The following is a 141,437-nucleotide window of genomic DNA, read 5'->3' as shown; positions in this document are numbered from 1 at the left end:
GACTTGATCCCAGGACCCTGGGATCATGACCTGAGCCAAAGGCAGATGCTTAACTGACTGAGCCACCCAGGCACCCACATGAGCTGCATATGTAATTTAAAAATTTTAGTAGGAACTTTCGTTTAAAAAAGTAAAAAGATGCAGGTGAAATTAATTTTCATAGTACATTTTGTTTGAGTCTTGGAAACGGGGTGTTTGTTTTACACTTGTACCACATTTCAACTGGAGCTAGCTACATTTCAAGTGCTCAGTAGCTGTATGTGGCTAGTTGCTATGGATTGGATGGCATAGTTCTAATGCTTCATTTATTCATGTATTAATTTAAGTCCTTAATCTTATTTTTAAAATTTTATTTATAAATATCTCAAGAATTTTTTTTTCATTAAAATATCTGTTACAATTGCAAATGTTATCTTATTTTCTTTTTTTTTTTTTTAAGATTTTATTTATTTATTTGAGACAGAGAGAATGAGAGACAGAGAGCATGAGATGGAGGAGGGTCAGAGGGAGAAGCAGACTCCCTGCCGAGCAGGGAGCCCGATGCGGGACTCGATCCAGGGACTCCAGGATCATGACCTGAGCCGAAGACAGTTGCTTAACCAACTGAGCCACCCAGGCGCCCCTGTTATCTTATTTTCTGTTGGTCTTTCTGGAGTATGGAAATGTTAATGACTTTTTTTCTTTTTTCACACTGATCTTGAATCTAATGTATGAAACTCACTTATTAGTACCAGAAATTTGTAGATTCTGCTGAGTTTTTACATAACTGATCATCTTTACCTATAAATAATGACAATTTTTATTCTTCCTTTCTAATTGTTCTATTATTTGTTTTCCTTGTCTTATTGCATTGACAACACCTCAGTTGCTATGTTGAATACCAAGCATCCTTGTCTTATTCCTAGTATTAAAAGGAATGCTTCTAACAGAAATCAGTGGCATTCCTATACACCAACAACAAGACAGAAGAAAGAGAAATTAAGGAGTCGATCCCATTTACAATTGCACCCAAAACCATAAGATACCTAGGAATAAATCTAACCAAAGAGACAAAGGATCTGTACTCAGAAAACGATAAAATACTCATGAAAGAAATTGAGGAAGACACAAAGAAATGGAAAAACGTTCCATGCTCATGGATTGGAAGAACAAATATTGTGAAGATGTCAATGCTACCTAGAGCAATCTACACATTCAGTGCAATCCCCATCAAAATACCACCCACTCTTTTCAAAGAAATGGAACAAATAATCCTAAAATTTGTACTGAACCAGAAAAGACCCCGCATAGCCAGAGGAATGTTGAAAAAGAAAAGCAAAGCTGGCGGCATCACAATTCCGGACTTCCAGCTCTATTACAAAGCTGTCATCATCAACACAGTATGGTACTGGCACAAAAACAGACACATAGATCAATGGAACAGAATAGAGAGCCCAGAAATGGATCCTCAACTCTATGGTCAACTCATCTTTGACAAAGCAGGAAAGAATGTCCAATGGAAAAAAGACAGTCTCTTCAACAAATGGTGTTGGGAAAATTGGATAGCCACATGCAGAAGAATGAAACTGGACCATTTTCTTATACCACACACAAAAATAGACTCCAAATGGTTGAAAGACCTCAACGTGAGACAGGAGTCCATCAAAATCCTAAAGGAGAACACAGGCAGCAACCTCTTTGACCTCAGCCGAAGCAACTTCTTCCTAGAAACATCGCCAAAGGCAAGGAAAGCAAGGGCAAAAATGAACTATTGGGACTTCATCAAGATAAAAAGCTTTTGCAAAGCAAAGGAAACAGTCAACAAAACCAAAAGACAACCGACAGAATGGGAGAAGATATTTGCAAATGACATATCAGATAAAGGGCTAGTATCCAAAATCCATAAAGAACTCATCAGACTCAACACCCAAAGAACAAAGAATCCAATCAAGAAATGGGCAGAAGATATGAACAGACATTTTTCCAAAGAAGACATCCAAATGGCCAACAGACACATGAAAAAGTACTCAATATCGCTCATCATCAAGGAAATCCAAATCAAAACCTCAATGAGATACCACCTCACACCAGTCACAATGGCTAAAATTAACAAGTCAGGAAACGACAGATGTTGGCAGGGATGCGGAGAAAGGGGAACCCTCCTACACTGTTGGTGGGAATGCAAGCTGGTGCAGCCACTCTGGAAAACAGTATGGAGGTTCCTCAAAAAGTTGAAAATAGAGCTACCATATGATCCAGCAATTGCACTACTGGGTATTTACCCCAAAGATACAAAAGTAGGGATCCGAAAGGGTACGTGCACCCCGATGTTTATAGCAGCAATGTCCACAATAGCCAAACTGTGGAAAGAGCCAAGATGTCCATCAACAGATGAATGGGTAAAGAAGATGTGGTATATATATACAATGGAATATTATGCAGCCATCAAAAGGAATGAGATCTTGCCATTTGCAACGACGTGGATGGAACTGGAGGGTATTATGTTGAGCGAAATAAGTCAAACAGAGAAAGACATGTATCATATGACCTCACTGATATGAGGAATTCTTAATCGCAGGAAACAAACTGAGGGTTGCTGGAGTGGGGGGTGGGGTGGGAGGGATGGGGTGACTGGGTGATAGACACTGGGGAGGGTATGTGCTCTGGTAAGCGCTGTGAATTGTGCAAGACTGTTGAATCTCAGATCTGTACCTCTGAAACAAATAATGCAATATATGTTAAGAAAAAAAAAAGAAGAAGAAGAAGAAGAAGGTAACAGGAGGGGAAGAATGAAGCAGGGGAAATCGGAGGGGTAAACGAACCATGAGAGACGATGGACTCTGAAAAACAAACTGAGGGTTCTAGAGAGGAGGGGGGTGGGAGGATGGGTTAGCCTGGTAATGGGTATTGAGGAGGGCACATTCTGCATGGAGCACTGGGTGTTATGCACAAACAATGAATCATGGAACACTACATCTAAAACTAATGATGTAATGTATGGGGATTAACATAAGAATAATAAATAAATAAATAAATAAAAAATAAATTTAAAAAAAAAAGGAATGCTTCTAAAGTTTCTCTTTAAGCATGAGATTTTGGCTAGATAAGTTTTATCCAGGGAGTATCTGTCTATTCTCAAATTTCTAAGAATTTAAAAAATCACAAATAGTTGTGTGCTTTATCAAAAACCATTTATATATCTACTGAATAGAACAGATAGAATTGTTTTGTTGTCTTTGGTGTGCTTTTTCTCCTTCAGTTCATTAATATGGTGAATTACACTGACTTTGTTATTCTGATGTTGCTTGCTTCCTGGGATAAACTCTATTTGATCATAATTTCTTATTTTTAAAAAACACATATTTAGATTAATTCAACTGATGTCTTACTCAAGGTTTTCATAGTTATGCTTAAAAATGAAACAGGTCTACAAATATTCTTTTCTTGTGATGTCCTTTATCGGTTTTGGAATCAAGAATATGCTAGTTACTCATATGTGGAATTTAAGAAACAAAATGGGTGAACATTCGGGAGGGGGAAAAGAGAAAGAGAGAGAAACAAATCATGAGAGACTCTTAACTAGAGAGAACAAACTGAGGGTTGATGGAGGGAGGTGGGTGGGGGATGGGATAGACGAGTGATGGGTATTTAGGAAAGCATTTGCTATGATGAGCACTGGGTGTTATATATAAATGATGAACCACTAAATTCTACTCCTGAACCAATATTGTACTGCATGTCAACTAACTAGAATTTAAATTAAAAAAAAAAAAAGAATATGCTAGTCTCATAAAATCATTTTATTTATTTCAATTCTATTTTCTGGAAAATTCTGCATAATGTATAATAATAATGTCATCTTTAGAAGACATCATATTGCTTAGACTTGTTCTATTTTGTTTATAATCCAATCTGATCAGTGAGTTTAGCTCATTTACATTTATTTTCATTATTAGTATATTATGACTTCAGCCATCTTATTTTGTGTTTACTTTTACTTATTATATAGATTTTCTCTCTTTTCCACTTTCCATTGCATGAATCAGATTTTATGCTGCTGGATTAAAAGTTGCATATTTCATTTTTATTCTTCTAGTTGTTTTCCCTAACTTTTTAAGAATCACATTTATGTTTATTTTTCATTATTAATTTCTTTTTCCTTGGCACTCACTCACTTCTTTCTGGTCTCCACATCCCCTCAACATCATCCCCACCCTGCCATACTGGTATCACCTATAATTGGTTCTTGACTGTTATAAATAATTCTTCTCTATTTAAAATTTCTTTTTTAGAGAATGACAAATCTTATTGAGTTATTTGTAAGTCCTTACTTCCCATGCCTCATTGCTTCCTCCTGTTGAGAAGTCTGATGTCAGTGTATTTTTTTAAGTATTTATTTATTCATTTTAGAGAGAGAGAGCAGGGGGAGGGGCAGAGGGAGGGCCTGAGGCAGACTCCCCACTGAGCACAGTGCCTGACAGACCAGGGCAAGATCCCAGAACCCTGAGATCATGACTGAGGGGAAATCAAGAGTCGGCCACTTAACCGACTGAGCCACCCAGGCATTCATCAATGTAATTCTTACATTTGTCCACGATCTGCTTTTTCTTTCTGTAAACTTTCAGAATTTTCTCCAGTGTTTGGTGCTCTGAGACTTCTCTGCAATGTGCCTAACTTGATTATTTGTTTTGAGCCCATCTGCCTCATTTGGTACTCTATGAACTTTCAAAATCCAAGTTCTTTCTTTCTTTAATACTCTGAAGTTCTTAGTCACTATTTTCTCTTTTCCATATACCTTTTTCTCTGTTTCTGGAATTCTTATGTAATGCACTCTACTAAATGACAAGCACTTTTCCAAGTGATGAAGTTACAGTACTGACCAAAGCAAAGCCCTCATGGAGCCTGCATTATGTCAGCTGGGGGGGTAGGGGGGATGGGGGGGAGCAGAAGGAGACCGGGGAAGATGGAATGAGTAAAGAAGGGGCAAAGCAGCACGGAGAGGTAGCTAGGAGCCAGATCAGTTAGGTCCTGGGGCTATGATAAGAACTTGGGCCTTCACCCTGAGAGAGGGAAAGCTGTCAAGATTTTGAACAGAAAAGTGACAGGACCTGAATTTGTTTTTGAAAGACTCACCCTGGCTGCCCTGTGGATAATGAGGGGAGAAAAGGAAACAGAAAAATTAGTTAGGAAAATACTGCAATAACCCAAGTGAGAAACAATGGTGGCTTGGACTGTGTTGGGAATGGGGAGGTGGTAGAAGACAGTCAGATGCAGGATGTATTTTAACAGTAGAGCTCATGGGATCTGCCAACACACTGGATGTCAAATGTGAAAAGAAGGCAGGAATGATGCATGATTCATGGGCGTAAGATGGCTGCCACATTCAGAACATTGCATCCAATTCCAAAAATAGCCAATGGAAGAAGAGGTTATCTCTTGTATTTCTCTCTTAAGGGCTAGGAAACCTTCTCAGAAACCACCCAGCAGAATTCTCCTCATGTCTCCTGGCCAGAACGATGTGACATACATGTGGCTAAACTAATCACTGCTAAGGGGACTAATAAGATCTTGGATGAGTGGTTCTCAAAGTGTGATCCTGGAACCCCTTTAAATGAAATCAGAACTATTTTCATAGTAATACCACGACTCCATTGGCCTTGTTCCTGCTCATTCTCTCATGAGTGTAGAGTTTTCCAGAAACTATATCATTAGATGAGGATGCCATTGCTCTGACAGCTCAATGAATGTATACTTGTGTATGCTTGTGTTTTCTAGAATTTTCTAAGGAAAGTAAGCATAGGGCATAAGTATATGCATTTTCTGAGATTAACTTAGTTTGTTCTCAGTACTTCCACTGTGTTCTTATTAGCTATCTTTAGTTCTACTTGCTATAATTTGTAACCTCATTATCATCCAACAAATGATCGTTCTGAAATCCCCAAGTATCCCTTGCACCTACACAGAAACACAAGAAGTACAACTTGTTGTCTTGTTTTGAAATACTATTTGTTAAATGTTCAAAAATTCTTGTGAATTTAAAATTTTTCTCTACAGCTATTAGTTTAGAACAGTTACATTTTATTCTGAAATAAAAGATATTTTACTTATAATATATGTTTTCTTGCTTTCAAGAATGGATCATTAGCTTAAAAGGGGGGGTACTGAAAAGACTCTTTTTCTCAACCCACTATAGCATCACTGAAAGCTAGAGATCCTGACAAAGAGGAAAGTGATATGTCAGAGAGTTTGCAGACTCGTGGATAGGAAAAACTAACTCCAAAGAAACTGGGAGAAACTGTAAATAAGAAGCAAAACTATGATGAAAACAATCTCCCCCTCAACTTGACAGAAATAAACTACTGTCCTTATTACATCTTATACAACAGAACATTTCTGAATAGCATTATGGTGCCCAGGGCCAGGACTAGGAGAGGCAAATAAGGCACTGAGGATGCAAATTCTCAGGAGGCGCTCACTCTTGGGGCCCTACAAGTGAACACCTCCTTAAATCCTGTGCTCTAGGCACTTGCTTGTCTCACCCTTGCCCCAGTCCCAATGGGCCATTTAAGTGGTAGTACCATTTGGGGCGCCTGGGTGGCTCAGTCGTTAAGCATCTGCCTTCGGCTCAGGTCATGATCCCAGGATCCTGGGATCGAGCCCCACTTCGGGCTCCCTGCTCAGCGGGAAGACTGCTTCTCCCTCTCCCACTGCCCCTGTTTGTATTCCCTCTCTCGCTGTGTCTCCCTCTGTCAGATAAATGAATAAAATATTTTTAAAAAATAAGTTGTAGTACCATTATAAGACCAGAGTCAAAAGAAAAAAAAGAATTTAACTATTTTAAATGTAGACATTATGAGCTCTTAAAAAGCTAAAAATTATTTGTCATAGCTCTTCAAACTAGAAATGAAAAAAAGCCACAAGAAGCATCTTACAGAGTAAGTCATCCAGTTGCATTAACTGAAAGATTAATAAAGCTTTGTCCAGTTGACGTTGCTGAATCCACCCACTGAACGAAAAGTCAGTAAAAGAAATAACACTGCCCCTCCCAATGGCACAGCAACTTGCCAAGTGCAAGATTTACTGCAACATGAAGACTGACTTGATCGCTCATTGGCAGAGCTGTATTTCGCCTTACAAATGCATGAATGTATAGAAGTGGCTGGAGGGCTATTCTGCTCGTTAAGTTGTCCAGGATCAGCACTAACTAATCATTGAAGAAGACCTTTTATGTGAATGCTTGGCCACAAACACACGTGGTGCAGAAGTATTCAAAGTGTTGAAGAACTTTTTTGAACCTTATGGTTTACCCTGGAACAACTGTGTGACATTTGCCTTGATGATACAAAACAGTGGTGGGTAAAACCACTGAGGTCTTAGCACCCAGACAGGAGCAAACTGCACTCACAGCCATCATGAGCTTTGCTGCCACACACTGCCAATTAAAAGGAAAAATTAAATCGCCAGTTTCACTTCACGATGTGCTTGATGAAGCAGTAAGAGTTATTAATTTGGTAAATCTTAATACTTATGCATGTCTTTTTTTTTAGCATGACTTCTTAATACCCTATGCAATGAAATGAATGAAAAGCACGCATAAAGCATAAAAGCCTAAAACATGTCTGATGCACCAAAGAACATGGTTATCTAGAGAAAAAGCGCTTGTACAGTTGTTTGAGTTGCAGACTAAACTAGCCACTTTTTTTTCTGAGAACATTTTTACGTGAAAGAACAATTGGGAAACGATAGTTATTCAAACCTGGGCGTTTGGCAAAAAGTTTCTCGAAAATGAACAAAGGGAGCCTGTCATTTCAAGGAAAACAATGGTCAGTGTTTGTGGTCAATAATTAAATCGAAGCTTTCAAACAAAAATTAGGAATTTGGGGAAACGTGAACTTGGCAGTTTCCCAATAAAGACTTTCTGGTGGTGATATTGATAAATGTGATTTTTTTTTTTTTGATGTTGTAGAACAAAATGTGTCAACGTTTGGAAGATAAGCATACTCAGTGAGCTACATCTTCCCAATGATCATGGGTGGGTAGAAGATCCAACCGAAGAGCAAGATATACCAATAAATTTTATTGTAACAGGGTATGAAAATTTCATCGATCTCATTTCAGATATCACATTGTACCTAAACCTTATTTTTTTTTAAAAGATTTTATTTATTTGATAGAGAGAGACACAGTGAGAGAGGGAACACAAGCAGGGGGAGTGAGAGAGGGAGAAGCAGGCTTCCCGCTGAGCAGGGAGCCCGATGCGGGGCTAGATCCCAGGACCCTGGGATCATGACCTGAGCCGAAGGCAGACGCTTAATGACTGAGCCACCCAGGTGCCCCTACATTGTACCTAAACTTTAAAAAAAATGATCTCTTGTTGAGTTTTGGTGTAGTAACAAAGAAAAATACCCCAATTATCTGAAAGAGCTATTAAAATACTCATTTAAAAAAAATTTTCCCCCTAGCTTCATTGAGATGGGATTTCCAAATAAAAATTATATAATTTAAGTTGTATAACATATTTTGATATAGGTAGGTATACACTGTGAAGTGATTACCACAATCAAGCTAATTAACATACCCATCCACTCACATAGCTAGTCTGTGTGTGGGGGTGTATGTGTGGTAAGAATGCTTGAGACCTACTCTCTTAACAGTTTTAGCTATATGGTACATACTCTCTTTTACAACTAGATATTCCCACAGAACATTTTTGTGTTAAAAAATACTCATTTCTCATAAAAATACATTATTTGTACTAACATGAGCTGTGTCTACTGTTGTTATTTTTTAATAAATAAATTAAAAATTTTTTAATTGTCAGATTTAATTTTTTATATGGTCATAGGGATCAATATGACACATAAACAAAAGCTCCTTGATGGGGGGCCTCAACTTTTAAACGTCCTGAAATGAAAAGTTTGAGAATAGATGGCTTAAATCCAATCAGGATTCACCCTTTGGGATTCAGGGGAGGGGGTGCAGCCTCCCCCCAAATCCACGGCTGTCTCCATGAGAAAGGGGCCTGAAAACCTTCAAGGTTCTGCGAAGAAGGAGGAATGCATTTGGGTAAGTAACCAAGCAGTCTGCTCCCGTGGCTGCTAAGTGAATCCTGACCTGGACCAGGGGCTCCTGGGACAACTCTGGCCAGCAGCGGTTGCATAAGCCCAGTACGCACTGTGGCAGACCGTTGGAGTGAGAGACAGGGAACCTTTCTCCTGAAGGACAAGGAGGCTTTGTGAGGCATGTGGATTCTGCTCTGCAGTGCACCACGACCTCTTCTGCGAATGGGCAACCCACTGGATGTTGAGACCCTTCTCTGTGAAGAGCAACTATTTTGGCTCTCCTCACGACACCCTGCCATCCCATTTTCCACCATATTTGCAAAGTGAAAAGCCACAGCCAACAATTTCGTCCTCCTGCCTAAACACACAACTGTATCACTCACCTATTCAAAACTCTGAAAAATCCAGCATGTGCAGCATAAAGCCCACATTTTTAACACACGCTTAAAGATGTCCACATTGTGGCCCCAGCCTGTCTTTCCAGACTTCTGGAATACATTTAACTTGGTGGTTAAGAGCATGTACTCAGGAGCCAAGCTGTCAGTGTGCAAGACCTAGTCCTACCGACCACTTACCAACCGGGTGACCTGACAGTGGTATGCTAGTCAGTGTTTAACAACTAGCCCTCAGGGTGGACTTGACACCCTGATTTGTAGCATTTGTCAATTTCCATGGTATTAATACTTCCACTATGACCAACTTCAAGCTACCCATGTGACATCACTAAATCTAGACCTGGCAAGAGATGCTCATAATTTGCTCTCAAGCGTGTCTAGCTATGGCATTGTTGTAAGGATCAAATTGTGTAGTCTAATGATTCTAAAATGTTAGCATGCCTCAGAGTCATCTGGAGGGATCGCTGAAACACACATTGCTGGGCCCCACTCCCAGAGTTTTTGATTCAGTGAGTCTGGACAAGGCTCTCGGATTTGCATTCCTAGTAACTTCCCAGTGATGACATTTGGGGAGCCACTAACATAAGGACTGTAACTCAGTGGGTCTCACAGAGATGCCTCACACATGTTAGCTCTCAGTTGTATGATACAGTCCCATGCATCCCACACCATGCATCCCTTGACCCCATGCAATACCCTCCTGTCTCTGTACCTTTGTTTCCCCCTTCTCCCTGCACCTAAATGTCCTTCTCTCCACACCATCCATCCTTCCCATTGAAATCTTAATTCATCTCAAACACCACCTCTAAACCCAAGCCCTCCTTGAATCTTCTACGGAAAAATAACTGTTCCTTTCTGCTCTTCAGTGTTTTCCTCCTATGGGAATGACTGCCTCAATGAGCCCAGCTCACTCAATTGTAAGTCCCACTCAGTTGTAAGTCCCTGGTGTGCAGAATATTGCCATATCCGTCCCTGTCACCCTAGCCCCACACCTTATATGTAGAAGGAACTCCATCAGGGACGATTACTTTCGAACTTGTTTCCCGTGCACAAGCCTCTCCCCAGCAAAGGAAGGTGCTCTGTTCAGGGATGTACGACCCATCCCCACACTGCAGGCTTCTTCATGTTTGGCAGGTTTGTACCAAGGGTGGTCCCAGGTACCTTCTGCTGTTGAATTAATGATACATATGTAGAAAATATAGCAATCAAATAGAAATATTAAGTCTAGGGAAAACAAAAGGTTCTATAAGAATATATATGACTATACCACATGGCTCAGCTATGAAGCACATTTCCATATTCAGAGTAATGCTGTATACTGACTTGTCGAAAATTTTGATGCAACTTTATTGGGAAGATGAAGGCAAGTATGCACAGACTAGAAGGTGGTGGTGAAAAAAAATGAAATCCTCATTTCCAACACAATAAGAAGTCAATAGATGATGCTTAAAATTTTAAAGCCAAGAAGTATGTGCATATTATTTAAGTATATGAAGATGAATTCCAAATGAAAAGTATAAAAGACTTGAAGTGGTTGCCTCAGGGGAGCAAAAAAAAAAAAATGGAGAGGGAGCAGGGTCTGATTTGGGCAAAAGAATAATAAGCCTCATAGAATAATTGCCTCTTTAAATTGCATTTGCTGACAAACACATGCACACATCTGCGAACAAAAACAAAAACTAAATGTATTTTTAAAAGAACAAGGAAGGGGCACCTGGGTGGCTCAGTCGGTTAAGCGACTGCCTTCGGCTCAGGTCATGATCCTGGAGTCCCGGGATCGAGTCCCGCATCGGGCTCCCTGCTCGGCAGGGAGTCTGCTTCTCCCTCTCCCACTCCCCGTTTGTGTTCCCTCTCTCGCTGTGTCTCTCTCTGTCAAATAAATAAATAAAATCTTTAAAAAAAAAAAAAAAAAGAACAAGGAGGAACTAATTGCAAAGCTACAGTAATCAGAACAGTGTGGTACTGTCATAAAGATAGACATATAGACCAATGGAATAGAATAAAGAGCCCAGACATAAACCCTTGAAGAGATGGTCAAATGATTTTCAACTAGGGTGTTAAGATCATTCAATGGAGAAAGGTTAGTCTCTTTAAAAAATGGTATTGGGAAAACTGGATATCCATGTGCAAAAGAATGAAGATGGACTCTATGCCATGTCAAAATACATCAGACACCTAAAACTATAAAACTCATAGAAGAAAACATAGGGGAAAAAGTGTCATGACACTGGGTTTGGCAAGGATTTCCTGGATATGATGCCAAAACCATGGGCAACAAAAGTGAAAATAAACAAATTAGACTACATCAAAATTTAGAATTCGTATGCGTCCAAGGACACAATAAACAGAGCAAAAGATGACCTAGGGAATAGGAGAAAATAGTTGTAAATCATATACTGATCAGAGGTTGATAATCCTCTGATCAACCCAGAATATAGGGGTGCCTGGCTGGCTCAGTTGGTTAAGCATCTGCCTTCAGTTCAGATCATGATCCCAGGGTCCTGGAATCGAGCTCCATGTCAGGCTCCCTGCTCAGTGGGGAATCTGCTTCTCCCTCTGCCTCCCTCCACTTGGGCTCATGCTTTCTCTCTCTCTCTCAAATAAATAAATAAAATCTTTAAAAAAAATAATCCAGCATATATAAAGAACCCTTAAAATTCAACTACCAAAACCAAATAACCCAAGAGTAAAAAATGCACAAAGAATTAAAGTAGACATTTCTTCAAAGAAGATATACAAATGGCAGACAAGAGTAAGAAAAGATGCTTAACATCACTGATCATTAGGAAAATGCAAATCAAAACCACAAGGAGATGTCACCTTACACCCATTAGGACAATTACCATAAACAAAACAAAACCCAGAAAACAAGTGCTGGTAAGGATGTGAAGAAATCGGGACACTGGTATACTCCTGTTGGGGTTATAAAATGGAGCAACTACTCTGGAAAATAGTACAGAGTTTCCTCGAAAAATTGAAAATAGAATCACTCTATGATCCAGCAATTCTACTTCTGGGTCTACATCTAAAAGAATTGAAAGCGAGATCTCAAAGAGATATATGCAACACCCATGTTCATAACAGCATTATTCACAATAGTCAAAAGGTAGAAACAACCCAAATGTCCTTCAGGGGATGAGTGGATCAACAAAATGGGGTACGTACATACAATGGAATATTATTCAGCCTTAAAAAGGAAGGAAATCCCGTCACGTGCTACCACATGGCTGAAGCCTGAGGACATGATGTTCAGTAAAAATAAGCCAGTCACAAAAAGACAAATACTGTAGTATTTCACTTCTGTGAGATATCTAGAGACTCAAACTCATGGAACAGAAAGCAGAATGGTGGTTACCAGGGGATATGGGAGAGGGGGATAGGGAACAGTTGTCTAATGAAGTACAGAGTTTCAATTTTGCAACATGAAAAATTTCTGGAAACTGGTTGCATGACAATGTAAATATAATTAACACTACTGAACTGTGCTCTTAGAAAATTTCAACCATTTAAGGTCAATTTTATTTTATACATTTTTTACCTCCTTTATGTATTTATTTATTAAGAATTTATTTATTTGAGAGAGAGACAGAGGGAGCACAAGCAGGGCAAAGGGAGAGGGAGAAGCAGACTCCCCACCAAGCAGGGAGCCTGGCATGTGGCCCATTCCCAGGACCCTGGGATCATGACCTGAGCAGAAGGCAAACACTTAACCGACTGAGCCACCCAAGCGCCCCGCCATGTTTTTTTTTAAAGAAGGCAATGAACAGGCTCTCCTGAGCCGCTGTCAGCACCCCTGCCTGCCCCCACCAGTCATCCCCAGCCCTAGAAATCATGGCAGCATGCTGATGGGCCAAAACACAGAGCCAAACAACTCCTGTGCCCTCCGCACCCTGTTCCCCCACCTGAGGGAGTATATTTTGCACCCAAAAGGTGATCTTAGAACCAAACACTGAAAGAGTATTGGTCTAGGCTGGGAGTAGAAATTTTTTTTTTTTTTTTTTTTTTTTTTTTTTTTTTTTTTTTTAAAGATTTTATTTATTTTTTTTTAGAGAGCAAGCGAGAGAGAAACAGCATGAGAGGGGAGAGGGTCAGAGGGAGAAGCAGGCTCCCCGCTGAGCCGGGAGCCCGATGTGGGACTCGATCCCAGGACCCTGGGATCATGACCTGAGCCGAAGGCAGACGCTTAACCATCTGAGCCACCCAGGCGCCCTGGGAGTAGAAATTTAAAGATAGGTAGAATCGGGTGCCTGGGTGGCTCAGTTGGTTAAGCCACTGCCTTCAGCTCAGGTCATGATCCTGGAGTCCCGGGATCGAGTCCCACATCGGGCTCCCTGCTCGGCGGGGAGTCTGCTTCTCCCTCTGACCCTCCCCCTCTCATGCTCTCTCTGTCTCATTCTCTCTCTCAAATAAATAAATAAAATCTTTAAAAAAAAAAAAAAAGATAGGTAGAATCTCTAAAATTTTAATCACAAATGCAACAGAGGGTGGCATGTTTCATCCAGGGAGGCAAATCTATCAAGGGTAACAGCGTGCTGCAGGGGTTTCTGAACCATTCTAGAGAAGCAAAAACAGCCTCCCCTCTCCTCACCAGAATTGCAGAGGCTCTAGCCCAGGCCAGAAAGAAAATCATGCAAAACTGAGTTTGGTCAATGCCTCTGGGGCCTGAGTAGCCTGCCTATTCAGCTGGGTTTGCACACTGCGAGCAATAAGGCTTGATGTTCCCAGAAGCACTGATCAGGTGAAGGAGGGCAGGGTAGAAAGGCCAAATGGCTTCAGGTGTGGTGTGAAACTGTGCATGAGAGACAGTCCATTCTACTAGGAGAACAACCCAGACGGCAAACAAACAGGGCAGGGTGGAGCAAGACCAAGTTAGGCGGACAGCTCAGCGGTCACTGAACTCCAACAGAGCTGCCTCTTCTCTGCACCTCCCGAAACCAAAACTTTCCACTAGGGATAGCATTTGGAGACAGCATGACGTGGCCGTCCCAAAACAAAGCCAGAAAGTCCCCGTAAGGAACGTGACCTGCGGTCTTAACCCCAAGAAGGAGCCTCATGTTTGGATGCTAACCAGCATGGAGGTGTGGCCAGGCCTCAGGGTGTCCTTGTAGGACAAAGAGAGGGCCCCCCAGGTCCCCAAACTGTAGCATTCCCAGGGGCACCCAAGACCACCAGATTCACCCACTCATCCCACAAGGTTCTGTTGCCCTCCATCTGCATCCCACACGTGGGGCTGCACTGGCCTGAGCTCATTTCTGCCTTTACCAAACCTTGTTCACTCAGAGCCTAGTAGAAGGGTCAGTTGTGATATGTCTAATGAACACATGAATGAAAAAGACAAGATGTACCCACTGTTCTTAGCCAAAGAATCAACAGCTCTTAGCTCTTAGTCAAGCTTTTTTCTGGGGCCTTACTCCATACCTGCTAAATCAGGCCCTTTAAAGGTGGAGCTCTGGCATTCATATTGCTAATTAGGAACCACTGCCCTACAAGAGAAGGGTCTCCTACTGTAGTGGGCATAAGAATCATCAGAGGTGCTCAGTAAAAATGCAAATTTGAGCCACAAACCATCCTGAAAAGGAAATCTAAAAAGTAATATCTCCCAGTAGCATTTAAAAACATGATTCAACCACAGATGAATGGATAAACAACCTACATGTTGATTTCCAACATTGATGCCAAGGTAATTCAATGGGAAAACTAATCTTTTCAACAAATGGGGCTAGAAATCTGAATATCTGTAAGAAAAAAAAATAACCTGACTCTTATCTCATACCACACACACACACACACACAAATAGCTCAAGATGTATCCCAGACCTAAAATAAAACATTAAGACTACTGGGGTGCCTGGGTGGCTCAGTCGTTAAGCATCTGCCTTCGGCTCAGGTCATGGTCCCAGGGTCCTGGGATCGAGCCCCGCATCGGGCTCCCCGCTCCGCAGGAAGCCTGCTTCTCCCTCTCCCACTCCCCCTGCTTGTGTTCCCTCTCTTGCTGTGTCTCTCTCTGTCAAATAAATAAAATTTAAAAAAAAAAAGACTACAGAACTTCTAGAAGAGAAGATGAGAAGCATTTTTGTGACCTTGATAGTCAAAGATTTGTTAGGTGGGACACAAAAGACAGTAAATATAAAGAGGGAACAATTAGAAAACTGGACTTTCTCCAAATTAAAGACTTCTGCTCTTTGAAATTCACTGTTAAAGAAATGAAAGGAAAAGCCACAGGCTGGGAGAAAAATATTTGCAATACTTACATTAAACAAAGGACTCGTATCCAGAATATATAAAGAATTCTGTAAGCTCAGAAAGAAGTTGAATACCCCCTACACACACGGTGGGCAAAAGATTTGAACAGACTTTTTTTCAAAAAGAAGATACACAGATGGCCAATAAACACACCAAAAAATGCTCAGTGTGGTAGTCATTAATGCAAATTAAAGCCACAGTGAGGTACCTCTATATATTCACTTAAATAACTCATGTTTAGAAGACTGACAATGCACACATTCTAAAATCAGAATGACAGATGGGGAGCCTGGGTGGTGCAGTCAGTTGGGCGTCCGACTCTTGGTTTCGGCTCAGGTCATGATCTCAGGGTCATGAGATTGGGTCCCATGGCGGGCTCTGTGGGGCTCTGTGCTCAGCACAGAGTCTTCTTGAGACTCTCTCTGCCCCTCCCTGCACCACCCCCGCCCCAGCCTCTCTCTCTCTCTCAAATAAATAAATAAAATCTTTAAAATAAAATAAAATAGGGGCGCCTGGGTGGCTCAGTTGGTTAAGCCACTGCCTTCGGCTCAGGTCATGATCCTGGAGTCCCGGGATCAAGTCCCGCATCGGGCTCCCTGCTCGGTGAGGAGCCTGCTTCTCCCTCTGACCCTCCCCCCTCTCATGTACTCTCTCTCATTCTCGCTCTCTCAAATGAATAAATAAATCTTTAAAAATAAAATAAAATAAAATAAAACAAAAATAAAATTGGAATGAGAGAGATCAGCAAACCCGTGTGCAAATCTGAGAAACAGTCCACATTTTTAAATGACAAGACAGGCTTGGTAGGAATTATGAAAGAACATTCGAAGGCTCAGTTTGGTTTTTAACACTTAAAAGTCAAGAAAATTAACATGGAAGATTTCAGTAAGTCTACAACTTTACATTTGACTAAATACACTGCACACTAATTATCATGTAGTTCGTATTTAGAAATTTCTAGAAATCAAACTACTCGTATCTTCTGATCTTTCACTAATATTACAGTATCATCTTTGTGCATCAATTATCATGAACTTTTTAACTTTTCCTTTGGGGAAAAAAGAACATTTTTAAAACAACATTTCTTTTTTTTTTTTTTTTAAGATTTAAAAAATTTTTTTATTTGACAGAGACACAGCGAGAGAGGGAACACAAGCAGGGGGAGCGGGAGAGGGAGAAGCAGGCTTCCCGCGGAGCAGGGAGCCCGATGCTGGGCTCGATCCCAGGACCCTGGGATCATGACCTGAGCCGAAGGCAGACGCTTAACGACTGAGCCACCCAGGCGCCCCAGGAACATTTCTTTATATGTAAATGTCTTTTCAATTAAAGTGTGTGTGTACATATATATATGTTCAACACAGACTTGAACTACGTGAGTCCACTTATACACAGACTTTTTTCAATAAATACAGTCCAGTACTGTAAATCTATTTTCTCTTCCTTATAATTTTCTTAATAATGTTTTCTTTCTCTAGCTTACTCTATTGTAATAATATAGTATGTAATACTTATCCAAAATAAGTGTTAATCCACTGTTATGTTATGGATAAGGCTTTCAGTCAACAGTGAGCTATTAGTAAAGTTTCTGGGGAGTCAAAAATTATATGCAGATTTTCAACGACACGGAGGGGGCAGTGGTCCGTGCCCCAACCCCAGCATTGTTCAAGGGTCCACTGTCTATATAAATCTATTATATATCATATATTCCAATTAAAGTGGAATTATATATTTCTATTTATATATATATATACATTATATATATTACATAATAAAGAAAAGACTGACAAAATCAAATGTTGGTGAGGATGTGAAGTAACTGGAACTTGCATACACTGCTCTTGGGAAATCAAAATAGGACAACCATTTTGAAAAAGTATTTGAGAATTTCTTATCAAATTGAACATACACGTATTGTATAATTCAACAATTCCACTCCTTGATATTATCCAAGAGAAATAAAATGTATTGCATACACATACACAGTTGTTCATAACAGCTTTACTCATGATAGCCTGAATCTAGGAAAAATTAAATTCTCATCCGTGGGTGCAATGGAGAAACAAATGTCATCTATCCGTACAATGAACTACTCCTCAGTAATATAAAAACATGAACTATGGATACAAGCAACGTGAAGGAAGATTAAAAGTAGGCTGAGCAAAAGAAATCAGGCGAAGACAATTACATACCACAGCAATCATTTCCTAGGACTGCTGTAACAAATGATCACAACCTTGGTTAAAACAACAGAAATTTATTCTCTCAGAGTTCTGGACACGAGAAGTCCAAAATCAAGGTGTCCTCAGCAGGGCTGCCCTCTGTAGGCTCTGGGGGAGAATCCATTCCTTGCCTCTTCCAGCTTCTGGTAGCTAATAGTATTCCTTGGCTTATGGCCACCTCACTCCAATCTCTGAGTCCATTTTACATCCCCTTTTCCTTCTGTATATGTGGTGTTGGGTCTCCCTCTATTTCTCTCTTATAATGACACTCGTGATGGCATTTAGGGCCCACTTAGATAATCCAGAATTATCTCCTCATCTCAAAATCCTCAATGGGATCCCATCTGCAAAGGCACTTTTCCCAAATAAGGTAACATTTACAGGTTACAGGGAGTAAGACATCATATCTTTGGGGCCACCATTCAACCCACCACATGGAATGATTCCATTTTTTTGGAATTCTAGAAGTAATAACAATAATCTATAGTAACAAAAGAAGTGGTTGTCTGGAGCCAAGGGGAGTGATGAACTGACTGCAGAGGGGCTGGAGGAATGTTCTAGTGTGAAGGAAATATTATTGAGATGGTGGTGACATGGCTGTGTAAATTTATCAAGACTCATCACACTTGACCCTTCAATGGTTACATTTCATTACACATAAATTTGCCCCAGCAAAATTAATTTTAAAAGAAAGCAGAAAAGTGTAGACTTGGGGGACCAATCTTGGCCAGTCAGATTTGGCAAGTCTGGGGTGTGTTTGAAACAAACAGCCCAGGTGCCTGGAAAGCAGGTGGCCCGGAACCCCAGTGGAGAAACAGCATTCTGGAAGTCCAGGAAAGAAACTCCTCCCTCATCCTGCTGCCTTCCCTTTGGCTACTCAGATACCTGATAGCCAGGTGCTGAGCTGGGGGAACCCTGGAGTGAAGTCCTGTCCACAGTGAGATCAAGGTGTTGGGACAGACACCCATAACTAACTCCAGCACAGGGAGGTATGACAAAAATCGATAGCTATAGAATCACAGAAGAAGATGAATTTTGATCCCAGATTAAGATAAAACACAGGGTAGCCTCTGAGCTGGGCCCTGACAATGGGGCAGGATTTTGACATGTAGAAACATTAATGCCAGTGTCTTCCTGCTCATATCCCCTGCGTGCACTCTGGGTCCTCTGTGCTACCCTCCCCGTGCATGTGAAGCTTGTTCACGATGGCATCTCCAGATATTCTGTTCTGCCTCTGTCTTTTGCCCAAGCTGGGTCATGTGCCAGTCATGCCAATCCCTTCTATGGATTCTTCATCAACAAATACCCAGCAACAAAACGTGGCCTGCAAGAAGCATGCTGGGGAGGCCCCCCTGTAGAGAACCAACCTGCTTGTCCCTTCTCTTGACTGTTCTACCCCCAGGTTCCAGGTTCAGGCCTTCAGCTTCCAAGGGCTCTACCTCTTTGACCTGACTCCTTGGCCCCTTCCTGCATCTGCTCTAACTCTGGTTTCTCACGAAGCCTTTATTTGATTTCCAGGTGGTCCCTGCCCTGCAGAACAGAGGGGCTCCATGGACAGTGAGCTCTTCTCCTATGACCTGGCTTCTGATCCCTACCTCCATCTCCCATCCCTGACTCTTCCTAGGCCTCCATCCCTCAGCTACTAGACTCTAAGGAATGGACTTGGACCAAGGCCTCAGGGTCTCTCTGGACCCAAAATGAAGCAATTCGAAGCATCTCAGACCCTAGTCCCAGCACAATCCCTAGATTTGATCCTGTGTGCTTTCCTAAAGGAAACAGCTTGGAATCTCTCAGCCTGTATCGTCCCCATCTCCCAATAAGCTGGGAAGCTTTTCCCCTATTCCTCTCTGCTTTGCTAAGTGAGGAAGGGCAGGCTTCCCTGAGCCAGTCCAAGCCACACGTGGAAAATCTGAACCCCGTGGGCTCCGGGTATGCCTCCCTGCGTCCTTTCTCTCACCACATGAGATGCTCCATTCTCTGCTTGTACCATCTTTATGGAGTGGGCAGGGGACCCGAGATGGGAAATGTGTAGCCTGTAGGGCCACGGTCAGCTCCAGTGATGCCTCCACGAGCTCTGTGGCCTTTAAGAGCAGGTCCCAGGAGACAAGGAGTGAAGTCATGGGGCCTTCTGAGGAGCTCACAAGAAGAGGCCTCACCCTGGCAAGCACCATGAACCCACCACCTTGGATCAGAGACTTGGACCCAGAACATGTCTTAAGTGGGAGCTTTGAGTCCTGAATGCCCTGGTGACGAACAGCTGTAGGGAGGAGGCTGCCTTCCTCTCTTTCCAGAAGAGTAGACCTTGGGCAAACTGAACATCAAATGGGGCTCTAACAAATGTCCAAGGCCTCCATCAAGGTTTGATGGGTTGTTCTGGCAATGGGTACCCAGTCATTGGGCCATCAGGATCCCCAGGGCATCATTACCATCCCCACCTACTCTGGGAAACATCCTGATCCCTAAGGAAGGGATCTTAGCGACTAAAATAGCCAGGTGGAACCCAAACCTTACTCTATCACTGAGAGACTGACTAGAGATAGTAATATTGACTGTTCACAATATTCCAGCTTTTCATCCTCCTGGCACATAGGATTATACTTCCCCTCCCACTTTAGTTGAATGGGGTCACAGGGCTAGTTCTAGCCAGTGACTTGTAACCAGAAGTGACATGTGTCAACTCTGGGTTGGAGCACTCAGTTGCTAATACGTGATGCTCCAGAGCTCTCTCTCCCCTCTGCCATGGCAAGCAGCTCCAGACGGTGGCTGCTCCACCTACCTGCCCTGGAGTGATGACAGTGATGACCTGGTGCAAAGCTCCCAACCTACCCCTGGTGGATATGAGCATGGGTGAGGATTGCAACTTTGTTATTTCAAGTCACTGAAATCTGGGGAGGTGTTGTTACTGCAGCGGAACCCTGCCTATGCTGACTGCCCACGATCAATATCACCTACTCCCAGTGACCCACACAGCCTTGATTCCTAAAAACCCACTTTGAACTTTGGGTCCAAGCCACCAGCTCAGTCCTAACAGAACACAAGGGTAAGGATGCCAGAGTCTTGTCCAGCCTGAAGATTCTGAGGCAATGATCTTTTTCTCCGAGACCGAGATGTTAGCGCTTCAGGATCTGGTGGATTCCAGTGCAGGGTTAGGGTGGGGTTGGACGGCTGCAAGTGGCAAAGCTCAGGGCCTCAACCAAATGCCAGGAGTTGAACTGTGGCATGTGAACTGATGTCTGGTGTCAGACTCCGGAGCTCCAACACTGGACTAAACAAGCAGACTTTTCCTATTCCCTTACTTCTTTTCAGCCAAAGAGAACTCCCTTGGCTTGGCCTGTCACCCCTTTCTCTCTCATCATTTAAACAGCTCCAACCCCACCATCCCCGGGAAGGCCTCCTGACTGAGAGAAGCTGCCTGGTCAGTACTGAGGCCTCACCCTACCCACCCCTGATTCTTATTCCTGATTATGCACCTGACTGCATCTTTACTGTCTTATAAAGATCCAATTTTGGGGCGCCTGGGTGGCTCAGTTGTTTAGGCGACTGCCTTCGGCTCAGGTCATGATCCTGGAGTCCCTGGATCGGGTCCCGCATCGGGCTCCCTGCTCAGCGGGGAGTCTGCTTCTCCCTCTGACCTTCCTCCCTCTCATGCTCTCTGTATCTCATTCTCTCTCTCAAATAAATAAATAAAATCTTTAAAAAAAAAAAAAAGATCCAATTTTACCCTTTCAATCAAGTGGGTGGGGTGGGGAATAAATGAATGTTTATGAACCTCTGCAATGAGCTGGTTGTTCTTTACTCACTCCTTCATTCAAGCAGGATGGTGAGAGGTTAAAGGCACAGGCTCTGAAACTTCACTGTCTGGCATCGAGTCTGCTCTACCACTCACTAGCTGTGTGATTTAGGGCAGGGTGCTTGACCTCTCTGGGCCTGTTTCTTCTCTTTCTCTTTCTCTTTTTCTTTTCTTTCTTTTCCTTTTCTTTTCTTTTTTCTTTTCTTTTCCTTTCCTTTCCTTTTTTCTTTTCTTTTTCTTTCTTTTGTAAAACAGGAGTAATTCTGGCTACTAAATGAGTTCACAGAAAGTGCTTAGAACAATACCCCACACAGAGTGCTCCATGCACGTGAGTGGCTATGACTCACTTATAGGGTATCTGAATGTGCCAGACACAGGAGATACAGAGGAGAACCAAATAGACCCATTCGTTCGTTCAACAAATATTGACTGAGAAGCTGCAAGCAGCACGCACCGTGGTGGGAGCCGGGGATATGTGTCTCCACCCTCACGAGGCTCACAATCCGGTAAGGGAGGCTACGGCAGGCACTGCACAAGTAAACAGATCAAAATATACACCAGCAAACTGTGGTCTGGGCTAATAAGGGAGGGCCCGAGGGAGGCAGAGAAGCTGGGGTGGTCAACCAAGGCCTCCCTGATATTGCAAGTACAATCCAGAGAGGAGAGGGGGCTAGGACGTAAGGGAGCCCATGGGAGTGAGGAGGTGAGGTGGGAGAGGCAGGGCCAGGTCATTCAAGCTTTCCTGGCCATGGCGCCCTGAGTGCGACCAGAAGCCACTGGATGGTTGTGGGCAGAGAAGTAGCAGGATCCCAACCTTCCTCTTTATCTGGGGGATATTGCAGTTCCTCTTGTACTGAGGAGGGGATTGAGGCCAGTGGGCACGTCGCTGGTAAATGACACACCTAGAACTAGAGCGGGTCCCCTAAGCCCCAGCTCAGGGAACTGGCCAATTCACCCTGCGCTCCTCACTCACCCCCATCGCATACGGCAGGGCCCAACCACACAAGTAACACCTTGTTACCTCCAAAAGCCCTTCGCTTGTTCATGGGGTCATGGTGCCAGTCTTGATTTAAACTCCCACCACACCCGGGGCTCCGCCATGTGCAATTGGGTATCTCGTGATGGTTTTCATGCCAATGGCTTCTGGAAATGAACTGCCTCCCCGCACTTCTTTCCCACCACTTTTTCCATCCCCCACAACTGCGCCAATAACCACAAGTAAACGTGTTTCTCCCTGGGACACACAGTTAAACACACAACCACAGAGATGTGTCTTGGGCCCAGAATGGAAGGGGCCAAGGTGCCAGGGATGACAAATCCCCCGAGAATCCAGCTTGAAGCTCCCCCGAGAGACACCCCTCCCCAAAATAGGCAGAGAGGGTCAGGAACACCCATGCAAACAGTTGATCCACAAAACCCCTACTGTGCCCACGACTTTCCCCACCTCGGCCCTTTCTATTTTTATCAGGAGAGTGAGGGGGGATTGCCAGGCAGGGCCATGCTGCTGTTTATGTCTGAAATTTGAAAAGATGCACAGTGTACTCGGGAGAAGGTGTTTGCAGTTAAAGGAATTTCGGAGGAGAATTTCAAACCCAGCAGGGTGAATAGGTGCCTTGTATTCTGGCTTTTGACTCTGGAAAAGCTACGTTTCCAACCAAGGCATGCAGAGGGGCCAGGGGTGGGGAGAGAGACTCACGGGTGTGAGATTTGCGCAGGCAGCGGGACCCAGCTCACCTGGGCACAGGGAACAACTGATTTTCAAGCTGGGGGGGGCTTGAGGGAAACCCTTCTGCCCCCTCCAGTGCAAGTGCTGTTTATTTGCCCCCCTAATTAATTCATAGCCTTTCCTGGCCCTCCTACCCTTCCCTGGTTGACCCACTCAGGATCTGTCCTCAATCTCCTCTTGATCACAGTGAGTTGTACTCAGTATTGATTTTCTCACATATTCATACTTGTTTGTCAAGGCTCTAAATCGCTCTAATTTGTCAATTTCCTGTTTCCTGATTAAATTGTAAGTGTCCCTTTGGTGGCTGCATGGCTGCTATTTTCTTTCTTTCTTTTTTTTTTTTTTTTTTTTTTTTTTTTAAGATTTTATTTATTTATTTGAGAGAGAGAATGAGAGAGAGAGAGCATGAGAGGGGGAAGGTCAGAGAGAGAAGCAGACTCCCTGCCTAGCAGGGAGCCCGATGCGGGACTCGATCCCAGGACTCCAGGATCATGACCTGAGCCGAAGGCAGTCGCTTAACCAACTGAGCCACCCAGGCGCCCCTATTTTCTTTCTTTCTTTCTTTCTTTCTTTCTTTCTTTCTTTCTTTCTTTCTTCCTTCCTTCCTTCCTTCCTTCCTTCCTTCCTTTCTTTCTTTCTTTCTTTCTTTCTTTCTTTCTTTCTTTCTTTCTTTCTTTCTTTCTTTCTTTTTCTTTTTTTGACGCACACACAACTTAGGACCTGATTGAATGCTTTACTCTGGAGGCACGACAGTGGGACCCAGTGGTCCTAATCCATCAACTGTGGGAAATGGGAGGCCAGCAATAACAAGCTGAATGAAGTTCACCCTCTCTTCTCTTCTTCATCCTTCAAAGATTAAACTGGATCTGATACAGCTCTGTAGAGAACTTCCAGCCCAAACTAGACAGAGCCCTTATAAAGCCAGGGATCCTCAGAGAGCCTGGGGTGACTTTTGGGGGACTGGACTTCTGACTTGATCTGAAACTAAAGGTGAGCCCAGGGCATAAGACTCGGCCAGTGTACATAAGAGGATCAGAACTATCTCTTCTTTTTTTTTTTTTTGGTGCCTAGGAATAAGTGCCAAGAAGCACTAGCCTCATTTATGACCCAGCTGCAAAAAAAAAAATGCAACAGTTTTGGCAGGCGAGAATTCTACCACTGAACCACCCATGCAAAATGCAACAGTTTTGAAAATTCATTAGCCATAAGTCCTAATAGGCACAAGATGAAACTGTCATCCAGCTAGACTCTAGCTGTGTCTACAGTTCATGAAAATTCATCGCTTGACACTTGTCTATATTTCTGTTGCTCTAGAACTCCCTTATATACATCACTTTCCCTTGAGTGTGTCCAGGCCTCTGGCATTCCCTCTGTACATGTCTGGGGCTGGGGCTGTTTCTCTCAGTATCCTCGAATTTCTATCCAACAATCTCTCGTCCTCCATCTTTTCTGTGCTTCTCTCTCCCTTAATTGGTTACGGTATGCAATTAAAGTCTATTTTAGTATTTATTGGGTAGAATTCAATGTTCCCTGCTTTTCCACGTGTGGACTCTCCCCAGGCTGAGCATTTTCCCAAGTCCCAGGCTCACATTTCTCTCAGCCTGCTGGCCACCTCCCCCGAACGTCCCTCCAACTCTGTCTGAACACACAACTGTCTACCACGACACTTGCTGTCTTTCTCCCCAAGCCAGCTACTCTCCCTGACCTCCCCCATTGCTGTCACAGGGACTCCCTGCCTCCCGGCAGACGGGTTCAAAAGTCGGAGGCTCTTCTTGCTTCTTGCTTCTCTCTCTCCCCCAAGATCCAGTGTCTTTGATATTTCCTTTCAAACGTCCCTCCCTGTGCATTCTCACTGCCCTCACCGTAGCATGTTCCCACCACTCATAGATGCGTTTGCGGATCCTTCAACGTTTTGACACACACCATATTTAAATGTTTAAGTCAGTCATCATCTAATCTTATATAAAAATCCAGAAATTTGGCTTCTCAAGGAAAACAACAACAATAAATACCACCACTGCCACCACTATCAATACTAATAACAATACTAATATTAATACTATGTGATCCAGCAAAAATGAGCTGAATTCCTGAATGGTGACATTAAGCTGGAGCAGGGTAGTGGCTGTCCCCTTGGATGGGACATACACTCTCCAGGCTGCCTCGAGCTTGAGCCAAAGAAGCCAGACAAAATGGAGTATTCACAGTATAACAACATTTCTATCAAGTTTAAGAATAGACAAAACTGGTAAGGTTTTTGTCAGTAAGGTCAGAATAGTGGTCTCCCTGGGTGGGATGTACCATCTAGAAGGGGCACCAGGGAACCTCCTAGGGAGCTGGAAATTTCTACATCTTGATTGCATTGTGATTACAATGGTGTTTGTATATGCTAAAAATTCCTCGAGATGTACACTTAAGATGCACTTTATTCTATGTAAATTAAATATCAAAAGAAAGAAAGGGAGGGAGGGGAAAAATGTAGGTACAATGCCTACCTTAGTACCTGGCACATAGTAGGTGCTCAATAAATGGCCACTATTAAAAGTTTTTTGTTTTAAGTACGAGGGCTCTGAAGCCAGGTGGCCTGGGCAGCTTACCAAGCCTCCCTGCCCTCAGTTTCTTCATCAGTGAGATGGAGTTTATGAGACTTCGCAGGGTCATTGTGAGGTTTAATGAAGCACCCAGCACAGGATCTGGCACACAGTAAGAGCTCAATACATGTTGCTCTAAAATAAAAAGAAGTGCTACCATGTGTACGAAGACATTATGCTAAGTGAATAAGCCAGTCAATACAGCACATAAATACTATATGATCCCACTTACATGAAGTACCCAGAGTAGTTACATTCATAGAGACAGAAAGTCAAATGGTGATTGCCAGAGGCTCGGGGGACAGGGGGAGTTAGTGTTTCATGGGTACAGAGTTTCAGTTTGGGGAGATGAGAAAGCTCTGGAGAGGGTGGTGATGGTTGTAAAACATTGTGAATGTGCTTAATGCCACTGAACTTTATGCTTCAAATGGTTAAAGTGATCAACTTCGTGTTATGCATGTTTTACCACAATAACAAAGAAGGAGAAAGAGAGGGAGGAAGGGAGGAAGGGAGGGAGGGAGGGAAAGGGAAAGAGAAAGGGAAGAAGGAAGGAAGAAAGGAAGGAAGGAAGGAAGGAAGGAAGGAAGGGAGGGAAAGAGAAGAAGGAAGGAAGGAAGGGAGGGAGGGAGGGAAGGAGGAAGACGAGGCTGTGCTAGCCCATGAAGGAACTGACATTTCATTTTTTTGAACTTAAGATTTTGAGACTAGACAGAGCACCCTCCAGCATTTTGATAACTCTTGTTTTTTAATGACCATTTCAAGATTGAATGTCGACAAGTAAATGTCTTAAGAATAAAAGATTACCTAGTTAAATACTTCTTTTTCCCCCCTTACATATTCTGTGTGTTCTCCCTTAAAGGAATACAGATTAAGAAACCAAACAGATCAATAGCAACAGCTAAAATGTGAAGATAACTGTTCCCCAGGGCTTTAGTATCAAATAAGAGCCAAGTGTTGTGGGGGGAAAGCCATGCCCGTGTTTTAACAGATGATCTTCGAGCTACGGAGATGCTCTCTGTACCTTTCACGTTTTATCTTTAGTGAGTGGGGGCTACCATATTTGCACATTTAGAAAGTATGTATTTTGTATCTCTGCTAGAATGTGTGAAACACCTGGGACAAAAAATTTTCAAACTGATCCAATGCTTATCGATGAAAGAAAATATGATTATCAAGCACAATGTGACAAGGGCTGGGCAGTCAGTCCCCCAAACACCCCGATGGCAGGAGTAAGGAAAGAGCAGAAAAGAGCCAGCTCAGGTGGGTTCGGGGTATAGGAAGCAGTCCCTTAGGATTCAGGGTTAGGGACAGATTCAGGGTGGGGACAGAGAAGGTGAGCAAGCTCCCAGGAGCTTCAGGGGCTGAAGCTGCCAGGAGAAGGATCCTTCTACCTCTCCTCTTACCCCAGACCTGCTTGGAAAATATTGTTTTAGATGATGATGGTGGTGGTGATGATGGTGGTGGTGATGATGGTGGTGGTGGTGATGATGGTGGTGGTGGTGATGATGATGGTGGTGGTGATGGTGGTGGTGGTGATGATGGTGGTGATAATGATGGTGGTGGTGATGGTGGTGGTGATGATGATGGTGGTGGTGATGATGGTGGTGGTGGTGGTGATGATGGTGGTGGTGGTGATGATGATGGTGGTGGTGATGGTGGTGGTGGTGATGATGGTGGTGGTGATGATGATGGTGGTGATGATGGTGGTGGTGGTGATGATGATGGTGGTGGTGGTGGTGGTGGTGGTGGTGGTGATGGTGGTGGTGGTAATGATGATGGTGGTGATGATGGTGGTGGTGATGATGGTGGTGGTGGTGGTGATGATGGTGGTGGTGGTGATGATGGTGGTGGTGATGATGGTGGTGGTGATGATGGTGGTGGTGGTGATGATGATGGTGGTGGTGATGATGATGGTGGTGGTGATGGTGGTGGTGGTGGTGATGGTGGTGGTGGTGATGGTGGTGGTGATGATGGTGGTGGTGGTGATGATGATGGTGGTGGTGATGGTGGTGGTGATGATGGTGGTGGTGATGGTGGTGGTGATGGTGGTGGTGACAATGGTGGTGGTGACGATGGTGGTGGTGATGATGATGGTGGTGGTGATGATGATGGTGGTAATGATGCTATACACCACCATGGTAACACCCCCCTCAGTGTCATTCCCTGCCTCTTCTCAATGATAAAAACACTAGTGAGTCATGAGTAAAATGCTTGCCATAATTTCCTCTGTTATAAATGGCAGGGTTTTTACTGAAAATAGAATCTGCTATAAATTCAGGGAGGAAAAATCAAACTGAATCTTCAAGAAATGAGTTTCCTTAAACATGCTCTTCAATTTCTATGTCTTAAGTGACACAGCACTTTCCAGTTACTGTACGTCATTATTCCACACAGACCTGTGGGGAATTGTAAGTGTTTCATTAACTTACACAATGTTCTTTATTATTAGAACATTTCCCTCTGAGTTTGTCACTTGCACGGTGTTAAAGCCATAAAACAGCCCTTTTCAAATGTTCCACTAATTCTCAGAAAACCACTCTCCCGCCCCGTTCAGCAATAGGAACACTTTTCCATATCATACTTCTATGGCCTTTTGCTTCCAGAAAGGATTGTAACCTCTTTACACACATTACATGTAGTATTTATCATTGCCACACTCCGAGGAGGTGAGTATTTTACCTTCTTTTACAAACCCAGGAAGCAGCACACACCTGACTCGGGACATCAAATTGTAGTAGAGAGGAAAGGGAGGAAAATTCACCATCTTGAGCCAGAACACTGGCTAGGCATTGACTGATATCCCTTATTCTAATTCTACGGTTCCATACAATTCCATTTCACAGATGAGAAAACCAAGACCCAGAGAGGTTAAGAAACTTGCCCACATTCTCTGTGCCAGAACTGGGGTTCACCTCCAATGCTCCTGAACACACAGGGGACACCCAACCTCCACTCTGTTTTGTTGCTTGAGAGAGACAGGAAGCCCTTTTGAAATGGCCAGCACGAAAATGGTCTGATGGTTTTAATTGTCCACAAATTTCAATATCAACCAAAAATGTGACATAGCCCAGCAACACAACAATCTTTGGCTGTACCAGGAGGAGCAGGATGCTGATGGATGTCCTGCAGAAATTGGGACAGATGTGTTGTCCCAGAGAGCAGGCCAGGCTGCTTGCTTGTACAGGGGTATCTGAAGGATGGCTCAGAGGAACTCTGCAAACACCTTGCACTGGGACTTAGCAAGGTACATACATGGTGCCCCCATGTGAGGGACAGAAACAAGCACTTGTGGTGCCACAGTTAGGTGGACTGGGAGATTGGCCATCCTCTAAGAGCCAGTTTAATGGCATGTGGAAGCCAACCTCCAAGATGCTTCCCAGCAATCCCCATCCCCTGGTACTCACACCTTTATATGTCCCCTCCCACACTAATCCAGGGAGGATCCCATGTGACCAAGAGAACATGGCGGACATGACAGTGCGTGACTTCCAAAGCGAGGACATCAGAGCACTGCAGCTCCCACTCAGCCCCCTGTATCACTTGCTGTGGCAGAAGCCAGGTTCCATGTCATGATGTGGATCCACTGGCAGGCAGGATGGACAGGAACTGAGGCCATTGGCCAGCAGCCAACACCGACATAATGGCCACCATAGACCTGGATCCTCACGCCCCAGTCAAGCCTTCAGGTGACACGTGACTGCAACCCCATGAGCTAACCCAAGGCAGAATGCCTGGCCATGCTTCTCCCAAATTTCTGACCCACAGAAACCATGAATGATATTAAACAACTCACTGCTTTAAGCCACTAAGGTTTGGGGTGACACATTACACAGCCATTATAATTGCAATATGGAGCCATGGTATCCTGCCCTGCTCTAGAACTCAACCCCAGGATAAGTGAAGACACAAAAGGGGGACACTAGTCAGCTTTGCCGAAAGTCCACTGCTAAGAACAATAGCAAACACATAGAATGATAGAAACAGGATCCAAGATGGTTAGGGGTCATGAGCTTCATGTATTAGGGAAATTTTTAAGAGAGGAAAAAGTAAAGTCCCACACTTGGATCAGAACAACCCATTGTACCAGGACAAGCCAGGGAAGGCACTGGGCCCTTGCAGTACTTGTGGAAAGGAGATCTGAGTTGGCTACAGGCTCAAAATGAGCCGTGATGAGGCTGCCAGAAAAGCACATAAATGAATGCTGCATCAACAGAAGCATAGTACCCCATCAAAGGAGGTGAGCTCCCCGCTGGGCTGAGCACCCTAACAGGACTGTGTTCAGGTCTGAATCACTCTCTACATGGGGCAAGGGCAGTCCAGACGTGCTGGGGGAAGATTGGTGGGAGTGGGTAGCACCCATTGATGGAGAGAGATGAGGAAGGACAGAGTAAAGTGGGGATGCCGGGTCCTAAAGGAGAAGAGGGGGAGGGTGAGAGCAGTGCAATCACTGATCTTAAATGCAAAAAGATCTTCCATGTGGAAGGAGGTCTGGGAGATAAGGCCAGGAGGTGGAAATGGGCCTCTTTTGTTCACTGCTGAATCCATAGTGATGGGAACCAGGAGGTGCTTCTGTGAGAGCTGCCTAAGTATAAGAACCACGTGAAAATGGGATGCGGACTCAGAAGGGAGTCAAATCCACGGGCATGTTCACATAGAGTCTATGTCCCAGTCAGTGAGGATATGGTCCTCAACGTTCTCTAAGGGCCCTTCCCAGCTCTGAGATTCTCTTATTCTGTGGTTTTGTGATTGGATGAGTAGAACCTGCTGAATGATGACAACACAGTGGTTCTTAAACTTCAGAAGGCATATAAAACACCTGGGGGATCTTATTAAAATGCAGCTTCTGAGTCAGAAGGTCTGGAGTAGGCCTGAGATTTTGCATTTTGAACGAGCGCCCAGCTGACGCTGCTCATCTGTAGACCACGCTTGAGCAGCAAGAAGTTAAAGGTCGCCCATGACAGCAGATAGGGTCAGGCAGCCTGGAAAAGGCATTAAGTATTTGAGCAGAGGAGGGATGACCAGCTTCAGAAATACTACACAAGGAAGGGCACTGAACAGGGGAGCGTCCATATGCCACCAAGGGCTTTCTGACACTAATGTCCTTGGAATTTCTAAACGTGGTCTTTACATTGTCCACTTTCCAATCATCCTGGGTTTTCTGTAGCCTGAAGGGGCAGCAGTGTGGAGTCATGCTAACCTGTACTCATTCACTTCCTGGGTGGCCTGTGAGTCTCAGTTTCTTAGTGTGTAAAATGGAAACAATGTCCACCTGTAGGGCTCCCGTATCAAACAGGGTCTGGCACGTAATAGGTGCCCATTATATGTTTCTTAGCCTCATTACAAAACTAGATGATCAATAAGCATTCGTTTCCTTCACTACAAAGATTAATTACCTAATTAATATTTGTCCTTGAATTGAATTGTCCTTCACTAACCCCACATGTCCTAGGATGGAAGTCAGATATGACCCCATTTTCCAGATGAGGGTGTGGTGTGTTCTCACCTAGAGCATTAGGCAAATACTGGCATGAGAACCCATGACTCCTCTTATTGGAATTTTAAGGATTTTTTTTTTTTTCTAGAAGAGTCATTTCCCCTGGTCCAGGCATTGGGGTCAGTAACTAATAAGATTTCATCCCACTTCTTTGTCTGAGAGACAAGATGCTGTTTCCCCCTGAGGGGCTCTGGTCACCACCATGTCAGTGCTGTCCAAAATGCTCCGAAACTTGGAGACCTGACCGGGAGAAACCAACAGATTCAGGTAGAACAGCGGTGAAGCTGAGAACTGCCCAGCAGTGGAACAGCTTAGCCGCAGCTCCTGGGCACCAGTGGGTGGAGTGGGGACCACACCCTCCCCAGGCTTTACTGGCCGGTGCAGAGAACGGACAAGGGAATGTACCCGGCCAGGGCCAGTCCTGCCCCCTAGGAGATGGCCAGCAAAAAACCCACACAATTCCAGAGTCATCACCCCTGGGAAACGGAACCACTTCTATACCTTTTAATCAAGAAAAAGCCTAGTCTATTATCTCTGTAATGGGCAGTCCACAAAGACCCCACTTCTTGCTCTTCTTCATTCAGTCCACGCCCAGAGAGGGAGTCAAGCGGCTTCTACCACACTGACCGAGGCCACTAAATCTTAGCGTCAAGCCCCACCAGCTTCCTTCATAAGGACCCTGAAAGCCACCAACCAGCCTGGGTCCCCCCCAAAACAGCTGTGGCTAAACCAGCAGCTTGTGTAGCAGAGAGAGCCTGACTTTGGGTTTGAATTCAGACCCCGCCTTGAGGAGGTTAACTCCACCACTCTGAGCCTCTGTTTTCACATCTTTGGGGGGTGGGGGAATCCTAATATTTACCTCATTGGGCCTTTAGGGAAATTAAGAGAGATATTAATGTATGTTAAGCAACCAGCTCACGAAGGTGTCCAAACGCTGTTGGTTCTTATTCTTTTGACTGGAAAAAAATTATTAAGGAGGGTGGTCTCTGGAGCTACAGAAGTACTGGAGAATTCCTGCTTCGTTTTGAGATGTCCTTGGTCTCCCCGGGACTTTGAAGACCCTCAGCCTTTGTCCCTGAGACTGGCTCCCAGTCCCCAGCATGCCTCCCCGCTGCCCCCTAATCTCCTTCTCTCGCCGTCCTCCCTGCCGTCCCAGGGCACCCCACCCCCCAAAACTTTCAGCCAGTTCCTCCTGGGGGTCCTTCCAAATCGTGGCCCGGGAGCAGGGGGCGCACCCTGCCCTCTCGCTTCCCGCCGCGCGTCGGCTGCACAGCCCGCGCCGGGCGCCGGGGAGCTCCGTCCCGCCACCGCAGGCGCGGGTGCGGGCGCGGGTGCCGGCGCGGGTGCGGGTGCGGGCACAGCCCTCCGGGGCCCCTCGGACTGCGGAGCCGCCGACCGCATTGCAGCCCTTTCCGCGCCGCTGCCTCCCGCGGGCCCCGGGGCTGCCGGCTCCTCTCGCGCCCTGCGCCCCGGGCGGCTTCCCCAGCGGCGCGCCGGTCCGGAGCCGGGGTCCAGCGCGCTCCAGACGCCTCCGCCCTCCCCTCCCCTCCCCTCCCCCCCCGCCGGCCGCCCCTCGGGTCCCCCGGGGGTGGGGTTTCCCTCCGCGCCCGCCCGCGTCCCCCCGCCCCCCGGCCCTCCCCTCCCCCGCCCGCCCCTATGTATATGTCACCACGCGCCATGCCCGCCCGCCCGCCCACCTACCTCCCAGCCGCTCCAGAGGGGGCTCGCAGAGCTGAGGACGCGCGCCGCGCCGCTCAAGGTCTCTCTCTCCGCGCGCTCGCCGGCCGGCATCTGACGCGGGTGCCAGGGGCTCCGGGCACCTTGCAGTGGCCCTTCCCTCGGCCAGCCGGGACTCCGCAACCCAGCCGCCGCCGCCGCGGCCACCGCCTGAGGGGACCTGCGGACAGGACGCGGGCAGGAGGAGGGGTGCGCAGCGCGCGCGCAGAGCGTCTCCCCCGCTGCGCCGCGAGACCCGGGCCTCGCGGCCCCAGAAGCCCCCGGCCGCCTCGCCAGGTGTGTGGCCCTGAAGTTCTTGCGGAAGGGAGTCCAACTCTTCAAGGTAACTGTCTCCTTCCCTCCAGGGAGAGGCTTTCCCGGGGTCCCCGGGCCAGCCAGCAGCGGTGTGGCGGCTGTCCCGCTCCGTGCCGGGGGCTGCGCTGCCTCGGTCTCCCCTGTGCGGGGAGGCGTGTGCTGGGGCTTCCTGGCCGCTGCGTCCGCCGTGGAGTTGAGCAAACTTTCAGGCTGGGCGGACGCCCCGTGAATGGGGCAAAGGGACACGTGACGAGGGGCTCTTGTCTGCTGGTCCCCTGAAATTAAGGAACAGCGAGCAGGGAGCTTTTACTCCCGACTCCCGTGGGTTTTCAAGTCCGAGGGTCTGGAACGAGCCACGGTGGACAGACTAGCAGCTTCAGAGTCGGGGAAATGTGGGTTCAGATCCCCTGTGCTACTTTTGAGCTGGAGGAGTTGCTTCATGGTTCTGAGCCTTGGCCTGGGCTGTCAGTGGGAAGGAGGAGGCTCTTTGGCAGGGTGGCTGAGCACGGGCAGTGTGTCAGGTACAGGGCAGGTGCCCAAGCAGAGGCTGAGAGAACCCATTGGTCCCACTTCCTTGGCCATTTGGCCTACTCCAGGAGCCACAGGGATGGGAAGAAGCTGGGGGTGGGAGGGACTGGCAGAACCCAGGACAGGGCCACTGAGCTGTCAGCAAGGGAGACAAACTCCGAACATGCCACTAAGCAGGGGCATCTCTCAAGGAAGAGGAAGGGAAATGAAGACACATGACCAGGGACAGTTTTGCCGTCTCTGGGTTCCCCTGCAGTTGAAGCCAATGATGATGGTGGAACCTTTCAAACCCCTGGACCTGGGGTTGGGTGGATGGTTGTCTTGTTAACTGAACCTAAACCAGAGCAAACTGGGCGGGGGCGGGGGGCTGTCTCCTGTTGGAAGACTCCAACCCAAACTTTTTCATCATTCTACTCCTTGCAGTCGTGAGCAAGGTTCTGATAGGATTCTTCTAGGGTCTCACCGCTAAGGAGCCCAGGTCCCAGCATTTTGCTTGGTGCGTAAATTCCAATTCTGTCGGGGTGGGCTGCCAGGAGGAAAGGAAGGAGGATGCAAAGCTGAATGGGTTAGTGTGGTGGTTCAGGTCTGGGACACTGCGGTGGGTGGGTATCTGACAGTTTGGGGGAACCCTGGACCTTGGAAACGCGTTCGAAAGAAAGTGAATCCAGAAAAGTGTGATGACTTTCTAAAGGTCACACGTGACTTAGGGGAAGGGCAGGACTAGAATCTGGATGTTCTGAGGCCCCAGTCGGTTGCTCGTCCTGATTTAAAGAATCCAGAAGTCTGGTCTCCAGTCCTTTTTCCTTCCTTGCCTTTGGGTTGCTAAGGGGAAGATCGGCTGTGCCCCCGGGCAGGGCTGCTTTGGAGGTGCTTTGAAGATCAGTGTAGGAGCATTGGCCTGTCCATCATTGAGCCTGGAAGAGGCTGCCCAGGAATGGAAGGGCAATCAGGGAGAAACCCCAAGGCCATGGGGGAGAAAACGCAGAGGAGGGGGTGCCCCTAAGCCAAAAGCAAAGATCCCTCCAATTTAAAAAGTTCTGGATGAAGGAATTATGAAAAGGAAGAAAATATCTCTCAGAGAAATGCTGGAATTTTTCAGGTTTCAAGTTGGGTTTAAATGTGATGCGTCTATGTGCAGTTTCTAGCACGTCCCTGGTACCTTCATTCATTCTCCAGTAACTACTGAGCGCCACCTAGTAACTCTGTGCTCCGTGCTGGCCCATCGCTGGTCCTCAACACACAGTAGCTGTGGTGACGCAAGCAAGTACTCCATAACTGATATTGTTTATTATTATTGTGACTAATTTTAATACTAAGTAGATATTTTTCTTTTGCTAGAATTTTCCATGAAAATCATACTCCAATTGGGATTCTTACTTTATTATTTGAAAGCCCTCTGGTCAATATAGGAGTAAAGAATCCAGAGGGGAAAAGGGAGTCTCTGTGAGCTTGAGTGGGGAGACTCCATGCCCCTTCTCAAACCCACGCGTACACTTTGCCCCTTCTCCCACACACCCACATCCCAAGCAGCCTGCACCCCTGCATGCCGAGTGGGGCACCCTCCATGCCCCCATGCCCAGAACAGACTGAGAGGGAGCTCCAAGAGAGCCCTGACTCTGGGGCGCCTGGGTGGCTCAGTCGGTTAAGCGACTGCCTTCGGCTCAGGTCATGATCCTGGAGTCCTGGGATCGAGTCCCGCATCGGGCTCCCTGCTCGGCAGGGAGTCTGCTTCTCCCTCTGACCCTCCTCCCTCTCATGCTCTCTGTCTCTCATTCTCTCTCTCTCAAATAAAGAAATAAAATCTTGGGCGCCTGGGTGGCTCAGTTGGTTAAGCGACTGCCTTCGGCTCAGGTCATGATCCTGGAGTCCCAGGATCGAGTCCCGCATCAGGTTCCCTGCTCGGCAGGGAGTCTGCTTCTCCCTCTGACCCTCCTCCCTCTCATGCTCTCTGTCTCTCATTCTCTCTCTCTCAAATAAATAAATAAAATCTTTAAAAAAAAAAAAAAAGGAGAGAGCCCTGACTCCTGCGATGGTGGGGGCCTGCCTGGCAGGGCAGACCCGGGTTCGAATCCCAACTTGGCCACTTACTGGCTATATGATTTTGAAGAGGTCCTTGTCTGGCTGTCAGCAGGCACCAGAAACCTTAATTCCTCTCCTCTGGCAGCTTCTAGGCCCCCTTGGGGTCACAAACTGTAAGTTCAGGAGAGTCCTAATTGAGACGATTCTGTAATAGTAAAAGACTGTGTGTCCCAACTTTTCATGTGGTTTTTTCATGATGCCTCCTAGAACCTGTCCCTCCCAAGCCCCTTCTTGTTGGGCAAGAGGAGGGCCTCAGCTGAGCCGGGGGAGGCCCACGGGCCTCTGCTTGGAGCTTCACTCTTAGTCTCTCTCTGATCCTGCAGGGACATCTAGCACAGAACATGTCCATCTGCAGGTTGTAAAACCAATTTAAGGGAGTGTAATGACATAGGAAAGAGTAATTTCATAGTGCCTCCCATGTAGGAAAGGTAAGTATTGTTTCCGGAAACTTTTATTTCTGTTATATATTTGGCAATCCTAAATAAGTGTATATGTGGTTATAATATATAGGTATATACACAATATATACAAATTTGATGTTTATAGGATGAATTTCTTACTGCCGGTTGTGGTCAAAAAAGTCTGAAAGACACTGATCCTGATAATGTTTCTGTCTCTGAGAAATTCCTGCTTCATGGCTCTAGCTGGCAGGTGCCGGGGCTTCCTTGCTGCCCGTGTGCTAACACCTGGACTGGACCCATAAGCGTCTTGGGAGTGGGGGCAGTGAGGGGTGGAAACTGGGGGTGGGAGTGAAAGGCAAGTTCAAGGAAGAGGACCCAGACTCTGAGAGGAAGCAATGCATGGAGGACAGGCCTGCTTGCGAGTGGAGCAGGAGGGGTGACAGGGCCAATGGGCTGCCCTGGGAAAGGGGGTCTCTGGGTGGGAACATCTTTTTTTTTTTTTTTTAAGATTTTATTTATTTATTTATTTTTAAAGAGAGAGTGTGCGAGTGAGCAGGGGAGGAGCAGAGGGAGAGGGACAAGCAGACTCTGTGCTGAGCACAGAGCCTGACTCGGGGCTTGATTCCACAACCCTGAGATCATGACCTGAGCTGAAATCAAGAGTCAGATGCCCACCTGACTGAGCCACCCAGGCGCCCCTATGGGGGCGCGGGTATCTTGAAATAAGAGCCATCCTCTTCTGCTATCACCAGGCCAGCTTCTTGGCCATGCTGTGGGCTTGATGGGAGCTTCACGGCTACCCTCCTTCCTTGAGAAAGCTCTGTTCTATCGGGTGGAAGGAGGCTATGGCACCTCCCCTGGCTGCTCTCCTTCCCCCAGACCCGATAGGACACCCCTATCCCTGAGAGGAGGTCTGGGCCCCTGGGAGTGGTTGAAAAATGGAGTCAACGTTGCAGGGGAGGAGCCGCTGGGGGATGCGGGGCAGGGGCAGGGTTAGAGAGGGAGAGCGGGAGTGAGGCAGAGGCAGGACCAGAGAGAGGGGGAATTTGTAGGGAAAACGGTTCCTTTTTTCAAAAGTTGAATCCAGGGCAAGAACGGAAACAGTGGAGTTTACTTTTAAAAACTCAGAGCCTCCTTGTAAGCGGCTGTGTGTGTGTGTGTGTGTGTGTGTGTCCCCTTGCATGTGCTCACACTAGGAGGGCGGGCCCTGCAGGCCAGCCTGGGCTTGTGAGAGGCGACTTTTCTCCCTCTCAATGGCCTTACAGTGTATCCTAAAGAAGCTTTTTGTTGAACTCATGAATGGGTGGATTTGGGGTGTGGGATGCTGGCCATCACGATTTGGATATTTGGTTACCTTTGAGGTTACATGTTTTCCCTTTTAAGACACACACCCAGAAAAGGAGCCACCTCTCCTGCATCGGGTCGCTTTTGGGGTGGGAGGCCTTGCTCGTCTCTGTGATTGATTTGGCTTGAGGGGCAAGGGTCCGAAGGAGAAACTGAGGACCGGGCAGATGTGTAACGTCCAGCCTGGCCGACAGCCCCTCCTCAGCCCCGGACTCTGGGACTCCGAGGTGGAACATGGCAGTTCCCAGACCATGGATGTCCAGGGAGCTTCGGGGCCTGTGGTGACCCTCATGTAAGAGATCACAAAGGGAATGGAGGCCCAGAAGGGGGAAAGTGCGTGCCCCAGGCCGGCCCAGAGCAGACCAGTGAGGATCTGGACGGGAACCTAGGCCTTTAGGCCCTCATCCTGACACATACCACATCCACGGAAAGCATTCATTCATTCTTCCTGCAGCACCCGCTACAGGCACTTCACTAGGTGTGTTTAAACAATTCACTCTCCCTGCCCTCCAGCTACTCATGGTCTATTGAGGAAGACAGGTTATACTCAACTTGACCCTGACCCCGCATTCCTATAAAGCAGCGGCTCTCAACTGGGGAGCTCTTTTGCTCCCTGGGGAACATTTGGCCTTATGTGGAGAGATTTTTTTGTTGTCACCATGGGGAAGGGGTGAAAGTACCAGCGTCCGGTGGGTAGAGACCAGGGATGCTAGTAAGCATCTGAAAATGCCCAGGACAGTACTTTCCTCCTACCAGTAGAGAATGATCCAGCCCAAGATGTCAGAGTGCCAAGATCGAGAAGTCCTGCTCCAGATCTTCATTTAGTTATGGGGCCAGAGCATGCTGTGTGCACCAGCAAGAAGACTGGGGGTGGGAGGGCAAGAAGGGAGGGTCTGGCAGGCGGTGAAGAGCAGACGAAAAAAAAGAAAACAAGAAGCCAGGCCCCAGTGGTAAAGCAGAAAGAACGGGGACTTTGGCAGCCCCGATGTAGGTTGAAATCCCAGCTGTGTGCCCTTGGGCAAGTCACTTATCCTCTCTGAGCCTCACTTTCCACATCTGTGAAATGAGGTTCATCTGATGGTTGAGGGAGTTCGAGATAAAGCGAGTAAGAGACTTGGCACAAAGTAGACCTACAGTAAAATAGTAACTGCTATTATTGTCTTGGAGGCTTTTCGAGGTACCACTCTGGAAAATCACAGCATCAGCAGGTGTGGACGTGTGATCGCGAGACCAAAGAAGGTTGCTGTTCAGGGCACGATTAGCACCGTAATGCATTCTGGTTGGGGGGTGGCATGTGGGTCAGCACTTCCCCCACACACACACAGCTCCCAGCAAGGGGGAGGGCGTTTGGTCCAGTGAGAACGCATCCTACAGTATGGGCGGTGGGAGAAGTGCTGGGCTTGCAGTCGCTTGAACTGGGCACTGCCTGGCTGCATGATGTGGGCAAATTCCTTTGTCTCCCTGAGACTCGGTTTTCTTCTCTGTAAAATGGACATCCTAACGCCTGCCTTCACAGAGCAAGATCCAGGGAGAAATTACGTCTGGGAAGGTGCCTGGGGGGTGGGGGGAAGCACCTATGAGGCCTAAGCAGGAATCTTTTGTATCTGGTGTGCCGCCTGATCGAATGCCTGGCACACACACAGGCAGGCTGGTTGAATGAATGAATGAGCAACCTTCCACTGTGAGTTCCTTTCAATGCTTGAGGAGAGCAGATCCAACAATAGTCAGATGGCCTGTCCTTTCTTGGCCACTCCTCCATCCCAAGCCAGCTGGAAGAAGCCGGGACCTCCATCTAGTTCCCGGTGGGCGCCAGGCTCAGGTTACAGCCCTGATAGCAGCGCCCTCTAGAGGGTACTGCGGTCATGGCAGTTGAGTTGTGCGAACCCGAAGGGAGCCCTCCCTATGGCCTTTGCTAGACCACACGGAGTTGAACTTACTATATATTAAGGCCTCACTGAAAGTCCGGAGCCAAAGGAGTGGATTTGGGAATTGCCAAGCTTCCCTGAGCCTCTGTTTCTCAGAGTCATGAAGCATTAGCTCCGAAAGGGACCCAGGGGACTAAATCACCCGCCTCCTTCATTACACAGATGAGGCACCTGAGTCCCAGAGAGGGGGTTCAGGCTGCTCTCAGCCGAGCCGCAGCTCCCATCAGGGCTGCTGAGGCTCCTCCCTCCACATCACATGTCATATTCAAACCAGTAAAAGGAGGCGCCTGATCACAGAAACACCATGCCATCCCATAAGAACCCAACTGTGGACAGACTTCATCCTGGGGCCACCCACTGTCTACCCTTGGGCCACCCTCTGACTCTGTGTCTCCAGGGTCCTTGCTCGTTCCCGGGGTTGCTCAGGGTAAGAAAGCCCTTATAAGAGAAAAGTCCAGGGCAAGGGGGAGCCCAGCCTCCCATCTCCCTCAAAACACCTGGGCTTTCTTATCCCAGCCTCCACCCTTGGTCATAGGGAGGGGGTTTTCCCCAACCAAACCTGGACCTTGGCCTGACCTCCCCCTTCAGGTGTCCCCCCCCCCCGCCGCCGCCCCAACCAAACCGCCCTCACTTTGACCTATCAAGCGGCTCGGGGGAACACCTGGATTTTAGGATGACTCAGGAATGTGGTGGATGTTTGTCAGCTTGGCAAGACACTGAAAAAGGGACCCGGATGCCATCATCGGAAGTAACCTCTGTCCCTAGAATCACAAAGCATTGGAGGAGCTTTGGAAAAACAAATATGCCTAAATCCTAATGTACCCCCAGAGATTATGCTTGGGGGGGAGGGTAGGAATCTGTGCTTTTCAAATGCACCCAAGGTGATTCCAATGCAGCCCAGTTTCTGAACTCTTAGTGTAAAGCCCCAAACAGTTTGGGTGCCTTTGGTTCTCAGCCGCTTTCTTGTAGCCCTGCCTCTTGGGGTCACCTGCCCTCCCCTCCCTGCAGGCAGAACTACAGCCTCTGCCTCCAGTTTGTCCTTTAAGAGAATGAGAAGGTCAGAGCCTGCTTCTCTGTCTCCTCCCTCCTGCCTGAGACAGGGGCCCTGCTTCCTTACCATAGTTGTCCTTGACCCTGGATTAAGTACATATGTCCCTGGAGGATGAAGCTAGGCCAGGGTTCCCAAAAGTGGGTTCCCCAGAACATCTGTTTCAGGGATGGTCAATGGACATTACATGTAAAAAGGGCCTCATCGCCGAGGGTCAAACAGAACAAAATGCACCCCTGTTCTGCAGGAATTCTCAAGATGCTGACGGATATTGGAAATCTCCGAGTTTCTTAGACTGAATTTTCCAGGGAGCTCTTCTCTCCTAGAGCAGAGTGAGGGTACAGATGCTGATCTAAGCAATCAACCAGCTCTGATCCTGCAGGAATGAGGCAGCTGCACCAGAGCCCAAGGGGCAGCCCAGGGACCGGCGAAGGCTTCAACGCCTCAATCACAAACACGGTCACTGACCCAGCAAGGCCTCTCCGCCCCCAAAGCAAGGCTGGACCCACCCTCTCCTTTCCCACCTGATACCTGTCACCTTCTCTTTCCAGGCTGGCCATGCAGGATGCTCACTTAAGTTACGTTGTTTCCCGGATTGAAAAACATGGGAGGGAGGTGGAGCACTCCGCGGGGTCTGCTGGGGGCTGTGGATGGGAGTCCCCCTCCCCACCGAGGACCAGAGGCCTAACCCTGTGTGCTCTACTCACCGCGCGATTCCAGGGGGCGCCAGTCTCATGGCCATTTCTACGGCTAACCCCTGGCCCTGGGGCTGAGCAAGGAAGGGCCGTGTCTGCACGTTTGCCTCTGTCCCCTGTCCTCGTCACTACAGCCATGCGTGTCATCCCCACCCCAGCCCCACGCGGTTCAGCCAGGGGAGCTTCTTCACCCTTCTCTGGGCCATTAATTCCCCTTAAAGTAGCCTCATTCTGTGATTCCCCCTTCCTAAGCCCAACCTGCGGTGGCTTCCGCTGATCTTGCTTTGTGAATGTTTTAGCAGAGTGGGTCCCCCTGGTGTGGGGGGACCTGATCGCGTAAATTGTCTCCACACCCCGTCCCGAGAGAGGAGAGTAGTGTAGGGCTGGGAAGACCTAGCACGAGCTTAGAGCCTCACCTCCCACTGTGTCCCCTGCCCACCTGGGCCCCCCCAAATCCACTCTTCTCTCTAGGAGCCCCAGCTGCCATCTCAATGCCTTAGGGGCCCCCAGGGACTCCCACAGGGGTCAAAAAGACTCACATATGCCAAATAAGCTCCCGCAACGTTCAGTGGTTGGAAAATTGTAACTAGTCCAGCCCCTTCCTTCATAACTGCAAGTATGGTGTGGGTGATGGACCCTTAGATGATTGTGGCCATCAGTCAGGTCATTTGCACATCCCTTTTCAGCCCACTGGGGACGACAGATGCTCTCAGAAGACCTTTACCCTTGGAATGCAGCCCAGTTCTCTTCCTTGGCCTCATAGGCCCTCAAGGGCCTGTTTCCCCTTCCCCCTCAACATCCTGATTCACCTTCCCCTCACCCACCACCCTCCAGCATCTCCCACTTCATTCCCACCTTAGGGTCTTTGCCCTCCTGGTCTCTCCTGCCTGAAGCTCTTTCCCACTTGGCTTTGCAAGGTTGGCTCATTCTGGTCATTCAGGTCCAAATGTCACCTCCTCCAGGAGGCCTTTCTTGACCACCCAATTTAAAGAAGATAAGCACGCCTACCCCCGTGTCCCAGCAGCCCTGTGTTGCACTTTCTTTGTCGCTTGCCACTGTCTAAAAAGTACTGGTTGGTTGGTTTCCTTGGTGATTGTCCCCACTACAGCCCCCCCAAATCAGAAGCTGCATGGGACAGGCGCCCATCATGCAGATGATCTGTCTTGATCTTCTTCTATCTCCAACACGTAGAAAATGCTCAGCACACGGTAGGTACTCAGAAAAAGTGTGCTGACCAGACAAATGACTTTTTAGCCCAGTATTTTTCAAACTGTGTTCCAGAGAGTCTGCGGGGGTTGTCTGTGACACCCCACGGGGGCCATAGAGGTGAGTAGAGAGGGGCAGTGATTTTATGGATCCCCATGTCAGATTCGATCAGAACAACTCCACTTTTATGTCTTATGAAAGCCACTGATATGGTGCTTTCTACTCTTGTCAGAGATCAGAAAACCGAAACCTAGAAAGGAATATGTCTGGTAGAATGCTAAGCGAAAGAAGTCAGTCAGAGAAAGATGAATGCCATATGATCTCACGCCTATGTGGAATTGAAGAAACAAAACAAACAAGCAAAAAAGAAAAAAGGGGGGAAAAAAGCGAGAGAGAGGCAAACCAAGAAACAGACTCTTAACTGCAGAGAACAAACTGCTGGTTAGCAGGGGAGAGGTGGGAGGAGGGATGGGGAAATAGGGGATGGGGATTAAGGAGAGCGTTTGTTGTGATGAGCACCAGGTGTTGTACAAAAGTGTTGAATCACTGTATTGTGCACCTGAAACTAATATACCACTGTCTTTAACTATCCTGGAATTAAAATAAAATTTAAAAAACAATATGTCCGGCCTAAGGGTCTGGTACTGGATGGCGTCAGACCTGGAACTAGGACCCAACTCCCACTGAACTGGGGGCTAAAAACAGCCCCCACCTGTCCTGGCCACCTCGGGCAGCCCCATCTCACCCTGGCCATGGCTCAGGGACTCTGTAGTGTCAGAATGGCCACCACCTGAGGCAACTCGGGCTCTGACACCAATGGGACCCAGCTGAGGAGAGACATGGCCGCTCTCCATATGCCAATACCCTCTTCCCAGCTTCCCCTAGTTCATGATGCCTCGAGCATCAAGGGGGAGCAGCTGCTTTTAGGAATAAATTTATATTTTTAGGTTCTACCACCTTTGAGCCTCAAGTTCTATCACTAGGCTACCCAACATGGACCGTGGGCCTTCTGTCATCTTGTTTCCTTTACTTTTTTTCAAGCTGTGGGGTCCCGGCACTCCCTACGGCATGGAGGAAGCGGGCCAGACACCGGGGTTAGGACAGAGAACAAGACGTGGTTTCCAGGGCCTGGCAGAGCTCAGGATCTTCATGACTCTGCAGACCTCAGTGGGCAACCCTTCTCCACTTTCACCATCCATACTGAACAGCATCTCCCCTCCAGTTTGCCTGTGTGCCTGTCCTCTCAGATTCCCCCACTGGAGGCCTCCCTGGAGCCTCGGGCCCCATCCTGTCTTTTGTGATGGAGGGTTCAGCCCATGCTTGCCTGTGTTTTATTCCCTGCCCCCTTCCTGATGCCATTGTAGCGCTTGGACTCATAAAAGAATCCATCAGGCCCTTGTCCTGTAGGAATGGGAGTCAGGTGGATGGGCTCCCAATTCACCAGCCCTGTGACCTTGCTAGAGTTGATTAGTCTTGCATGCCTCAGTTTCCATATCTGTAAATCAGGCATAATGTCTCTGACCTCGTGAGTTTGTGGACATCCTCACGTGTTGAGGATAAAATAACTTCGCTAAACCAAGGTACCTGGTGCAGAGCAAATGCCCTCCAAGCCGTTAACAGCTGTTAATCATGAATATCCCCAGGGCATTCCCGGTATCTGAGAACCTGACCTTTTGTAGAGATGGGTTGGGTGGTCACGTGACTACCTCTTCTTGCCCAACCTGCCGTTCCTCACTGCTTTACTGAGCACTGAGGCTCTTAAGGCAGCCGTGCAAGCTTGGAGCGCAGAGGGACGTGGATCGCAAGAAGAGCCTTATGCTTTCTGCCACCTGGAAGCTAGCTGCGGAACAGGGCAGACAGCAGGTAGCTGCAGCAAGCCCTGTTGTACCAAGGGCCCCCCGCGGGACAATTCCAGGGGGTGCCATTCTATTACCTTCCATGTGTAGACTGCCCCCCTGGGGTGGTACAGGGCACAGCTGATTGCAGCTTTACCCATCAGCCCTGATCGTACCCCATTCCTTCAGCCACCCCTTGGGACTGCACCACACCCACAAAGGATGGACCAGCAAGAAATTCCTTTTCGGGTGTTCTACCTGCTCCCAGCTTGGCCATGCTTTCAGGAGGCGGGCTGGGGAGGGGGGAGCTGGTGCAGGACCAGGAGCTGCCTCTGCTTCCCTACCCCTCAATCTCCTGCTCTGTGCCCTGTCCTTCCCTCCTGGGACTGGGGAGCCGGGAAGTCTAACTGTCCCAAAAGAAACTTCAATGGTTCTGAGCAAGTGAAGGCAGCTGAACAGCCTGAGTTGTGCCTCTGTTGAAACCTCAGCGTTTCTTGGTCCTACGGGGACCCTAGGAGAAAAGATGCTCTGAGTCCAGACAGGCCAGAAACCTCAGAGAAACGTTCACTGCTGGGTTTTTGTTAATAAAAGACAGAATCCAGACAGGATCTGGGCTATGTTTCTCCCTTCTCCTGGCTCCCTAGAAATACAGAGAGCCACCATCGTTAATCAGTGAGCACGGAAAGGGAGATGGAAGTGCCTGATGTGGCATGAGCATCAAGGGGCCAAACCAAGGGAGTCACAAAGATCAAGTTCAAAGGGCAGCAGAGAAAGATCTAGAAAAATCCATCAAGAACAATCCCAGGGCACCTGGCTGGCTCAGTCGGTAGAGCCTGCGACTTTTTTTTTTTTTTTTTTTTTGATGTAGTGTTCCATGATTCATTCTTTGTGTATAACACCCAGTGCTCCATGTAGAACGTGCCCTCTTTAACACCCATCACCAGGCTAACCCATCCTCCCACCCCCCTCCCCTCTAGAACCCTCAGTTTGTTTTTCAGAGTCCATCGTCTCTCATGGTTCGTCTCCCCCTTCGATTTCCCCCCCTTCATTCTTCCCCTCCTGCTATCTTCTTCTTTTTTTTTTTAACATATATTGTATTATTTGTTTCAGAGGTACAGGTCTGTGATTCAACAGTCTTGCACAATTCACAGCACTTACCAGAGCACATACCCTCCCCAACCTCTATCACCCAGCCACCCCAGCCCTCCCACCCCCCACCACTCCATCAACCCTCAGTTTGTTTCCTGAGATTAAGAATTCCTCATATCAGTGAGGTCATATGATACATGTCTTTCTCTGATTGACTTACTTCGCTCAGCATAACACCCTCCAGTTCTATCCACGGCATTGCAAATGGCAAGAACTCATTCCTTTTGATGGCTGCATAATATATTCCATTGTATATATATACCACATCCTCTTTATCCATTCTTCTGTTGATGGACATCTTGGCTCTTTCCACCGCTTGAGCCTGCAACTCTTAATCTCGGAGTTGTGAGTTTGAGCCCCACATTGGGTGTAGAGATTTTAAGATTAAAATCTTAAAAAAAAAAAAAAAAAAGAACAATCCCAAGGCAGGACACGTCTCCACTAAGAAAAGAAAGGCAGGAGAGATTTAGATTAGACATGAGAAATAATTTTCTAAAGAAATTTAAATCATCCTGGGCACCTGGGTGGCTCAGTCAGTTAAGCATCTGCATTTGGCTCAGGTCATGATCTCAGGGTCCTGGAATCGAATCCCACATTGGGCTCCCTGCTCAGCGGGGAGCCTGCTTCTCCCTCTCCCCCTCCTCTCTGCTTGTTCTCTCTCTCTCTCTCTAACCTCAAATAAATAAATAAAATCTTTTATTTATTTATTTATTTAAATTTTATTATGTTAGTCACCATACAATACATCATTGGTTTTTGATGTGGTGATCCACGATCCATTGTTTTCGTATAACACCCAGTGCTCCATGCAGTACGTGCCCTCCTTAATACCCATCACCAGGCTAACCAATCCCCCCTCCCCCCTCCCCTCTAAAACCCTGTTTGTTTCTCAGAGTCCGTAGTCTCTCATGGTTCATCTCTCCCTCCAATTCCCTCCCCCATTTTTCCCTTCCTTCTCCTAATGTCCTCCATGCTATTCCTTATGTTCCACAAATAAGTGAAACCATATGATAATGGACTTTCTCTGCTTAACTTATTTCACTTAGCATAATCTCCTCCAGTCCCATCCATGTTGATGTAAAAGTTGGGTATTCATCCTTTCTGATGGCTGAGTAATATTCCATTGTATATATGGACCACATCTTCTTTATGCATTCATCTGTTGAAGGGCATCTCGGCTCTTTCCACAGTTTGGCTATTGCGGACATCACTGCTATGAACATTGGGTGCATATGGCCCTTCTTTTCACTACATCTGTGTCTTTGGGGTAAATACCCAGTAGTGCAATTGCTGGGTCATAGGTCAATAAAATCTTTAAAAAAATCCATCAGTCAATCATCCTGAGGTTGACTACCAAGTAAGGTTGGGCAATCTCCTTTTTTAGAAGTGTTTTTGGTCTTAGTTGTAGTAAAATAGTTACCCATTGTATTCGTTTCCTAGGGCTGCCATAACAAAGCACTACAAACTGGGGGTTTAAAATGACAGAAATGTACTGCCCCACCATTCTGGAGGCTAGAAGTCCAAAATCAAGGTCTCTTCAGGGCCATGCTCCCTCTGAAACCTGTAGGAGAGAACCCTTCCTTGCCTCTTCCCAACTTCTGGTAACAGCCGTCAGTTTTTGGCGTTCCTGGGCCAGCAGCTGTCTGACTATGATCTCTGCCTCCGTGATCTCATGACGTTCTCCGTGCATGCCTGGGTCTTCACACCTGTTCACACTTCTTATGAAGACACCACTCATCCTGGAATAAGGGCCCATCCTAATGACCTCACCTTGACGTGATTACATCTGCAAAGACCCTGTTTCCAGATAAGGTCACATTTGCAGGTCCTGGGGGTTAGGGCTTCAATATATCCTTTTTTGGGGGGTGAGGAACTCAATTCAACCCATGACACCCTTCATTGACTTGCAACCATATTTTGGACCCATGCTTCGTCTCTGAAATGTACAGGAAGTTCTATCAAGTTAAATAAACGACGTGTTCTCTGATTGGTCAGTGGCTTTTATGCTTACCAGAGACTGGGCGTGTTGAGTAGAAAGGATACAAATGTTGTCTCATGACTCGAAGCTGCAAGAAGCTTGAAGTAGGTCTAATTAACCCCATTCTGTAGATGGTGAAACCCAGGCATGGCTGGTAAGTGATAGGGCCAGGGCTCGAACTCATGACTGTCTGATTCTGAAGTTCATGGTTTCCTGGCTATTTCACGTCCAGAGAGAAGGTGAATTTCTCAGATTGGACCCAGACATCTAGCGTAAGAAAGAGAAGCAAAGGGACTTGTCTCCCAGTCTGGGGCCCATCCATCAGGGTGTGTGCGCAAAGATCTGCTCATTCCAGCATTCCATGCCTATGAACCTCATGGGGGTTCCTTGGCTCACAGTCAGGACCACCTTTGGGAGAGAGTCATGAGCTGGGAAGACCTTGGACCCAGAGTCTGTTGAGCACTTAACTGTGACAGAAGAAAATTCTGTCTGTGAGCAGATTCCCAAGAGTTTTATAGTACATGGAGAACTTTCTCCTCTCCTCCACCCCCACTCCAGTCCCTTCCCCTCCCCCATCCCACCCCTCCCCCACTGGCTGGCACCTTGGTCACTGGGGAGATTATTGTCCTGAATGTAGATTTTTTTTTAAAGGATATAAAATTTCGTTTTATTTTTGGCAACTTTTCCTTTGAAACACCGTAAAGGACATCACAGGAAGCTGAGGAACTAGGAACTCTGAACACTAGACATGGAAAAATAAAAATCTACTGTAAACCTAACACCCAAAGATAACCAGAGTTAAATTTATGTACATCCTTCGAGTCTTTTCCCCCATGAATAGATACACCCAAAAATGGAATGGTGTTGCATTGCACATAACATTTTGCAGTTTGCTTTTCGTGTGAACATGTTTCCAAGTCAGTAAGCAGTTTTCCATAATTAGAATATTCCACGTGCCAGGCTCTCTACGGGACACAGCAGGGAATGCACAAGGAGGAGAGGAAGTCTGCCCTGCCCTCAAGGAGAGCCCGCAGTCCAGGTGGGAGAAAGCCATGTCTGCAATGAAAACCAAGTAGGAAGCAGAGAGTCCCAGGTCCTCATCCTGCTACCCTGCTGTCCGTGCAGCTGTGGGTGAATTTTTCCATCCGGGAAGATGGGCACAGCTGCTCCCACCAGGCTCAGATGGGTGTGAGGCTCAGCTACGGTGCAGGGGTAGTTACCGAGAGAGAGCACACTTCAGGGAGAAAGTCTGCAGACGCTCTTCTGCCTGATGCATCTGTGTCCCCCAGCAAGCCAGAGACGACAGACCCGAGTTTGCTGCTCCCAGATTAGGCCTCGGGTCCCTTGTTCCTCTCATGGTGTGAGCCTCTTGAAGAGCCAAGCATGTTTCTAGGTTTAATGGTAAGTATGGCTCATAAAACATGGCCCTGCTAACAAGCCCACTAATTCATCTGCTGCTCAGATAAAGAAATAACCCAGAAATGGGAAAAGGACCATTGTGTTTGGTTCATTTAGGGGGAGTGTGAGGGGCCCCAACATGGTGCCTTCCTAAGAAATTTTCCAGGGAAATGTTGGTCATACCCGGTTTCCCCCTTGTATGGTTTTAGAGCCCAAACCCGGGAAGATGCAGGCGGCCCAGGATGCCGAAGACAGTGTGGTACCCGGCAGGGCCCTGAGGGTACGAAGGTCTCCTTGAATATAGAAAACACTCCAAAAAAAAAAAAAAAAAAAAAAAAAAAAACAAGGAACCTGTCCAATTGGAATAGTGCATAAAAATCTCTAGATACTGGGTCAGATAGGGATATTGATTTTCCTCCTCAAAAGGAAAGGCAGTAGTCAAATTCATAGAGACAGAAAGTGGAATGGTAGGTTGCCAGGAGCTGGGGGAGGGGGAAATGGGAGTTATCATCTAATGGGTACAAAGTTTCAGCTTGGCAGATGGTGGCGATGGCGGCACTGTGATGTGACATGTGAACATACCTCATGTCACTGAACTGTAAAAAATATGAACTTAAAAATAGTTAAGAGGATGGTAAACTTTGTGGAGCGCCTGGGTGGCTCAATCGGTTAAAATCTGACTCTTGATCTCAGCTCAGATCTCGCTCTCAGGGTCATGAGTTCAAGCCCCCCATTGGGCTCCATGGTGGGAGCCAACTTAAAAAAAAAAGATGGTAAATTTTGTGTTATGTGTATTTTACCACAATTCTTTTAAAAAAGAATTTAAAACAACAACAGAAAAGGAAAGGCAGCCTTCTTGTGAGGACCATGTCCTTGAAGAAACACCAGCAGGGAGGAGCCGGGAGGCAGTGGACGGCAGGAGTCCCTAGAAGGCGTTTTCTGGAAGGCAGATACGCTATTGGGAGGCTATTAGGCGCTGTAATCCTGACAACCGTGCAGGGCAGAGTTGCACAGCCAGAGAAGGCTGGCCGAGGACTGGGGACACGCTGGAGACAGCTGGAAGGGGAGGACAAAGGGCGGGGTGCAGCATAATATCATGTCCATGCTCACAGCCCTTGGCCAACTATTCTGGAGCAAGCTGAGAGTCAGAGGGGGTCTGTGAGGAGCTCAGAGAGCGAGCTTTTTGGGATTTTCAGCCTTATTCTACAGCCCCGAGGTGGCTGGGTGCTCTGAGTCAAACTTTGAAGCTTAACCCCATCCATGGGAAGACTCCTTCCGTAGCAGGCATGCAGGGAATGTCTGTGAACAGAATCCATGCTTTAAGGCTGGGTCTGTAGATGGTCAAAAGCCTTTGAATGACGAGAACAAACTCCTGACAGGCTCCAACCTCTGCACCTGCCCCCATTGCTAGCATATATGTGGGGAGCAGAGAACAGGTTAGGAGTCAGATAGACCTGGGTTTGAATCCTGGCCCTGACCACTCCCTGGCTGTGGGATTCGAGGTAAGTTACTGACCTGCTCCGAGCCACTGTCTCCATTCTAAAATGGGACTAGCAACACTGCCCCCTCCCGGGACAATTGTGAGCATTGAATGAGACGATGCATTTGTTGAGACTGCTGTCGGGTACCGATCTGGCTTGGGGTCAGCTTTCAATACATGATCATTTTCAGAGGAAGTAGTTGTGGTAGGTGCTCAGGCATGCGGGAGACCCAAGGAACGACGAGCCTAGTGCACACCCCCGTGGGCGCCATCTCCTTGTAGAGGCAGACCGATGCCACAGAGAGTGTGTGATCCTGCTCTGATGGAGGAGGGTGAACTTGGTCACGATGGGGTACGGGGGAGACTTCCCAGAGGTGGGGCCAGTGACAGAAAGAGTAGAAGCTTCAGTTTCCTTCTGAAACACACCTCAGATCAGGTCATTCCTGAACCCCCCCAAGAGCCTCCCCATCACCTACAGAATGAAGCCAAACTCACTAGCCTATTTACAGAGGTTCTTTGGAATCTGACCCAGCATTGTTTCTAACTTTATTTAATCCTACACCTGTTGGATTTACTCCTTTCTTCATGCCTTTGCTCATGTGATCCCTCCCTCCTAGAATGCCCTTTTTCTCTCCCATAGCGTCCCTGTCTGTCAAGGCTCAGCTCAAATGTCACCTCTTCTTCAAAGCTCTCCCAGGCCCCCCAGACAGGAGCAATTTCTGCATCTTCTCAGCTCCCAGAATTCTCTCATTGAGAGAGGCTCTTCCTCTTGTATTGTAGGATTTATTCATACATCTTATCTCCCATCCCACACAGTGAGCCCTGCGGGTGGATTCACATGGGTCCATCCCTAGATTCTCCTTAGCACCTACTACAGAGTTTACCATGTGGTGGGAATTTGACAGAGGAAAGGAGGGAGGGAGGAAAGGCAAGAAATGGTTGGAACTTCTCCAGGGGAGAGGCAATTATTCCTTCCACATGAGAGCTGCAAAAAAATCCTCTGCTTTTCAGAGCACACACTCCAAGAAGGGAAAGCAGTGTGGGTGAAGGATGGCCATGGCGTGAAGGTGTCTTGTCCGCTGTCCCGTCAGCCAACGCCAAACTGTGCTGGGCAGGACAGGCTAACCCGAAGGAGCTGGTATAGTGCCGTTTCAGGAGGTCCCCAAGACCACCTTCTCGTTCAGTAAATTCTTTGAAGGAGGCGCAGACCTCAGCAAAGCTGTGATACTCACAGTTACAGTGATACAGATGAAAATCAGCACAGCAAAGAGGCTTGTAGGAAAGTGTCCCAAGGTGACCAGGTACACAGGTCCCAGCTGCGCTTGCCCAGTGGGGTCGGGTAGACAGACACAGTGTGTTATAACACAGAGTGTGGGCAACCAGAGAAGCTCACCCAAGCCTCTCGGTGTCGGGGGTTTTTCTTGGGGGGTTGTCACGTGGCTGACTGCCCACATGGTTGACCTTAGTCTCCAGCACCCCCAGAGGGCCAGTGGATACCACATGACCCCCAAGAGGCCCACCATAGATCACACTGTTAGCACAGGCCCCCACGTAAACTGAACGGGGGCTTAAAGGTCACCTCCTAGAAGCTGGGTCGGCAGCTCCCCTGGCTCTCAAAGAGGAACATGACCCAAAAGGACTTAAAGGGATGTTCACCATGAAGTCTTGCCCAGACCTGGAACCGAGACGGGCAAACTAGGGTCAAGAGAATGAGGTTTGGGGTGCCTGGCTGGCTCGGTCGGTAGAGCATGCGACTCTTGATCTCCAGGTTGTGAGTTCGAGCCCCATGTTGGGTGCAGAGATTACTTAAAAATAAAAAATCTTTAAGAAAAAAATGAATGAGGTTTTTTTCTCCAGTAATCCATTTTCTTACTTACCTTGACTAGACCCTGGGACTAAACTCACAGAACCTGAGCGTCTGCCCCAGGGAGACAGTGGCCCCCTGTTTCCCGTCAGCCACAAGCCAGGCACCCGGCCATCTGCCTGCCCAGGGACTCGGCTATCACCCCAAACACCTGATGGCCCTTTCTGACAAGCAGGCATTTTCACCAGGACTCTCAGCTTCCTCTACCGAAGATCATTTTTCTAAACCTGGGCTCCATTCTCAGCCAGGGAGGCCACCGAGGCATCACACTGGGTCCCCTAGCCCCTTCCCAAACCCCTGCAGGAAGGAGCTCTCTGTTCTGCCAGGTTGGCAGTCAGCACCGAGTGGAGGGAACTCAGCTCTTGGCCCAGGATCCCTGCCCCAAAAACAGTGCTTGTGCCTGACGGAAAGTTTGGGCTGAAGGACACTCCCTTCTAAAATCCCAGGTTCGATATTTACACAACGTCTGAAATTAATGCAGAGAAAACCTCTAAGTGCCCAACTGGAAGGGAAGGCTAAGAACAGGAAGGGGCGGGTCCCAAGTCCTACGGTTTTTTTCCACAGAACAGAGCAAAGCTAAATGTCCCTCAGTGAGTGAATAGGAACCATTAATCATGCCATGTGCCCCTCCACATTAAACTGGTTTTACTGGGAATTTGCAACGGAGAGTGGGGAGAGGTGGGCATAATGGGGAAAGGTTGGTGGTGTTGAGCTAATTCTTCCCTCAAGGGCCACCCCCCCACTTTGGGGCCAGGATGACTGAGGCACCCAAACCTTAGGAAGCACCACCCGTGGCCAGCCTTTCTTCTCAGCTCCTGGACTCAGCCTCCCTCCCAGCCCCTTGGAAATGCAGCCTTCATCAGGTGTCAGCATGACTCCCAAGTTCTGTTTTGTCCTTGGACCTTTGGAGTCCCTCCCCACTCCCTGCACGGCCCTCCTGCCCTACTCCCGGGCCTCTCCTAGCTGGAGAGGAACATGAATAAGTGTTTCCATGGGCCATGTATGGATGTTTCCATGGGCTACCAGAATGCTCCCGGCTTCCCAGCAGCCCCTGCTCCCAGTTACCCTTTCTCTGAGGGCTTCTAATGATCTCCAAGGCTGAGGAGGCAGGAATGCTTTGAAATCAGGTGACATCCAACAGTTACAATCAGTGTTAAGCTGACCACTCCTTGCATTCCCAAATTTAATCCAAAAGGGACATTGCCCATTCATTAAGAGCCTTCCATTCATGTATTCAATGAATACTTCTTGGTTACCTGCTATGTGCCAGGCATTGTTCTAGGCACTGGGAATAGAGCTGTGAGCAAAACAGACATAAGTCCCTGCTCTCATGGAGTGTATATTCTAGTAGGGGGAACAGACACTCAACACACAGGAAAGGACAATAATTTCCCATAATAATAATAGAAATAAACAGTATCAGGGAGGCACCGGGTTGGGGTGAAGGAACAGGGTGGTCAGGAAAGGGACATTTGGACTGAGCCTGGAATGTTGAAAAGTGGCCAGCTAGGAAAAGATCCACAAGTGTGTACCAGAAAGAAGACTAGATACAAAATACTCTTAGGAGGAAACAAGTTTTTGTGCTCAAGGACTAGCTAGAATATGGCCAGAAATAGAATTATGAGATGTGGTGTGAGCCGGAACAGGGGCAGATGTGTAGGGCCTTGCAGACCATAAGAGAGCAGGGCTGGCTTTCACTCCAAGAACATTCATCTTGTTCTGCCATCAAGTACCCAGCCAAGCTTCCTTTGCTTTAGGAAGCTTTCAATGGGATACAAGCTCCCTTTCTCCCCACCCCTCCCACCACCTCACCCAACAGGATCAGACTACCTAGGGGACATAGAAACTTCTGTTTTGGGATTTGGAAGGAACAAGAGGAAATTTAGAACATCATTCCCTGCCTCTCCTCCTAACTGAAAAAAAAAGCCATTCCCAGAGGCCTCACCCATGGATTTTCTGGCCAGAGATGCCGAGAAACTTGTCCAACTTCACCCAAATAGCAAGTTGTAGGTCCAAGGTATGAATTCAGGTTGTGTTTTTAAGGTAGTCATCTTCTCCCATACCATATGTTTCCCAGAAAACTTGAGAAGAGGCCACTTCGGGAAATTGCACAGAGCCTTTGTTCACAGTAGACCCCAGAGAGCAGATGAAGAACAGCATATCTCTTGTCACAACCAATCCAAGTCAAACAGTTATCAGCTAAATGTCCCCAGCAAGGACATTTATCTGTTGGTAAAGGAAATCAAGGCAGAAAGGCCAGAGAGGAAAGAAATGGATATTTTCTACAGTATTGTATGTGCTCCATGCCCTGACCAGGGTCTGTCCTTCCAGTTCCCTGCTATGCTGACCACCTACCTCCACGGGCAGGGCCTTCACCTACAGCATCATGTGGGCCTTCAGCAAACCCAGGCCAGCTTTTTTTTTTTTTTCCTCACTGTGGAACCAGTTAAACCTAGCCCCTGGCTGGGACCGTGAGGTTGGCCACAGAATGGCATTGGCAGAAAAAACTCCTTGGGCTAATTTCTGAAGCTGAAGCTCAGAAAGGGCTTCCTTCCCTTAGCTGCCCCCCTCCCTGCGATCAGGAGCACGGTAAGCAGCAAGGAGCTGGCCAGCGCTTCCAACTGCCAAAGGTGTGGGTGGGACATTAGAAAGGTCCAGGGGTGCCTGGGCGGCTCAGATGGTTAAGCATCTGCCTTCGGCTCAGGTCATGATCCCAGGGTCCTGGGATCGAGTCCCGCATCGGGCTCCCTGCTCCTTGGGAGCCTGCTTCTCCCTCTGCCTCTCTCTCTCTGTGTCTCTCATGAATAAATAAATAAAATCTTTAAAAAAAAAAAAAAAGAAAGAAAGGTCCGGAAGACCTCAAGGGAGCGTCTACTGGCTTTTCTGCTGAGTTGACTGATGGGAATCCAGACACTCCTGAGCAAGTGATATTCATGTTTTTGCAGGTACTGGCTGAGACATGACCCATTTAATCAGGAGTGGCTTGGTTAGAGCTTTTTAAAAACCCACCCTGAAAAGTCCTAGAAGGAAGTTAGCAAGGACTGCCTGTAGCCCTGCAGAGCAGAAGTGGATTTGTGTAGTGGCCATCTTTTTCCCTCAGGCACCTGCCCGGACAGACTTTGGGGAGGAGCCACCAAGTTGGGCTCCAGGAACCAGTCCTCCTTGGGCTTCTGGGGACACCAGGAGAGCCAGGACTCGGGACACCCGCAGGGTTCCTCCCTACTGATGGAATTTTCAGGAGTGGGTTAGGACTCTCACTTGGGAACTCACACCCAGCCCCAGACTGGACCCTGTATGAGTGATTGTCAAGAATTCCAGATGCTTCGGTGACAACAGAGCAAATAACAAAATAGGAATAAGGAAATCAAAGATCCGGAAAAAGACACACGGAGAGAATAAGGAATGGGAGGAAGAGGGAGAGAGGAGAAAGAAGAGAAAATACAAAAAGAATCTTCGCATTCACAAAAATTACCTTCACAATTCTCATGAGGGCGAAGCTTGTGTTGTGATTCCAGCTTACAGATGGGAAAACTGAGGGCTTCCATGAGTTCCCCAGTGAGTTAGGACAGAGCTAGGACTGGAATCAGCTGCCTGGCTCCCCCTTTCTACACCATCCCACCATGTCTGTTTAGAGTATGTGGAAAACCAGCAGCTGCACTTGGGGTCACTCTGGCTAGATATGATTTTGCTGTGGGATCCCTGCCCCTTTCTCTACACTGGGCTTGAGATCCCAATCTTAAGTGCTTATGCCAAGACCATTACGCACAGATGTAGGACGGGTCTTGTCCATGAACGACAAGAAAAGAGGTGCTGTTGTGAGATTAGCCTGCAAACAAGTGATCTGCTGGAGGCCAGGGGCTGGGAGAATGGATGGCCTCAGTCCTTTTAAATCCCTCCCCCAGGACCCAGAGCCACTTAGTTACTGACTAATCCTACTGGTCAACCAGTCTACCAAATTCCAGTGTCCACTGGTTCATCAATAAGTAGGTATCAAATACCATTTTTTGTTGTTCCCAGCACTGCCTGAGTCAACACGGAGATAATTCTTTTTTTTTAACTTAAGCCTTGACTTTCAGCCTTAAGGAGGTCACAGCCTGCATGGTGAGGCAGAGCTAGCCTACACAGGAGGAAATATAAGTGCTAACTTGGGTGTAGGAGCAGTCCCAGTCGGGAGAGGTAAACCAGCCTCGTTCTTTATTTAGCGTTAGTTGCTTCCACTAATGTGCTGGTAAGCCCACTCCCAAAAAGGCAGAGAAAGACAAAAGCCCTCATTTGTAATGTCCCCTCATTTTCCATGTTGGGTATAGTATCATCAGGACCAACCTCAAGGTCCCTATGTGACATCACTGAACACGGAGTTGGGAAGAGATACGGGAAGTTATCTCCGGCCAGCCAGAGCGCCCCACTGGTTCTCCCTGGGGCCCTGGGAAGGGAAGACCCTACTTGTCTCACCCCTGCGCTGCACACGGGCTGTGACCTTCCCTAAGTCACATGCCGTACCGGCATGCTGGCATGAAGTAACACGGCCATGTACATCACCAGCAATGTATCTCTCCAGCTGAGATGTATTGATTGCAAAATGGAAGTGGTCTACGCCAAAGAGCTATGCACCTCACAGGGGCTCAACAAATGTGAGCCTCTGGCGCCCCTTCTCCTCCTTTAGAGGCCTGGGGTACTTGGGCCACCATTTGTTCATTCATTCATTCAGCAGATATTTCCTGATTGACCTCTCTGTGCTGGGCGCTCTGCGGAGGGCTGTGGAGACAGCGAGTTACCAGACAGATGCGTAGAGCTGACAACACGGAACAATGATGACCGGGCCCCTAGAACTGGGTTCTAGTCCTGACTCCATCTCCAACTTACTGTGTGGACTTGAGCAAATCGCTTAACCTCTCGGGCCTTAGTTTCTTCACCTGTAAACTGAAGGAGTTGAACTTGCCATTCACTAATGTCTATTCAAGCTCTGAGCTTCTGCAGCTCCAGGAAGGGAGGCGAGGTCTGGAAGGCACAGGAAGGAGAGTTGAAGGAACGGGCAGCTCTGTGGGAGAAGAGCAGACGGGAGAGCAGATGGGACCCTTGGAGATCTGGCATGAGTCCCTTGAAAGAGGAGTGGACACGTTTAGTGTGGTCCTTGAGGGAGGAGCTCTGGGGTGGAAATTATAATGGGGGTGGGTCATCGGACCCCAGCTTGGAAGATGCTGAGCGCCATCCCAGCTGCCCAGCCACGGCATGAGCCGCCTTGTGAAGGAACGGGCCCCTCCTAGTCAGAGACTGAAGACCACCTGCCTCAGCCATGTGGACAGGATCCCCGGCAGGGAGGTCATGGCTTTAAAACCCCAGCTGCTGACCCCTCTTCCGGTCCGCATATCTCGAGAGGCTCACCCCATCCTGCTGCCAGGGACGTGGGGGGGGTGGTGCTGATGACCACCTGCCGAGTGCCAGACCCTGTGCCAGTCTCCAAGCCAGAGACACAGTTCCCGCCCCGGACAGGGGAGCCAGACTGGCACTCAGTCTTGAAACAGTCATGGGGGTGGGTCCTGGGGTTATTAAAGTAGTAGGTGGCCGAGCCAGGACCCGGACTGGGGGTCTCCGGTCTGGCGGCGGAGGGGGTGTCTCAGGTCTGGAGGTCTCCACTGCATGTTGCTGGAAGAGGGATCCAAGGCAAGGGGGTGAGCTGCCCGTCCAGTCTCTTAGTTTGGTGGAGTAGAGGCTAAGGCCCTGGCCGGGTTGGCAACCGTGAGACAGAGTCTAGCTGATGAGAACGTGGAGGGTTTCCCTATCTCCAACTATGGGGCATGCACATGTGCATACACACACACACACACACACCCTCAGCTCAGTTCAAAAGCTCTACTAAGCTTACTTTCCCCTGTCAGGTCTCCCAGTACTTCTCTCCTGAGAAAGCCAGTTCCTTGGTGACCAACCCAACCACACACAGAACCCCTCATCTCCCAGCCTTCATCCAGCTTTCCCATCCTGCTCCCCTTAACTCCTCATTTCACTTCATTCTGGACACCCCAGTCCCCTTCCTCTGCCCCAGCCCCGTCCCCTCACCACCACCTCGAAGTTCTTCCCATGGAGAAAGGCCTCCCTGTTGACGGGCTGGCAGAGTCCTTCTCCTCCCATAAAAGACTCAGTGAGTCCTGGAGACACTTGGAAGCTGGACAGAATGATATTTCTCCCTATTTTCTTTACAGCTGAGAACACACAAACACAAGAGCATATTTATTGCAACGTTTCTATCCCAAAGTTTGTCTTAAAAAAAGAAGAAGAAATAAAATTAGTTTCTCTGCCCAGTCCACCCCTACCCCAAACCCCTGCCCTTTCCATTCCCTGTGGAGGCCAGGGAGAAAAACAGAGCGGGCCCCAGCCCCACAGAGAGGCACTGCATCCCGGACAATGGCGGGCTTGTTCACAGAGTTCGGGAAGAAACACACCTCCGAAAACATACACAGAACTTCCCAGTGGAGGGTGTTCTGAGGGAAGAAGAACAGGCGGGCCCTGTGTCTGGGCACAGTATCCCTGAGGCTCTGGGAAGAGAGGAGCCCACAAGTCTAGCCCCCTCCCCAGACAGGAGGGGACACCTTACCCTTCTAGCCTCCGGGGGACTATTTCCCCACAACTGGTCACGCTGGGCCTGAAGGAGAGTGCCACAAGTCAGCGGCTCCTCAGGGTGCCAGGACCTGGAACCCCAGAGATTGAAGGCAGCATTGAAGGAGAAAAATCTCTGAGGAGAAGCAAGGGACTGCTTGTTAGGTCTTTGGGATTTTCCAGACGTCCTCTGGTGTGAGGGGAACATGCCTCACGCACTCATCTCTGTCCCCTGAACAGGGCCCACACTGACAGCCCTTCCAGCTCTCAGGTGACCAACGTATGTGGCATGAATGACAGTGATGGAAAGAAAGGTCACTCAAAACAACAGGCCAGGTCAACCCAAAAGGGTTCCCCGGAGTCCTGGGCCCCGCCTGTCCCTCCCCCATGCCTTCCTGGGAAGGGAGCCCAGGAGTTCCCCCCACACACACACCCCTGGTGGCTGAGCCAACAGCGACACCTGCTGGGCCATCAGACCGGGGCTGGGGGGAGGGGCGGGGCGCTGTCCCAGCCTCCCAAGACTCCATGCTTGTCTTTAGTTTCAGGTCCTCCATCCCCTCCGCCTTCCTCCCCACCAAGGAGCATCTGTGATGCAGACGCTTCTTAAACCAAGACAAAATGCTCCCAGACTTGAGAGGAGGGTGCAGGTCCCACCAACAGAGCAACTCAGGAAACATCGCTGGGCACCTGTCATGGGGTACCAGCCACAGGTGTCTGCCTCGGGACTGCATACCCTCTAGCTGGTGGTGCTCCATCTTGGCTGCACATTTGAACCTTCTAGGGAGCTTTTAAAATGTCTGAAGACCGGGCTGAAGCCCAGGTGATTTCCACATACAGCCAAGGTCGACGACCACTGTTCTGGTTGATCTCTTGTAAATTTAATGGGGTCTTTTTGGGGTCTACCTGCACTGGCCCACTTGGAGTCAGGGGCCCAGTTGTTCAGGGAAGGCTTTTGTGTTGTGGTTGTCATGTATTTGTATACGTGGCCTGACAGTTTTACAGCAGATAACAATAAGGAAGTCTTTTCTGCTTCCCATGAAGTCATTGTCTGGGCCAGTAAGAGGGCTCCGGGGGTCCTGGGTTCTCACTGCTCTCCTCCATGATTATTCTGTCCATCCCAGAGCCTCCGCAAGAGCTCTTTGGATGGGCATCCTTCCCCTGGCCTGAACCGGGCCCCTGTGAATTGTGTTCGAAAGCTTGGAGCATTCTTCATCCTAAAAACACACAAGATTCCCACATTAGAAGTTGGGGGCAGGCCTGGATTCCATCAGGGAGGTTGGCTAACTCATTTCATTTCTCCAGGCCTGGGGGGATTATAGTAGACTTCTCCAAAGAGACAGAATCAATTGGATGTGTGGGTCTATAGAAAAAGAGATTCACTGTAAGGAACTGGCTCACATGATTCTGGAGGTGTAAGAGCCAATGTTTCAGTTCAAATCTGAAGGCAGTTTGAGGGTCATCAGGCAGGAGGAATTATCTCTCTCCTGGGGGCGGTTCAGTCTTTTTGTTTTATGCATGCCCTCAACTGATTGGATGAGGCCCACCCACATTATCAGGGCAATCTGCTTTACTTAGTCTACCAACTTAAATGTTCACCTCATCCAAAAACACCCTCACAGACGCACCCAGAATAATGTTTGAACAAATATCTGAGCAGCCCAGGGCCCAGTCAAGTTGACATAATATCAGCCATCACAGGGATCCTTCAGAACGAGCCTCTGCAGGTTAGAAGCTGGGAAGTGCCCTGGAAGAGACGGGAGGAGGTTTCCAGCCCACTCGTGTAATTAAACTGAGAAATCTGTGAAGACTTTGTGAAGAGAGGATTCTTGGAGGAGACACCCCTCGAACCACACGCAGCCGCCTTATCTTGATGTGACTTCAGATCCTTGCGCGTGGAATTGATCACCTTGTGTCGTGTGCCACGTGACCCTCAACCTCCCCGTGTCCGAACCTCCAACTAACCCCTCTCCCTCTCTTCTGCCAGGTGAACTATGACCACTTTACTCCTGGTGTTTGTGACTCTGAGGGTCATCACAGCAGCCAGCTCACTAGAAGCTTCGGGTAAGGACACCCCCATGCGTGTCTCACGCATCCAGCAGCCACAGAAGACTGGATTCTGGGTCCTGGGTCCTGAACTTGGTACTGCTGCTCCCAGGGACATAATCTCCCCTTTCCTGGCCTTTTCCTGGCCCTGCCTGCCCCTTTTCTGTCGAAGGCAAGCCTAGCCGCAAGGGGAGAGCGCCCATGCGTCTGAACGCACACACTCACACGCACGCATCCAGGAGCCCTTGCGCACGTAATCCTGCTCCCGGCCACCCTCTCGGACGGACAGCTGAGGGGGAGCGCTCCTGGCAGGCGCCCGTCTTCCCATCTCCTCTCCATGGATCCTACCCAAAACCGCCACACACTGAGCTTGGGGTTGGGGCAGGATTATAGATAAGCCAAAAGAGGAAAAGCTGCCAAGGGAGGATCAGCTGGAACGTCAAAGAAGAGACCATTCCTTGAGAAACAGAAAGAAGTCCCCAACACATCACACAGGTCTTTGTTTTTCTTGGCAAGCCGTCCTCGGGAAGACCCCGCGTGGTCTCTCGCATATGGCAGGCACGAGGTGGGTTTCTGATCATCGAGCCCTCAATCAAATGGGCAAACTACCCACTGGCTGCAGGATGGGTTTTGCTCTGGGCCATGCACTTTAGAGGCTTCCCTCTGGCCCTCCTCCAGCCCCAGTGCTCCTTCAAGTTCAAGGGGTCTGTAGGGACATGTCCACACAGATCTATGCTCTCCCTTTAGACCACACTCTGGATACCCAGGATGCCCAAAATTCCCTGCCCAAGTGGACCCAAGCCACTTCCAGGGCCCATCCTCCAAGACAGGGGACCATGCTCTTGGTGAGAGCCGCCCCAGGCCTAAGGGAGAGGTCAAGGGGTGGCTGTTTGTGTGGGGTGTGGACAGAGCTGGGGTGTGAGGGCTGGGATAAGCACAGACCCCTCACGGTACAGAGAACTGGCAGAGAAGAGGCGGCCTCCTGCTTGGCCACCAGAGCCCAATGCAAAACTCTAAGGAATCCAAGAATTCTAAATTTGAATCTGGCTTTTCATTTTGAAAGGGTATCATTGTCAAATAGGAAGATAGAACATATTTTAGTTAACATTCTGTGGACTTGATTTATAACTTTTAAATATTTATACATAGGACATATGGGTCTCCATCTGTACTCTCGCCCAAGGACCCACAAATATCCAGCCCCTGGCTGTAACCTGGGTGGTTTGCCTACATAGGCAAACCAGTTCGTAGGGTTGGTTGAGAGCTTTAAAAATTGCAGCATTGGGTACTGCAGTCACTTTTAGCTCTCCCTGGGGAACCGGAGAACAGCCAGCTCTAAAACCATGCTGTGTTGTGGGGCAAGGGCAGAGCATTCAGAGGGAGATTTTTGTGGAAGGACCTAGTAGTGGCTGCCCAGGATATCAAAGGTTAGGGCTGGACCCCCCCCAAACATTCCTGGCTCCCCCCTTCATTGCCCTGTTATGTATCTACCACCTACAAATACCTGAAACATTTTTATTTTCAACCTGGAAAAAAAAAAGGGGTCCCATAAGTGCGTGACCTGCTGTGAAAGGTGCAATTTTTGCAGAAGCTGTTTCTTTCCCATTCCAGGGGAAGGACAGTTACGTCTAACTGGATTTGGTAAACATGCTGCATCTTCTCTACCAATACTCTCCATGATGTTTTGTGGAGCTAATCATATCCCACGGCCAACCCCCACCCCTGTCTGACTTTCTGCGGACGTACGTGAATGTCTGCTCTTCTCCAGCCAGCCCCCCACCCCTGAGTCCCCAACAGCAGGAGAGAATGCCTTGTCCCTCAGCAAAGATAGGATGGAGTCCAAAGCAGACCTCAAGTGGGACACGTCTGTGTCGTTTTGCATCTGAGCTTTAAACATCATGTGGATTTTTTTTTTCTTCCTCATCACAATTTTTCCTGCCCGAAAGTGATTTTTCCCAAAATCTTGGTGTCAAGCTGTCACTCCAGGAAGATGGGTCCTGTTTCTCTTATGGCTTGGTATCCCCTGGGGTACCCCAGTTTGAGAAACAGGGGCATCTCAGCTCTAAAGTTTTCCTTGCCCTCCTCTGCAACCCTTTTCTAGTCTTGAGGTGCAGAGACCAGGGGTCTTGAGGAATGCTGCTCTGGAAAAGGCGTTGCAAAGCTTCCTGGGAATTCCAGGTGGTACAAGAGCGCCCCCCCCCCATAAATACAGACACACTCACAGGATTTTGTCATTTCCAGAAGGACTGACAGGGAGGCTGGGTGGTGGTCCAGGCACTAACAGTTCTGTCTCTGCCCCACAGACCCTGACAACTCGCTGAGTGTCAGCATCCCTGAACCGTCCCCTCTGCGGGTCCTCCTGGGGAGCTCCCTCACCATCCCCTGCTACTTCATCGACCCCATGCACCCTGTGACCACCGCCCCCTCCACCGCCCCCCTTGCCCCGAGAATCAAGTGGAGCCGCATTTCCAAGGAGAAGGAGGTGGTACTGCTCGTAGCCACAGAAGGGCAGGTGCGGGTCAACAATGCCTACCAAGACAAGGTCTCACTGCCCAACTACCCGGCCATCCCCAGTGATGCCACCTTGGAAATCCAGAACCTTCGCTCCAATGACTCTGGGATCTACCGCTGTGAGGTTATGCACGGCATTGAGGACAGCGAGGCTACCCTAGAGGTCGTGGTGAAAGGTGAGAACCTCCCACAGGGACACTGCTTCACCTGGGGAAAGAACCAGAAGGGTATCGTCACAGGACTGGACGAAGGCAGGCTGGTTTTCAAATCCCAGCTCCTCCCCCACTGGCTTGCACCCACCTGAGTCAGGTCACTTAGCTTCAGTTGTGCCTCTATAACATGGAGCTGGGACTGTCATTGTCTCTGGACTTTGAGGGATTTAAAAACGTCCTGGCCATCGTCACATGCAAATGAAAGTTTGTGATTTGCTGCAATCCCATGACTCCGTGGGCCTTGTGATCATCCCCATTTTACAGATAAGCAAACTGAGGCTAGGTGATCTGCCTGAAGTTTCCCTGGAAGCGAACCAGAGCGGTCTCCTGACTCTTCATCCAGATGTCTTTTCCCTGCCCCACCTCCCACCCCAGCCCCACTCTCAGCTCCAGGAGCCAGAGAAAGGGACGAAGTCTCCCTGGTTCCCTTTCTCTCGATGGCCCAAGGAGAATGGTTGTGTCCTTGGTTGGCTTGAGGACAGGATTCCCACTAGGATGCCCCTGGGCTGAGGATACATGGGGCTCTAAGTGTCTCTTTCCCCGAAGAAAATATGGGGCCCAGGAGTGCCAAGAAAAAAGTAAAAGGAGGCAGATTTTAGTTCAATTCAAAGAACTTTCTGATTATCAGAGAAATCCAAAACAGATACTCTGTGAGGTAGTGAGGTCCCCATCACTGGAGGTATTTCAGCAAAGGCAGAAGGACCACACGCGAATGTGGGGAGGAGATCTGTGCATCAGCGAGAGGCCCAGACCTGAGGTCCCTAAGGCCCCTTTGACCATAGCCATAATTCTTCGAGGACTTCGATGATGGGAGGCTGTGCCTGATCTGCTCTCCCGCCCGCGCGTGTCTTGCAGGCATTGTGTTCCATTACAGAGCCATCTCCACGCGCTACACGCTGGACTTCGACAGGGCCCAGCGGGCCTGCCTGCAGAACAGTGCCATCATTGCTAGCCCCGAACAGTTACAGGCCGCCTACGAGGATGGCTTCCACCAGTGTGACGCCGGCTGGCTGGCCGACCAGACTGTCAGGTGAGCCCCCGGGCCACGCAGAGGGGGGTGGGCGATGGGCTAGAACACCAGGCCAGCCTGGGCTGGGGCCGGAGCAATGCCTTGGCCGACTCTAACAATCCTTATGTCGTTATTCAGAAGCAAACGTTTGATTTGGGACCGTCCGGTTGCGCTATGAGGAAAGATAGAATGCTCTGTCAGGTATTCTGCGTGCAAAAAAATTCATCACGTGCTTTTCTAGAAAGCTCCAGTGCTCCAGGGGAAATACTTTTAGTAGCCGCTAGGAATTTTAAAATAATACAGAACTTGCACAGAAGGCCTTTCTGTGCCTTACTTTGTAAAAAAGGGGCTCATTGTATTCATTTGAAGATGCAGCATGAGCAATAAAGCAAATGTGCCCCTTGTCCCAGACCATCTCAGACAGGAGCTCCCGGGGCGGGTTGTGGGGGGGCAGGACACATTCTGGAATGTCTGGTGGCTCTACTGATGGAAGTCTCATGACCTGTCCAGATCCCTGTCATTCCGCCCTGTGGCAGAATGAACAGCTGCTAGCAACTTTGCCCTACAGGAGCAAATTACACATCATTACCCTTCCTACCCCTGTTCCCCTTTGCCATGATTTCTTCAGTTTCTTGAAGCTTTGGTGTTTTGTGTATTTTTGTAAACCGCCTGCCTTTTGTTGTCGTTGTTTTTAATAAGGCAAGGCATAAATTAAGCTTTTTGGCGCCTTTTTCCCTGAGTGCAGCTGTGGCGGGATGGGGAGCCCAGCGGGACAGACAGAGCTCTGCCCTCGAGGGATCTCAGTCCATGACAGCAAGCCTGTCGAGGCAAAGACGAGATATTCATTCAGGGTGGATCAAAGCTCTGAATGGAAAAGCCAGAACCGCAAAGCCTCCAGAAGAAAACAAAGGAAAATACCTTTGCGATCTTGGGGTAGATCTTTCAGATCTTAGGACACAAATACCACCAACAGGAAACAAGACAAGACAGCAGCCTAGCATAGTGCGAGAGCCCGCACCACGGCCTCGGCAAGAGCTGGGCTCCCACCGCAGCTCTGACACTTAGAAACTGTGTGACCTTGGGCTGATTGTTTAACGTCTCTGGGCCCCAGTTTCTTCCAGGTTAAAATGGAGTGTTTCTAGCACTTGCCTCATCAGGTGGACGTGAGACTCAAATGATACAAAGCAGGGGTCAGCAAATGGTGGCCCACGGGCCAAATCCAACCCACCCTTGTTTCCGTACGTAAAGTCGTGTGGGAACTCTGGTTGTTTCGCACTACAGTGGCAAAGTTGAGGGGTCAAGATGAGACCCTAGGGGCCACAAGACCTAAAATATTTACTATCTGGCCTTTCTACAAAGAAGGTTTCCAGGCCCTGGATGTTCTGTTCCGATAAATATTCAGCAAATGGGGTTGCCTGTAATCACCAGTAACTGTGAAAACATGTATCTCAATAACGCTTGGGGAAGAAAAGCCGTAAAGACAAACAGTCCACATATCCAGGGCAGATGCTGGTAAACACATCAGGGAGTCCCCGTTTCCTCCCACATGGGAGGAGGATACCAGGGCCCAGGCCATGGGCCCCTTCTGTCCCCTGAGTGTCACACGACACCCCCTCTGTGTTCCTGGCAGGTACCCCATCCACACTCCGAGGGAAGGCTGCTATGGGGACAAGGATGAGTTTCCAGGCGTGAGGACCTACGGCATCCGCGACACCAATGAGACCTATGATGTCTACTGCTTCGCTGAGGAGATGGAGGGTGAGGCCCCGCCGCCCCCTTCCCAAGACCCCTGTCTGTCCCCTTCTCCCACTGACACCAAGGATCACGTGGGCCTCCTCTGGGGCAGAGCACGAACCCAGGGCAGCACACACCAGACCCCTCTCTGCCATGCCCAGAGAGGGTAGGGGGAAGGCGGGGGGAGGAAGGGGCCCACAGATCCCCTCCCTCCCCACTTTGGAAAGAGCCTCAGTAGCCGCAGGCACCTGCCAACTGTCTGGCACCCCTACTGGGCCCAAGAATGCTTGTCTCTGTCTCTCTGCTGGGACTGCCCCTCCCAGCCAGGATCCCCTGCTGCTCTGACCAGCCCATCACTGTCCCAAGGGTCACTGCACCAGTAAAGCCCAGCCCAGGCTTGTCACCCTCACAAAGGACAGCCCAGGCCACTCTAGGGTGGGCCCATCAGGAATGTCCTTCCCAGGAAAGCCAGCTGCCTTTCTACCCTCTCTAGCTTCCCTGCCGCCAGCCCCCAGCGCCATCCAGGCTGTCCCAATGGGCCAGTTCTGGAGAGCCTCGGCGGTGGTGGGAAGGAACCCGGAGTCTTTCTCTGCTTTGTGTGGGGTGCTAATTTGGATCACAAGCAGAGCTTCCCGAATTCCCCGGGCATGTGGATGACACCCCTCCTCCCATCTGCACCCATCACCCCTCTTGACATTCCAGGCTCTGCCGCCTCTGCCCCCACCCCCACCCAAGTTCAAAGCTTCCCCCAGGCTGGAGATAAGACCTGAGGACATGGCTCATTCTGAGACTGGGACAGTCCCCTGCTTTCTCACCCCCAGGCTCCCTTTCCTCATTCTCACCCCTGGGCCCAGGGCCTATTAAAGAGCAAGTATTTGTGTTCCCATTCTTGGCTCACCAAAGCCACGGCCAATCAGAGCTGCCACTGAGCGGGGACAGCCAGGGCCTCCCCGGAAACAGGTGCCCACCACCCACCCCTACCCCCCCCCACACACACACAACATGCTTAGGTTTGTGGAAATAGTAAAAAGAGCTCACAAGGCCCTTATGGACCCTGGTTTGGGAACCACTGCTCTGAGGGTCAAAGTCTAATGCCTACTCTTCCCATCACAACTTGAATTTTGTTAAAGGATTGCTTGCATGGGCAATGCTTAACTCCTAGGAAAGATGCCCTGGGAGGGGGGATGTTTCAGAGCAGGGCGCGAGCCAGGACGCTTTGGAGCCTAGGAGCCGCATGGATTCCCTGGGGATGCAGGACAGGAGCGGCGAGAGAGGTCCTCACCCGGCCGGCCCTGTCCTTCACAGGCGAGGTCTTCTACGCGACATCTCCGGAGAAGTTCACCTTCCAGGAGGCGGCCGACGAGTGCCGGCGGCTGGGCGCGCGGCTGGCCACCACGGGCCAGCTCTACCTGGCCTGGCAGGGCGGCATGGACATGTGCAGTGCTGGCTGGCTGGCTGACCGCAGCGTGCGCTACCCCATCTCCAAGGCCCGGCCCAACTGCGGGGGCAACCTCCTGGGCGTGCGGACCGTCTACCTGCACGCCAACCAGACGGGCTACCCGGACCCCTCGTCCCACTACGACGCCATCTGCTACACAGGTGGGGCTGCGGGGAGGGGTCATGCCACGGAAATGGGGGCCCAGAGGAGGGGAGCTGGGAATGGGCATTGGTTTCTGCCCCTTCAAGGGGCCACAGGGTACCCGAGCCCCATGTCTCAGCACCCCCTGTTTTCACTAGCTCCTAGAACAGCTAAGGGAGAAGCACCGTAAGCAGCAGGATCCAGGTTGGCGGACACAAAACCATGCCCCCACCAGGCGGGCACCGTTACCCACCCTCTTGAATCCAGTGTACTTAAAAGAAGACCCACATGGTTATTAAAAAGAGTGGGGGGGGGGCGCCTGGGTGGCTCAGATGGTTAAGCGTCTGCCTTCGGCTCAGGTCATGATCCCAGGGTCCTGGGATCGAGTCCCGCATCGGGCTCCCTGCTCCTTGGGAGCCTGCTTCTCTCTCTCTCTCTCTCTCTCTGTCTCTCATGAATAAATAAATAAAATCTTAAAAAAAAAAAAAAAAGAGTGGGGGGGGCAGTTTTGACCCACAATTCATTTGAAAACTTAGACTAAAACTTTTTTTTTTTAAGATTTTATTTACTTATTTGACAGAGAGAGAGAGAGCACAAATAGGCAGAGTGGCAGGCAGAGGGAGAGGGAGAAGCAGGCTCTCCGCTGAGCAGGGAGCCAGATGTGGGGCTCAATCCCAGGACCCTGGGATCATGACCTGAGCCGAAGGCAGCCGCTTAACTGACTGAGCCACCCAGCCGCCCCTAGACTCAAACTTTTAAAAATAAGATTTTTATTTCATATTTTACAGTCTGGGTTAGCATTACAATTACATGCTAGTTCTTAGAGGAAAAAGAACATGGATACTATGGAGCTGCACCCCTGTTATGACAAAACTAGGAACAACACAGTGGCCTACCTCCTTCCCGTTTGGCTTTCACGGCCTGACTTTACACGAAGAGGGGCATTTTTTGCAAAAGTAATGAGGATTTCCCCCAAAGCCTCTTTTAACCCTTTAATATCCTAACCAGCATTTTTTTTTTTTAAAGATTTTATTTATTTATTTGACAGAGAGACAGTGAGAGAGGGAACACAAGCAGGGGGAGTGGGAGAGGGAGAAGCAGGCCTCCAGTGGAGCAGGGAGCCCGATGCGGGGCTCGATCCCAGGATCCTGGGATCATGACCTGAACCGAAGGCAGACGCTTAACGACTGAGCCACCCAGGCGCCCCCTAACCAGCGTTTTTGAAGTGGTAGCACGTCTGGGGGTTTCCTCTTTCTTCAGTGATTGTCTGGCTTGTTCCTGCCAGACCCTCATTGGCTCGCGACCGAGGCTGGCAGTGGTCTTTGGTCACTTTCATCATAGCATGGGCTCCCACATCTTTGGCAAGATTTCTCAATTCCACTTTGTAACTGACTTACATTGTCCTGCTGGCTAGTTACAACATCAGGTACCTGGAAGATAGGTGAGGAGGCGGCGGGCATTGATCAGGAAGGGATGTTGGAGCCAGACCGGTTATACAAGTGGTGAGCCACTTGGCCAATACCTCACGGTATGATGTCTTGGCATTCTGGCAAAAGGAGATGGAAGCCTCCTAGAATGAGTACTCACAGAGTTGAGGCTCCCAGGCACACCACAGATGCTTTCCTTCCCTGGCAAGGGGAGGAGGTGGATCCGATGCTCGTCTCCCTCAAGCCAGCCCCAGGTTGAGCCACTAAAGCCCATCTTCCTCCCCACCCCAGGTGAAGACTTCGTGGATATCCCAGAAAACTTCTTCGGGGTGGGTGGCGAGGAGGACATCACCATCCAGACAGTGACCTGGCCTGACATGGAGCTGCCCCTGCCCCGAAACGTCACCGAGGGTGAAGCCCGAGGCAACGTGATCCTCACTGTGAAACCCATCTTTGGCGTCTCCCCCACTGTCCCGGAGCCCGAGGAGCCCTTCACGTTTGCCCCGGAGCCCGAGGAGCCCTTCACGTTTGCCCCCGATGAAGGGACCTCTGCCTTCCCTGAGGCTGAGAACAGGACTGGAGAGGCCACCGGGCCCTGGAGTGTTCCCGCCACGCCCGGCCCGGCCTTCACCGCCTTCACCAGTGAGGACCATGTCGTGCAGGTGACCGCAGTCCCAGGCGCAGCCGAAGTTTCGGGGCGGCCACGATTGCCAGGGGGTAAGTGTCCGCCCCTCAGGGGGCTGCATGGGGGCTGGGGGGGCAGGTGGAAAGAACTTGGCCTAAGGATCTATACCTTCAACTTAGCCTGAGACCTGGGCGAAGCCTTCATTCTCTCAGACTCCGTTCTCCTTGCTTGTAAAACAAGGGGGTAGGCCAGAGAGTGGCCCCCACACTCTTTTGCCACAAAGCGTTTCCTTCAAATGAAGTCAGAGGTGGAAACTGGAGTATGTGTCAACAGGTAAAGATACCACATGGGTCTAGGTGAAGCAGGACCAAGAACTGGGGTTCTTTTGTCCAGGACCACCACCCCCCCACACCCCATCAGGCACCACCACAGAACAGAGTCGCTTGAAAACTGCTGTACGAGGTGACCCTGGGGCTCCTCACAGAGCTGACCTTCTGGGACGGGGGTCAGCAAACCAAGCTCCGAACGGCCACATCAGCTTGCCACCTGTTTCTCTATGGCCCACACCCTAAGGATCGCTTTACAGTTTTAAGTAGTTGGGCGACAAAGTCGGAGTGAGAATAATCTTTTGTGCTGTATAATGAAAATGACATAAAATTCAAGATTCAATGTCCATGAAGAGAGTTGGACTAGAACAAAAGCCACAGCTACTCGTCAGTGTGCTGTCTGGCCCTTTTCAGGCTACAGCCGCAGAGCTGAGTAGTTGTGACAGAAACCATTGAGCCCACGAAGACTAAACTGTGTCCTATCCGTCCCTTTCCAGAAAATGCTTGCCAGTCCCTCTTCTAGGATGGGGGTGTTCCAGATGCTTAATAAAAGTCTGGAGGCTTGGGATGTTATAGAGCTCAGCTGATCCCCAAGCTCCAATGCAAGAACAGGAAGCACATTCTGGGGTGGCTTTCGTAAAGACCTCACTGGTGTCCCCTCCTGGGGGAAGAGCAGATGGACACTGCCATCCACCATCACACCCAGGATGCCACCAAGTGGGATTTCAGCCTGAATTGCCCAGATGAATACAATCTGTTGGGAAGAAGAAATTGTTTCAAAGTTTTGGGGTAACCCCCTGATTGGCTGGGTCCCAGGGTTAGCCCAGGACTGGAAAGAGTCCCACTGGCTCCGTGAGCCAAGGGACAGATGAGCATTGGCCACAGGACAGGATAAGGGACGTGGGAGAGTATCAGACCAGGGATTTGAAGCTGTGACATAACCTGGCCAATCACCCCGGGAAGTGTCAGAAACAGAGACGAATGGGATGTGTAGGCAGCAGAATACAACGGGAGAGGCAGAGTAAGTGGGCAGCTCAAGGACAGGGCTCTGCCCCTTTGAGAACCTGGCAAAAGCCACGAGGCCACTCCCCAGAATGTGCTCAGTGCACACCCACAAAATCTCTGGCCAGCACTTTCCGGGCAGGCACCCACCCCCTGGGCCCTGGGCCAGGGAGAAGAAATGCCAGTGATTGTTCGATATGTTCCTTAGCCTTTTCTGTATTTTCCAAATGTTCTTTGATGAATGCTTATTCTTTTTATAATGAGGAAAAGGCATTTGTTTTGAAGAGTAAAGGGACAAATGAGCAGCCTAGGAGTGAGGAGCCCAAAGAGGAGGGTTGGGGACACCCAGGGCAAAAGAGTCCTCCAAGCCTCTCTCAGGGAGATGGATTTCAGGAGCAGCTTGAACAAGCAGAGGGAACCAACTCAGTTAAGAACAGGATCAGAAGTAGGAAAGGAAGGAGGGGATGAAGGGGAGTCATTCCTGAAGGAGCCAGGGCTCCCTCCCTGCCCTCAAAGCCGAAGAACCAGGCCCTGCGGGCCCCGGCATTGTGGTAACCAGTCCATGCCCTGAGCCTACGTTGTCTCTCCTTCTCTTCCTCTCCTCCCCACGCAGGGGTTGTGTTCCACTACCGGCCTGGCTCCACCCGCTACTCACTGACCTTTGAGGAGGCTCAGCAGGCCTGCCTGCGTACTGGGGCTGTCATGGCCTCTCCAGAACAGCTCCAGGCCGCCTATGAAGCAGGCTACGAGCAATGTGACGCTGGTTGGCTGCAGGACCAGACCGTCAGGTGAAGGACGAGCCCCTCCAGCACCCCCAGCCCAAAGCCGACCATGAGAGGTTGGGCTTGGGGAGCAGAACCTGTCACGGCACCCAGCAGAATGGGCACCTGCTACACTGTGCAGTAATTAATTAATTAATGACTCCGTGGCTCCTCCCTTAATTTCTCCCCCAGAAGCAAGGCATATTCTGAGCGGGTGGGGAAGGGCCCCAGGTGATATTAAGTCCTTGGTCATTTACCCCCAAGGGACAGAGAGGGAGAATCTCCCCTCCAGCTTGATTTAGTGCCCTTCCATATAACGGGCTCTCTTCAGAAGCCAGGAATCCCCCAGCGGCCTCCAGACCCTTCCCCCAGCCACACAGGGACATTGCTGCATGAGGAGCTCCCTCCCGGTTTGCATCCCACCAGACAACTGAAGATGTGCCCTGCCCAAGTCCCCGAGAGAGACCAGCCAGTCCCTCCCTGGGCCCTGCATCCCCCAGCCTCTGGAACAGGCCTTCATGTGCCCCTCCTGCCCTCCCTTGCAGATACCCCATCGTGAGCCCACGGACCCCGTGTGTGGGTGACAAAGACAGAAGCCCAGGGGTCAGGACCTACGGTGTGCGGCCACCATCAGAAACCTATGATGTCTACTGCTACGTGGACAGGCTTGAGGGTACGGCCCATGTTCTCGCATTTTGGGCCCCAGCCAGGCAGGGGGCTGATGGGGAGACACAAAGAGGAGGGGGAACTACCATCCAGCCAGTTCGGTTCCTGTTTAAGAAAGGCTGGCCCAGCCCCTCCCTAAGATCAAGCTCCTTCTCTCCCTCCTGTGTGGTTCATGTGGGTTCCCCCAGCACTGCAAGCAAGCACTGGTTCCTTAAAAAAGCAGTGATTTCTGCTGATAAATGAGTCTTTACTTATTACAAATAAATGTCATATACGCCACCTGCCTCGTGGAGAGTCCTGATGCCCAGGAACAAATCAAAAACACTGAGAAATCCTGCAGGAGAAAACCTCTTTAACTCTGCTTAACCAAGCAGCGCAAGCTTACTTAACGACAGACCTTTTCTTTTGTTTCATTTCATTTCTTTTCATTTCACTTATAATCACCAAATTACTATTCCACTGAACCCAATTTTGGAAATGCTGGTGTTCTGGAAAGATTTCGGCATACCCACTCACTTGTTTGGGGACCTGGGGCAAGTTACTTAAACTCTCTGGGCCTTAGTTTCCTCATCTATAAAATAGGAGCTGACTGTGCTCATATGAGAGCCTTTGGTGAGCGTTCAATGAGATATGTGTGACAAGTGCCTGGTACAGGTAGGTATTCAGTGGGGGCGCCTGGGTGGCTCAGTGGTTAAGCGTCTGCCTTCGGCTCAGGTCGTGATCCCAGGGTCCTGGGATCGAGCCCCGCATCGGGCTCCCTGCTCGGCGGGAAGCCTGCTTCTCCCTCTCCCTCTCCCCCTGCTTGTGTTCCCTCTCTCGCTGTGTCTCTCTCTGTCAAATAAATAAATAAAATATTAAAAAAAAAAAAAGTAGGTATTCAGTGAATGTGAACTTCCTTCTCCCAGATCAGACAGGCACCTGGGTACCGTTCTGCGTGTGGGGACCCGAACCCCAAGAGTGGCTCCAGGACCCGCCCCTCCCCTGCGATGAGTTCCCAGGGGTGGGGGTGAGGGGCTGCCAGTCCTCGGCATCCAGGAGCTCCATGCTTGAGTGCTGTGGTGGAGCGGGGAGCACAGGGGGTCGGGGGGGGCTGCCAAATGTGACCAGACAATCAAGAGAAGACGGAAGGAGGGAAGGTTGTTCCCACGTAGAAGGACCGACTGGTCTCAATTCAGTTGCCCTGTCCCCTCCGCCCCCTCCCCCCGGGTGAGCAGAAGTCGCTCCGGCTGTGGGCAATGAGGGTCACACGTGCCACCTGATTCTGCCCTCAGGAGAGGTGTTCTTCGTCACACGCCTGGAGCAGTTCACCTTCCAGGAAGCTCTGGCATTCTGTGAATCTCACAACGCCACCCTGGCCTCCACCGGCCAGCTCTACGCCGCCTGGAGTCAAGGCCTGGACAAGTGCTATGCCGGCTGGCTGGCGGACGGCAGCCTCCGTTACCCCATCGTCACCCCGAGGCCCTCGTGCGGTGGAGACAAGCCAGGCGTGAGAACCGTCTACCTCTACCCCAACCAGACAGGCCTCCCCGACCCGCTGTCCCGGCACCACGCCTTCTGCTTCCGAGGTATGCTTTCTCGCCTCTCCTCCAGCCTCCCTTCTGTCCGGCGCGCAACTCCTCTGGGTTCACCCCTTCTGGCCCCCGTCCACTATCTCCATCCATCAGAGCAAGGAGGACAAATTCAGCCCCTCTGGGGCAGGGACAGCTCTGGGGCTAGCATGACCTTAGGCGTTGACCCCAAGGCAAGCACATCCTTCTAAAGGTCCCCCAGAGACCAGCAGAGAGAGATGAGTGAGAACTGGGGCTCTAAAATCAGGCAGACCTGAATTTTAATTATAGCTCTGCTGCTTAGTGGCTGTGTAACCCAGGGCAAGTCACTTAACCTCTCTGTTCCTCTGCTTCGTCTATAAAATAGTGATATAATCGTTCCTGCCTCAAAGAGTCGCTGTGCGGATAAGCTGGGATAGTGCATACAAAACACGTGGCGATGTGCCTGGGACATCATAAATTCTCAGTAAATGTTATCCTTATCATTACAAATAACACACACATACACATATATATACTGTTTTAATTTGTACACCCTTGCCAAATTTTCTTCCACCTATAAATATGTCTGTGACGTGTTGAGTCAAAGTATTCTTTTTTTTTTTTTTTTTTTTGAGAGAGAGAGAATGAGACAGAGAGCACATGAGAGTGGGGAGGGTCAGAGGGAGAAGCAGACTCCCTGCCAAGCAGGGAGCCCGATGCGGGACTCGATCCCGGGACTCCAGGATCATGACCTGAGCCGAAGGCAGTCGCTTAACCAACTGAGCCACCCAGGCGCCCGAGTCAAAGTATTCTTTTACTCTTCACTAAGCACCAGAAATTCATGGTTTTAATTGAGCCACGCTGAGGACCCACTGCCGCATCAATCCATCCTCATTACCTGCGGGAGTTCTGAGAGTGATGTCATCAAACAGCCCAAGGGGTGTGGCTAGGGCGTGGCCAAGGCCATGCTGGGCTCTGCCCAGATGAGACCCCCGGGTCTCCATCTACTGCCATGTAGATTGTAGTCACAGCTTGGGCCATGTTTTATATCTGATGCATCAAAACTGAGTGTCTTTGTAACTTCCTGTGAATGTATCATTAGTTCAAAACAAAGTTAACAAAAAATAAAGCCTGAGCTTTCGCCAGCTTCTCAGACTTCCGGAGTCACCTTTGAAAACCCAGTTCAAAGGAAGCTCAGCCCCACTGTGCAGCCTCAAGAAAGCCAAACTCCTCCCAGAGGATGTGTTGAGGCTCCTGCGTTGGTACCCCTCTCCCTGGTCTGGGCAGCAGAAGCCAAACCAGTTAGCCTCCCAGGACATTCTTAGCCTTGCACGCCTACTGGCCCCCACCCTCCGGGAACTTGGTCTTTTCTGTAACTGCAAAGAGGCTTGGCCTCCTTCCCGACCGAGCCCACCGCTGGTTTCCCCTAAACCAAAACAGTTACCCCCATCAATAAATCCTGCCTTCGGCCTCCAGTGCCAGAACGATCGTGGATTTTAAACAGCAGCCTCCTATTTTTGACCCAGACATACTTGGAACCTAATCTGTCCCCAAGAGAGGCAGCGTCGTGCCGTCATCGAGAGCAGAGTAGTCTGGCACCAGATACTTGCCTTCGAAGACGAGATTTGCCATTTATAAGCCAGTGGCCCTGGGCAAGTCATTTAACTCTGTGCCTTAGTTTTCCTATCTGTAAATGAGATCATAGTATCTATCTCATAAGGCTGTTGTGGGGTAAAATGATTTTATATACATAACACCTTTAAACAATGCCTGGCACGTATAATACATTCTGCAGAAGGGATGCCCCAGACCGCCCTGAAACAATGGGGGTACTGATGGTCTGTGCATATCAATATTGTGTAAGTGAGGCAATCAGCTCTCACAGAAGACAAGAGCCATCTTACTGGGCTTGGCGGGGGGTGCGGGCAGAGGTCGAGGTCCAGCAAAGTTTTTGCACCAGCCTGGTCCCCCTCAAAATCCCCTAGTCCCCCTGGAGAAGGGCCAACCTGGGATGGGTGGCTGGCAGGAAAGAACGCTCACCATGCACCACCTCTCTTTAGGTGTCTCAGCAACGCCCTCTCCAGGAGAAGAGGAGGGTGGCACACCCACCCCGTCTGTCGTGGAGGACTGGATGGCTACCCAGGTGGGGCCAAGTGTGGCTGCTGTCCCCGGGGTGGAGGAGACCACCGCAATCCCGGACTTCACCATTGAGCCAGAAAACCAGACGGAATGGGAACCAGCCTACAGCCCAGCGGGCACTTCCCCACCGCCAGGTCTGTACGGCCAGGGCTCTGGGGTGTACCCTGAAGTCGCACGTGCCTGTCTGCCTAGGCTGTGGCCCAGGGGTGGTTCTCTCCCTGGGACCTGTGCTCTGTTTCCCCGGCCCTAACACTAGCTGGATATGCTGCCGGGGGCAAGGTCAGCCACCTCAAGTGGCCTCTAGGACAACTGCCAAGGCAAAGAAGGGGCAGCCTTGATCATAAAACACACCTCTCTCTCCCTCTCTCTCTCTCTCCACCCCCCAACTCACTGTTCCCTTCTTTTTATTTCTCCCACCTACACACTGCGCTGCCCATCACTGAGCCGATCAGAGGGCTCTCAGTCTGTCCTCCTGCATTTACACCTCTACCCTCTAACCTTTTACAAACTCTCTTGTAGGCAGATCTCCAATAGTGGGGAAAGGACCTAGAGGGGTCGTTGGAAGTGTGACTGTGACCTGTCCCCTTGCCTTGCTCCTCCTTCTGTGTCCCTCTTCTGGGCCAGGCAACCCCAGCCAGCACCTCCTGAGCCCCATCTGTCCTGGTCAAATCAGATGAAACTTGATGGGATAAAAGCTTCAGTCCCCTAACCGTGTTGGAAAAAGTGTTTTGTGGCCACAAGGTTTGGGATAGGCTGACTTACAGAAAGATTAACAGCTTTCCTCACTGCAGACCTTCTCAGTGCCTTGGATATGCTAATAAGTGCTATAATGCAGAGGGGGGAGATGTATTCAAAGTGTCCCAAATGAATCTGACCAAAACCCATAGCGCATTCGTATATGGCCCAGTTTGGGTAAGGATGAATTAAAGCAATGCCCAGTAATGTGTGTGTGCTTAGTAGTCAGCTTGCCGGGGGACAGGTTCATTTGAAGAAATGAGTATATCAGAGCTTCGCATTATTTCACGTAGTCACTCATTCAGTGCACTGTTCCCAAGCAGTTCAGTCATGCCAGGCTGGGTGCTGGAAATGCAAAGTCTGGCCTCCCTCCATGCCAGAAGGTGAGGGTGTATCAGCAGAGCAGGTGGGATTCTGGCCCGGAGACCTCACCCAGCAGTCATACCTGCCTGTGACCCTTTCCTCACCCTTCACCAGGACAAGAATAACCAAGTCCTGTCTGGCCTGAGTGTGTGGCTTGGCACAGGATTCTGGCAGCGACCAGTGGGAGTTTCCATGGGAAGGGAGTCCAACGGGCCCCTAGAAATATTTTCCGTTCTTCAGTTCCCTACTACCTTGGCCATATCAGGAATCATCTGTACTTTTGTTAACTCTAAGTCTCTTTCTTTAAATTGACTTGCTTTTAAAAAGAAACCTAAATTTATTTAAAAGAGAAACGTTTTATCATGACTGTTAGTGGCCACCCCAGAGTGTTTCTGGTATATATATGTGTACACACACACCCCCCTAACACCCTCTTGTAAGCCACCACTACTATCCTGAACCCCCCCACCCACCTCCAGGATTCTGCTGTAAGCCAGAGTAGGCTGTGAGCCTGCCCAATGGAACTAGCACCTGCTTGGTTCAGGTCCTCTACCTGAGAAATAAGCCCAAAAGAACATGCAAGGTCCAGTCCCAGCTAGGTGTTTTTTGTTTTGTTTTGGTTTGGTTTTTTTAAGATTTATTTATTTATTTGGAGAGAGAGTGCGTGCGTGCACAGGCAAGTGGGGGTAAGGGGCAGAGAGAGAGAGAGAAGAATCTTAAGCACACACCATGCTGAGCACAGAGCCCGACAGCGGGCTTGATCTCATGATCCTGAGATCATGGCCTGAGCCAAAACCAAGAGCCGGACGCTCAACTGACTGAGCCACCCAGGTGCCCAACCAGCTAGGCTATTTTTAAATGCCAAGGGAAACAAGATGGAAAGAAAGTAATGCAACCATGATTATTTAGAATGATGAGACTTTTTCACTCTGTTTTCCAAATCCTTTTCAATAGCACTCTCAGAATTTACAAAAATGATGTATTTTTGCCAACAGTACTAGTAGTCTGGCCTCCCCTGCCTCGGAGGGATGGCTTTGGATGAATGATTCTCAAACTCAAGGGGGGCATCAGCATTGTGAGGGTTCCGGGGTGGGGGGGTGAGGAAGGGGCTTATTTAAAGACAACGTGCCTGGGTGGCTCAGTCAGTTAAGTGTCAGACTCTTGGTTTCCGCTCAGGTCATGATCTCAGGGTCCTGGGATCAAACCCCGTGTTGGGCTCCCCACTCAGTGGGGAGTCTGCTTGTCTCCCTCTCTCTGCCCCTCCCCCCGTTCACGCTCTCGCTCTCTCCCTCTCTCTAAAATAAACAAATAAATATTTTTAAAAATAAAATAAAAATTGAAAAAAAAAAAAAGAGTCCCCAGAGGGACTGGGGTGGGGAATGAGAACCTGCTTTTCTATCAGGCTCCCAGGTAATGCTGGTGTTGTTGGTCCAGGGACCACACTTTGCAAATCATGGGTTTAGATAAATGAGATGATCGTGTGGAGGTACTTGAGAGGTGACCTCCATTACTTTCCAGGGGAGCCAGGCCCCTACTTGCCTGGGTTGTGTGGATGGCACCCCCTGGAGTCTCAAAGAGCATAGTTTCCTGGTCCCCTCTCTCCGTCCTTCCCCAGACACTGTGCAAGGTTCCATTAGAAAACATGGGAGCATACCTCTGAAGAAAAGTTTTACTGTGGAAGGAATGGGTGAGCCTCAAATAGAGCAGAGTTACTAAAGTAAATCCATGCCTCATCTTCTTCCTTTCCTCCAGGGATCCCTCCAACGTGGCCTCCCACCAGTGCAGCAACAGAGGAGAGCACAGAAGGCCCTTCTGGAACAGAAGTGCCCTCAGCCTCAGAGGGGCCGTCCCCCTCGGAAGGGCCATCCCCCTCAGAGGAACCGCTCCCCTGGGAGGAGCTGTCCACACTTTCACCCCCAGTGCCCAGTGGGACTGAGCTGCCAGGCTCTGGGGAGGCATCCGGTGTACCTGAAGTCAGTGGTGACTTCACAGGCAGTGGAGAAGTTTCAGGACGTCTGGACTCCAGTGGGCAACCCTCAGGGGAAAGTGCAAGTGGACTGCCCTCTGAAGATCTTGACTCCAGTGGGCTCACATCTGCTGTGGGATCAGGCCTGCCTGTGGGAAGTGGACTGGCCTCAGGGGATGAAGATAAAATTACATGGTCCAGCATTCCTGAAGTTGGAGGTGAGGGCCTAGAGACCTCTGCCTCTGGAGTAGGGGACCTCAGCGGGCTGCCTTCTGGAGAAGGTCCAGAAGTCTCTGCCTCTGGAGTAGAGGACCTCAGCGGGCTACCTTCTGGAGAAGGTCCAGAAGTCTCTGCCTCTGGAGTAGAGGACCTCAGCGGGCTACCTTCTGGAGAAGGTCCAGAAGTCTCTGTCTCTGGAGTAGAGGACCTCAGTGGATTACCTTCTGGAGAAGGTCCAGAAGTCTCTGTCTCTGGAGTAGAGGACCTCAGTGGATTACCTTCTGGAGAAGGTCCAGAAGTCTCTGTCTCTGGAGTAGAGGACCTCAGTGGATTACCTTCTGGAGAAGGTCCAGAAGTCTCTGTCTCTGGAGTAGAGGACCTCAGTGGATTACCTTCTGGAGAAGGTCCAGAAGTCTCTGTCTCTGGAGTAGAGGACCTCAGCAGGCTGCCTTCTGGAGAAGGTCCAGAAGTCTCTGTCTCTGGAGTAGAGGACCTCAGTGGATTACCTTCTGGAGAAGGTCCAGAAGCTTCTGCCTCTGGAGTAGGGGACCTCAGTGGACTTCCTTCTGGAAGAGAAGGAATAGAGACCCCTACCTCTGGTGTAGGGGACCTGAGTGGGCTGCCTTCTGGAGAAGGTCCAGAAACCTCTGCCTCTGGAGTAGGGGACGTCAGCGGGCTGCCTTCTGGAGAAGGTCTAGAACCCTCTGCTTCTGGAGTAGGGGACCTCAGTGGACTTCCTTCTGGAAGAGAAGGAATAGAGACCTCTACCTCTGGTGTAGGGGACCTCAGCGGGTTGCCTTCTGGAGAAGGTCCAGAAGCCTCTGCCTCTGGAGTAGGGGACCTCAGCGGGCTGCCTTCTGGAGAAGTTCCAGAAGTCTCTGCCTCTGGAATAGGGGACCTCAGTGGACTTCCTTCTGGAAGAGAAGGTCTAGAGACCTCTGTCTCTGGTGTAGGCGACCTCAGCGGGCTGCCTTCTGGAGAAGGTCCAGACACCTCTGCTTCTGGAGTAGGGGACCTCAGCGGGCTGCCTTCTGGAGAAGGCCCAGAAGCCTCTGCCTCTGGAATAGGGGACCTCAGTGGACTTCCTTCTGGAAGAGAAGGTCTAGAGACCTCTGCTTCTGGAGTAGAGGACCTCAGTGGGTTGTCTTCTGGAGTAGAGGGTCGTCCAGAGACTTCTGCTTCTGGAGTAGAGGACCTCCGTGAACTTCCTTCTGGAGGAGAGGGTCTAGAGACCTCTGTTTCTGGAGCTGAGGATCTCAGTGGGTTGCCCTCTGGGAAAGAAGACTTGATTGGGTCAGCCTCTGGAGCCTTGGACTTTGGCAGAATACCTTCCGGAACTCTGGGAAGTGGGCAAGCTCCAGAAGCAAGTGGCCTTCCCTCTGGATTTAGTGGTGAGTATTCAGGGGTGGACCTTGGAAGTGGCCCATCCTCTGGCCTACCTGATTTTAGTGGACTTCCCTCTGCATTCCCAACTGTCTCCCTAGTGGATACGACATTGGTGGAAGTGGTCACAGCCACCAGTGCAAGTGAACTGGAAGGGAGGGGAGCTGTTGGCATCAGTGGTGCTGGAGAAACATCTGGGCTGCCCTTCAGTGAGCTGGACATTAGTGGGACAGTTAGTGGACTCCCTTCAGGAGCTGAACTCAGTGGCCAAGCGTCTGGGTCCCCCGACATCAGTGGGGAAACATCTGGATTCTTCGGTGTCAGTGGACAGCCATCAGGGTTTCCTGATATCAGTGGGGGAACATCTGGGCTTTTTGAGGTCAGTGGGCAGCCATCAGGGTTTTCTGGGGAAACATCGGGAGTGACAGAGCCTAGTGGACTGCCCTCCGGACAACCAGATGTCAGTGGAGAAGCCTCTGGAGTTCTTTCTGGCGCTGGTCAACCCTTTGGCATAACTGACCTGAGTGGAGAAACATCTGGGGTCCCTGATATCAGTGGGCAGCCATCGGGGTTGCCGGAGTTCAGTGGGACAACTTCTAGAGTCCTTGACCTGGTTCCCGGTACCATGAGTGGCAGTGGTGAGTCTTCCGGCATTACGTTTGTGGACAGCAGTTTGGTTGAAGTGACCCCAACTACGTTTAAAGAAGAAGAAGAAGGTTTAGGGTCTGTGGAAGTCAGTGGACTACCTTCAGGGGAGGCGGATCTCTCGGGCACATCTGGGATCATGGATGTCAGTGGACAACCTTCTGGAGCAATTGACTCCAGCGGGTTGACATCCCAGCCTCCAGAATTCAGTGGCCTGCCAAGTGGAGTAGCTGAAGTCAGTGGAGAATCCTCTGGAGCAGAGACTGGGAGCAGCCTGCCCTCGGGAGCATATGACAGCAGTGGACTCCCATCCGGTCTCCCCACTGTGTCTCTTGTAGACAGAACTTTGGTGGAATCCGTCACCCAGGCTCCGACAGCCCAAGAAGCAGGAGAAGGGCCCTCGGGCATTTTGGAACTCAGCGGTGCCCATTCTGGAGCACCAGATGTGTCTGGAGACCATTCGGGAGTTTTGGACCTAAGTGGGCTGCAGTCCGGGCTGGTGGAGCCCAGTGGAGAGCCATCAAGTACTCCATATTTTAGTGGGGACTTGTCTGGCACCGTGGATGTAAGTGGAGAATCCTCTGCAGCCACGAGCACCAGTGGGGAGACCTCAGGACTTCCAGAAGTTACTTTAATCACTTCTGAGTTCGTGGAGGGTGTCACGGAACCAACTGTTTCCCAGGAACTTGCCCAAAGACCCCCCGTGACATACACCCCCCAGCTCTTTGAGTCCAGTGGAGAAACCTCTACGTCTGGGGATATTAGTGGACCTACACCAAGGTTTCCCGGGTCTGGGCTAGAAGCGTCATCGGTCCCGGAATCCAGCAGCGAGACATCTGACATTCCTGAGGCTGGGGTGGGGGCATCTGCCGCCCCTGAGGCCAGCGGACGAGCTTCCGGGGTCCCTGATGTGAGTGAAGCCACCTCCGCCTTCCCTGAAGCTGATGTGGAGGGGGCCTCAGGCCTGGGAGTGAGTGGCAGCACCTCAGCCTTTCCTGAAGGCCCCAGGGAGGGCTCGGCCACCCCAGAAGTACGGGAGGAGCCAACCAGCACCTACGCTGTGGGCACAGAGGCGTCAGGCTGGCCTTCGGCCACTCGGATGGCGTCTGGAGGCAGGACTGAAGTCAGCAGAGACCTGTCTGGTCACACGTCGGGGCTGGATGTTGTCATCAGCACTAGTGTCCCAGAATCCGAGTGGATCCAGCAGAGCCAGCGCCCTGCAGAGGCGCCTCTAGAAATCGAGTCCTCAAGCCCCTCGCACTCAGGAGAAGAGACCCAAATGGCCGAAACTGCCACCTCCCCCACAGATGTTTCCATCCCCACTTCTCCAGCAGGGACACATGAATCAGCACCAGCCGTTCCAGGTATTGTTGGGATTTTTTTTTTTTTCCTTTCAATGGGTTCGGGGAGTTCAGACTCTTGTGTAGTGGGAGGCGGTGTAAACTCAAGTTGCACCGCAGACCAGCTGTGCAGCCTCAGGTGAGTTTCTTAACCTCTCTGAGCCTCATCTGGAAGATGGGGAGAGTACCAGGGACCATTAAACAGGACATAAATATCAAACAAGCACTTAGCATCATACTTTGCACCCAGAACACACTTAGAGATGAGTGGTTGCTATTGTTTTCAGTGGAGTTACATCACCAGGGCCATTGTATGTGAATCCAACTGTCTGTACTTGGGTGACTATTTAGATAGTGCTAGAAATTCTACTCACGCCCTTTCTCTTGGAGTTAATGTGAGATGAGAGAGTGAATCTGATGACATCTATGGCCAAGTATTAACTTCATGTAGGGTTAAGACCTGCACAATGTAAGGAACTCTGAAGTGTCATTTTGGCTGTCCTAACTTTAGACGACACAACCCAGGCACCACGCACAGGAAGCTGAGGATCTTCCTTTGCTTTTTGCCTGGGGATCCTGTGTACCTCCCTCTGGGCCGAGAGACCTTTCCCAGTCAGAGAGCCCCCCAACCCGAGATGCTGGGGCCAGGTGCCCAAGAGGGACAGAGTCCCAGAAACATGCTGACCCAGAGCCAGCCTCGTGGGCTTCAGGGGCCTTGTGCCCCCCACCTCGAGGTCTTGGAGGCAAGGCTGCACCCCAGGCAGGCAGCTGTGGTCTTGACACTGAGCGTCTCCCTGGGAGCTGCAGCCCCGCCAGGGCCCATGCCGAGGCGTCCTGTGGGACCTGCCAGGAGATGGAGGGACACATCTCCTGCCTGTGCCCCCCTGACCCCACTGGTGAGCACTGCAATATAGGTAAGCCCCTCATCGGCCGTGGGGGTACAGGCAGGGGACCCAGGAGGGCCCCTTTATCCCCAGAAGGGGCCGAAGGCAGGAGGAGGCGACGAAGGCCGGCTGAGGCTCAGGCTTCCCGGCCCAGGAAGGAGAGGTGAGCCGTGAGAGGTGACGCCTCAGGGTAGAAGCCACAGGATAAAAAATGGCGCGTCTCTCTAGAGAGTCTAGTCTACACGGCACTTCAGGGGAAAAAAGTTCAAGTAATTAAACCGAGAAATGGTTCGTTGTTTGTTAAGCCAATGATTGTTTTATGAGTCGAATGCCCAATATGCTTGAATTTTGAAGATAAAATTTGTGGCTTCCAGGAAGTGTGGAGCTGGGACGAAAATGGGGTAGAGCCGGTCACACCTCACGGGACCTGGGAGGGAAGCTCCGAGGGGGCGGTCTTACATCGTGCGGAGTCGCCCTCTGCAGGAAAGCCCCGGCGGACCCCTCCATGCTCGGACCTGGGTGGGATTTGGGTCCCCACTCTTGCCCTGAAGGAAGTGACGGGCAGTGCCTGTCACCCCCAGCTGCAGGTGAGCTTGGCCTAGCCGCGCCCTGCCCCTTGGCACCCACCGCCCTGGGGCCTCTGTCCTTTGCCATGGATCAAGCAGCTTGTGGGACAGGTGAGGAGCCCTGGAGGGTCCTCTAATTGGAGGTGGCCCCCAGAACGAGATGATGAGGACCCGCCTGTGTTCCCCGAACACGTCAAGGCCTGTGGCCATGAGGATGTTTCCTCTTGTCAGATCAGCACCCTTAAGGGAACAGATGCCCAGGTACCTCCAAGCCCATATTCTCGGGATAGGTCTCTGCACTGCCCCCACGCCCTTACCCCAGGCTCTGTCCCAGAGTCTTTCATAGAAGGGCTTCATTCCTCTGACACATGCAGAATCAGAGCCATGAATCCTGGGGGGAAGCAGATTCCAAGAGACCAACAGGGCTGGGCTGTTGGTATATATATATATGCAAATTAATACCTCACAATATATGCTCCCATCATGTAAATATGCTGTGTACTTGGCCCTTACACAGGAAATGTTCCGTGTAAGCAGGCCCTAGGGTGACTACGGATTCACTCTTTCCTCCACCGGGGTCGGCCTTCGGCCACGTGGCGGGGCCATGACTAAGAGCACTGTGGGCCTCTGTGGCCAGAGGGGTGGGCTCTCCTAGGGCGGTCCCGGCCTTACCGCCTAGGGGTTAGTATGTCACGGGGCCACGGTGACCTCTGGGACTCCAGCCACATCCCTCCATTGTCCTCCCTCTGGCTATGGCTGGTGGAGAGCAGCAGGGGCACTGGTCCTGGGTGACCTGTTCATGGACATAGCCTAAGCCAGAAAGGAACAGACTCAGGGCCCAGCAGGACTTCCGGGACAGCCGCCAGGACCAGAAGCCCCCTGCCCGGGTGTTTGTATCTTCTGACACCTCTCTCCCTTCTTAGCAAGTCCTTCCCCAAGCAAAAATCACAGCAGGGCTCATGGCCTTGGGGTGAGAGGTGGGCGGCAATGGACCCTAACTGCTGGAAGGACAGCCTTTCTCTGATCGTGTGTATCCCCACAGGGCTTTCTGCCCCCACGATTTCTTCCCAGACAGCTCTGTGGGTAGCTTGGCCGTTATCCCCATCTAAAACTACAGTACAGAGAGGTTCAGGGATTTGCCTAGCTCCTCCAAGGGAGTCAAATCCAGAACTGGGGTCTTCATTCACTTGTTTAACACGCTCCGCTAAAGAAGAAGCTCCCTCTCGAACATAAGAATCAGTTGCTAGTCTTCAATCAGGAGATGAACTTCAGAGCCACCAGAATGGAGAGAGGTTATAGATGTGGGGCTTGGCCAAGCCCTCGGCACCTCATTTGTAATAGGGTCAAAGGAGTGATTCTCACGGGGCGCCTGGGTGGCTCAGTTGGTTAAGCGACTGCCTTCGGCTCAGGTCATGATCCCAGGGTCCTGGGATCGAGTCCCGCATCCGGCTCCCTGCTCTGCGGGGAGCCTGCTTCTCCCTCTCCCGCTCCCCCTGCTTGTGTTCCCTCTCTCACTGTGTGTCTCTCTGTCAAATAAATAAATAAAATCTTTAAAAAAAAAAAAAAAAAGGAGTGATTCTCAGCTTTAAGAACCTCCTGATGCCTGGGGTCCCACTCCCCCAGAGTCTGATTGAAACGGTCCTGTGGCCTTGGCACTGGGGTTTTAAAGACCACCCAGGTGACTCCAGGGTGCAGCCAGGGCTGAGAAACTGCTGTAAGGATTAAAAACTCCTGTGTACAGAGTCTGGCCCCAGAAGGCATCAATAAAGATTACTTCGCCTTCCCCATCTCTCACGCCACTGGTTAGGAAAAGCTTTATCATCTCTAAAGAACAGGTGGTGAGGATGCTTCCCAAAAAGCCTGCAGATAGCATCCCGGCTCTGCAGGTGACCCACCGTGGTCTTGAGCTAGAACCCACAAGCACAGTCTGTTGAAAGACGGTGTGGGTCAGTGTTCTCCAGGCGCCAGAGGTAGCAAAATATAGCATTATTTCTGTGGCAATATTTGAATACTCAGTGTGACCTTCCACCTAGTAAATGAGGTTGGAGGCTGTTATTTAGTCCTTGAGAGAAAATATTTGACAATTACCATCATCTTGCTAAGTCAGCATTGTGGTAAACAAGTGCTTGATAAATGACTCATCTGCACTCTTGACGTCAAAATAAACATGTTTAATGAATGGAGATTTTTTAGCGATTGAAAAAGCAGAGCTAGCCACCCCATTCCAATCCACTTAAGAAACAACAGCTTCCTCCCACCTCTGTTGCTGACATTCGCTGAGATTTCTGGCTCTGAGGTTTCAATCCTCCTTAGAATCACCTGGGTGCTTTTAATTTTTTAAAAGCTCCACACCTGGGTCCCACCTGGAGCCGCCCCGATGGAATTGGTCTGAAGAGGGACTCTGGCATTGGTATTTTTAAAAATCTTTTAAAAATTTTTGTTAACTACTGTAGTGATTCTGACGCACGCGGTTGAGACATTCTGTTCTAATCAGATCTCACATCCAATTTTCCAGCAATCAGCGGTGCTGGGTGGATTTCTCTAAACTCCTGGGTTAGAAGGGGCATGAACACAAAATTCAGTCAGCCCTCTTTACTGTCTTACTGCCATTCTTCACTTTGTAGGCTTGAGGCTCTGATCTATGATCTGGAGCAGGGAGGTTGGAATTCCAGTGAAATCTTAGCCCCAGAGGGGCGCCTGGGTGGCTCAGATGGTTAAACGTCTGCCTTCAGCTCAAGTCATGATCCCAGGGTCCTGGGATCGAGCCCCACATCGGGCTTCTGGCTCAGCAAGAAGCCTGCTTCTCCCTCTCCCTCTGCCTCTCTCCTTGCTCATGCTTTCTCTGTATCTCTGTGTCTCAAATGAATAAATAAAATCTTTAAAAAAAAAAATCTTAGCCCCAGGGGCCGGGGGGGCGGAGGGGGATGCTGTCAAAGCAAGTGAAAATACAGGGTTACAAGTGCAAATACAAATCACACCTTCATGATTTGACATCATCAAAAAGTCTATGGGCAGATTTGAACAGGGAACCACAGTCGACCCTTGAACAGCACTGGGGGTTAGGGGTGCCAGCCCCCCGCAAAATTGAAAATCTGCATATAAATTCTGACTCCCCAAATATTTAACTATTCATAGCCTCCTGTTGACCAGAAGCCTTAGTAATAACAGAAAGTCGATTAATACTTATTTTGTATGTTGTATGTGTTATATACTGTATTCTTATAATAAAGTAAGCCAAAGACAAGAAAATGTTACTCAGAAAATCATGATGGGGGTACTCCTGGCTGGCTTAGTAGATAGAGCTTGTGACTCTTGATCTTGGGGTCATGAGTTCAAGCCCCACGTTGGGCTTACTTAATTTTAAAAAATATATAGAAAAAAAATCATAAGAAAGAGAAAACACATTTACAGTACTGTATTGTAAAAAATCTGCATATAAGCAAACACACAAACCCATGTTAGTTCAAGGGTCAACTGTAATTGAATTTAAGAAGCATGATATTAAAGTTACATTCAAGATCAAACTTTAAGACTTGATAGTATAATTATAGCATACTGGTTAATTTAATGATGTTTATTTTAAAAGCAAATTGAAACTGATAAATATGTTCTTATAACCCTTCTATCAGTTATGATAGAAAGCGAGTGTATTTACTCAGGTCTGTCCATCTGATTGATCCTAGGTCTTTGCAGGGTGTAGGACATCCACTGAGTTAAGAAATCGTCTCTGTGCTTCTTGAAGGGATTTTTCTCCCATGTTTGTCCAGGAAAGTTATGTCCAGGGTCACCACATACAGCTGCACAGGTTGTGCACTGAACAACTTGACTACCATTCATATATTCTTTATGATTTGCAACCCCTTTAGTTGGGTATCATTCGAGTAAAAGTACCTGCTGTCACTCTTCATTCAGCCTTTTCTATGAGCCAAATAAATTCTCTCACTTGGCGGTCCTAGGCTCTGACATAAGCAAAAGCTGGGCAAGACCTGTTCCGGGTAGAGGCCTGAGTTCTCCAGTTCAGTTGCCAAAGTGATCATTTGGAAGTATCTTATCCCCCTCGCCTTTACCAGGGCACTCTCAGTTATTTTCTCCCCTAAGTTAGGGCCTGGTTCAGGAACAAATCATCCCTTTTGGTTATAGTGGTGGGAAGAAGACTCAGAGTTCTGACACTCCCCAGGGTCCCTGCTCTTGGCCTGGTGCAGGAGAAATGATAATGAGATGCTGAGATCCAAGACTTCAGTGTCCCTCTTCCTCCGCAGGGGACAAAGGCCCAACTTCCAGCCCCAGTGTCTGATTCTTCCCTCCGTCTCTTCCGATCTGTCTCCCTGGCTTACGGGCGTGGGCAGGCCACTTCCCTTGTTTCCTTACCTGTACTCTAGGGCACATGACATCTGTGCCCTGGGGCTGTTGGAGGGTAAAGTGTGTGGGAGCAATGGTGTCCGGGTCAGGGAAGATTCGTGAGAGAGATCGGTTCCTTCTCTTTGCTCTCTTCCTTCATGCAGTCTGCCCATTGCCCAAAGCCCTTCCCAGCCCGCCACCTGCTGGCATCCTGTCTGGGGTCCCCCTAACTCTGTGCTCAGCCCAGCTCAACTCCTCTCGTGGTTCCAGAAAATGAGCAACATCCCAATTGCCCTTCACAGAAAGAGGTGTGGGCACTGCAAGGCCGGAGGGAGAGGCGATGAGGCCTGGCAGGCCTGCGCGGCTCCCGAGAAAGCCCCACGCAGGATGCTCAGCCCTCTTCCTACAGTAGAAGGCCTCTCTCACCTGCCCTGTTGGCCCCCACAGGCTCTGTGCTCTTCAGCGGTTTGGCCCTTCCTTCCCTTCTCATCTGTGAATCCCGGGCCCTGCACAAAACAGCTTCTGAACCCAGGAACAGGTTCCCTGAGTTTCGGTCACCGCACCCCCCCACCCCCGCCCCGCACCGAGCTCGGGCCTTCTCAGATTGGGTGCCAAAGCCAGGAGGACAACAACACGGCCTCCCCCTGGGTCTCTGGCCACCTGGGGGCGAGTGATATGAAATAAGCCTCTGGGACAAGGAAGGCCACCTGGCCCGACCTCCCTGGGGCCTCCGCCTCCCCTGCCCCTCCCCCACGCGAGCCAGAGGCCCCAGGGGTGACTTCCGGCTCTTCTGCCCACAGGCCACTCCTGTCCCCTGCTCTCTACAACTGCTTTAGCGCCTCCATTTGCTTAAGCCCCCCTCGCCCGGTGCTTCCCACGTCCCATAATGACGCTAATGGACCCAAGAGAACAGGGGCTCCTGTTGAGCAGCCCCCAGCTTCTGCCCAGCCCACCGGCCTGACCTATTGCTGCTACTGCTACTGCTGGGAATCCAAGTGCATGCTGGGACTCCCGTCAGTTCCTCCATGCATTTTGGTTTTGCTTGGAACAGTTCCGACCTTGGAACTGTTGGGTGTCTAATCCATGGTGCGAGCTCCCTGAGATGAAGTTACGAACTCCGCGGGAGCAGAGAGACGCCTGAGGACCTGAGATTTTCAGGCCACCCACTGCCCAAACCCAAGTCTGGTCCAGCAGATGTCCACTATGTACCAGCTAGCGAAAAGGAACCACAGGAAAGTGCTTTTGCCTTCTTAAGAGGGGATGGACTTTAAGGTCTACTCTGCTGTCCTGAGAGGCAAGAACTAATCCTGGAATGTATTTAGGACGCTGATCACGTGGACACCACCCACAGACATGTCGGGTCCTGAAGGTTGTATGAACACAACGGCATACACCAAGGCTTAGCCATATGTCATGGTGCCCCATGGGCCAGTGACACCCATTCATTGCAGAATCTTATTGATCGGGGAAGAAGAGCTTCACAATCCCTTTTATCATGTTCCCAGGGGAAGGTACCCAGAGAAAACCAGCAGGAGCCTTTGTATAAATACGAAGAGAGTAAGAGAATCCCCAGGTGTCTGGCTTCTCAGAAAAAGGCAGAAAGACCAGATTAGGAGATTCATTTCTCACCTTGGCTGATGGATGAAAATTGAGGCCAATGACTTACCAATTCCAGTCCCACCAAGAAGATGCATCAGAAAGAACATCTTGGGCCAGAAGAACAGAAGGGAGGAAGAGTCGGCCTGGGAAGAAGAGGTTGATAGGGACTGGCCTGTACCCCAGGGTGGTGGCTGGCCACTTACTAAGTGGCTCACCAGCTTCAAATATTAGTCCCAACTGGCTAGAATGGAACCTGTCTGGAAATTGTGACTCACTGGAGATGTCCACGTTCTCAGGCCCTAAGCTGGAGGGAACATGGGAAAATGTTAGGCTGGTTTCTCTTCCTCCCCCCAAGAGAATGATGCTGGCTTCATCTTTATAAGATAGTCTAGAATCTGATGTACTGAAGACAAAGGTGTCTGTGACTGCCCAAGATCAAATGAGTCTCATGCGGATATCCCATGCTACCATTCTCTCATGGTTCTGTACTCTCCAGACCACCTCTGGCTTGTTCATGCCTTGGCCCTCTTGCCTCGGTTCATAACTACAGAGGAAGATAAGAAAAGAAAGAGCTCTAACCAACTTCAGGCACTTGACTTCCAGTGTCCTTGCTCATCAGCGTCATGTTCAGAGCCAGTTCAGACCCTAAGGCCTCTTGAAATATTCACAAGAGGAGCTACGTGCTCACTCTTCCAGCGGGCGTTTGCCTTCAGGAGCACCAGATCTCGTCACCCGCAGGGAAACCTCGCTCCCGTGCTCCAAGCTTGCCAGTCAAGAATCACACACATCCAAGAAAACCCTGGTTGGATCTTTGGCTCAGTGGTCCAAGATGGCGGCGGCGGCAGCAGCAACAGCTCTTAGGAAGTCCAGCCACCCCATCTCTTAGGAAGAGCAGCACCCCATCTCTTAGGAAGACCCATAAAGCACCTGCAACGCTTGCAAAGCTGGAGTTCCCGGCAAGAGTCCTAATGGTGGCCCTTGGTTTCTTGCAGACATTGATGAGTGCCTCTCAAGTCCTTGTCTGAATGGAGCCACCTGCGTGGACGCCATCGACTCTTTCACATGCTTATGCCTTCCCAGCTACCGAGGGGACCTGTGTGAGATTGGTACGGCCGTCTCGGCTTCAGCTAATGTTACTAACTGCTGCACCCCCTCCTCCTCCATCACCCTTCCTTCTAACCACAGGCTCTTGGCCCTGGCTGCGGCCCACACGGTCCAGCCAGCCAGCCATTTCGGGGGCCACCACTGAGAAGTCTGCCTCACTCACTCCCACTCTTCTTGCCCGTCCTTGTGGAAACCCTCCTCTGGGGCACTGGCTGATCTGACCACAGGAGAGACATGCAGGCCGGGCCAGCCTGCACTTTGGAAGGTGGGGCCCTAGGGGATCTTTAAAACACTAACCTTCGTCAGGGCTTCCAGACCCACTGATGCCACCCTGAGGTTGGTGCATGCATCAGACTAAAGAGGACAGAGCTGATCCCATGCTGGAAGGAAGCTATGGGTGGGAGTAATCGGTTCTCTCTCTGGAGGACACCACAGATCTTCCAGCCCAGTCATGAGCATGTGTCGGCCTGCTGTGTTGCCCATGGGACCTTTGTGGCCCCTCCATGGCCTGGGGAGCCACCAAGCCACGCTGACCACACTACCTCTTTCTTCTCTGGCAAGAGCTCTGTTTTGTCTGCCTGAGAGCTCCCGTGTGACCAGCATGACATGCATGAGCAGGGACTGCTGCATGTCAACGTCTTCTCATCACCAGGGACAGCTGCCATGTCAGTGCCACTCCGGCCCGTGCTTCCTCTTCCCTGCCCTTGTGCATGTCAAAAGCTGGGCCAGGGAGAACAGAGCCTCACTATAAGGGACGGGGGCTGAGTTTCCCCTTTTGGGCCTTGCCAATCCCTTTGCTTCTGCACCCAGGCCAGGCTCAGCTGAGGGAGCTGTGTGCCAGGAACTTGCCAGGGTCAGCTGGACCCCCTCCCACTCTCTCCCTCTGGTGCTTCTAGTCTCCCCCGTGCCATCCTCCTGGGCCTCAGGGCCATCCCAACCCAGAAAGAGGGAGATGGGGCTTGTACTTACTAGTAGCAATAACCCATGCAGACCTAGAAGCATGCAGGGGTTCAAAACCATTTTCTATGATCTCTCAAGTTGGATATCCCAGAAACTTCCAGAAAACAATGAAACTCCTGGGAAGTCTCCCTTTGGTCCTAAGCAGGGTGGGGAGGTAGTTTGGGATTGCATGTTCCTTCGAGACACCGCCAAGATTACAGACTGGTGGAGGAACTTAAGTCTTCTGGAAGAAAAGGCCTGGACCCTCTTCCTTCCCTGCAGCCTCCCACCCTCCACCTCCACCCCAAGACACCAAGAAATTAGGCATGGGGTCTTGGCTAGGGGGAGAATGGAGGGTTATAGGATTCTCTCCTCAGGATGCCAAAATATTTGCCACAGGGGAGAAGTGTCTGGCCTGTCCGCACAAATAGCTCTTGGATGCCAGACTAGGAAAGGAGGTACTCTGCCCAGCGTGGAGGCAGGCGGAGATGGTGCTGGTGCCGGCCCGTTGGGTGCTGGGCCAGGTCGCGCAGCTAAGCCAAGCGAGGCTCCATCTCTTCCCCCCATTTCAGTCTATTGGGTGCTTCACAGCTTGGCTCCGGGCCCGCTGCGCCGTCCCGCCTTGCTGGAATTCTGTTCATACGTCCCCAGAGCCTCCATCCTGCATGCCCTGGCCCCTCCCAGAGCTGTTACACCCCCCATGTTTGCCTGCTCAGCCCAGCCCTCAGCACTGTCAGCCCTGGAATGATGTCTCTGGCCTCCTCTGAGGCCTTGCTACCTTCTTTCCAGACCTTGGCCTTGCTCCTTGGAGGAGGCATCGGCTGCAGGGGGCCAGCGGCCTCCTCCTCAGCCCTCCTGCTGCTCCGCCTCTTCTCAGGCTGCTGGCCTCCGCATGTCCTCTGTCTCTGCCTTCCCCGAGTGTCTCTCTTCCACCCCTTCAGCCTAAGCCTCCTCCCCGTCAGGTACTGGTCCTCCCTTCCTGGCTCAGCCAGACTCTGGGTCGCACCCAGTAGGGAGGCTCCATACAGCCTGCGGGGTTCACGGCCCTGCACTCAGGCCCCCAGGCCCGAGGAGCAGCCCTTCACCTGGGCGGCCCCCGGGGAAGAGGAAGAGAGGGTCTTGGAATCCCCTCTGTCCAGTGGTGTGCTGGCTGATGGTTAACAACCAGCTCCTAGAGAGGAAGGGGGAGCCCTGATGGGTGGCGTCTGCCGATCTCTGAGGAATTTACAGCTACCAACGTGACGTCCCTGAAGGCCGAGCCGGGAAGACGCGTTCCTAATGGCTCTCCCAAGCCTGAAGGAGCCAGCTCCGGCCCCTGCCTCTGTCTGTCCCTCCAGGCTACTCCAAGAGCTCCAAACCAGTGCCTTCTCCCGAACTCAGAACCCACTGCCCATATAGGTTTGTGAGGAGGGAAGCTCCTCCCTCTTCTCATCTGCCACCAAGAAATTACATAAACAGCCGAGGCCCCTGGGTCATGGACCCCCGGTTGGCTGGCAGGTATCCTGTGCCCAGCCAGAGCCAGCTCAGATTGACAGATGTAGGGCTCTGAGTCTTCTGTAGACCCAGAGCAGCCTTATTTCTGCTCCTCTATGCCCACCGAAGTGCCCTTTCATGCCCCCAGCGCGGCCTGCTGAGGCCCCCTTCACACACCCCGCTCAACTCCCTCCCTGCCTCCCACCTTAACCTCCACACCTCCCACCTTCCACCCTGCAGAGCAGGAGAAAAGCTTGGGGGGGCCGACATCAGGGAAAGAAAGGGTGGGAGCCTGCCCAGAGGCTCTGGGGCTCCAGGACCAGGCCTTCCTGGCTCCCAACTCGAGCCCCGTCTAGATGGGCCTCTCCCTTCAAGGACGGACATGGAAAGCCGGGTGAATGTAGGCAGCTGGCGTACGACTGGCCCGCACCGGGCACCCCCAGGCGGCCTCGGGGCCGCTCTCTTCAAGCCCCTGACCTGTGTTGCAGACCAAGAGCTGTGTGAGGAGGGCTGGACCAAGTTCCAGGGTCACTGTTACCGCTACTTCCCCGACCGCGAGAGCTGGGTGGATGCGGAGAGCCGGTGTCGGGCTGAGCAGTCACACCTGAGCAGCATCGTCACCCCCGAGGAGCAGGAGTTTGTCAACAGTGAGTGCTGGGGTGGGGGGGTGGAGCGCAGGGCCTGCAGGGGTGGAGGGCAGGGAGGGAAGGAGGGGTGTTGCCGCCGGGGCTGCACCCCGAAGCCCCGGACTAACCCTGTGGCTATCGCCAGTCCATGCCAGCTTGGGTGGCGGTCTGCACGTGCATGCGCTGAGACCCTTGTCAGGGCCGCAGAAGCAGGTGGCTTGCTCCTAGGAGCCCACCCACCTCCTGCCCCCTCCCCCATCCCCTCTGGCTCTGTGAGCTCAAGTTCTCAGACACCCTCAGGGTGTCCAGCGCCCTGCCCAACATCCACGCCTCTCCCTAGACAACGCCCAAGACTACCAGTGGATCGGCCTGAATGACAGGACGATCGAAGGGGACTTCCGCTGGTCAGACGGACACTCCTTGGTAAGTTCTGCCGCCCAGAGTGGGGGAAGGCAGACACCCACTGAGCAGCGGCTGGCTGTGTCTCCGTCCTCTCTGCCGGGGCCGGGCGGGTCGAGCGAACACCGGCATGAAGAGGGGGGTGAGGAAGACAATGATGGAATGCAGGCACACCATCAGAAGGGGTATGTGGAGGCTTTCGAGGGCTTCCTTGCCCACAGAGGACTCGGTCTACTCCAGGAGGCAGGCCGACAGAAAGCGGCATAGATGCCAAGGGACAGGACACATAGTAAATGCTGCAGGTCAGCAGAGGAAGTCAGGGAAGGCTTCCTGGAAGAGGTGAATGGGAACAGGGTCGTGGGTTGGGGAAGGGGACTCTGTCCCAGGGCCAGGCCTGAGGGAGAAGCCTAGGGAGGCAGTCTGGACTTGGGAGCCATGTCTCTACCGCCCAGTCCTCCCCAAATGAGGCAGCCTGTGAGACTCGCCCCTGCTGGCCCGATGGAGGAGTGGCTTGGGCTCCTCATCAGGGACGGAGAAGAAGGAGAGGGGTCAGGCCAAGCTCCTGCCTCAGCCTCACCCCTGCCCCCCCCAAACCTCCCCCCAGCAATTTGAGAACTGGCGCCCCAACCAGCCCGACAACTTCTTCGTCAGCGGGGAGGACTGCGTGGTGATGATCTGGCACGAGAAGGGAGAGTGGAACGACGTGCCCTGCAATTACCACCTGCCCTTCACGTGTAAAAAGGGCACAGGTGAGCAGAACCCCCGGAAGGGCCCAGCCTGGGTGGAGTCAGGACCTGAGGCTCCTGCTGGGGGGCCTGGGGCGAGGCTCCTGGTCTCCGGGCTGCTGATGTCCCCTCACCCGCCCAGCAGGCAGACTGGCATTGGTGGGGGGGGCTCTCCCCATGCCAGTGTCCCATGGCCAGTGGCAAGAGCAGGCCCACTCCCACGGAGGGTGAGGGTCCCAGGCTAGAGGACAGACTGGCCCCTACGCACACATGCCCCGGGGCCCCCGCACAGAAGGTCACTCACAAGGACTGTCCTGGTTGGGGAGCCCCGCACTCTTTGGGGTCCCCATGCATGTCAGTTGTCAGGTCCCGATCCTCCCCTTGGAGTCTGTTGTCACGGAGGTGCTGGTCGAACATGACCCTCCTATTCCTGTGCCCTGCCCAGACCTCCTCTCTGTCCCACTGTTTTCATAGTCACAGACCATCTGCCCGGCACTCGCCCCTTTTTCCACCCTTCTCCCTCCGTGTTGTCTTTCCCCAGTCCCTCAAGACCCTCCTTTTTTTCCCCCGCCATGCTGCTCTAAATCACGGAGGAACCCAGATGTTAGAACCTATGGTTCTCAGATGCTTAGCACAGCCTGAAAATGCCCCTCTACCAGCAGCCAGGCCTCACAGCCGGCTATCCAAGCACGGTGCCCCTTGCTTGGGCTCTGGGCTGTCTCATCACGGCCAGAGGGGGCCACACCGGCTCATCACGGGCATGGGTCATCACGGGAGACCCTCTGAGAGCCCTTTCTCAAGGGTGTTTGCCCCTCAGTGGCCTGCGGAGACCCCCCCGTGGTGGAACACGCCAGGACCTTCGGGCAGAAGAAGGACCGGTACGAGATCAATTCTCTGGTGCGGTACCAATGCACAGAGGGCTTCGTCCAGCGCCACGTGCCCACCATCCGGTGCCAGCCCAGCGGGCACTGGGAGGAGCCTCGGATCACCTGCACAGACCGTGAGCACCGCCCCTCCCCCACCCCTGGCTGGGCACAGCGTTAGATCCTGCCACCAGGTCCTCCTTCCTGCTCCCGGAGCCCGGCAGTGGCTGGCCCTCTCCTGGGGGTCCTGAGCACCAGCTGTCTGCGCTATCCAGGGGCTCCATCCCACTCACTCCCCCTGCCTCCAGGGAGGGCTCGCTCTCACCTTCACTGAGAGGATGAAGGAAAAAGCAGGTGGCCAGCTTCTTCAAGACCAGCTCAAAGCCCCTCGGCCCAAGTTGGGGCCAAGAAAAATCAAAACCAGAAAGCGGGTAAAGCCTCAGGTTGCCCTTCTTGAGCCCATGGTTTCTGCAGGGAAGGGGAGCCAGCCGAGGAGGGGCAAGTAGGGAGAGGCTAGGCTACCCCAGCTTCCTTTGGAGCAAGCGGTCAAGATTTCCGGTCTCCCTTTCACCCCAGCCTCCACGTACAAGCGCAGACTACAGAAGCGGAGCCCACGGGCCCCACGGAGGAGCCGACCCAGCACAGCCCACTGAGAGCAGCTTCCAGGACACGCCCAGGATGCTGAGCCCAGGAGCCTCGCCAGGCTGACATCCCACACGGATGGTGTCCTCTTCTTGTCGCTTTCTGTCATATAAGGAATTCCATTAAAGAAGGAAAAAACCAAATCCCACATTGTGTATGCACCCGCCCCCCGCCCCCCCAAATCGCCAACACTGCATCTGATTTTCCCCCCCAATGCCAAAGCAAAGCAAACGTATTGTAACCCGTGGACTGAGTCTAGAGACATTTCTTCAATCTCCCGTTGTGCCTTTCCAGGGACCAGTGCAGGGACAGGGGGAGAAGGGGAGGGGTTAAGTTAAATAAAGAAGATTATTTTTTGTTTCCTGACTTTATCCAAGAGCAGTGCAATGGTTGGTTCTTTCCCCTCCAGGGAGAGCTAGGGAGGAGGGAGGAAGGGGCCCGAAGAGCTGGGACCAGACCGCAGCTGAATGTATTGGATGAGGGGCCCGGAGGGCCGCACCATCTGCGTTGGGGGAGAAGCCTGGGGGAGAGGGGGCGGGCTCCACTAAGGGTGAGGGGGCAGGAGAGAACTGCCGAGGGATCTTCCGCTGCGTGGGAGGGGTCGGGTTCCCTCCCAGGGTCCCTCTTCCAGTGTCCTCTCACCCGGGCTGCCACCCGAGCAGCTGTCCATCTCAGCAGGGCTGGGTGGGAGGGGCACTTCCTTCCCAGCGGGAGTGCCGCCCCACCCCCTCCCCTCCCCCCACACCCCCGGGACGGTGCAGGCACCAGAGTTCCGTGCACCTATTTATATTTTTGAAAACTGAAGATTATGATAATTATAATAATAAAGACATTGGAAGAGATCTCTTTCTTTTCTTTTCCCTTTTTTTAATAAAAAAGAGAAGGCAACCAGCGTCTGAGGTCTACCAAAGGGGCTCTTAGGAATGGAGGGCAGTTGGGACATGTTTCCATCAAATGACCCCAAAGTGGGTGAATCTTGTCTCTTCACAAAGCCTGGAACAGTCACACCTGTTGTACTTATTTTTATCAGGGTACCTGTGCTTTTGATGGAGTGGGGGGGGGGGCAATGGGTGTGGCGTGTGCATTTACTCTCAAAGGACAACTCAAATGAGGCATCTGGTTACTTTGCATCGTTTGGCTCTTTGATAGCATGCTGCTCCCATAGGAGATGCCTGGTAGAGTCAAGAGCAGAGGCAAAATCAGGATTTCTAAGAGGCAACAAAAACAGTTGCAGACAGCCTGCAACACATGTAAGCCTTGCTTACACATAATTGTGGTTAGCTAGTTCGCTGGCCACTAGCCAAAAGGTCTGGGCATCCTGCCCTCAAGGAGCCTAGAGGGTATCGACGAAAACAATTTGGATTTCTTAAGGATTCCCCCTAAGAGACCTTGAGTGGGGCCAGGCGTGCATGGCAGGCACTGTCCCCTCCCGAGCCTGCTCATCACAGTTGCTCAGTGGGCCCTCGCGTCTGTGTGTCTGGGTGCTGGTTACTGCGTGCTGCTGTGAGTTTGCTGGTATGTTTTTGGGTGTGTATATGTGTGGCCCAGTATTTGTTGGTGAATATAGACACGTGTCCAGATTACCTATGAGTCTGGAAACAAGTGGACGAAAGTAGAGAGGGTACAGTGATGTCACATAGCTCAAGAATTATGTAATTAATTAACGGATCAGTTGGGAGTACAACGATGTCTGTGGTTTTCAAACTGGAGCCTGCATCAGAATCAAGAGGGTTTGGTTTCTCCCGTGGCCGATCTGGGGTGGGGCCCAGAAATGGGCAGTTCTAATAATTTCCCAGGGATGCTACCTGGCCACACTTTGAGAAGCATGGGCCCGCATGAAGAAAGGACTCCATAACTGAGTGTGAGTGGCAGAGGTGTGCCTGAGCAGAGGCAGGCCTGCTTTCCTGAAGCTGGGGAGGGGGCTGGTCTCCGAGATCTTCGGGGGACGGTGGGGGAGGGCACGGCCCCCTCTGTGTCCTGAGAGGAGCCTCCTCCTCTTCTGGGCCCACGCTGACACACAGCCCGGGAGCAGAGATGGTGGGAGAGCAGGCCGGAGCCCCCAGCTGCTAGGCCAGCCCCGAGGCAGGGTGGGCCATGCGGCAGGCAAGCCAGAACCTCGGGGGCCTGAAGGTGCAGCCCCCAGAACTCCCTGAAATAGAACTGCCCCCCGCTCTCCCTGGAAAGGGAGCTGGGTCCCGGGACTGAACGAGGCAGAGAGCCAGACACAGGGATGGGGGGGCATGTCACAGCACCATTTATTGTCCAAAGAAAGTACACACACCTGAGGGCCACTCCCTGAGCAGGGAAAAAGGAGAACAAAATACAGACTCTTTGGAGAGAGAAGGAAAAAATGGGGAGAGAAATTTCTCCCTTTCCTGGGACTTCACGCAGAAGCCTAGGGACCCGCTTCCAGCCCTAGCCCTCAGCTGCCCTGATCTGGGCCAGCAGCTTCTCAGAGGAGGAGGCAGGAGACCGCAATGCCCAGCTCCAGGGCCCCCTGGACACCCTGCCCCCCATCCCAGGCTGAGGAGGAGGGGCAGGGACAGCCACCACGTGTCACTGGGAGACAGGGAGAGGGGCTGCGTTCAGTGACAGTAGAGAGCCCTTGTGAGCCCACGAACCTCTACTGGCCTAGAGGAGAGGGGCAGAGGGATTCCTGGAACGGGGGAGCCTTGGGGCGTCCACCCGAACAAAGGGAGGATTTGGAAAGCTGGATTTACCAAAAAAAAAAAAAAAAAGTAATTTAAAAAAACTTAACTTGGGAAGTATAAAAACAACACAAAAATTGCCCCAACCTGCAAGGGAAAATGAACCACTCAATAAATACAGCGCGAGAGGGGAGGCGCGGGACCCCTAGCGGGGCCGGTAACAATATACGCCATACTCCCGGCTCCGCGGGTCTGGGAAGCCGAAGCTTCGGACACCGGGCTCCAGGGGCCCGCAGTTGGGACGCGGGCGAACCACAGGGTAACGGGCACTGCCATCCGCCAGCCAGCCGGCATCACAGCGGTCCAAGCCACGGAACTTCCAGGCAGCAAAGAGCTGGCCCACCTTGGCAATGTGGGCGCCGTCTTCCCGGCAGGCCTCCTTTGCCTCTGCCAGGGTCAGCTTCTTGGGGTGCTCCAGGTAGTATACCTGCCCTGTGGGAAAGTGGGGCGTGAGGGCTGGCCGGCGGAGGGGGCAGCCAGAGAGGACGGTGGGGCCCGCAGAAACGCCCGCCCATCGGACCTCCCCAAACAGAGCGGGCAAGGACGAGCCCAGGGAGCCACCAGGCTGTGGGCACTTGCCATGTGTCCTTTGGGAACGTACCTTCCCAGTTCTGACCCCCTCTCTGAGGGTTCCATCCCACCTGCCAGGGGGCTGGGGGCTGCCAGGGGGCTCCAGGCATGTCTGTACTCCACCTCAGCGTTCCCGAACTGCACCCTGGGTGGGCACCCCGCCTAGTCTGCACCAATCAGAGTCTCTCGCCCACCCAATCATTTACTGAGTCCCGGGGCGCCTGGCTGGCTCAGTCGCTGGAGCGTGCGACTCTTGATCTTGGGGTTGTGAGTTCAAGCCCCACGTTGGGTGTAGAGTGTATTTTTAAAAAAAAATCTTTAAAAAAAAAGTCATCATCGCTTCTCGGCCTTTTGGCTAAGATCAAGTGTAAAAAAAAAAAGTCATTTACTGAGTACCTACTATGTGCCAGGACACTTTTCTGAATGCTTGGGATGTGACAAGGAACGAATTTCTGTTTTTATTTGTTTCTCTTCGCGTGAAATGATCCCCTTCGTGAGCACAGACGGGGCTTGCTTTGTCTATGATGCCCAGGACCTAGTGTCGGCCCCAGCACGCAGTAGGCTCTCAAAAAATGTCTGATGACCCAGTAAACCAGGGATTGGGGTGAAGCAGCAGTAAAGCACCCAAAACTCAGCCCGACGTGGCTTCCACCCCTGCAGGTGCTCCAGACCTCCAGCTGAAGGTGCCGGTGGGGCGAGCAGAGGGGTCCCGAAGCTCCCCAGATGCCGCCCTCCCACCCCAGGCCCGCGCCTGGCCGGCGCGCTCACCCCTGAGGGCCGGAGCGAAGCAGAAGGCGTCATAGCGGTGCAGGCGGTGGCTGCGGGGGCCGTAGCTGCGCACGCCGGGAGCCAGGCCCAGGCCCCCGCAGGGCTGCCGGGCGCGCGCGATGGGGTACTGCACTGAGGCGTCCTGCAGCCAGCCTGCGTTGCACCAGTCCAGGCCCTCCTCCCAGGCCCGGAACAACTGCTCAAAGGAGGCCACCACCGCGTCCTGCTCTGCACACGCCCGCTGGGCCTCGAGGAAGTTGAGCTGGTAGCGCCCCCAGGGGTGCTGGTAGGGAAAGACCACACCTGGGGAGGGAGGAAAGAGGGGCCTGACGGGGTGGGCAGGGGCCCAGCGGGCTGGAGACCCCAGTCGCTGCCCCCTGCCCAATGGGAAGGATGCTCCCCCAACACACACACACACACACACACTCCCTCAGAGAAGCAAACCCATCATCTCCCGTCCGGGTCCAAAACGGAGTCTACGTCTGTGAATTCGCAGGGCTGTTATAAGAACCCCAGTGCCATGGTCTCAACGTGTCCCCCTAGTGCGTGTTGAAATCCCAAGGCCTCATGTGATGGTCTCAGGAGGTGGGGCCTTTGGGAGGTACTTAGGTCACGAGGGCGGCACTCTTGGGAAAGAGATCAGTGTCCCTCTCTAAGAGACCCCACAGAGGTCGCTCACCCCTTCCACCACGTGAGGACACAGTCTTCTCACCTGACTACGTGGGCACCCTCCCATCCCCGTCATATCTGACATCAGGGAGGAGTGTGACCCCTCCAGCTGCCGACTGGGCCAGACAGGTGGATGCTGATGGTAGAGGTCCCTGACTTGCCTTTCATCCTCCTCTCCTCACAAGGAGGTGGAGGAGGCCCTCATCTCACACTGGAGGGGACAGGAGCTCCGAGGGGACGAGGCGGCCACCCAGGGAACCACAGCAGGGGCGGGGTGAACGTGGAGCCAGACCATGGTTCTCTGTGCGTCCCAGCTGCCTCCCTCGCAGGTCGGACAGGTATGAGGACACACAGCCCGTCCTAGAGACAGAGAAGGTAACAGACCCCGGAGATGGCCCACGGGAGCCCACAGAAAATGTGGTGTGAGCACTCTGGCTGGTTTGGACAACACTGAGTTGTAACTGTTGCTTTTTTTTTTTTTCATTAGAAGATTTTTACAGAAAAGTCCAGAGATGTCACATAAAAGTGTATGCTTCTCTTGTCAAGTCAGAAAACCTGACTGTGTGGGGTCTGCTTCTGGGCCTGAGCAGGGCACTCCTTTGGGACTGGACGAGGGCTCAGCCGCGTGCCCCGTGCCCACCCCTCCCACCACTCACACCGGGCGGCCTCCTTGGTCTGTGCTGTCTACGACCTGCCCGAGTCTCAGCTCCTGTTTTCCTCTGAGTCAGGTGTGAGCCAGAGGCAGTGGTGGGTTCTGGAGCCAGACTGCCTGGGGGTCAAACTCCTACTCTGCCATTTACGGGCAGTGTGACCTTAGGGAAGTCACTTGACCTCGCTGTGCCTCTGTTTCGTCACCTATCAAATGGGAGTGATGACAGCCGTAGCTTCCCCGTGGGGTGTTTCAAGGTCTGCATGGCTGCCTAAAGCACAGAGTTCTAGATGGTTTCTCGGGGCCCTCTCCCCGTGGCCCGGGCCCTCGTGTCCCCCGACCCCCCCACCGCCCACTGGGGCCTCACCCCGCAGCTCCAGCTCCACCAGGCCGCTCTCGTCCTCCAGCCCGTCAATGACCTCACAGCGGTAACGCCCGGAGTCCTCCAGCCGCAGGTCCCGGATCTGCAGCGACACTTCGCGCTCCCCGTCCTGCCGCAGGCGCACCCGGCCGCGGTAGTCTCCGAAGGAGCGGTGCCTCAGCCCAATGGCCACCAGCACATCCTGCTCCAGGGCCCCATTCTCCGATAGCTTCCACCATTTGACGCGCACGGGCCTCGGGGACAGCAGGGCCGGCTCGTAGTGGTAGCAGCAGGGCAGGGTCACGTTGGCCCCCCGGTGGGAAAACAGGGTCTCCTCGGTTGTCTCTACCACCAGCTTCACCCCATTGAAGACGCCTGGGAGAGAGGGGGTGCCAATGGGGACCTGCTCCAGCACATCCATGCCCCTGCAAGGGCCACCCCCAGCCTCGGGAGTTACACCTTACAAGAATGGCCATAATGCGGCCCCCCTCCCCGTACCCACACGCTCTGCACTGTGACTTTGCGTCTCCTATCGGGAGGGGACACTCTTCCCCTCCGCCTTGAATCCATGCTGGCCCTGCCACTTCTCTGACCAAATGAACATGACAGAAGTGACGACTCTTCTGTGCCTGCTGGGAGTCTGGGTCCACTCTTTCCCAGGACCTTGCCAGCCCCTGCGACAACGAGCCTGGGCGCACCTGCTAGGGAAGGAGAGCCCACGGGGAGGAGCGACAAGCCCTCGCAGCTGGGGCCATCCGAGGCCAACCAGCCCCAGCGACCTGTCCTACCGACTGCAGACACAGTCAACTTAGACCCCTGGAGGTACACAGGGTGGGGGAGGAGGGTGAGCAGGACATAGGAGGCCCCCTGCAGAGGCTCTCATGCTGAAAAAGCCAGGGGTTCTGGTGCAGGAATTCTCAAAGCGGTGGGGGGAGGGGGGCGGTCCCTGAACCAGCAGCAACAGCATCACTGGGAACTTGGTGGAAATGCAAACTCCCAGGCCCCACCCCAAACCACCCCAAACTCAGGGGTAAGGCCCTGAGTTCAGTGTTTTAACAGCTCTCCAGGTGACCTTGCCGGGCACTGAAGTTGGAGAAGGCTGCTCTAGGACCAGAGTTTTGGGACCACAGGCCTGGGGTCAGATAAGCTGGAATTTTGGCTCCAACCTTCCGCAAGTCTAGTCTAGTCTAGAGAAATCAGCTGACTCTCCAAACCACTTTCCTTATTTGTAGAATGGAGTCACACCGGTAGCTACAGTGGGCTGTTTTGAGGCTCAAATCAGGGAAGGTGGGACATCTGGAAAAAGCACAACAGACGTGAGGCAAGCCTATCAAGTAGTGGCTACTACGTCCTTTGTTTTCCCCCGACGCTTTAGTGAAGCTGTGTTTGAAGATTTCACCGAAGACACTGAGAATGTTGGGCTAAATCATAATGCCTCCATGTGACAAAACACTACACAGCCAAGTAAACTAACCTGGCAGCTAGATATCTACTCGTTGATCTTGGAAAAAAATTGTATCCTATGAAGTGACAGGGAGATTCCCAAACCACACGTAGAGCAGGAGGTGAAAGACAATTTTCCCAATCCTCTATCAAAGGCTGGAGGGACTCACCTAACAGGTTAGCAATGGTTCCCCAGGTGGGGCAGATTATTTGTGATTTTGCTCGCACATATGCAGGGACTGAAGGGAAAGTGGTGAAATCATGGGTAGAAAGTTCAAGTTTTTAGGTTTCCTTGAATCTCATTAAAGTCATGATTGTCTAGGGGCGCCTAGGTGGCCAGGGTTTTTGTGAGGATTCTATGAGACAATGTACGGAAGGCACCGAGAAGCGTACCTGACACACAGACTAAAGAGTCACCTGCCCAGAGGCGCCTGGATGGCTGTCGGTTAAGCATCCGACTCCTGATTTCGGCTCAGGTCGTGATCTCAGCATTGTGAGATCAAGCCCCATGTCGGGCTCTATGCTGAGCAAGGAGCCTGCTTAAGATTCTCTCTCCCCCTCTGCCCTTCCCCCTCGGCCAAAAAAAGTCACCTGCCCAAAGCCATGTAGCCACTAAATGGCAAAATTAAGATTCAAACTCACATCTATCTAATCTCAAACCCCCTTTCCACTGGGGACCCTGGGGGAGGTCACACTTAAGATCTTGGAAAACTGGCAGGACTTTGGGAGCGTCCTTAAGCACACAGGCGATTCGGCTCCAACGCACTCCAAGCCCAAGGGACTAGCAAACACAGAGTAACCGAGCCATCCCTTGCACTCCTTGCACTCCTCAGAAATGAGCCTGGTCCGCTGCAAGGGCCCCGAGAGGGAAGGGGCTTCTGGCTCCACGCCCTGTCCCCTGTCGCGGCCTGGAGGCTGCATATCACAGCAGGAGCCAGGAGAGGTCCTGGTCCCCCAGCGGAGCATAGAGCCAGAGCCAGGAGGCCGCCCACCTTCGCCGTGGCCGTTGCCCGGGTTCCAGCCGTTGGGACTATTGGAGTAGTAGAAGCCATTGTAGAAAGGCAGGCCCGAGACACAGGGCAGCGGGTACAGCAGGACCAGGAGCAGCGGGCCCATGGCGCTAGGCACGGCTGCAGCGCCGGGGTGTCCGGGGCAGGCTGGGAAGAGAAGAAAAACAAGCCAATGAGAGAAACCTGCTGCATGGGGGGCCGGGGACCCCTGGGTTCCAGCACCCGCTCGCTCACTCACTCAGCAGGTAATTACGGAGCATCTTCTGCCCGGCAGTTCCTGTTCTCAGAGCCGAGAAGACCGAGGGCAGAGGGGAGCGAGTCCAGGTCCCTGCCCTCGGGGGACTGCACCCCACAGGCAAGCTGGGCCAGAAGCAAGCCAACAAAGCCTAGGGAGGAGTTAGGAGGAGGCATGAAGTCCGAGGAGAAAATTACACAGGGCGATAGGACATTATCGACAGTTTTCAGACGGCACGTTTGAATCTGAAAGATTGTGAGCATCATCTTTTTAATGACACCGAAGGGCCTAGACTAAACTAGAAAATCTCAGGGTGTATTCATGGTTAGTGAGAGGAATCCTGCATTGTCAAGCTTTTGTTTCAGTCCTGAGAGGTCTGTGGTGGGGGGCGGGGTGAATGGGAGGTCACAGATTTCTTACCCTGAGTCAAGGTCAAAATAGGCAGCTAGCCCTTGGGCTGTAGTTTTGTTTGTTTTTTTTTTAATATTGCATTTAAATACATCTTGATGACTGAGTTCTTTTGGTACACACACACCCTCCTCCCCTGGTGTATTTTGCACTCAAGGCTAATGCCTCATTCACCTCCCCCGCATCTTCCCCGCCCTCTGCTCATTGCCATTTGCTGAGTGCTTAATGATTTAAAAGACCGGCAGCCCTGGAGGAACTCGGTGCAGAGACCCGATGCCGTGTGGGGAATACAGAGGTGGGGTGGAGAAAAGGGGCAGGAAATGAGAGTGAAGACACAGGAGTTAGCCAGGTGGAAAGGACACTGGGGTGTGCCCAGCAGGGGCCCGGCAAACGCAAAGGCCCAGAAGCCAAAGAACACGTGGGGGGCTGGGAATGTGCTGGAAGTTCTCCATTTGTGCCTCTCTCTGCCCTGATCTCTGTTGGCTTCTCCCAGCGCCCTGGCCTCTGGCTTCCAGCAGGATTCGGCCAACGGGAGGCACCCACAGGAGATGGGCGGGAGGAAAGAAAAGCCGTGATTCTGCAGCACTGTGTCCTCTTTTGACCACAGCCTTGCTGCTGGCTCCTCTCCCCAGCACCTGCTCTCCTGGGCTGTGTGACACTGTTTCCTCCCTTTCCTGCCCACCCCCCCCCCAGGAGCGACTGCCATTGCTTGTCTGTCTTCCGCTCCCCTCTGCGTTGCCCCCCATCCCCACTCTAGAAGCCAGCCACTCCTTCCTTAGTAGAGTCTTTTTGCTGGAACCACCGAGGGTGAATTCTTCCTGCCAAAACCCTGGCTGATCCAGGGGGAGGCGGTGAGAGGGGTCAGCAGGCCCAGCGCCTAGATGCCCTTGGGGCTCCAGCCCAGGCTTTTCCCTCTCTCCTTTGTCCCAAAGGCCCTGGGGTGCCAGTGGGGCCACAGGATCAGAAGAGCCAGTCAGAAACACCCCTCCAGGGGCTGCACTGAAGGGGGACGGTGCGGCAGCAAGGCCAGGGCGCAGCGGGCACCTAGATGGAAATATGACTATGATTATCATGCAGCAACGTGGAAACACGCTTAGGGTGTAATTGAAAATGGACAAAGCACAACATGAAAATTGCCCATTTGCTATGATTGTAAGGCTGTGGCCCCGTGAATGTCTGCTGTATGGAAACCAGAATGGGAGAGAACAGCAAAAAGAGGGAGGAGGGTGGGGAGAAAGGAGGGGAGGGGAAAAGAAAAGAAAGGGGGCGCCTGGGTGGCTCAATCTGTTAAGTGTCTGACGGGCTCTCTGACGGGCTCAGGTCGTGATCTTGGGGTCCTGGGATCGAGCCCTGCATCCGGCTCTGGCTGGGGGGGGGGTCTGCTTGTCCCTCTCCCTCTACCCAACCCCCCCCCACCCCGGCTCATGCTCTCTCTGTCTCTATCAATGAATAAAATCTTTAAAAAGAAAAGGGAGAGGAAAGCATGGAATCTGTAAGGAAGGGTGGTGTGATTGAGAAGGGAAACTTCTTATTTCCATAACAGGAGCCCTTGCTGGGGAGGAAGGAGCCGACGTGGAGGAAGCTGACAGGTAGAAGCCACTGATCTCCTAGACCCCTTTGCAGAGACCCTGAGGCCCAGAGCCGCCCTCTGTGCTGAGGGTCCTTCTGAGGTCTCACTTCTTGTCCAAGAGGAGTCCCCAGGAGATACCCGTAAAGCCTCACAGGGACTTGGATCTGGGCAGCCCCAACAGGCAGCACAATCCGCAACCTAATACAGAAGTTCTTAGGTAGGAGGATCTGGGTTCAAACCCCATCTCCACTCCTTACAAGCTGTGTGATTCCAGGCAGGTTTCCTCAGTTGTGAAATGAACTTCATTAAACTCACCACGACCTCTGTTTCACCCATGTGTTCTACTCCTCTCCTACAGTAACATAGTTCTAGAGAGGTGCATGACTGGTCAGCAGAAAGCTGTAATTCCAGCCTCCCTCTGCAGCGAGGAGGGGTCCTGGGACTCCATGCTGCACAATGGCAGCGAAATAAGACGTTCCCCATGCAGCTCTTGGGTTAAAACAGTTAGGGATATCATTTCCTGGTATTTCCCTCTACCTGCTGGCGACCAGAGGTGCCACCATAGTCTCAGAGATGTAAATCACGGGTTGAATGACAGAGCCAGGTCCACCAGCCCTGGACCTCCCCTATCTGCCCCGTGTCATGAGAAAAACAAAGTCCTAGCGTATTTAGGCCACCCCACCTTGAGTCTCTTTGTGAACCCAGCGGAGCCTCACTTGGACTGCTCCCATTAGCATAAAAATACGAACAGCTGAGTTTAACAAGCCCTTACTATCTCATTTACTCCTGATCACAACCCCTAGAGGTGGAACCTCAGTATCCTCATTTACAGCTGGGAAGACCAAGGCACAGAGATTAAATCATCAGCCCAAGATCATCCAGCGAGGACATGGCAGAGTTGGGATCTGAACCCACTCCAGCTCCAAAGCCCGGAATGACCATGTCAAACTCAGGGAGGTGACATGTGCAGAGCACACAGCTCAGGGCCTGGCACACAGCAGGCCCTCCTAGGAGAGTCTCCTTTCCCTTCTTGAGGGTCCCACGTCTGGAACCAGGAAGGAAGTGGGATGAGGACCGAGAGGCTGTTGATACTGAGCTGGATGTCACAGGCCCCACCGTGTCCCTGGGCACCCACAGCCTCTGCCAGCGTAGGGCTCGCAAGCCCCCGTCTGCCGTGTGCCCTGCCTCCTCACAGCAGCTCATCGGGCCCAGATGCCCTCCAGTGAGAAAGGGCTTCCCTGGGATGAGCAAATGGAGGTGTTTCTGCCACAAGGTGATACCTGAGTGCCTGAAAAAGATGCAAATTTTTGCGTTAGATACAAATGAGGGGAAAAATAAGGCTGAGGCAGATTCCTCAAAACATATGCAGCTTTGTAACCAGACTGTTAACAAAACCAGGAAGAGTCCTAATTAAAAAAAAACACCAGCACCGTGAACTCTCCACTGACCTTGGCACCCAACGCCCTGTCAATCAGCCCTTTGCAGCCTTCACCACCAGGGCAAGGGCTTCCTCCTTTGAGATGTAGGTTTTCGGGGGCCTGGGATTCCAGGAGAAACCAGATTTGCCAAAATTAAGAATCTGACCCAGGGTGGAGCCATCTTCATTTTTATTTTTTTAACTCAGGGGAAATGACTTTGCAACTTCACCATGTGATTCCTACGCTTAGCAGAAAACTTTGTGTGAAGCTGCTGTTTAGGCACCCCCATCTCCCCAGATCCATTGCATCCTTGAGATGGTACAAGTTTGGATCCTGAGAGGCGGAACAATTTGGTAGGAAGGGATGCTGCATTGTCCAAATCTATTTGGTTCCTGAGTCTTGAACACTGAACAGCAAAGAGCCTGGATAGTGAGAGATATTCGTATGCGTACTTTTCTCCAGGACTGTCAGCATTTATCTTAAGGAATCCCTAGCTTGCTAAAGCTTGCTCTTTGCTTGTGAGAAATCCTGTTATAGTCGCTCCAATACGTCAGCATGTTGAGAAAAATCACCACTGGACCAATGTCATTCCATGACACACTGACTTCAGTCCCCCACTGTTCTCACCAATCGTGGATGAGGTCATTCATCGTTCAGAAACATGCACTGAGGCAGGAAAGACTCTAGCACCTTCTGGGTCCTCCAGCGAGCTCCTAGGCACCTCTTCCCAGCCTCTGAGACCCCAGCACACACTCACTCCCTCGGTTTTAAAGGGCTGCCATGTCCAGCGACTCCCCCGACCCAGTCAGAAAGAATTTTACTCTCCCCAATTAATCCACAGGTAAACAGAGGCACAAAGACATGAAGCAACTGTCCGAAGGTCACGTGGCCGAGACAGCGGAGGCAGGACTCGACTCTACAGCTCCCATAAGGATCTGTCACATAGAAGGACTGCCTTCCACTCATCAGTGCACTTGCATGGATGTCATTGTCCATGGGTTTCACAATGTCAATTTTTATCCCCCTTGTACAGAGAAGGAAACGGAGGTTCAGAAATGCTAAGTTGCAGGGCGCCTGGGCGGCTCAGTCGGTTGGGCATCTGACCCTCAGTTTCGGCTCAGGTTGTGACCCCAGAGTCATGGGATGGAGCTCCGGTCTGGCTCCGGGCTCAGCGGGGAGTCTGCTTGAGGTTCTCGCCCTCTGCCCCTCCCCCCACTCACGCACATGCGCAGGCGCGCCACCCCCCCCCCCTTAAAAATAAGAAGAAAAAGAATGCTCAGTTGCATGGCTAAGGTGAAGGTCTTCATCAGGAAATACATGGAGCTGGAATGTGGCCTCATTCACTCAGCAGGTATTTTATCCTGCATCCGCCATGTGCCAGGCACAGTTCTCGGTATGCGGGATACAAATCGGAAGTTGCCAGAGCTCACATTCCAGGGAGGGAAACAGACAGCAAATAGGATATGGGACATCCGTGTTGTCAAAGGGTCGCATGTGCTAGAGGACACAGAAACAGAAGCTTCCTGGTCTCCAGAGCAGACTTAACAGGGAAGTTCGGGGGTTGAAGACAAATGACCACCCTGAACGTTAGGCGAAAGCCAACCACCACCACTCAGGGAAGCAAAGGACAGGCAGCCTGGGCTCCCTGACCCTGGCCACCCTGGGGGCCGTGGGAGGCTCCCCAAATCAGCTGGAGCTTTGCCCGGGCAAAGACACACCTGCACCCTGCTGAGTGACCTTGAGCAAGTTACTCAACCTCTCTGTGCCTCCATGTCCTCATCTGGAAGAAAAAAAAAGGATAAATACTAGAACCTCACTTTAGGACTGTGGTGAGGATTATATAAGATGAATTATGTCCAGCATCAACACATAGCAGGTGCTCCACAAACAGTTGCTAATACTTATTGGCAGAAGAACATAGCGGCAGATTTCGGGTTCTAGAATCAGCCCGGCTACCGGGATTCGGTTTCGGTTCGCCCCAATTATTAACAGGGTATCAGTGGGCAAGTCACTGAGCTTTGCTTTCCTCATCTGTAAGATGGAGGTCACAACAATTCTAACCAGAAAACATTTCTGTAAAAATTAAGGGAGAGCATGTCTGCAGAGCACTTAGAACGCTGCCTGGAAGGAGGGCAGGCACTTACAAAATATAGCGGTTATTACTATTGTTAAAAGTGCAGTCTCCCCTTATTTCGGTGGATCTTTCTCCCCTCTCACTGCCTAAAAGAGAAAGCAGTCACCATTGCCTTCTCTTTACAGTTGGGGAAACTGAGGCCAAGGGCATGGAAGTGAGTGAAGCATCCAAGGCTTTATCTTTGGTAAACAGGCAGAGGTTAGAGAAAATTCTCAAGTCTCCTGGCAGCCCATCCTTTGCTTTTCCGAGCACCACTTGCCTCGGGACCCCTCCCCATGGCAGAATAAGGGGAACCCCAACTCGGAAGGAAGATGGGGCCCCCCAGGCTCTCCTCACTTGTCCGGCGGAGAGTAGCGTTCCCCCATCTACCGGCAGGGGGCAGCATTGCCCTCCAGGTTTCCACAAGCCCCAGCTCTCGGGGAGGAATTTGACTTCGGGGGGCCGCCCCGTTTAGACAAGGCTTACACGCGCCTTTGAAACCTGGCCCCCGGAAAGTGAAAGCCGGAGGTGTTTCCTACCAGCATTCCCAGCCCGCTGGCCCACGTAGGGCCGCGGGGGAGCGGCCAGGGCGCCTCTCATTCCCCCCCCTGCTGCAGAGAGCAGAGGCACTCCCGGGGGTCAGGGCTGGGCACCACGGTCCAGGCCGGGTCATACAGGCCGCTGGGGCCACCCAGCGAGTTGGTGACAGAGCTGGGTCCAAGAGCCCGCGCTGCTTCCTTCCTGGCCGCCCACCGACCCTAAATGCCTCCCTGAGCGACCCCATCTCCTACCCAGGGCGCTACTCGCCGCCCTCCCTCTGCGCCTCTGGTCTCGCTGCTCTAAGGCAGAAACCCCCGCGAACCGAGGCCTGAAACCGACGGGCATCCTTTGCGCTTTCCCTGGGACAGCCGAGGGGGCGGCAGAGGCCAAGAGGCGCAGGTCTGCCCGGTCCCCAACCCCCACGCCACCCCCGGGCTCCCGCGGACCCCAGAGCACCCGACACATGCCGCGGGGCGGAGCCCGGCGCGCCGCGCACCCTGCGGGAGGCTGCAGGACCCGGACCGCACGAGACGGGCAGGGACCCTGCGGGCCCCGGTGGCAAAGGGGCTGGACCGGGCGGTGGTCTCAGAGGCATCGGGTTTCGCTGGGGATGTGCCTCCTCCTGGCGCGCCGGGGGGTCCCGCGCAAGTCGGCCCGCGCCCCCGCGCTGCTCCCCCCCGCGCCCGAACTCGCGCCCGGGGCGCTCCCCAGGAGCGATCACAGCCCAGCTCCGCCCGGGCCCCCGCGGTGCCCAGCGCACTCCTCCTGCCCGCTTCCCCGATCCTGCCCCGGGAGACGTGGGACGCCGCGGGAGACCCAAAGCGGGGAGGAGCGGGGGAGCGCGGACCGCAGGGGGCTCCAGAAGCCCGGCCACCCCCGAGCTACGTACCGTCCCCAGGCGGCTCTTGGACAGCTGGAGCGCTCCCAGCCCAGGACTGTCCGGGTGCGAGGAAGCGGGCGGATTTGGGGGATCTTGAATGGCCCGAGAGGAAGCGGCTGCGGACAAACCCCCGCGTTCCCGCCGGGCCAGCCCCTTAAAGGAACACACGCCCCTTTCTCTCCCTAGAGCTGGGCCCAAAGGGAGGAGTTGCTGCCGACTTGGCTCCAACTCTGAGATGCTAGCGGGGTGTAAAGGGAATGTCCAGGAGTTACTATCACATCTTGGAGAGGGGTAAGTGGGAGATGGAAGAGGTGCGTGATTGAGGGGGTCCCATTAGCGCACTCTGGTTTATCCAGAAGTGGGACTAAACAGGGGGAGCCCCTCTCCAGCACTCTGCAGGTGGGCTATGGCTGCCCCCCACTTTCAGGAGCAGGAAGGGTAAACGTTCTGTATGCTTACCCCCCATATAAGGCAAGGGGACACTGACCTCCCTCCTGCCCATGAGTTTAGCCATCATGAAATCCCCAGGCAGACTGTTAACTCAATGTCAGGCACGAGGACGCTGACCCTAGTAGGAGGGGCTTGGGGGAAGGGAGGGCAAAATTAGGGGTGCCCCCGCGGCCAGCAGGGGCAACCAGGCTTCTGACTGGTGCTCCAACAGGGGCAGGGCCCTCCCTTAGAATCCTGACATCTGTCTGTCCAGCCGTCCAGCAGGCACCACCTCCCAGGACTTCTGTTTGGACAGGGGGTTTTGTTTCCATCCTGCTCAACAGGGGTCCTGGGCTGGACAGTCTCCCTCAGCAGAAAAGCCTAGAGGTCCTTCAACCCTAGTCGGGAGAAGGGTCACAGGTCATGGGGTCACTGAGTCCAGAGTCCATTCTTAAACATGTTTCAAATGCCTGAGTGCATGCGTGTGCACGCATGTGTGTGCGTGTGTGCATTACACAAGAGCCAGGAGCACATCAGAGCACAAAGAGCTGCAGTGAACTAGAAGGTACACTGTGGCCGAAGCAAATGCCAGGCATCAGGGAGCCAGGGAAGGTTCCTCCACGAGGAGGCGAGACCTGTCTGACCTCTGCCTGGAGATGGATTGGAGGAGAAATAAGACTCAAGTACCAATTAGGAAACTCTTGCAAGCTTCTCCGATGAGGAGGTGACCGGTATTTGAGGCCTCCGCCGGGCCAGGCTTTGCATCCAGGCATCTTCTCTGTCAGCTTCCACAAGGCCATGGAGCCAGTCTTGTTATTTCCATTTTACAGATGAAGGACTTGAGGCCCAGAGAAATTTAAGTAAATTGCCTAAGGCTGCGTGGAGCCAAGATCTAATGACTCTACCCTATTTAAACCAGGAACAGAAAGGAGAGCAGACTCCTGGGAGAGGTGGGTCAAGGGGTCCCAGTGCTGCGAGCCACAGGGGAAGGGGGAGGGATCACAGCCAGGCAGGTCAGTTTTGCTCCAGCAACTCAAGTTTCATGCGCCAGCCAGGGCCAGGGCTGGCCGGCAGGTGGATCTCCGTACTGGCTCCCCAGACCGCCGTCAGGAACGAAAAAGCAAATCTGGGGAGGAGATGGTGAGCGCGTGTGGCAGCGCGGGAGGCTGCCCAGGGGGTCAGGAGTGAGGGCCCCAGGCTCTCTGGAGTGGGACTTCCACAAGGCTATGGCCAACTCAGCCAAGGTTAGAGATAAGCAGAAGGGCCTGCATGGCTTAGGCCATTCCAGAGTGGCCTCGGGGCTCCTGGGCCCAGTGGGGGCCTTGTGACTACAACCGAATGAGACGGACCCCGCAGCAAACATTCAGTGCCATCACAAGGGTTGTGGATAGATAGGAGTGAAGCCCTCAGTTTTCCCTTATGCAAGTGGGACTCCTTGGGTTCCAGCAAGTCCCGGCACAGTTCATTCCTGCGGGGGGTGGAACCATCCCAGAGCAAAGGCGCGGAGGAAAGAAGCTTCTCCCACTGTTAGTCCCAGGAGAGGCCAGAACGGGGTTGTGGCTAGGAAATGCTCCCAAAACGGAGTCCGGAGGCCAGCAAATCTCCCCAGCCCCCCAGACTGACTCCACGACGCAATCCATGCAGCTCCACGGAAGAGATCTCTGAAACAGGAAGGAGTGGGCTGAAAGATCCCCAGGGGTAGGGAGCCCCAATCCCCAGTTCACTCAAAGACCACAGCCTGGGCCTTTTATTCTGTCCCTGCCCGGCTTAGAATCCCTGGCAAGGGCAGCTCTCAGGAAGGAGCCACTTCCAGACTAATTTTCCCCACGAAGTTCCAGCAAAGCCACACCCTCTCTTTGGCAGCCCCGTGGCCCGGATCTGCTGCCATGTCTACGTGTATCACAGCATGGCTCCCAAAGTTTGTTCCAGAAAATTCACCTTGTGTCCCAAGGCCTGGGATACTAGGGTGGTTTCCCATACCCCTTTCCCAGCTACTCCGTCCCTCCTCTACCTGCCGGTCTCCTTCCCAGATCACCAGGGCACTGGCCTGCACTGCCCCTCACTGGCTACTTCCTGATGTCATCAGCCTGGAGGGCAGGGTGGTGAGGGCGGAGGGGGACCCCGGGAGCTTGCCAGCAGCCTCCCAGGAACCAGTGTGCTCAGCCAGGAGGCCTCGTGACCACTCGGCAGAGCCCTGGCCACTTCCTTCCCGCCCTGCATCCCACCCCAGAGCCTCCCACAGCTCTGAAAGCAGCCCAGGTTCGTGGAGTTTCTAGTCGTTTCTGCAGCCCACCACTCCAAATGTAGAGAAAATGCCGAAGGGGAAAACCCAACAGCCTCAGCCATGTGCTCCTGGTCTGGTAGGAGAGCAAAGGCATTCGTGGAGACAGCTCTGTGCCAGGCACCCCCTTGCCCCTCACTGGGCCCTAGCTCTGGGCCCCGGGGCTGCATGGGTGTGGGGGGTGGAGGACGGAGGGGAAGAGGCCGGGCATCGGGACTCGGAAGTGGGACCCCTCAGGAGTCCCCTCCCTTCTCCTGCTGTTCAGCTCTCCATAGCTGGCAGGTGACGCGAGTATGCTGGCCTCTGGGAGGGCTGAGGGGGGAGGGTGGGAGCACCAGCCCAAAGCCCATGTGGACGGAGCAATGATGAACCCCAGCAAGAGTTCCAGGGGGTGACATAAATATATTTTGGAAGCTGCCTGTGTACTCTGGGGGAAAGAACCAGCACAGAGGGTGCCCCCCCAGGCCACCCACCTCCACCCCTTCTCTCCATAAGCCCGCCCACCCCACCCCATTCTGTCTCTTTTTAGGCCAAGGGTCAAGAGAGGTCTCCAGGAAGATAAGGGGGACTTGTCGGGGACTAGGTGGCAGCTCTGAGCGCAGCATTGTGCTGAGGGACAGGAGACTGTTATCCTCCAGCCTGGTGCCTCAGGGCTTCCTCCGGGGGCCGTGGGAACGTGGGACGTGGGGTGCGGGAGCGAGTGTCGGGAAAACACAGGAGACTAGAACCAGGGATCCGGGGAGGTGCAGGTAACCCCCACTCCCTACTTTACCCTTCCCTGTCCGTCCCAGACCTACTCAACTCCCACAGTGCCTAAGAGAATGGGAGGGCAGGAGGGGTGGGTGCCAGGGCCACGGGGGAGGGGAGGGGAGGGGAGGGACGGGGCAGGGGGGAAGGCGAGGTGGCTGAAACCCCCACCGCCAGCCGCCGACAGTCAGGAGGTGGGGTGGTGGAGGAGGCAGCGGGCCAACAGCAGGCCAGGAGGACCAGGTAAGGGGCCCTTGCGGTCGCGGTCACTCCAGCCAGGCTGACCACTAACAGCCCAGCAGCTCCACGCGCAGGGTGATGCGGTTGTGCCAGGCGACGGGCAGGATGCGCACAAAGCGAGCCAGGAAGGGCATCTCAAACATGTTCTTCTTGTGGGAATTATTGTCCAAGTTGCCAGGGAAGATCTGGAGGCAGAGGGGTTGTCAGGAGGGCCCCAGGGCCAGCCCCCCCCACCTCCCCTCAGAGCCCCCGGCCAGACTCGAAGGGCACCCCTGGACAGGTGACAGGAGGTCAGCCGGCCAGACACTCACCTTGCTGTCGATGGCCCCCTGGTCCCTGTACTCGGCCCAGTTTATGCTGTCGTTACTGTAGGCCACCTTATAGGCTGCCACGTACTGGATGTGGCCAAAGTCTCGGGCCCCCTGGGTAATGATGCCGGTCACTTGCCTCTGGGAGCCCAGGTCAACCTACAGGGAAAACCAACCACATTTTCTTTGTGTAGACCATTCTCTCCAGTAAAGTGGGAAAAGGCAGACAGGCTGGGGTCTGACTTCTAGTTTGGGGGAAGCTACTTCATTTGCACCACCTCCTCATCTAGACCATGGACATAAACCCTGTCACCTACTTTGTCACGCTCTGGTAGGCACTTCGCTGCAGTGAAGCTAGAGTTCACAGCCTGGGCCTTGGCCAACCTGCAGCTGATCCCCACCGCACCCCACCCCGGTACGAAGAGAACAAGGACAGGAGAGCTCCTGGAGCGGCTCCTGAGGGGTCCTACAGGGCTGTCCGCAGCCTGGCAGGGATCTCGAACGAGTCCAAATGCAGGCAGTTCCTCACAGAACCCGGCTCCACAGACTGATGGCGACTGGGGGCCGAGAGACAAACCTCCTGCCCCCGGTCCCTGACCATCCTGGGGAGCCTGCCAGAGGCCTCTGGACAGGCAGTCCCAAGACGTGGCTTGCACACCTGGCTTGCTGCCAACAGCAGGTGAGGCCCAGGCAAATCCTCACCCTGCCGGGACGGTTCCCTCATCTCTAAGATCAGTGGACAGTCCAGTTTTCTGTGCCTCTCCTGGTTCCCAATTTCATGAAATCCAAGGGCTGCCCCATGGTGTGTTCTCAGACGCCAAGTCAGGCAGAGAAATCCTGAGGTGTGCCTGCCTGGGTCAGGTGTCCCTCCTCTGTCCTGCCCTCCTGTCCATGGGTTCAGCCTTGTCACCCTGTGGCAGCTGGTGGGATGGCCCTACACACACACACCCCTTCACCCCTTCCTCTGCCTACACACACACACACACACACACACACACACCCTAGGTGGGGCACGTGGGAAGGGAAAAAAAACAAATCTGAAGAAAAACAAGGCTTTTCAGACACTTCCTCTCGGGGAGCAGGAGCCTGGGCTGGGCGGAGGTCAAAGATCAGCGACCCCATAGATCCCACCCAACCCCAGCCTTGCAGCCCTGCACCCCGACCCACCTGCAGCCACTCAGAGGCATCATTGGTCTGAGCGGTCCAGGCATTGAACTTGCCCTGCTTGTCCAGCCGCGCATAGAAGGGAAACCAGCTGAAGGCATTCAGGCCCCAGGTCCTGTAGATGCTGGAGGCCGTGATCTGCTTGTCGGGGATGGAGTTGTCCTTCATGCCCAGGGGCTCAGCACATCCTGCCAGCAAGGAGGTTTGTCACGGAGGTCAGGACCCGCAGCCTCCCAGAAGCAACAGCATGAGGCGACCACAGGGAGGAGCTGTGGATCCTGACCAGCCCCGGGCAGCCTCTTGGTTTTAGAGCCAACCGTTGTGCTTTCTCTCTGCCCACCTCACCGACTCCTCACCTGGGCCAGCCGCTCTCCGTTCCCACACCCGACCCTGACTTGCCCTTCCCAGATCCCCCACCACCTGCCCCCTCTGCACGAGGGCAGGCCCTGACACCACCTCCCCCATGCCTTCGAGGCCGGACTCATGAGACACCTCCTCCAAGGAGCCTGCCCTGACCACCTCACTTGGGCAGGCCTTGGGCCTCCACGGGACTCAGCCCTTCTCTCTCATTCCTACGGTCCAGCTGCTATGTAACAAGGCTGAGGCCTATGATTTTTGTCAAGAACATCAGCAACAAGCATCCCATTGATCCAGGGCTCACTTCTGCCATTTCATCTACCACAAGGAACCTGAAAGCCGTATCAGTAACCCCATTCTGCAGGCGAGGAAGCAGGCTGAGAGACAGTAAGCAGTGTGCCCACATCTCACACACACACACACACACACTCCTAATGACCACACCAGGCTGTGACATCATTGCCACCAGGCACGCCCCCTCCCAGAGCCATAAAGGCCTACCTGCTGGTAACCCGGGGATGAAGGGGACACGGCTGTCCTCCAGCAGGTGGAAATGAGAGCAGTTGGAACCCCCGGGGCTCAGGGCGGATCCCGTCCCCTTACCCAGCAGCCCCTCCCTCGGAGTCCCCCAGGGGGCCTTCACACTCAACACTGACCACTCCGGGTGCTGTCACTCGGGCCCGGGCACAGGCCTGCCCCACTCAGCAACGTGCCCAGCTGTTCGGCACAGTCATCCCCACCTGCAGGTGACCAGAACAGTTAGGGGGGGACAGGAGGAGACAAAACTCCCGAGAGAATGATGGGTGTGTCTCACGCCTGGCGGAATCCTCATTCCGCTCTGTCCTTTGGGGGCCTCTGGGGGTGGGGGAAGCAGGCCTGGACACCCCCGCCTCCAGCTGGGAGCAGGCTGGAGTATATGGTGCTTACACCACCATCTCCCCAGACGCCTGCACTCGGGCCACTAAAGACTTTGCCTCCAGCTGTGTAGGTATCCACCTGCTAATCGCACCACCTCCTTGTGAGGGGTGTTCGCCAGGTCATCCCCCCGCTCCTCTCACAGGGAGAGGCTACTGGGCTGGGAGGCGGGGTGTTCCTGGGAAGCCTCAGGCCTGGGGCAGCTTTGCAGAGTATGCCATGATCCTAGGCTCAAGGGGGACCCCTCTACAGATCCACTGCTTCCCTGAAGTTGGTGCCCCCTCACTCTTGGGCCTCCTGAAAAAGTCAGGCTTCCAGGGGAAATGCCGTTGGGAGGGGCACTGAGCCAAAGGCCAGGACTCTCCACTCCATCCCTCACTATGTGACCCTGGGAAGGACCCCAGGGAGGAGTGCTTCTCGTAGACCAACCAAGGATCTTGTTAAAATGAAGATTCTGTTTCCACAGGTCTAGGGTGGGGCTGGAGCCCATGTTTCTACAAGCCCCCAGGTGATGCTCACACTACTGGGTCCTCGGAGCTCACTTTGAGGACTGTAACCCACCCAACCCAGCCAGTCTACCACCCTGACCCAAGCCACCTTACCTTCCCACAGGACTGCCCTCACCCACGATGGCCCTCTGCCCCCATTCTCCCCACACAGCCTAAGGGATCCCTTCTAGACACACTCCAATCCTGTCCTATTAGCACTCCCCCTACCCCCACATGGCTGCCCCTTGTTCTGAGGATAAAGATCTGAATCCTTAAAATGATCCATACAGCCCAATTCGTCTGGCTCCATCCACCTCTCCAACCTCACTACCCAGTAAGCTTCCCCTCACTCTCTAGGCTCCAGCCCCACTGGCCAGCCTATCCTTCAGCATGCCCCAGGGCCTTTGCACTTGCCAGCTCCTCACATGCCTAGAATGCTCTTTCCAAGTTCTTCATGGGGCTTGCTCTGTCATTCAAGCCTCCACTCAAAAGTCATCCCAACAGGGGAGTCCTCATGCCCAGACCTCAGCCCCACACATGTGCACACACGCACACACGTGTATATAAACGCACACACCAACACTTTTCACCAGCCCACTGGAATGCCAATTAGGGAAAGGAGAAGATCCAGATCTTGAGGAAAGCAGACAGGACAGCCTCCACAGCTTGCCAGGCTCGCCCTCTCTTGGCCTAGGAGGGAGACGGCTGGGATAGGACCATGAACCATGCAGGCAACTTTAATAGCCAAAGGCTGCAGAGCCCCCAGACCTGTCCTGTACCAATAGCTTAAATGTTCTTTTAGCAGAAGGCAGTCTGTAACTCCCCATTTAAACAGTAAGGCTCAAAAAGGCAATGACCCTGGGAGAGGGAACGCGATGACTTAAATTCACACTTTAAAAGGACGGGTCTTGGGCGCCTGGGTGGCTCAGTTGGTTAAGCGACTGCCTTCGGCTCAGGTCATGATCCTGGAGTCCCGGGATCGAGTCCCGCCATCGGGCTCCCTGCTCAGCAGGGAGTCTGCTTCTCCCTCTGACCCTCCCCCCTCTCATGTGCTCTCTCTCATTCTCTCTCTTTCAAATAAATAAATAAAATCTTTAAAAAAATAAATAAAAGGACGGGTCTTGGGCGCCTGGGTGGCTCAGTTGGTTAAGCGACTGCCTTCGGCTCAGGTCATGATCCTGGAGTCCCGGGATCGAGTACCGCCATCGGGCTCCCTGCTCGGCAGGGAGTCTGCTTCGTCCTCTGACCCTACCCCCTCTCATGTGTTCTCTCTCTCTCATTCTCTCTCTCTCAAATAAAAAAAAAAAATCTTAAAAGGACGGGTCTTGAGTAAGACAAGAAAGGCAGAGAGCCACCTTTTGGCTCTGCAGCTCTGCCTAGCAAGCCCTACAGTTCCGCCAGCGGCCAGCAGGTGGCGCTGTGTCTGCAAAGAGAGGGAAATAGCCCCGGGAGAGCCCCGCGCTGAGACAAAGTTGCTCAGCCCAGCCCCTGCCGCCTGACCTGGCCAGTGATGACTTTTTCCTGGCTCATCAGAAAACCGGTCTCTTCCTGGTGCCCCCCACCCCCCATCCCTCCATCTGGGACTCTGTCTGGAAAGGGCAGCAGAAAGGCATCAGCTCCAGCCCTAGGACTCTAGAAGTCCCCACGTTTCTCTTAAATGATGAGTTACAGGAGGTCTGGGGGAGGTTGCAGGGGTGGGGGGAGAGAAACACTAAGTGGGTGGGTGTCAAAAGCCCAGGGATTTAGACCAAGTTTTAATACCTACCAGCTTGTGTGCACTTGATAAATAATTTATCAGGGCCTCCCTTTCTGTATTCATTCACTCGTTCATTAAATGTTTATTGAACATCTACAATCCAGGCACTGTTCTAGGCACTGGGACTAGAGCCGTGAAGAAAACAAACTCCCTGACCTCATGGAGCTGACGTCTGTAAAACAGAACTCATGCTACATGTTCTAGAAGCTCAAGGAACCAATCAGAATAACAGAAAATACTTCGACAACTGAAAGGGTGTCTTTTTCTTTTTCTCCCACCAACCCAAATGCCAAGGGTTGGCAGATCACAAACACGGAGGCAAGCGCTCTGAGAGCCAGGTGATCCCTCCCGTGGGCATCTCCTGTGGGAGCCCAGGTCCCCCGCCTTGCTGCCGTCCTACCCAGCTCGGCCTGGCTGAGAAGGAAGTGGGCAGAGAAGCCCATTTCTTAGCATTGACCACAGCCCCCCTGTACTCACCATTCAGCTCACAGCCAAGGAGCTCAAAGCGGAGGGTGCAGCCCCGGTGGCAGATGATGGGCACTAGCCTCACGTACTGTACCTCCAGAGGGAAGTCAAACAGGTTGACCTTCAGGCCACTGTTGTCCATGTTACCCACAAATATCTAGGGGGAAAGCAGATTGGAGGAATGGGTCAGTGTGGGCAGTCCAGCTTCCTGGGGTTGCCTCACCTCCCTCGTCAGGCCTGGGAGGCAGACATGGGGCTTAGCAGAGCGAGCAGGGGGCCAGTTCTTCCTCTGACCACCCACAGCCCTCAACACAGATTCCCCTCGCAGACCTTTCTTGGTCATCATGGGGCGTGGGCATAAACCCCTTTCACACAGGGCCACCCATCATCTATAGGGTGCCTCTGCAAATTAGGATAAGGCACTCCTTTCTCAAGACACTTTATTATACTAATTCCCCCACAGGCAGAAGTACACAAACCTATGATGTCCACATCATGCATGGTGCTTAGTAATGACATCCTTGAGCAGTATACAACCTGCACAACGTACATGGTAGCCCTGAATGCTCAGAATGCATCCTACCTCCACAACTACAGCCACCCTCAACAGGTCATTGAAGCTTTCTGAGTTTCGTTATTCTCATCTATAAAGTAGGAACCACAGAACATGGGCCTGACGTGGGTTTCCCAAATTCTGGGAACCAAGAGGCAGCTGATGACCCACCACATGGCTAATTATCCAGCATACCCTCACTCCACTGGGAGCCCTCAAATAGCTCTGGAGCCCCAGGGGGTGCAGACCACAGCCCTTCTTTAGAGCCCTCACCTTGTCTCCTGTCCCCTCTGCACTCTGGATAAACTGGAACTTGCGTCCACTGACGCTGTAGGCCACCTTGAAGGTCTTCAGGTACTCGGCACTGCCTGCGCGGCTGGCACCCTGTGTCACCACGCCCATCACCCGCATCTTCCGCATCAGGTTCACCTGGACCCCAGGAGGGAGGACGGTACCCTTATCTCCTGGGTTCTTTAGACTCCTTCCACCCTCCCTATCTAGAAAGGAGGGGGGCTTTCTCATCGGGGCCTCTCAGAGCTTTGGGCCCAGTGCTCAGGGAAGCACACAAAGAGGGACGAGGCCCCCAAAGGCTTCATCCAGTGCAAACAGCCGCTCCACAGCCTGGGGTCTGCTCCTCCTCATCCGGCCCCACCACTCCAGGAACCCCACCCCCGCCCGCCCCCCGCAAGACTGCCCTCCACTTACAGATACTTCACCTATGGGAACCCATGACCTTGCTACCTGGACCTTGGTTATGACCCCCCAAATGCAGGCATACTCCCCTCACCTTGCCCCCCCCACCACTCCGCCCGCCCCAGAGCCATTCTTTCCATACCTGGATCCAGGGGTTCTTATCATAGTTGCTGGCCGTCCAAGCATTGACAATGCCCGTGCGGTGCAGACGGGCCAGCTCTGGGGCCCAGCGCTGTAAACCCATGAAGCCCAAGTGCACAGATGAAGCGGCGATCTGCGAGTCGGAAATGGCGCCCGTCTCCATGCCCAGCGGCATGATGCAGGCTGCAGGGGTGCGGGGAGAGGGGGGAGGCGGCCGTCAGGTGGCCACCCAAGCACGTGGGCCCCAGAGGACCAGAAAATAACACAGTGTGGCCTCTACCGAGACCCAGAGCAGAGACCAGGAAAGGACTCTCAGGGCCCAAGAAAAGGTGCATGGTGAGGAGGGGGGGGTGGGAGGGGCAGACAGCCATGGGGGGCTTGGACCCAGGGCTGCCCCGAAGGTTCCAGGCCAGGCCAGGCCGGCACCCGTGGCACTGCTGGGACTGGCGGCCAGAATCTCCTGTCAGGCTGTGGTAGATGGTCTTGTTTTCACGGGGCGTCAAGCAGCAGCGGGGGGGTGAGAGTGGGGGCAGGGACCGGACTGGAGGGAGGGAATTCCAGTGTGACCTGCTCTTCTTCAGTGTCCTCAGCCCACCCGGAGGACCGCCATATCCAGCCCAACCCCTGGCTTCCCCAGGACGCATTTGGGAGAAGGGGCACCCCAGTTGGCAGTGACCAATATTTGTACAGGACATAAAGCAATAAGCAAATCATGGGGCGCCTGGGTGGCTCAGTCGTTAAGCGTCTGCCTTCGGCTCAGGTCATGATCTCAGGGTCCTGGGATCAAGCCCTGCATCGGGCTCCCTGCTCAGCGGGAAGTCTGCTTCTCCCTCTGCCCCTTCCCCCGGCTTGAGGTCTCTCTCTCTCAAATAAATAAATAAATGAAATCTTGGGCGCCTGGGTGGCTCAGTTGGTTAAGCGACTGCCTTCGGCTCAGGTCATGATCCTGGAGTCCCGGGATCGAGTCCCACATCGGGCTCCCTGCTCAGCAGGGAGTCTGCTTCTCCCTCTGCCCCTCCCCCTCTCATGCTCTCTCTCTCTCTCTCTCTCTCTCTCTCATTCTCTCTCTCAAATAAATAAATAAAATCTTAAAAAAAATAAAAATAAAAATAAATGAAATCTTAAAAAAAAAAAGGCAATAAGCAAATCTGCCTGGACTTTTCTACAACCCCACTGGCAGGACTTTCCTGGGTGTGGCGTGAATACCATTCCATTTTCTCTCCTACTTTTTGCTCCTTCCAACTATTGGTCTTAAACCAGCCATCCGCCAAGTTGCCCCTGGCCAAGGGGCCATCACCTTCACCATTACCCCAGGGATGTGGTCCTAGGGGGCCGAGCCCCTCTCATCCCCCAGAGATTCCCCCATGCAGAGAAGCCAGGGATAGATCTATTCTTGCTACAACAGCCCAGGTTCATGCTGAGCTTGGTGCTAGGCCACTCTTGCCCAGAAAGTGTAGCCATGCAGCCAAGATCAGAACTGGCCAGGGGCTGAGCCAGGATTTGCAACCAGGTCCTCACACCTCACATGTCCACACTCTAAGGGACCCCAGTGTGCGTTCTGTGGGCCTGTGGGGTCCCTCTGCGCTCCAAGGCAACACACCACCTAACAAGGAGGGGCTGCAATGTTCCCTCTGGGGGCTCCCCCCCCCTTTGCGGCTGCCTCCTGCCTTCTGCCCCAGGAGCTGCTACATCCAACCTGGAGCAGACCCCAGGCCGAAAGCTGAAGGCTAGGCGGGTAATTGCAACTCGGGCACACCCATGGTTGCCTTGGCTCCCCGCACAGTAATTAGTGGGCACACCTGGCCCCACCCAGGGCTGTCTGCCGTAGTGACCCCCCAACTACAGACACGCACACACAGAGACATGCACACATTCCTCCACCCAGGATCTCAAAAGACATCGGCCTCAGCCCCGAGCCCAGGGGACAGGCCCTCCGTGCCGCCTCCTCTGAGGTGCTCTCCCCAGGCCCCAGCGCCCACCCAGCTGGCCCAGCACCCCCTCCTCCTTCTGCAGATCCGCAAACCTCAGAGAGCATCCCCACATCTGCCTGAAGGGGAACCGTCTGCCCCTGCCCAAGATGCTTAGCGGCAGACCCACTGGACCGAAGAAACTGGACGCTCTGAAGATGCGGACTCAGCCGCCCGCCCTCAGCAGGCGAGGACGAGTCCCAGCTTGGTGGGAGGGACTCCAGCTGGGCCAGGAGGGAGGACAGCGTGGACAGCCACCGCCAGCACTGGAGGCTGGGCACCCACCCAGGGCCATTCTGTGGCTGAGTGGATAACCAGGCAAGCCAGGCAGGTCAGCCCCTCTGCACACGCCGGGCCTCTGACCGCCTGACCATGAGGGGATGGCCCGGCCTGCCCAGGCCTCTCCCTCCTCCCTGAGCTCTGTGATGAGGCCGCAGTCAAACTTGGGCCAGGAACTGTCAGACTCCAAGGCCCCAGCCTTACTTACTGACCTCCTGGGCCCTAAGATTCAGAATGTGTTTGTTTTCCCCTCTTGGTAGAAAACTCTCAGGACTTAACCCTAATGCTGTGTGTCTGGTTCGTGGTGACCCAGGCAGCAGCACTTCCTGACCTCTGGGGCCACCACCACCCTTCACTCCCCTGCAGTGACATCAGGCCTGGCCAGCAGTCTGAGGACAGAAGCCAAGCAGGGACTAGTCCAGGACAACAGAACCGCTAACTAAGGCTCTGTCTTACCCCCAGTCTACCAGAGGAGGTCCTGAGGCAGGGAAGGAGGCCAGCACATGGCCTGGGCTGCTTAGGACCTCCCCCATCAGAGCAGGCAGCCCCAGATACTCACTGGTCTCACAGTGGACACCTGTATAGCCATGAGGACACTTGCAGATGTACTGGGTGAAGACGTCCCCTCTGTGCGAGTCGCCAGTCACCTGGCATTCGGCATCATTGTAGCAGGGGTTTGGAAAACAAGGACCTAGGGATGGAGAGGCAGGTAAGCTGTGCAGGGGATCAGGAAGGAGCTGGGGACGGAGACAGGCAGCAGCGGATGCCCCAAAAGGACACTCCGTGCAAACTTAGCCCCCTGCCCGCCTCCCCCTGCCATCCCCTCCCCCTCCCTCCTCTGCCTGACAGGAGCCTGGGCCAGCCTGGCGCCAAGAAGGGTCAGGTGCAGGCGAATCAGTCCCAGTGAGGGAAGCACCAGGCTTTCCAAGTGGCACGGGGAGTTTCCAGGGAAATTCTGGCTGACCACCACAGGAGAGGTGCCGGGGACCACCGCCCACTCGGGGATGAACTGGGCCCGGCAGCCGGGGATGCAGCTGGGAGCTGGGTGTGGAGAGGGACGCAGGGCCCAGGGCAGATACCTTTCTCTGTCTCATTGCAGATCAGGCCCGTGAAGCCTTCGGGGCACAGGCAGTAGAAGGGGGTGTTGTCCTGGCCCAATAAGCAGGTCCCACCATTCAGGCACTGGCTAGAGTCACAGAAGTCACCTGCAATGTCACCAGCTCAGACTCAAGAATAGCAAGTCATTCATTCAGTAAATACTGGGGGCGGGAGGGGGCTATCATGTGCAGGCTGGGTCGCTGAGACAGGGGAACCAAGTGTGGTCCAGGCCTCAAGAAACCACTGGAAAGAGAGGGACAGTCACTGGGTGATGAAGAGACAGCACCAGCTCTGACAGAAGCCTGCATGAAGGGCTGCTGGAAGTATGGTTTCTGCTAGAGTTGGAAGTTTTGCAGCGGGGACAGGTGAGCTGGGTCTAAGAGATGGAGTGGAGTGTGCCCGAATGGGGAGTGAGGAAAGAATATTCTAAAGAGGGCAGGAACACAGGGCCATGGCAAGCTGGAGAACAGGACGACAGAGCAGAAAGGGTAGGTAGGGGCCAGACCCGCAGGGACCTTAGGAATGACAAGTTCAAAGACTTTCCATCCTGCAGACCCTTAACCTTCCTTCAGCTGCCCACCGTTGTCCACCAGGGGAAAAAAGAAAAAAAAAAAAAATCAGAGATTCTCAAGGGTGAGGTGGGAGTGGGGAAGCCATTTCCCGTTCTGGAAAGTAGAGTATGGAGAAAAGGCCCTCTGCAGAGCTGTGGATGGGCTCCCCTGGGGCTACACAAAGATCCCTAGGGCTCGGGGGTAGGAATCTGACAGGAGTGGCTCAGGCAAGAGGCTGCACGGGCCTCCTGGTGAGGAGGAATTCAGGTGAAGAGGTGAGAAGGAAAGCAGATTTGAGAACCACTGCAGACGGAGGAGGAGGGCTGGAGAGGACCACACCACTTCAGGCTGGGGGGGGGGCAGATTTGAGCTATTGGTGCACCCCACCAGGCCGGCAGGCAGGTAGGGGATCTCCTAGCTGACCTTCGCATCCCAGAAGGGCCTAGCCCATCATGTGGGGTAAGACACGAGAAATCGCTTTTCCTCCCCACAGAGTCATGCCATCCCAGGTGGGGGGCGGGGGGGAAGTAGTGGGCTCCTGAAATCCCAAAGCTCCAGAGAGCTGGGCCAGCTCCGGAGAAGGGAGCAGAGGGAACAGCAAACACCGTTAATGAGAACTAGAGCCCTGAGCGCCGCCTCGGCTGCGCCTGGGAGCTTAGGACAGGCGGCTCCCAATGAGCTATTAGTCAGTGGCTTTAAATAGCAGGTTAATCCCCTCCCCTGACCTGGCAGGCTGCGGGCCACAGACAGAGCCTTGGGAATGACCAGAGTCCTGGGCTCCTGTCCCAACAAAATCCAACTCCCCTTCTCCCCAACCAACCGCACCCTCTCTCCATTCTGCTCCAGGGCAAAGCGGTCCACTGGGGAAAAAAGGACAGTGAAAGGTGGCCTCTACCCCCACCCCCACCCCAGCACAGGTCTTAGGTTGACTCACCTGCACACAACAGTCCTAGTACTTTCCCCTTTTCAGGAAAAGCCAGATCACCCTCTACAAAACCACCTTGGCGATTTCAGAGTCCTGTCTTTTTGGGTGAGTTCCCCAGGAACATTTAGCCAGGGCTCAGGTTGTGGGGACAGAGAGGAGTGGAAAGGGACTTCAAAGACCCAGCTGGGTCTCAGGGTCGCTGGACAGCCCCCAGTTGCGAGTCCCCAAGTGTGCGCGAGCTTGGAGGGCCCTTGAGGTTCTGGCTCCAGGCCTGGGGGTCGGACTGTGGCAGGAAGACAGCGCCAGGGCTCAGCTTTGACCCCCCCACACCCCTGCTTTCTTTGAGAAAATGAGGGAGGGGGTGCCCGAAGCGCGCCGACCACGGGTACCTCTTCAAAGCCCTGGAGGCGACAGGCTGTGTGGGCCCCACGGTGAAGAAATGGGGCATCCCCAGGACCAGCCCGCCGGAGGCCCAGCTGTGCGCGGGAGGCCTCCTCGGCGGGGGAGGAGGAGCAAGGAAGATACAGCGGCACGCCAAGGCCGCGGGAGGGAGTCGGAAGCCACCAGTCCAGGGGCGGCCCTCTCCAAGTCCCTCCCCAGGCTCTTGCTCCCCCCCCCTCCTGGACCCCACCCAGAACCCCATCCTCTTCCTCCGCCTTCCTCCGCCTTCCCGGTCCTCGCTCATCCCACCAGACACCTACAAGCGGGGATGCAAAACTCCAATGACCAGAGCTTGCGAGGGAGTAGCCAGGGAAAGTTGGCTGGACAAGACTTGTCAATACAAGGGTCCTATTAACTTCCAGGTGGAAGACGCTCCAGAGTCGGGCACAGTTCAATGGCCTCATTTTACAGATGGGAAAAGAGAGGCCCGACACAGCAGATTCCTTTGTTATGTGTAAGCCCCATCCCTGGGGGCCGTGGGGCTGTCACCCGGTGTCCCGAGTCCCCGCCCCACTCTCAAGCCTCTCTCACCGCCCAGAACGCCCGAGCGCGGAGACCGCAGGAGAGGCCGAGCGCATCCCCGCGTCCGGCCGGGGCGCAGCCGGAGAAGTCGCCCCTCCGCACGGCCCCGGCTCTTTGGCCAAGTTTGTAAACAGGGGAGGTGGAGGGAGGGCGCCGCGGCGAACTTCCGAACGGCGCGGAGAGGAGGGGCGAGGGCCAGAGGGCGGCGCGATCGACTCACCGGAGACGGCGAAGAGTCCCGAGGCGCAGAGGAGCGCGCCGCAGAGCGCGGCCAGCAGGCGGGGGCCCGGCATGCCGTGGGGACGCGGGCGCGGGAGCGGGCGCTCGGGCCGTGCACACCGCCGGGCTCTCTCTCCGGCTCCTGGACGGGAATAAATCAGGCAGCGCGGCGCCGCCCCCGGCCCGCGAGCTCCGCCCAGGCCCTCGGGAGGCGGGCCCGGGGCGGGGCTCCGCGGCCAGCCAGGGAAGGGGGGCAGCGAGGGGTCCGCGCCGCCGCCTCCCGCCTCCCGCCGCCACGCCCCGCGTCCCGCGGGGAGCGGGTGACCAAGCCCCCGAGTCCTGAGTCGACTGGACCGGGAAGGCCTCGGGAGGAGTTGTTCGGTGTTTCGGTTTTTTAAAATTTTAGACTTAAGATGCTTAGCCCTTATCCATAATGAGAAAAATGCAAATTAAAAGTACAGTCAGTGCCAGGTTTCACTTATCAGATTGGCAAGTGTCGAATTATTAGCGCACTGTTAATGCGAGGCTGTGGGAAGCAGGCCCAAGCCGAATTATTAGCGCACTGTTAATGCGAGGCTGTGGGAAGCAAGCCCAAGCATGCATTGTCGGAGGGAGTCTAAATTGCTTCAACTTCTCCGGAGAGCTACTTGGTAATACCTACCAGAGTGACCGAGACGGAGACCCTAAGACCTAGCCCTTGCACTTAAGAGCATTCCTTCCATCCAAATTCACTGTGTAAAATGACATATATACAAAGATGTCCTAGCGTATCATAGCAGCATCCTTTGAAATGATAAAAGACTAAAAAGGGAATCAGCAAACCTTTTCTACAAAGGGTCAGATAGAAAATATTTTAGGATTAGCAGGCTATACGGTCTCCAGAGCAACTATTCACCTCTGCCCTTCTGGCGGGCAAGCAGCTATAGACAGTCTCCCAGGAAATGAGCATAGTGGTTGCCTAAGGGGAAGGAAACCAGGGGACCAGGGTGGGGAGAGACTTGCTGGTCACATTGACTTTTATCTAAATGACTCTTTTTATCATCTCTCTCTCTCTCAAATACATAAATAAAATCTTTAAAGAAAAAAAATTTCATTTATAATAGCATCAAAAGGAATAAAATACTTAGGAATAAATTTAAAGTGCAAGACTTGTACACTGAACACTACAAAACATCATTGAAAGAAATTAAAGACCTAAATAAATGGAAAGTCATCCTTGTTCATGGATGACTTGTTCTTGGAAGACTTATCTTGTTAAGATGGCAATAATCCCCAAATTGGTATAAGATCAACACAATCCCTATCAAGATTTCAGCTGCCCTTTTTCAGAAGTTAACAAGCTGATCCTAGAATTAATATGGAAATGGATAGAACCGAGAATCTTTAAAGCAATCTCGTAGGGAAAAAAGAGTTTGGAAGACTTCTATTTTCCAATTTCTTTTTTTTTTTAAGATTTTTTTTACTTATTCATTTGAGACACAGAGATACAGAGAGAGAGAGAGAGTGCATGAACAGGGGGAGAGGCAGAGGCAGAGGGAGAAGCAGGCTCCCCGCCGAGCCAGAAGCTGGACGTGGGGCTCGATCCCAGCACCCTGGGATCATGACCTGAGCCGAAGGCAGACGCTTAACGACTGAGCCACACAGGCGCCCCTATTTTCCAATTTCAAAACTTACTACAGAGCTACGTTAAGCAAGACCATGTAGTACTGGCATAAGGATAGACATATGGATCAATGGAATAGAATTAAGAATCCAAAAGTAAATCCATACATCTATGGTCAATTGATTTTCAACAAAAGTGCCAAGACAATTCAGTGGGGAAAGAGCAACTTTTTTCAACAAATTATGCTAGAATGATTGGATAATCACAAAAGAATAAAGTTGGACTTCCACACTTTATATAAAAATTAACTCAAAATAGATCAAAGACCTAAATATAAGAGCTAAAACTATAAAACTCTTAGAAAAGAACAGGTATAAATCGTCGTGACCTTGGATTAGGCATGGTCTCTTAGACCTGATACCAAACACACACAACCAAAGGAAAGAGTAGATTAACTGAAGAGTAGATTAACTGAACTGTATCAAAATTTAAAATTTTTATACTTCCAAGGACACTATCAAAAAGGCAAGAAGACAACCCACAAAATGAGAGGCAATATTTGCAGATCACATGTCTGATAAGGCCCTAATATTCAGAATATTAGAATATTAATAACTCGTAACTCAACAACAAAGGACTACCCGGTTTTAAAATGGGCAAAGAATCGGGCCGCCTGGGTGGCTCAGATGGTTAAGCGTCTGCCTTCGGCTCAGGTCATGATCCCAGGGTCCTGGGATCGAACCCCACGTCCAGCTTCTGGCTCGGCGGGGAGCCTGCTTCTCCCTCTGACCCTCTCCCCTCTCATGCTGTTTCTCTCTCGCTCGCTCTCTAAAAAATATAAAATCTTTTAAAAAAATAAAAAATAAAAATAAAATGGGCAAAGAATCTGGATAGATCTTTCTCCAAAGATATACAAATAGCCAATAAGCACATGAAAAGATGCTTAACATTATTAGTCATCAGGAAAATGTAAATCAAAATCAAAACCACATGTGATACCACTTCACACACCCTCTAGGATGGCTATAATCCAAAAAACATCATAACAAGTGTTAGTGAGGATGTAGAGAAATTGGAACCTTCACACATTACTCATGGGATTGTAAAATGGTGCAGACACTGAAAACTAGTGTGGCAGCTTCTCAAAAGTTTAAGCAGAGAGTTATCATATGACCCAGCAATTCTACTCCTAGATATATACCCAAGAAAACTGGAAGCATATGTTCATACAAAAGCTTACACATGAATGTTCATAACAACATTAATAGCCAGCAACTGGAAACCATCCAAATGTCCATCAGCTGATGGATGGATAAACCAAGTAGTATATCCATCCAATGGACTATTATTCAACCATAAAAATAAATGAAGATCTAATACTCGCTGCAACATGGCTGAACCTTGGAAACATGATGCTAAGTGAAAGAAGCCAGACGCACAAGGCCATGATTCCATTTATATGAAATGTTCAGAACAGGCAAATCTGTAAAGACAGTAAGTCGATGAGTGGCTATCAGGGGCTGGGGTGAGGGCAGAATGAGAAGTCATGGTTCATGCAAGTGGGATTTCATCTGGGGGTGATGAAGACGTCCTGAAATTTAATAGTGATGATGGTTCCATAACTTGGTGAGTATGCTAAAAACCACGGAACTTCACGTTCTAAAAGGATGGATTTTACGTTGTGTGAATTATATCTCAATAAAAAAGAATACAACTCTTCAGAAATCTGTCTCAAATCAGTAAGTCACTCAACAGCATTTATTAAGCAGTAACTGTGGTGAGCATTGGCTGGAAACCCTCACTGCACATTAGTGTCACTTGGGAAGATTTTTATAGAAATACAGATGATCAGGATGCATTCCAAAGCAAATAAATCTCAATCCCTGTGGAGCCTAGGAATGAGTATTTTTTTAAAGCTCCCCAGATGAGGCTAATGTGAAACTAATAAGAGAACCACTGGCTAGACTCACTGAGGAAAAAAACAAAAGACCTAAGCCTTGGGACCACAAGGGGTGGTGAAGAAAGGATAGAGAAGGAGGGGATTTTCTTGTATGATCTGACCCTTGTAGAGTTCAGTGGGCTAGTAGCTCCTTGGCCTGAACACTTTTTTTACCCAGTACTAGAGCATCCCAGGATTACAAGATGGTCGTACCATGATCATCTGAAACAGTTGTCCACTTAAAAGCTTCAGATTTTGTTCATGTATATGATAGGAAACCAGGTATGCTTTTATTTTTTAATTAGTCACACCCCTACACAATCAGAGATCATACTCTGTCTTCCAGAAACTTAACAAAAATTCCATTAAATTGACAAAACTCGAAGTTGATGGGGCTGTGAGGAGGGAAATAAACATTTACACCTAATTGGTGGAACTACAAGTTGATTCAGTGTCCGAATCATAGTCTGACTGTAGTAAGACCTACAAAACTTGACCTTGTATTCTGCTTTGGGCAAATTCACTGGAAGGAAATTACCCAAATAAAAAGCAATGTACAAAGATGCACATGGTACTTCTATTTATGGTTCTGAAAAATTGATAACAGTCCGAAATGCCCAGAGGTGAAGAGCTAAACAAACTGTGCTAAGACACAGCACAGTGTTGTTTTAACAAGTGAAAAGGATGTGTAAGTTTGCCGGTGAAAGAATGTGCATTGGCCAAGCAGAGTGCCTGTCCACAGCGTCTGTCCCTCTGAACTCACAAACAGCACACCTAGGTAAAAAGTACCTCACACAGAGACACATGTCTGCGTAAAAACAACAATCGAAAGAGAATTGAGTCACAAACAGACAAAAAGTGTAATCTCATGATTCCACTTATATGAAGTATCTAAAGTAGTCAAATTCATAGAGGGGCACCTGGCTGGCTCCGTCCGAGGAGCGTGTGACTCTTGATCTTGGGGTTGTAGGTTCGAGCCCCGTGTTGGATGTACAGATACTTAAAAATAAAACCTTGAAAAAAATATAGTCAAATTTATAGAAAGAAAAAGTGGAATGGTGGTTGCCAGGTGCTGGGATGTGGGGAGAAAGGGCAGCTCCTCTTGAAGGGGGGCAGAGTTTCAGTTCTGCAAGATGAAAAAGTTCTGGAGATTCTGCTCCACCATGGCGCAAACATAATTGACCCTGTTGAATTGTATACTTAAAGAAGATTTAGATGGTAAATTGCATTTGCGTTTTTTACCACGATAAAAAAAATTTATTTTTTTTAAAGATTTTATTTATTTATTTGAGAGGGAATGAGAGAGAGAGAGCACGAGACGGGGGAGGGTCAGAGGGAGAAGCAGACTCCCTGCTGAGCAGGGAGCCCTATGGGGGACTCGATCTTGTGACTTCAGGATCATGACCTGAGCGCCCCAAAAAATTAATTTTGAAAGAGAGAGTGGGGCACCTGACTGGCTCAGTCAGTGGAGCATGTGACTCTTGATCTTGGGGTCATGAGTTCGAGCCCTATGTTGGGGGTAGAGTTTACTAAATAAATAAATAAATAAATAAATAAATAAATAAATAAATAATAAAATTTAAAATTGAATCATTATTTTATTCCACCAACCCTGAGCCAAGCACCATTCCAGGCACGAAGGGAACAGCTGTCCACAGGTGCCTTACATAGGTAAGGAAAGAAGATCATTAATATGATGTTACATGTCAAGTATACCTCAATTTATGTTTTTAAGTTTATTTATTTAAGTAATCGCTACACCCAATGTGGGGCTCAAACTCACAACCCAGAGATCAAGAGTCACGTGCTCTCCTGACTGAGCCAGCCAGGTGCCCAAGGATACCTCAATTTAAAAAAAGAGAAAAAGAAGCTATTTCAGGTGCTAGCAAGTTCTCCAGAGATGACAGGACATGATTGTGTGACATAACACGGAGGAGAGAAGTGGGACCAGTTTAGGTGGGTGACTAGCAAAGCCTCGTCTGAAAAGGTAACATTCCCACTGAGACCCTGAACCATAAGAAGCCAGCCTTACAAGGATCTGAGGAGGCAAAAGTTCTGCGAAAGGAACAGAACCAAGAGCTCAGAAACTGACCAACACCAACAAAGTCCACTGAGTTTTGACAAAGGAGCTGTGCAATTCGGTGGAGAAAGAATCTTCGCAACAGATAGCGTTGATATAATTGGATGTCCGTGCGCCACAAAATCAAGTGGAAAACAAGCTTCACACCTTGTACAAAATTTAACCCAAAATGGATCATAGACCTAACTATAAGACCCAAAACTATAAAACTTCTGGAAGAAAACAGAAGAAAATCTGCATGATCTTTGGTTTGGGGATGAGTTTTACATACATACAATACCAAAAGCAGGATCCACAAGAGAAAAATCGATATAATTGGACTTTATCAAAAGTAGACCCTTTGCTCTGTGAAAGACACCAGTAAAAGAATTAACAGACAAGCCGAAAACTGATAGAAAATATTTGCAAACCACACATCTAATAAAGAACATGTATCCAGAATAAGTAAAGAAATCTTAAAACTCAAAATAAGAAAACACAGATTTTTTAAATTTAAAATTTACATTTAAAATTTTTTAAATGGACAAAAGATCTAAACAGGAAAAAAAAAAAAAAAGAAAAAAGACCTATGGATGGCAAATAAGCCTATGAAGACATGCTCAACATAATTTTCCATTAAAGAAATAAAAATGCAAACAACTATTAAATATCACGGCCTACCTATTGGAATGGCTAAAATCCAGAAAACCTGACCACGCCAAATGCTCGTTCATTGCTGGTGAGGAATGCACAGCGGTGCAACCACTTTGGAAGACATGTTGGCAGCTTCTTAAAAAGTTAAACATAGAATTGCCATCTGACCCCGAAGCAATCGCACTCCTAGGTAATTTACCTAAGAGAATTAAAACTTCGGGTAACACAAAAACCTATTTGCTGAAAAATCAATGTTTACCACAGCTTTGTTCATCGTCATCAAGAATTGGACCCAACCACCTTGTCTTTCAGTAGGTGAATGGATAAACTGTGGAACACCCATACAATGGGATCCTGTTCTGTGATAAAAGGACTGAGCTATTGATTCACACATCAACATGAAGAAACCTTAAATGCATTTTGCTAGGTGAAAGAACACAGATCAAAACAGCTACATGTTGTGTGATTGTATTTACATGACATTCTGGTTAAAGCAAAACTGTAGGGGCGAAAAAACCAGATGAGCGGTTGACAGGGGTTTGGGGAAGGGGTAGGTGGTTAATTGCAGAGGGGAGGCCTGGGGGAATTTTAGGTGATGGGATTATCCTGCAGGATCCTGGAGTGGTAGATACAGAATGCTAAGCAACTGCCAAATGGGTAGAAATTGACAGCCCAAAGATTGAGCTTTAACATATGCACATTTAAAAAAATCATTCAGAGGGGCGCCTGGGTGGCTCAGTCCATTAAGCATCTGCCTTCAGCTTGGGTCATGATCCCAGGGTCCTGGGATGGAGCCTGCATCCCTCAGCGGAGAGCCTGCTTCTCCCTCTCCCTCTGCCTGCCGCTCCCCCTGCTTGTGCTCTCTCTCTCTCTGTCAAATAAATAAACTCTTTTTTTAAAAAAATCATCCAGAAAGTTGGAAGATTCCAGACTGTGACAAAAGAATCTAAGTATATAAATAACTTCACTGTAAGCAGTGGGGTTGGGGGGGGGTGGGGCTGGAGTGTGGCAGGGAGGGGTGTGGAGAGGAATTGACCTAAATAACTTTGGGAAACAGTGTTTGAACTAGAAACCATAAGGCTAAAGACAAAAGGAACTGTATATAACTGCTGAACCCCAGAGGCAGCCCAGTTGTTCCTCACGGGGATATGGGTTAACAATTCTGAAATTGCGTGTGCCTGCATCCTGGCCTGAGACAAGGAAGTGTATGCATTCCTGCTTATCTTCATTTAGATACAGATGACAGGTGCAGAAATAACTATGGATATGCATATATATACGCGTAGGTGCGTGTATATGTGCGTACACACAGGTTAGAATGCGTGTGCATGTTTCCTAGCTCTGTCTGCTAACAGGGACTAGAAGCAGCGACAGCCCAGTGCTCAGACCTTGGTCTGTATTACATGTTTCCAATGAAAGGAATCAGGGCTCCTTGGAGAAATGGCCAATTCTAGGGCTAGGGCAGAGAGAACACAAGATGAACCTGGGGCATCCAGAAAATGCTTTAAAAAACAAAAGGATGAGGGATGTGAAACAGATAAAAAAGCTAAGCTAAAAGAGTTCCCAGTCACCGAAACGGGAAAAAGATAAGCAACAAAAGAAATAATGTGCTATTGGACTATAACCCAAAGTATAAAATAAATATCCATGAGTCCATAGCCGTACAAATAATTGAATGAATGAATGAATGAATGAATGAGCGAACGAATACAGAAGAACTGCAAATAATCTAGGTAGCTACTCTCTCTCTAGCAGGTAGAGCTTACTGGCCCTCCCCTCATTTGAACAGGGACTGTGATCAGTGACTTGTTTCCAAAGTACGGGAAGGATGGAAAGAATAGTAACTCTTCAGTGGAACGATGTTTCAGAAAAGGTACCTTCTCCTTTCCCCAGGTGATCAAGGAGAACAGCATCAGTGATAAGTCCTGTGGATTGCATTGCCCCAAATGATAGGATGAGAAGTGGGCTTTATCTCTGTAGTCTTCCTTCCAGGAACCCATCACCCTTTAGAAAAATTAGAAAAACCACAGACAAACCCAAGTTTCAGGACATTCTACAAAACCCTAGACCAATACTGCACAAAACTATCAAGGCAAGTCTGAGAAATTGTCCCAGAGGAGACGAGAAGACATGATGCTAAGTGTATGTGGCATTCTGCATGCCAGCCTGGAACAGAAGGCATTAATGGAAAGGCTAGCGAAATCCAAATAAAATATGGAGGTTAGGCCATAATAACGTGCCAATGTTGGCTTCTTAGTTGTGACAAATGTGCCATGGTGAGGTAGAGTGTTGACAATAGGGTAAACTGGGTAAGAGATCGATAGGGACTCTTGAACCGTCTTTGCAAATTTTCTATAAATATGAAACTATTCTAAAATTTTAAAAATGTTAAAAGGGGGGCAGGGCTTGAGAAAGGCACAAGCCTAGCTAATTAGTCAGGAGCATGAGGGCCAACATATCAGGACTGACGAAGGGTGAGGGGAGAAGAACCCAGAGAGGCTGCAGAGACAGACCAGAGCCCTGGTGGGGCCTTGTCTGCGTTTGAATCCTCATTCTGCATTATGCCAAGTGGGTGATCTTGGGCAAGTTCTTTGCTTTCAATTCATATGTTGAAACCTAATGCCCAATGTGATGGTGATAGAAGGTGGAACTTTGGGAGGTGCTTTGGTCATGAGGGTGGAGCCCTCACGAATGGGATTAGCTCTCCCATAAAAGAGGCCAGAGAGCTCCTTTGCCCCTTCCAGCACATTATGGGCTCAGCGAGAAGGCACCAATCATGAACCTGAAAGCAGGCCCTTGCTAGACACCGAATCTGCTGGTGCCTTAATCTTGGACTTCCCGGCCTCAAGAACTGTGCGAAGGAAACTTCCATTGTTTATAAGCTACCCAGTCTCTGGTATTTTGTTATAGCAGCAAGAAAGGGCTTAGACATTCTTCAATCTCTCTGAGCCTCCGTTTTCTCATCTGTAAAATGGAGCAATAATAATGCTCTCCTGATGGTTTCCAGTTTGAGGCTGATATTAACATCTTTGTGCATGTCTTGTGAACACATGCCCACATAACTGTTGGATATTTACCTAGGAGTTGCTAGATCACAAGGCATGCACATACTCGGCTATGGTAGATCCTCCAAATAGCCTTCCGATGTGCTGTACCCCTCCAAGAGATTTCATGTATTTACTTTTGCACATAGACTAAAATCCACACTCTATACCACGCAGAAAATGAAATGTTGAGAAAAAGAAACCAAACACAAGAGAGTACATGTTCTGTAATTGTGTATATAGAAAGACAAACTAACCAATGGCTTAGAAGTCAAAATAGTGGTTACTCTGGCTGGAGGGCTAGGGACAGATCGAGGCACAAGAGGGCCTCTGGGGGCTGGAAATGTTCTGTATCTTGTTCTGGTAGCTAGCTACACAGGTGTGTTCACTATGAGACAATGCCTCAAGGTGTGTGTTTTGAATATACTTTGCACTTTGGGGAAAAACTTACATTAAAGAAAATTCTATTGAAGGACTTTGGGAAGAAGAGTGCCATTGTTTTTAAAGGTTGATTCCGGCTGCTCTTTGGAGAATGGGTTATAGAGAAACGAGAGAGACGCAGAGACCAGCAAGGAGACTAGGGCAGTGGTCCAGGGGAGGGACAGTGGTTGCTAGGAGCTGGGCGATGGTGAGTGGTGGGGGCAGTTGTAAAGGAAAGGATAAATACTGGAAAGATTTTGGAAGTGGAGCTGACAAGACTTTTCAGCAGACAGGATGTATGGGGTTAGGCAAGAGAGGGCTCAAAGATGACACCCAGGTTCTGGCCTGAGCAACTAAGTGGATGGCGGTGACTTTTTTATTGAAACAAATTGCCTGTCACTCATCTATCTCATCCTCACCCGCAGGGATCCTCATCTCCAGGCCTGGGCACAGTGCCCAGCAATAGGAAAGGAAGCACCCCTAAAATATTTATGGAATGAATGACATGACTATCCCCCTTGGGCAGAACCAGATCCAGGGTGTGGGAGGTGACGGCAAAGCAGATTATAGACGAGGGGAGGAGTGCTTAAGTCATGGGAATAACAGGGACAGAATAGAGAATATGGTCAACAATACTGTAATGGTGTTGTGTGGTGACAGATGGGGACTGCACTTGTGGGGAGCCCAGCATAACGTAGTGAGAAGTGGACTTACTATGTTGTACCCCTGAAACTGATGTAACATTGGGTGTCAACTACACTCAAATAAAAATATTTTTTAAAGAGATAGAGAGGGGCGCCTGGGTGGGTAAGTCGGTTAAGCATCTGCCTTCGGCTGGGGTCATGATCTCAGAGTCCTGGGTTTGAGCCCCACATCGGGGTCTCTGCTCAGCAGGAGCCCGCTTCTCCCTTTCCCTCTGCCTGCTCCCCATCTCCCCTGCCCCGCTCGTGCTCTCTCTCACTCACTCTCTCAAATAAATAAATAAAATCTTTTTAAAATAGAGAGACAGGGGGATGCCTGGGTGGCTCAGTCAGTAAGTGTCTGCCTTCAGCTCAGGTCATGATCCCAGGGTCCTGGGATCGAGCCCTGCATCGGGCTCCCTGCTCAGCGGGGAGTCTGCTTCTCCCTCTCCCACTCCCCCTGCTTGTGTTCCCTCTCTCGCTGTGTCTCTCTCTGTCAAATAAATAAATCTTAAAAAAAGAGAGAGAGAGAGAAAGAAAGAAGTGCTCCCCAGTGATGGCAGCTATGTATGCAACGGGAGACGGACTCCCCTCGTGGGCGGTGGGCGGTGGGCTCCCTGTGCCGGAAGGGACTGAAGCAAAGGACATGTGTCAGGAGGACAGTGTAGGAGAGGGACAGTGAGGACAGGTGACCTCTGAGGTCTACACCACCTCCAGGATGCTGGTTTGCGATGACCCTCCAAGTGCACGGGAGGCCAGGGGGCCCGGCGCCTCCCCCTCTGCTTTCCAGCACTGGTGAACACAGGCATCATGTGGGCTTGAGCAGAGCCTCGAGGCGGCCCCACACTCACACCCTCCAAGTGCACACCCCCTTTCCCAAACCAGATGCTCTGAACACACATCATGATCTGTGAGCAAACATCCCGACCCAGGGACCAAACAACCCCCTTTTGTTTCCAAGCCAGAGACCAAGGGCCAGGGGCCAGTGCTGGCGAATAAATATGCTTTCAGTTGAAAAACGTAAAAGTGTTTTCTCACTGAAACCGAAGGGGTGGGCCAAATTCTGAGGTTCCTTTGTGTGATTTTCCATACTTCGTCTGGGGCTTCAGTTGACCACTGTCCTCATGGATTTCTCTGGAGACTCCCTCCGCCCTGACGAATTTCCCCTCCTCTGAACACCTGAAGCTCCGACATTCAGAACCAGCCAAGATCTATTCATAGTGGAGCGGTGCCCTGAGATGTCTCCTCACCGGGATTGTCTGCTCCTCTGGAACAGGCTGCCGGGGGTCGTACAGATAGATTTAGACCCGGCACCTGGATTCAAGCCCCAGCTTCACATCTTACCTGCCTGGTGATCTTTATCAAACTGCTACTCAGGCACATTTATTTTCTTCATGTAAAGTTCGTCTCCTTCTCTCCTTTCCAGGAGATCAGTGGCATGCGGTACAGTTTCCTCCTGGGCCCAGAGAGGTCCTAGGCGTTTTCATCTGCTGGGGAACATGCCCACATCTGGGTTGGGTTTTGGTCTGCAGAGTCAAAAGGATGTGGAAGAAATGCTTTAGAAAAATCTATTTTTAAAGGGCTCTGCTCAAAGCCTTTCTACGTGGGCCAGCTGGACATCTGGACAACCCATCTCATGAATGAGACCGGAGCGAGGCCATTTCCGGAAGAACATCAAGTTCTTCCCTGGAAATTGTTAAAAAACAAAATTAGGGGCACCTGGGTGGCTCAGTC

General features: G+C 51.4%; 3 protein-coding genes across 4 annotated transcripts; 1 reads left to right on the top strand and 2 right to left on the bottom strand.

The window, feature by feature from the left end:
- Window positions 1-33,204: 33,204 nt before the first annotated feature.
- On the top strand, window positions 33,205-99,042 carry ACAN (aggrecan). The gene is made up of 18 exons (XM_064569905.1): window positions 33,205-33,558; window positions 61,036-61,112; window positions 63,398-63,781; window positions 64,673-64,847; window positions 66,457-66,584; window positions 67,866-68,159; window positions 69,858-70,283; window positions 72,133-72,307; window positions 72,826-72,953; window positions 74,218-74,511; window positions 76,536-76,748; window positions 79,465-83,289; window positions 91,645-91,758; window positions 94,657-94,815; window positions 95,135-95,217; window positions 95,798-95,942; window positions 96,736-96,918; window positions 97,358-99,042. The coding sequence occupies exons 2-18, from the start codon at window positions 61,043-61,045 to the stop codon at window positions 97,432-97,434; spliced, it is 6,873 nt and encodes a 2,290-aa protein (XP_064425975.1). The 5' UTR covers window positions 33,205-33,558; window positions 61,036-61,042; the 3' UTR covers window positions 97,435-99,042.
- A 612-nt stretch (window positions 99,043-99,654) lies between these two features.
- Window positions 99,655-115,707, bottom strand: HAPLN3 (hyaluronan and proteoglycan link protein 3). Of its 2 annotated transcripts, XM_045899427.3 has the most exons (6): window positions 112,775-115,707; window positions 105,840-105,987; window positions 105,584-105,748; window positions 103,155-103,523; window positions 101,470-101,772; window positions 99,655-100,563 (listed from the first exon to the last, which is right to left on the bottom strand). In XM_045899427.3, exons 2-6 carry the CDS (start codon window positions 105,859-105,861, stop codon window positions 100,277-100,279), a joined length of 1,146 nt encoding a protein of 381 aa, XP_045755383.1. In that variant the 5' UTR covers window positions 105,862-105,987; window positions 112,775-115,707; the 3' UTR covers window positions 99,655-100,276. The 2 variants fall into 2 exon arrangements, with proteins under 2 accessions (XP_045755383.1, XP_045755382.1); XM_045899426.3 differs by lacking the exon at window positions 105,840-105,987.
- A 150-nt stretch (window positions 115,708-115,857) lies between these two features.
- Window positions 115,858-141,197, bottom strand: MFGE8 (milk fat globule EGF and factor V/VIII domain containing). Its single transcript, XM_045899424.3, has 10 exons — window positions 141,048-141,197; window positions 129,306-129,446; window positions 126,628-126,753; window positions 126,108-126,239; window positions 123,304-123,485; window positions 122,742-122,897; window positions 121,928-122,072; window positions 117,938-118,122; window positions 116,774-116,929; window positions 115,858-116,647 (listed from the first exon to the last, which is right to left on the bottom strand). The coding sequence occupies exons 2-10, from the start codon at window positions 129,376-129,378 to the stop codon at window positions 116,510-116,512; spliced, it is 1,293 nt and encodes a 430-aa protein (XP_045755380.1). The 5' UTR covers window positions 129,379-129,446; window positions 141,048-141,197; the 3' UTR covers window positions 115,858-116,509.
- Between the last annotated feature and the right edge of the window lie 240 nt (window positions 141,198-141,437).

This window comes from Mirounga angustirostris, unplaced genomic scaffold, assembly GCF_029215605.1.
Source record: "Mirounga angustirostris isolate CCGP_5_RB_7025 unplaced genomic scaffold, mMirAng1.0.hap1 SCAF_9, whole genome shotgun sequence".
Classification (NCBI taxonomy): domain Eukaryota; kingdom Metazoa; phylum Chordata; class Mammalia; order Carnivora; family Phocidae; genus Mirounga; species Mirounga angustirostris.
Note: the sequence above shows the minus strand (reverse complement) of the source record. Positions and strands in the feature narration are given on the sequence as shown.

Bases quoted from the DNA above. Each gene is read 5' to 3' on its own strand.
- ACAN (XM_064569905.1), top strand. From the start codon at position 61,043: ATGACCACTTTACTCCTGGTGTTTGTGACTCTGAGGGTCATCACAGCA. The intron at 64,848-66,456 runs GTGAGCCCCCGG...TGTTCCTGGCAG, and splicing joins CTGGCCGACCAGACTGTCAG to GTACCCCATCCACACTCCGA. The intron at 96,919-97,357 runs GTGAGCACCGCC...CTTTCACCCCAG, and splicing joins TCGGATCACCTGCACAGACC to CCTCCACGTACAAGCGCAGA.
- MFGE8 (XM_045899424.3), bottom strand. From the start codon at position 129,378: ATGCCGGGCCCCCGCCTGCTGGCCGCGCTCTGCGGCGCGCTCCTCTGC. The intron at 123,486-126,107 runs GTGAGTATCTGG...GCACCCCTGCAG, and splicing joins AGGTGTCCACTGTGAGACCA to CCTGCATCATGCCGCTGGGC. The intron at 122,073-122,741 runs GTGAGGGCTCTA...CTTTCCCCCTAG, and splicing joins CAGAGGGGACAGGAGACAAG to ATATTTGTGGGTAACATGGA.
- HAPLN3 (XM_045899427.3), bottom strand. From the start codon at position 105,861: ATGCTCCGTAATTACCTGCTGA. The intron at 103,524-105,583 runs GTGGGCGGCCTC...CCTCTCTCCCAG, and splicing joins GGGCAACGGCCACGGCGAAG to GCGTCTTCAATGGGGTGAAG. The intron at 101,773-103,154 runs GTGAGGCCCCAG...CTCCCTCCCCAG, and splicing joins GGTGGAGCTGGAGCTGCGGG to GTGTGGTCTTTCCCTACCAG.